Source organism: Culex pipiens, chromosome 1 (assembly GCF_016801865.2).
Source record: "Culex pipiens pallens isolate TS chromosome 1, TS_CPP_V2, whole genome shotgun sequence".
Lineage (NCBI taxonomy): Eukaryota > Metazoa > Arthropoda > Insecta > Diptera > Culicidae > Culex > Culex pipiens.
The window spans coordinates 101,505,722-101,647,438 of record NC_068937.1 but is presented as its reverse complement, the minus strand read 5'-3'; the positions used below and the strand labels follow the sequence as shown (position 1 = coordinate 101,647,438).

Genomic DNA, 141,717 nt, shown 5'->3' with positions numbered 1-141,717 from the left:
ATGAACAACTGGCCAAAAGGAGGAAAACCAAATCCTACTAAGTTAATTAAACCCAGACCTAGATCGCCATGTTTAATTCAACGCCCTAACAGGTCGTCAATATCTCACGTAAATCTTTGCACGGTGTAAACGAAAGATAGAGCCTCTTAATAAAATACGATACGATTGGCCACCACAACCAGTAGCGCACAGTATCGACATGGCCCTTGTTGTGTCATAGATGTGATAGGTGAAAACAACCTACTTTGAATGAAAGCGTGTCTCAATAAGCATTTTGAAGATGTTTTGATAGCCTTCAAAAAGCTAAAGAAAGGGCTTTTATAATGATACTTCATTTGTAGCACAAAATACATTTCAGGTTCAAATTACCTGCTAAAAATAGGTTCTTCTCCCCTATGTTTGACCTACAAAGGAGGAAGAAATTAAAACCTCACTCGTGCATGTGTGTCCGTGTGCAACTAGGGCGCACACTGCCATTGTGGTGGGGTGTCTTGAGTCAACCCCAAAAAAAGGACAGTGGAAAATCGAACCCTGCCCTCCCCACGGCCCAACTCCACCTCCCGTCCCCGTTGCGACTAAAGACAGAGCCCTGAAGAGAAAATGAAGAGCGCAACTTCCGACGTCGTCGTCGTCGAGGGTCAAAGCAGGCACTGGGAAAACACAGCATGGCACCCGCGCCTTGGTTGGTAAGAGAGGGGGAGGGGCGGCGGCGGCGGTCGATAAGAGAGCGAGAGGGTGGAACGTGAAAATTCGGGTAGGTAGAGCGCAGCAGGCCAAGCAAGTGGATTTTTCCTTTCCCACAAAGCCATTGCTGGAGCGCAAAAAAAAGTAAGGTTAGTTATCGATTAACGATAAGCGCAGACGAAAACAGTCAGTGCCCTGCTGCTGGTGGGGCGCCCAATCTCGGACATTCCTGCAGAGGGAAAATCCTTTTCACCTTTGGAAAATCTTCCGACACAGAACAACGCAGCACACGCTGACACACAACACACACACACACACACACAGATACGGCTCTTGTGTCAAAGGTTGAAAATGAGGGCGTGAAAGTTTCGCACTGACAGGTCGATTTTCCACTGGTTTTCCTCGACTTTGAAGCTCACTCACGAAAGTTTTCTTCGATTTCCACGTCATCGCAGCGTAATCCTGCTGGAATTTTCACCGGAAACATGGCCCCAACAACGAAATCACTACAGGTTTTCCCATTTCCGTGGAAATTCCGTGCACACCCGTACAAACACACACAGACACCAAACTTCACAGTACAGGGAAAAAATGTGTGAGTTTTTCACTTGAAAAAAAAAAGAAAGATGAAAATATCCAAGGAAGCACCTCCACTCGCCAGTACGGCAATCACTCGTCTGTTCCGTTGAGTTTTTCCAGCTAGAGCAGAAGCAGCAGCAGACACACTTCCTGTGCTTTCGATTTTTATGGCCAGAGCGCAGGGTTGCTGCCTGACCGAGCGAAAGAACGAAAGCAATTCCAACCCTGCAGACGTGCAAGAGAGGACGACAGGAGAGAGCGAACGTTGTTGGAGCGAAAAAAGGACTCGCGAGACTCTCTGAGATTTAAGAGATTGAAGTTTCTCTGATTTTGTGGATTCACCTTTTCAGGTGTTTATTTCGTAAAACGATCAACTCGATTTTTCTACAGAACTCTTTTTACGCTAGTATCAAATCTTGTATTTTATATTATAATTCTTAAGATAAAATTCAAGATCCACCATCTTATGTAGGTCAAATTTGAGTGGTTGAATGTCTGTTACATTACCAAATTCATTATTCTAGACCGACCATCTAAAGTATTTTTGAGGTCCTATTTGAGCTTAACGACCCAAAATAAGACAACAAATAATTTGTTTTTCGTGATTCAATTGGCCGAAATATTTTTTTTTCCGGTGACTTCAGATAATCGAGTCTGGACTGTATATTCAATATTGAATCAATGTTTTTTGATAAATTTTTAAAAGGGCGAGGGGAAAAATACTTTGATGCCATAAGTAATACAGTCTGAATATAGGGAATTAAAGTACGCTTTGAATTTCGTCGGACACATGTTCTAATTGAAAATGGAAAAAAATGCATAGATATAAATTAAAAATCAAAAATGTTTTCAAAAATATTTTGCAATTTTGTATGCAGCGTCAAAGTCGAATTTTTCAAAAAAAAACACCATGCAACATTAAAATTGACATAAAACACCATGCGTCTCCAGCAAAGTGTACTCGGATTCATTTCAATGGAGAAGCATGGTACTTTGAGCTTTTTTCAAAAAGCACATCTCAAAATCCTTTTAAAGGAAATTCACCACTTTACGTTAAACATCCTGAAAAATCAAAAAAACATTTTCAGCTGTAAGTTGTTTGGTCCCGAGACCTTCAAATCAGCAAACTAACTGTTATCAGTTTCCTTCCTTTGAAACGTGGCGAACTTTGGGTTCAGCCGTTCGGGAGATATGATTTTTTGGAAAACATGGTTTTTGCGAAAATTGTTGAAAAACGACATTTGCTGGACCATGTTTGACAGTTCTCGTGCTTTGATTGGTACTTTTGATTTGAGTTGGCCGTTCTCTAATAACTCTAGGTTCTCTACACCATAAGAGTTGAAAATTATTCCGTTTGTTTACATTTTTAATAGTTAATGTTAAACTGGTACAGTCCAGACTCGATTATCCAAAGCCTCGATTATCCGAAGTTCGATTATCCAAAGGTTTGTATGGGACTTTTATTTTCTTACTTTAAATATCAAATTCGAGTGCTGCGACCCCATTTTAGTCTAATTTGAATATTTGATGACCTTTTTAATTGAAAAATGCTCTTTTTAAGTATGTAATCACCGCCATTTTGTCCGCCATCTTGGATTTAAAAATTCTAAATCATTTTAGAGTAGTTTACTGCCCCTGATCGCATAAATGTCCCATATACATTTTCATCGTTTTTGAGTTATTGATGCAGTTTGGTTCAAAATCGTGTGCTCTTTCAGAAAAACCTACAACATCCAGTACTTTGTTCTAGAAATCAGGAGGATATCCAGTTTTTTCACGAAAACTTAACACGTAGCCTTATGTGTGGGACAAATTTCAAATGCGTTTTTCTCATCTTGCTGTTTTTGCATATGGGACATTTATGAGAACATGGGCAGTGTATACTTAAGCTTAAACATCAAGAATAAAACAACGAAAAAAAATTTCGGGGTTCGATTATCCTAAGTGAAATTGTCCGATGCCTTCGGATAATCGAGTCTGGACTGTATAACTTTGAAATTAAAAATGAATTATAAATTTGCAACATTGCTTTATTCACAGCCTTGTGACTGAATTTCGACTCGTTTTGACATTCATGATGCAACGGAAATCCAATAGGAATTCAAAAGCGATAAATTACATTTTCATGGTACATTTACATTGAACTTACACATTACACATGCCACAATGTAAGTTTTGTGCCAACAACTCGCTCGCAAATCGCCTCAAAAGCCATCATCTCTTCTCCATAACAATAAATCAGCCATGGTCGTGATGACATTGAAAAGACATAAAACAGAGAAGAACGCGACCAATTTCAGACTTAATGGCACCCGTTGAAACATTGCTTTATTTTGGCGACACTGAGTGACTTATTTAAACTTATTTAGATAATTTAATGAAATCCTGATGTTAAGGACATGGAAGGACCTATTAATTCCTGGGACAATTTAGTTATGAAACATGTTTAACAAAACATATTCTATAGTAACCATTCACAAACCACGTGGACACTTTTTTGGAGATTCCAATCGCTCCGTATTTTCACATACTATGGAGGCGGATGATACAAATAAAAATGGCTTCTTTTGTGGGGGTTTGTCAATATCGGCAAGTAATTTGTTAAACTTGTAAAATTGTCGTGCTAACTTGTCGCACGTCGCTTTTTGACGTTCCGAGAAATACGCGTTTTAATGTTTGACCTTGAATAAACACAAACGAGAGCACGCAATGTAAACAATGACAAACACGTTTTGTTTGGTTGACCGTTCTGTGCATTGTGCTGAAGTTTGGTTGAATTTGGTATTCGGGTATGTACGTGTGTCAAATGAGTTCTACCTGAACTCCCTTTGGCCAGTTGTCGCCAAATAGCAGGGATAGCACGACAAGATTGAATCTTCTAGAGTAGAGTGCCACCACGGATTTTTTTTCTATTTTTATTGAATATCTCAGGATTCAAATCGATTTTTTTGAATCCAGTGCGCGGTGCGATTGATCCACACGGGCGGGGCATAATCGAAGCTTTTTCAAAAAAATACTGAAGAAACAAAATTCTCCACCGTTGCAACGTCACGCTACATATATTCGCTCGTAGAACAGAAACCAAAACGTCAAATCCTAAACCCAAAGTTGATTCTTATGGCAAATTTAACGTACTTTCAGAATATGTAAAAATATAAATGTATTTTTCCCCAAGATATGAAAGAAAAACACATAAAAAGGGATATAGTGATAGTGGGGCAAAATGGGCCCTTGCCGTCATTTGCCGCGAATGAGAGTGTCGAGAGGCTAAATGGGGTAAAATGGACCACTTCCCGTCATTTGCCGCTAATAAGAGTATCACCAATCGTTTCCTCGTAATTTTTTAACATTAAAAATGATAGTTTTGATAGGCAGAAACTGACGGCATCAAAAGATCCGTTTTTTTCATCAGGTTTTGTCCACTGTGCGTTGTCGTCATGCGTCATGTAATAATTTATGTTGTTACAAAAAAAAACATACTAGAAAATTATGGAAAATAGCAAACAGGCAAAATGGCGTGTTTAATAGACCTAAAACTCCCAGTAAAAATAATAAACAAGGTCAATAATGAACAAATAATATAGAAAAAAATAAACAAGAGACCGGAAGTCGAGTTGGAAAAAACTAAAAATTAAACCAACGCGAACATATACCACATTGGAATTAAGGATTGACTTTCATAGCACTTATAACAAAAACTGTAGTGGGAATCATTCACAATAATTGACACAATCATTGGTCGGCCATGTTTGTTTTAGAAACAACAATAAGATCGTGATTCCAATTACAACATTCAAAATCCGATTTTAATATACCCAAGAGATGAAAAAGAGCCTTTTCTACAAAATGATGAAGTAAATCCGACAAAAAAATTAGTGCAATCATTTTTTTGTAACTTTTAGTAATCGTTTTAGGATCGATCTTGAATGCCTATTTTTTCAAATTTCAGCGGTAAATTATGGGTTGCAAGATGGTTATAATTAATCAACTAAAAACCTTTTTAATTCAAATTATTAGAAAAATATAAAACATTTAAATGGTAATGCTATCCAAAATAGATACAATAGGGCGGACCTTTAAGTGTTCTATCAATTTGTCTCATTATTCATATCATCAGATTAGGTAGTCAGATCTTCATATTTCAGAGCACTTATGTGCTTACAACTTAAGATAGGGTTGTCAGATCTTCAATGTTTTGAACGCGTTGGAAAGGTCTTTTGATTACCTGTTCAACGACAGGTTGCATGGTAGATCCGGACAACGTTTTCATCATGATATCTGAGATCCGGCTTCCAAAAAGTACATAAATAACACTTAAGTGCTAATAACTTTTGATAGGGTTGTTTTTTGATCAACATCCCACCACACATACAGACATTTGCTCAGAATTTGATTCTGAGTCGATAGGTATACATGAATGTGGGTCTAGGAGGTCCAATTGAGAAGTTCAGTTTTCGAGTGATTTTATAGCCTTTCCTCAGTAAAGTGAGGAAGGCAAAACTTTGGTATGATAACATAACTTTTTATAAAACTATTATTCATGGATCGATTCCATAACAAAATTCAATAACAGGATTAAGGATAATTGCCGATTTGTTATTGAAATGGTATTCTCCCTGTTATTTCCACCTGCCCGGGATTCAGTATTAAACCAAACATTTCAAAGAAAAAATAGGGTGGAAATAATATGTAAAACACTAATATGGCTATATCTCTGAAAATACATTTTGGACACTAGCTTTCGAATGGCTTATTGTTTGAAATTGAGGTGTTATCTGTGAAATAGTCCACTTTTACCGGACCTAAACTGTGAATCCATAAAATAATTGTGGTATCCGACCCCATGGCTACAAATAAGAAACTGATGCCGATGTGCTTTTTTTGTAATAAGCTTGCTGGAATTCTTAACCAAATAGAACAAGCACACGGGCATCGAAATATAAATATTGTGGCTCGTAAAACCAATGCTCATTTTCCAATGATGGAAGCCACAAATTATTAAAAGCGGATACATATATCGCTCAAGTGTTTCAGAAAAAGACCTCTCAAAAATTAGGCTTTGAGTTTTCGATTTTCGGGCCAAATTACAATCGAAAGAGCGCATCGAAACCTTTAAATTGGTAATGGAATTTCATTTTGGGATGATTCCTAACCCGTGCATTAGTTTTCAAAGCCAGATTTTTTTTGGATAGGTCCTATAAACATATGAAAGACAATAGCTTATAGGACCTTTAAAAAAACTCAGGAAAGATTGCTAAATATAGCGTTTTTTTTTTTCAAAAAACCAAACCATAAACCTTTCTTTTGTAAGAAAGGCAACAAGTGGTTTTCTACAAGCTGTTTTCAGACGCAGTTTTACTTATTCTACATATCGTGATTCGTTTGTATTTCAATTCAAAATTTCTAATCTAGATTCATAACCGTCATTGGCAGTTATTGTTCCAAGAGTAAATGACACGGTCTACAAAGTCAAATATTTGATTATTGTGTTCTAAGAACCAAATGTGAATACAAAGTGTACCCTGCTCACGCTTAATGTCGACCGTCTGTGAAAAATAGGCTAGACTTTAAAAATAAACATCTCTTAACCAGATAGAACATTCATACTCATCCGATGCGGTAAGTGCATAACTATTTATTGAAGATAACATTGCTTGATGTTTGCCATTTGGTAATATAATTAATTACGTTTATTTCGATATTGCAAAATACTTTCATTACGTTAGAAGTCGTGTATGTAACGATGCAGAAGTATGGTGTAATTCTAATTTTTGACGAATCACGTTTACTGTTTACTGCAAAAGCCTCTGCAGAACTCCCAAATATCCATTTCACCTCTACGCGCCTCCTAGTAAGTCCCGGGTGACCTAGTTTAGGTCGTTGTTTACCGCAGCACCTGGCAACATAGCACTATATGTAGCTTTTATGTTTCTCCGCAGTTTGTAATATCCAAAACACGACACGACAATTGATTTGGTTTGCTGTGGATCACACTCCCTCCCCCCAATCACGCAACAAACATCTGTCGAAGACTCCACCAGCAACACCGCATCAAGTTGCGCGTCACACTAGCGAACTTTTCGTCGAAGGAAGCACTTTCGGTGCGCTTAATGGCATTATCCCAGCACTAAATCAGCATCAAGTCGTCGATATCGCGTAGCGCCATCTGCAAAACAAAGCAACCACCGACTGCTCTTCTAATGAGAAGCGCGCAACAATGACACAATACCACACACGTCGTTATCAATTACACACACACACACTCTCGCGGAGCGGCACTTCCTTTTCCTCGTTGCGAGAGAGCGGGCGCTCTCACGTTTCTCTCGTGCTCCCCCTTCGCTTTCTCTTGCTCTCTCGAATGGCTCCAACTCTTCTTCCTTTCGAGCCAGGCTCTTCACAAGGGTCTCTTCGACCTGCCTGCTCCACCTCTTCCGTTCTCCCCTACACACCCCCTCTCCGGAGCCCCACAAGTGCCAACTTTTCATCCATTAATCGAAGAAAAAGAACAAGACCACCCCAGTAGGGCAGAAAAAAGAAGAAGCAGTGGAAAAATCCTTTTTCGAGCAATTTTTCACTAAATTCCGCCACGGTTCGGAATTTTCTTTGCGGCAAAGTGTCCGCGGGGCCACGGGGCACCCGCACGCGATGGAGTTCGGTCGAATTTCGGTCCGGAAGTGGCCCAAAGTGGCCACTGAAAATTCAGCACACACACACACAATTTTTCCCTTTTGGAGTACCACCCGAGCAGCTCACGGGACACGGGAGCTCGCGGAAAAACGTACCTTTTCGGACGAGATCACACACTATTCTGACGGTGCTGCTGCCGCTGAACCAAGTCGAATTTTCCTCCTGCCTCAGTGTATAGAGAAAGGCAAAATGTGAGCGAATATGCGTACGACTAGGCGCGCCCAATGGATGCTAGCTGCGCGTCGGGCAGGGCTGGGCGGCTATTTTTGAAAATTTGAAAAATTACAGAATGAAAAAGCACTTTAGTTAGAAAGAAGTGTCGTGCAACCTAGCGGTGGCGTCGGCGTCGGCGTTTGTGTTGACAACGTCGCTACGCTTCACCAGAATGAAAGTGCATCTTGTTGTGTGGTACGTTATTTATAGACGCGGCCAGTAAGAGTGCATTTTACTTATTCAGAACAGGTCTTCGCTGCGTTGGCATTGAAAGTGCGTTTGCGGTGAAGTGTTTAGGGTTACCATTCCTATTCTTGGAAAAAAAAACATTGATTTAGGTGGAGGGCCATGAATCAACCACGTGGACACTTTAGGGATGAGATTTGTGTTGTAGGTGATTGTCCAAGCTCCATACAAAAAAGTTATTTTTTATATATAGACAATTGTCCACATGGGGAGTGGGGTCTACAAATCTCAGAATAAAGTTTCCACGTGGTTTATGGTCCAATAAACAAAATTGTTTTTTTTTTTTTGCTTTTTGGGCGCTTTCGAAAAAAAATATTTTTTACTTTTTGGATGTTTTTGAATACTCCTGACTCAAGGGGGTTTCAAAAACACGTTTATAAGGCAAAAAATTAAGAAAAAAACGTTACTTAATCCACCTTTAAGTGGTTGGTGCCTTCCTCGCATATTTTTATCAAAATATCTGAGATCCGGCCTCAAAAAAAAAATTATTAAAAACACTAAAATACTTATAACTTTTGATAGGGTTGTCAGATCTTCAATCTTTTGGGCTTGTTGGAAAGGTCTTTTGATTACCTATCCAACGATGGGTCGCATGATAGATCCGGACAACTTTTTCATCAAAATATTTGAGATCCGGCCTCAAAAAAGTGTATAAATAACACTAAAGTGCTCATAACTTTTGATGGGGTTGTCAGATCTTCAATCTTTTGAACGCGTTGGAAAGGTCTTTTAAATACCTTTCTAACAATATATAGCATGACGGGTTTTCTTACAAAAACCACCCTTTTTTATAATATTTCAAACTCTAGCCAAATCGTTTTTTTAGCATAACTTTTGAAGTACTTTTCTAAACTTCATAATATTAACTAGGACGAATCGAATGAGACCAAAACGGTCCAAATCGGTCCAGCCAGTCCGGAGATAATCGTGTGCATATTTTTCGGTGCACGGACTCACATCCAGACACACGCACAGACATTTGTTCAGAATTTGATTCTGAGTCGATAGGTATACGTGAAGGTGGGTCTACGAGGTCAAATAAAGAAGTTCATTTTTCGAGTGATTTTATAGCCTTTGCTCATTGAAGTGAGGAAGGCAAAAAAACTTAATCCGCAATTGAAATTTTACTGAAATGGAGTCGCAAAACTCTAATTTGATGTTAAATATATGAAAAAAGGTGCAGGTGGTTATGTTACACATGACCAATATAACAAAGAACTTTGCACATAGCTCTAACATTTTATTTTATTATGAAACTCGTATGGTTCGGCAAATGTCCCCCCGGGGGAACCTCCCAGGGGGCACTGGCCACTCCAGGTTGTGGCCACCACTATTGAAATGGCCATTTCCATATCCAGTATCAAAAACCATGAATTTTGAGGACGTCGGCCACTCCAAGTTGTGGCCAATATCTAGAGCTAGTGATTTTTCACGGCAAAAAAATAGAAATTTCGCGGTATGCCAATTACAAAACATCGGAATTTCACGGTACACTCAACCCCCGGTGGTTGGTCACTTTTTCGTTTTTTCACTTTTTTAGTTTGTACCCCGTTGGTTGGTCAAAGTCAAACTAAAAAGTGACGAACTGTCACTTTTTACACGGCGCTCACGCACACTATCAAAACAAACGTTTGCTAGTGTTTGTGAACTCCGTGTAAAAAGGGTGTCAAACTAAAAAGTGACCCCGTTCGTTTGACAACAGTTGGTGTCAAACCATCGGGGTTTGAGTGTACTCTAAAATATGCTCAAAATAAACGTAAAAACGTTTTATTTTAGCAGTAGTAGCAGAGCAATTCCAGCCCAAAACAGGAATTTTTCAGGTACTTTTTTCTCGACCCTCTCCTATTTCAATGAAACTTTGTAGACATGTTATCCTACGCTTATATAAGCCATTTTTGTGTATATGGAGCCAGTTCCACTCGATAATGACATTTGAGAAGGGCGTACGTGTTTTCAATATTTTTGTATTTCGTAATTTAAAAATTACTGTATCTCGAAGCCGTTGCATCATATCAAAAAGTGGTCAAAGACAAACTTGTAGGAAATTTGACGGGCTTTCCGAAAAAAATACACTGAAAGAAAAAAACACTCCACTTTTATGAGATTTTTTGATTTTTAAGTTTAAAAGTCAAATTTGAGGGGGAGCCCACGATTTTTTTTCGTTCAAAATTTTTGTGAAGATAGCCTAAGATGTTACAAAAAGACTCAAGAAAAATGCAGGATGGAGCAACTCACCTAAAAAAATACAAAAATCATTTACTGCAACTGTTTTTTTGAAAAGTGCCCTAAATGTCAAAATTTTCAAAAACCGAATACGGGAATCGATTCTCCAGACAATTTTACATAAAAGTCTCCATATTGACCATTGTCCTAAGTCCAATCCTTGTGAAGTTACAGCGGTTTTAAAAATAAAAATGTTGAAAAAATAGGTTTTTTGATGGTTTTTTGCAATTTCTATATGACAGACTTGATTTTTCAGTCTCGTAAATATTTTTACCGAAAAGCTCGTCCAATTTCCCATAAGATTGTCTTTGACCACTTTTCAAAATAACTCGTTTTTTTGATGGTTTAAGCTAATTTACAATCCAGGTTACTATACTACACTGAAAAAATATTATGTTTTCAGTTATGAGCAATGTAATTAGCTTATATCTGTAAGCCCATACATCCAATTAAAATGTGGTCAAAGACAAACTTATGGGAAATTGGACGAGCTTTTCGGTAAAAATATTTACGAGACTGAAAAATCAAGTCTGTCATATAGAAATTGCAAAAAACCATCAAAAAACCTATTTTTTCAACATTTTTATTTTTAAAACCGCTGTAACTTCACAAGGATTGGACTTAGGACAATGGTCAATATGGAGACTTTTATGTAAAATTGTCTGGAGAATCGATTCCCGTATTCGGTTTTTGAAAATTTTGACGTTTAGGGCACTTTTCAAAAAAACAGTCTCAGTAAATGATTTTTGTATTTTTTTAGGTGAGTTGCTCCATCCTGCATTTTTCTTGAGTCTTTTTGTAACATCTTAGGCTATCTTCACAAAAATTTTGAACGAAAAAAAATCGTGGGCTCCCCCTCAAATTTGACTTTTAAACTTAAAAATCAAAAAATCTCATAAAAGTGGAGTGTTTTTTTCTTTCAGTGTATTTTTTTCGGAAAGCCCGTCGAATTTCCTACAAGTTTGTCTTTGACCACTTTTTGATATGATGCAACGGCTTCGAGATACAGAAATATTTAAATTCCGAATTACAAAAATATTTCAAACACTTACGCCCTTCTTAAATGTCATTATCGAGTGGAACTGGCTCCATATACACAAAAATGGCTTATATAAGCGTAGGATAACATGTCTACAAAGTTTCATTGAAATAGGAGAGGGTCGGGTACAACCGATTCCCTATTTGGCATGGAATTGCTCAGCAGTAGTTCAACATAGAAAATAGAACACCCTGACACAAATTATTTTTTGGAAAAAATTGTATTGCTTCAATTTTGTGACATTTTGCGGAATTGGCGTCAGCTGAATTTATGATTTGGCTATTTCAATTCTACTAAGATTTTAGAAATTTAATTTGCTTAGATAAATATTTCCACAACAAAGCACATCCTTAAATGTCATATTCATCAAAAGTAGCCATAGTAATTGATGTGTAATATTTTTTTGTTTGTTTTCGTAAATTTCAACAAAAGGGAAATTTGAGTATTTCAACTTAAGTTTATGCTAAATTGCATCAATTGCAGTTTTTTTTATTTTTTTGATTATTCCAGAAAATTAAAACAATTGGCAAAATGCTTGATAAATTTCATTTGATTTGTATTTTTAACTAATTGAATATAAAAAAATCATTTAAAGCCAAGATATTCAAATAGTGACAAAAATGCACAGAGTTTTTTCGGAATATCTTAGGATTGAAATTGAATTTTGGGGATCTGTGAAGGTCAAAAGGTGAGGCATTGTGAGCTGCACAAAATGACGTTCTTAAGAGGCAGTATTTGTAAATATTGCTCGGTTTGTTCTAGAGGTCGTATCGAGGTGCTCCGATTTGGATGAAACTTTCAGGGTTTGTTTGTCTATACATGAGATGAACTCATGCCAAATATGAGCCCTCTACGACAAAGGGAAGTGGGATACTTTTGACCTATGGGAGTATGGGTGTTGGAGGCTGTTGCCAAAAGTTATTAAGGTTTTTAAAAAATCCATTTTTAACAGTAATTTGCAAAAGCTATGAGAAAAAGTCAAACCAATCCTGGATGTCTATAGCACATTTTGAAGGGCTTCAAAAGTCCATTCGAATGCATCTAAGAGAGTTGGAATTGATGAAGTTTTACGGAAATGCGAGCAATTTTAAGATTTTTCATGTGTTTTGGACCTCAAACTTCAATGGCCGTTATACCCCACTTCCCTTTGTCGTAGAGGGCTCATATTTGGCATGAGTTCATCTCATGTATAGACAAACAAACCCTGAAAGTTTCATCCAAATCGGAGCACCTCGATACGACCTGTTTCACATCGGTGAAAAACTCGCTCTTAACTCAATTTGGCCCAAAATGCACGTACGACAAGTTAGCACGACGCCGACGAAATAAAAAAAAACATCATTTTAATAAATTTAACAAAGATTTAATAATAAAAAAGCTCAAATCACATTACGTTTTCTTTTATTGAAGTTTTGAATAACGTTCTTTTGCTTTCTTTTATTTTGACATTTCAGCAAAATTTCTTCATTCCACAAAATTTAAATTTTATGGGATAAAGAAATTCTGCTGGAAATCTCGGTTTATAATAGGTTGATCCACCCACGCCGTGTAACGTGATGTTCGAGCAAAAACCCTTTCTAGCCCAGTTTTCAGGACGTTGTCACGGTGTGAAAAAAGGGCTCTTGCCCGACATTCCGCGGGGAGAATCTAAAATCTCATCGGTAGTCTACACACAAACAAATATTTCCTAATGTTACATTATTTATGATCTACTTTTGCACGTCATTAAACATTTTAATTTGATGTTAATTTGCAACAAATTATACGTGAAAACATGATTTTACCTGTAATTCAAACGTCGAATCTCAACTTTACATCAACTGATCATCAACTTTTTTTTAAGTTTTGTTTTCGATTTCAATGGATATTTCCATAGACTAATAATATGTCTTCCAAAAAGTCGCTGAAAATCGAAGGACTATGTGAATTGTCATTGTAATGATGGTTTTTGAAATTTTGGAGAATGTAACTTTTTATTTTACGAGATTGGACATATTCCTAGTAACATTTAAGGTTTTAAGTAGGCCATAAAAGCCTATTGGATGGATGGATGAGGGTTTTCAGAACCCTGATAAAACCTGTAGGTTTAAAATTGTTACTAGGGATCTCTGCTTATATTGAATCAAAACGAAACTTTTTAAAGGAATTTATAGGAAGGAACTGCAAACTGTGATCTACACTTTAATTGATTCGAATGTTTGATGTTTTCTTTGAAATGTAATGGTGACATATGGCAGTGGATTGAAAACATAATTGTTGGATCCTATTGAAAAATCAATAGCTTTTTAATGAAATACTAAAAGCAAAATAAAGTTTAGCATTGTTCAATGCTCAAATTTTGTATCCAGGCAATATGTTGTTGTATTTTCATGATAAATTGTACAAAGAAAAGTATTTTTTGTCGTCTCTAGAAATCTGGTAAATTTGGATATTTTTTTTTAATTGGAGGACAAATATCGGTCAATACGTAAGTTAAAGTCTCCCGAGGCATTTGTATAAGAAATTTGTTTAAATTCCAAATCCATTAAAATCGAATAAAAATCTTGAAAAAAAAATTGCTGCAGACCCCCCGACGAAATACACTCAACCCCCGGTGGTTGGTCACTTCGACGCCAACATTTCAAAAAGCATCATGTACAAACCATGCGTTTTGAGAAAAACGCATTTGAATGTTGAGCATCCATTTTCAATTCCCATTTTAATATAAAAGCAAAATAAGATGTTCTAATAATAACAAACGATGAAAAACGTTTCTTTTATTGATACTTGATCATCCAAATTCAATAAAACATCATTTCCGTAATTTTATTTGAGTAAAACAAACATAACTCCTTTTGAAATCACCAACGTCGATATCACCCTGCTGTCATTGAGGGGGGCGCTTTGTTATGATTCGTTTTTCTTCGCCGAATGTACATGGCGCTTTGTTCATGATGCTTTTTTTTCGTCACGAGGTTTATGTAGTCTTTTGTTTGACAGATTGACAGGGCTATATAAACAGGGACTGCTGATGGCAGAGATTTTGTTTATGTTACTTTATTTAAAATAATGATTAAACAGACTTTACTGAAGTAACTTTTGCTCATTTTTGGTGGAGAGGTAGCTTTTTAGGAGTACTTTCAGAATATGCAATAACCCAGAAAGTGTCAAAATGTACATGATGCCTTTTGAAATGTTACCGTCGACTTTTTCGTTTGACACTTTTTTAGTTTGTACCCCGTTGGTTGGTCAAAGTCAAACTAAAAAGTGACGAACTGTCACTTTTTACACGGCGCTCACGCACGTTTGATAGTGTGAGTGAACTCCGTGTAAAAGGGGTGTCAAACTAAAAAGTGACTCTGTTCGTTTGACAACAGTTGGTGTCAAACCATCGGGGTTTGAGTGTGTTTCGATTCACCCAGCAAAATGTCGGGAAATGCTGCCAAATACCAGACTAGCAGATTTTTTATTTTAATATTCTCAGAAACATACACCGTAGTTGTTTCTTTTGATAGGAGCAAGATAGCACTATACTTTTTTAACACGGGAACGCCCAACGCGTGTCCAACTTACACAGACGCCCAACCCCCAAAAAAAAATTGTCACGGTGATTTCAACTCGTTGGTTCTCGCGCATAACTCAACCAATCGGGACGATTCTTTGTTCCAGTGATTTGTAAGACGACCGATCGACCGCGACCGCGGAATTATGGGCGTTTTTTTACACGCAAAAAAATAAAGTTGGAACGATGTTTTTGGTCGCAAAAATTACAGATTTGATCAAATTAAGTTCCTCAAAGTTCTGGGATCATCTCGACATCCTTACATCCGTCCTGATTGGATGAGTTATTCTCGAGAACCAGTGAGTTGAAATTACCGTTCTTTTTTGAGGGCTTGGGAGTTGGAATGTTGTGTGAAAGTTTTAGAGAATTTTCTTAATTTAAACGCTGTTCGGTATCACCGAAGAGGAAACCCCGCCGTGCGCAGAACCCTGCGCCCACCGTGTCAAGTGACAGCAGCTGCCAAACGTCAAAACGTCATCCACGAACCGCGCGCAGGGCGCTCGCGTCAGAGCACGTCCAACCGCCAACGAGACAACACGCAAGAGTCGCAGCGCAGCACGAGAAGTGAAGAAGAAGAAGTGTAGTGTAGTGAGGAGTAGGAGAGGAAGAAGAAGGAGAAAATAAACATAGAAAATCACAAGTTTCCCAGTGTTTTCGTCCCTCCTACGTTCCGCTGCAAATCTGCCATCCAACCCAAAATACAGTTCACTATCCACAATCGGCCAGCCCCGAACATGGTCCTTCGAGCCGGATGCGTGAACGCCGTTCCCGATCAAGGCCAGGATCTGAAGGTTCCGGAAACCGCCGGAACTTTCCAGATCAAGCGCTGCTGTTCAACGTCACCCTCCGCTACCTCTTCAGCCAACCGTCTCCGAGCGTTTGTCCAGCCGCGGACTTACGCCGTCGGAAGTCGGATTCCGGAAGTGTCCGCTCCAGGAGCTTCCACCAAGTGATTCCACCGAATTACTTTTGGGCTGTCGAGAGCAGGTGAGTTGAGTTTCTGATCGAGTGTTCCCCTCTGCCCCGCCATTTGCGTGTCCGGACGTGTTTTCCCGGAGAAACACCGCGCAACAACCTGTGTGCGTGTGTGTGAGCGTGTGTCACAGACGCCAGAAGTGACAGCAACAAAGCGTCGTCGTCCAACCGGTCGACGAGCAATCCACCCACCAGTGCTGCAGCCAAGCAGCAGAACCTGCCCAACCGGTGCCAGGTGTCAAACGTGGACTTTCCCAGACTAGCGGAAAGTGGCCATGTCCCCAACCCGAAACGTTACGGATGCGATCCGGCAGTTCCAGCAGGCGGAGCAGAAGGTCGTTTTCGTCCAGGCAACGATTTTGTCCCTGCAGGAGCCGACGCTGGCGCAAGTAGCGGTGCTTCGAAACTTTCGTCGAAAAACGTGGACTTTCCCGGACCAGCGGAAAGTGGCCATGTCACAAACCGTCGAAACCCAGAAGACCAGGTCCCAAACCCTGGATTTCGAGGAAGCAGTTCCCCAAAACTGCGCTCCACCGACTGGCTCGAACCAACAGAGCACGAGTGACTCCCGGCCGAGGGAGCAGCTCATCAATAAAGCGCGTGCGGACAACACGTCCGACGCTCTCGACGTGGCCAAACACGGGCCACAAGAATCAGCCGAGGCGGTTGATCCGGAAGACCATCCAGCGTCTACCGGAAGCCCGAAAGGCGTCACCGCCAGTGCGAAGCCCAACGAGCTGCTGCCAGCAGCGGTCTCGTGCCAAGTCTCATGTTTTGGCCACACAGACTCTAGAACCAGACCAGGTCGTGTTCATCCGCACAACGGCCAAGATGAGAAGTCCGCCACGGAGCATACAACGATGCTGCCGTCGACGGTGAAGGCCCTTGACAAGTGCGGCCAACCTCGTTCCTGTCGCATCCATCCGGATGACGGCGCACTTCAAGAACGTCGACCGGGCCGCTGTCAGCCAGCTCGCGAACGCCAGCGACAAGGCTGGTTTCCAACCATTCCGCCGGACAAGGACGTCCCAGGTGAGTCCACACGAACTGTTCGGAGTGGTCAACCTGACCGCTCTCAACCGCCGATCGAATGCCGGCGTCTAGGCTGGCGTGCATACGTCCCACCTGACAAGGATTCTCCACCGAACGAGTTGGACGTTGTTGAGGTTCCTCAACCGGGGGGAGTATGTTCGGTATCACCGAAGAGGAAACCCCGCCGTGCGCACAACCCTGCGCCCACCGTGTCAAGTGACAGCAGCTGCCAAACGTCAAAACGTCATCCACGAACCGCGCGCAGGGCGCTCGCGTCAGAGCACGTCCAACCGCCAACGAGACAACACGCAAGAGTCGCAGCGCAGCACGAGAAGTGAAGAAGAAGAAGTGTAGTGTAGTGAGGAGTAGGAGAGGAAGAAGAAGGAGAAAATAAACATAGAAAATCACAAGTTTCCCAGTGTTTTCGTCCCTCCTACGTTCCGCTGCAAATCTGCCATCCAACCCAAAATACAGTCCACTATCCACAATCGGCCAGCCCCGAACAAACGCTATATTTCGTTGGTTTTAAAAAATTATTCAAGACAAAAAAAAGTTAAAACTAAAAAAATATTCAATCTCCATCATCCATTAAAAAGAAATGCGCAAATTGTGGACGCAATTATTCAGTTCCAAATTTTATAACGATAACCGGGCAAGACAAATTCAAATGGGCAGCAGGGGGTGAAGAAAAGCTCCAAGAAATCGTTCCCTTTCCTTTGTTCTGCTGTTCGTAAAGGTATTTCTTGACCCCTTTTCTTGGGACTGCGATTTCTTAAGAACCAGAAATCCTAGAAGGTTCCCGCATAATCAAAACCCGCATAAAGATTTACTATAAACCTACAGTAGATTTTATGGTTATCACACGATAAATTCTATGGTTATTTTTACCATGATTCTACAGTAGCCTTTATGTTTTTTCACCATAGAATATATCCTATTTCGGGAATTTACTATAAAAAAGGGGTATTGTTAGGCACAGTCACCATAAAAATTTCGACTTTTCCCCATACAAAAAAAAACCAAAAACTATACATTCTATCGTATTTTCATTGATGCCTTTTCCGTCCAAAAAATTACCCTGACCATAGAAAACATCATACATTTATAATAAAAACAGTAACCATTACAATGGTTTGCACAGTAAATTCACAGTTCTTCATGGATTTTTCCATACTAAATAGTACGGTTTAAACTATATTCGTACATTGAAATAAATAATAACTACAGTATGATTCATTGTATTTGCATTGTATTTATTTTTTTCTCTCCACTAAATTGTACTGTAAAACATATATTTATACATTAAAATTAATGGTCAATATGGTAAGTTTTATTGTATTTTTATAGTTTTTTTCGTAGATTTAAAAAAAATAGTACTTTTTTTCCGCGTCGTTTTCTTTTAATATTCTGCTTCAATCCGAACTTTCTGACGTTGTTCGAAATGTTTGTAGCCGGTGCCGGAACTACTGCTTCGTACTTGGGATGAACTCTCGCGTATTTATGAAGCACAATCCTCAGTGGAATAGGCCCCTGTAAAAGAGAAACACACTAAATTAGACATAGGGAATATTTTCATATGTTTGTTTCGGTACAAATGCTATTAAATTAACTGTTACTAAAATTCTAAAATTCTAAAATTCTAAAATTCTAAAATTCTAAAATTCTAAAATTCTAAAATTCTAAAATTCTAAAATTCTAAAATTCTAAAATTCTAAAATTCTAAAATTCTAAAATTCTAAAATTCTAAAATTCTAAAATTCTAAAATTCTAAAATTCTAAAATTCTAAAATTCTAAAATTCTAAAATTCTAAAATTCTAAAATTCTAAAATTCTAAAATTCTAAAATTCTAAAATTCTAAAATTCTAAAATTCTAAAATTCTAAAATTCTAAAATTCTAAAATTCTAAAATTCTAAAATTCTAAAATTCTAAAATTCTAAAATTCTAAAATTCTAAAATTCTAAAATTCTAAAATTCTAAAATTCTAAAATTCTATAATTCTAAAATTCTAAAATTCTAAAATTCTAAAATTCTAAAATTCTAAAATTCTAAAATTCTAAAATTCTAAAAATTCTAAAATTCTAAAATTCTAAAATTCTAAAATTCTAAAATTCTAAAATTCTAAAATTCTAAAATTCTAAATTCTAAAATTCTAAAATTCTAAAATTCTAAAATTCTAAAATTCTAAAATTCTAAAATTCTAAAATTCTAAAATTCTAAAATTCTAAAATTCTAAAATTCTAAAATTCTAAAATTCTAAAATTCTAAAATTCTAAAATTCTAAAATTCTAAAATTCTAAAATTCTAAAATTCTAAAATTCTAAAATTCTAAAATTCTAAAATTCTAAAATTCTAAAATTCTAAAATTCTAAAATTCTAAAATTCTAAAATTCTAAAATTCTAAAATTCTAAAATTCTAAATTATAAATTCTAAAATTCTAAAATTCTAAAATTCTAAATTCTAAAATTCTAAAATTCTAAAATTCTAAAATTCTAAAATTCTAAAATTCTAAAATTCTAAAATTCTAAAATTCTAAAATTCTAAAATTCTAAAATTCTAAAATTCTAAAATTCTAAAATTCTAAAATTCTAAAATTCTAAAATTCTAAATTCTAAAATTCTAAAATTCTAAAATTCTAAAATTCTAAAATTCTAAAATTCTAAATTCTAAAATTCTAAAATTCTAAAATTCTAAAATTCTAAAATTCTAAAATTCTAAAATTCTAAAATTCTAAAATTCTAAAATTCTAAAATTCTAAAATTCTAAAATTCTAAAATTCTAAAATTCTAAATTCTAAAATTCTAAAATTCTAAAATTCTAAAATTCTAAAATTCTAAAATTCTAAAATTCTAAAATTCTAAAATTCTAAAATTCTAAAATTCTAAAATTCTAAAATTCTAAAATTCCAAAATTCCAAAATTCTAAAATTCCAAAATTCTAAAATTCTAAAATTCTAAAATTCTAAAATTCTAAAATTCTAAAATTCTAAAATTCTAAAATTCTAAAATTCTAAAATTCTAAAATTCTAAAATTCTAAAATTCTACATTCTAAAATTCTAAAATTCTACATTCTAAAATTCTAAAATTCTAAAATTCTAAAATTCTAAAATTCTAAAATTCTAAAATTCTAAAATTCTAAAATTCTAAAATTCTAAAATTCTAAAATTCTAAAATTCTAAAATTCTAAAATTCTAAAATTCTAAAATTCTAAAATTCTAAAATTCTAAAATTCTAAAATTCTAAAATTCTAAAATTCTAAAATTCTAAAATTCTAAAATTCTAAAATTCTAAAATTCTAAAATTCTAAAATTCTAAAATTCTAAAATTCTAAAATTCTTAAATTCTAAAATTCTAAAATTCTAAAATTCTAAAATTCTTAAATTCTTAAATTCTAAAATTCTAAAATTACTAAATTCTTAATAACTCAATTTCCTAATTTCTTTATTTCCTAATTTCTTAATATCCTGATTTCCTAATTTTCTAATTTCCTAATTTTCTAATTTTCTAAATTTATAATTTTCTAATTTTCTAATTTTCTAATTTTCTTATTTTCTAATGTTCTAATTTTTTAATTTTCTAATTTTCTAATTTTCTAATTTTCTAATTTTCTAATTTTCTAATTTCCTAATTTCCTAATTGGCTGAATTCCTAACTTCCTAATTTCCTAATTTACTAATTTCCTGATTTCCTGATTTCCTAATTTCCTGATTTCCTGATTTCCTAATTTCCTAATTTCCTTATTCCCTAATTTTCTAATTTTGTTATTTCTTAATTTCTAAATTTCTTAATTTCTTAATTTCTAAATTTATAAATTTCTAAATTTCTTAATTTATTTATTTCCTAATTTCCGAATTTCCGAATATCCGAATTTCCTAATTTTGTAATTTTTTAAATGTTAAATTTTTTAATTTCTTAATTTCCTAATTTCCAAATTTCCTAATTTCCTAATTTTCTAATTTCCTATTTTCTAATTTCTAAATTTCCTAATTTCCGAATTTCCGAATTTTTCTTATTTCCGAATTTCCTAATATCCTAATTTCCTAATTTCCTAATTTCCTAATTTCCTAATTTCCTTATTTCCTAATTTCCTAATTGCCCAATTTCCTAATTTCCTAATTTCCTAATTTCCTAATTTCCTTATTTCCTTATTTCCTAATTTCCTAATAGCCCAATTTCCTAATTTTCTAATTTCCTTATTTCCTAATTTCCTAATTGCCCAATTTCCTAATTTCCTAATTTCCTAATTTCCTAATTGCCCAATTTCCTAATTTCCTAATTTCCTAATTTCCTAATTTCCTAATTTCCTAATTTCCTAATTTCCTAATTTCCTAATTTTCTAATTTTCTAATTTCTAAATTTCCTAATTTCCGAATTTCCTAATTGCCTAATTTCCAAATTTCCTAATTTCCTGATTTCCTCATTTCCTAATTTCCTAATTTCCTAATTTCCTAATTTTCTTATTTCCTAATTTCCTAATTGCCCAATTTCCTTATTTCCTAATTTCCTTATTTCCTAATTTCCTAATTGCCCAATTTCCTAATTTTCTAATTTCTAAATTTCCTAATTTCCGAATTTCCGAATTTTTCTAATTTCCGAATTTCCGAATTTCCTAATATCCTAATTTCCTAAATTCCTAATTTCCTAATTTCCTAATTTCCTAATTTCCTAATTTCCCAATTTCCCAATTTCCTAATTTCCTAATTTCCTAATTGCCCAATTTCCTAATTTCCTAATTGCCCAATTTCCTTATTTCCTAATTGCCTTATTTCCTTATTTCCTAATTTCCTAATTTCCTAATTTCCTAATCTCCTAATTTCCTAATTTCCTAATCTCCTAATTTCCTAATTTCCTAATTTCCTAATTGCCTAATTTCCTAATTTCCTTATTTCCTAATTTCTTAATTTCCTTATTTCCTAATTTCCTAATTTCCTAATTGCCTTATTTCCTAATTTCCTAATTTCCGAATTTCTGAATTTCTTAATATCCGAATTTCCTAATTTCCTAATTTCCTAATTCCCTAATTCCCTAATTTCCTAATTTCCTAATTTCCGAATTTCCGAATTTCCTAATTTCCGAATTTCCGAATTTCCAAACAAAATTATATGAACATTTGTAATAACCTCACAATCAATTTAGCAAATTCTATAATACAATCAAACCCAACCAAATCCCTTAATCCCCATCCCCTACCCCCTACCAAAATAAACATAACAAAAACCTATCTACCCCACCCCCCCAACAAAACTATCCAAAACCAATCCTAATAAATTCCTAACCCTAATCTCCACCCCCCCCCCAACCCACCTCAAAACTCCACCCTCCTCCCCTCCCCACATCCCCCCACTTCCTTCCTATACCTCCTCCTTCTCTTTCATTACTCCTCCTACCCATACCCCCCTCTTCCCCCCCCCTAAATAACCTCCCCAATCACACTCCCCCAATCCAATCCCCAACACAAAATCCCCACCCCCCCCAATACCTCCCACCTCCCCTACCCCACCCCCCCCCAATATCTTACAAACACTTCAACACCTACCCCTCACCTTCCCCCAAAATACATTCAATCCTAAATCTTCTTTACCCCCCCCCTTACCCCCCACCCAAATATCCCACCCCCCACTCAATTTCCCAAATCCATCATCATATTTTTCAACTCCACTCCCTAACCCCCCCCCCCCAACACCACCCCCCCCACATCCCCCTAACCTCCCCACCCCTCTCTAACCTTAACTTACCCCCCCCTTCCCAAATCCCCCCCCCCCCCCCTTCCTATAATCCCCCCCCTCCTTCATAAATCAAAAACCCTCCCCCTCCCCCTCAAACCCACCCCAAAACTCAACCCCCTCTTCCCCCCCCCCTCACTCCCCCCCCCCCCATCACCTCCCCTCTCCCTCCCTAAATTCCCCCCCCATCTCTCATCCCATTATCTAACTAACTTTTCTCTACTCCCCTAAACTTATACCATTATCTAACTAACTTTTTCTCCTATCCCCCAAACTTATACCATTATATAACTAAATATCCACAACCACAAAAAATCCGTTTCAATTATTGAATAAAATGTTTAAATGTTTAAATGTTTAATTTTTTAAATGTTTAAATGTTTAAATGTTTAAATGTTTAAATGTTTAAATGTTTAAACGTTTAAATTTTTAAATGTTTAAATGTTTAAATGTTTAAATGTTTAAATGTTTAAATGTTTAAATGTTTAAATGTTTAAATGTTTAAATGTTTAAATGTTTAAATGTTTAAATGTTTAAATGTTTAAATGTTTAAATGTTTAAATGTTTAAATGTTTAAATGTTTAAATGTTTAAATGTTTAAATGTTTAAATGTTTAAATGTTTAAATGTTTAAATGTTTAAATGTTTAAATGTTTAAATGTTTAAATGTTTAAATGTTTAAATGTTTAAATGTTTAAATGTTTAAATGTTTAAATGTTTAAATGTTTAAATGTTTGAATGTTTAAATGTTTAAATGTTTAAATGTTTAAATGTTTAAATGTTTAAATGTTTAAATGTTTAAATGTTTAAATGTTTAAATGTTTAAATGTTTAAATGTTTAAATGTTTAAATGTTTAAATGTTTAAATGTTTAAAATGTTTAAATGTTTAAATGTTTAAATGTTTAAATGTTTAAATGTTTAAATGTTTAAATGTTTAAATGTTTAAATGTTTAAATGTTTAAATGTTTAAATGTTTAAATGTTTAAATGTTTAAATGTTTAAATGTTTAAATGTTTAAATGTTTAAATGTTTAAATGTTTAAATGTTTAAATGTTTAAATGTTTAAATGTTTAAATGTTTAAATGTTTAAATGTTTAAATGTTTAAATGTTTAAATGTTTAAATGTTTAAATGTTTAAATGTTTAAATGTTTAAATGTTTAAATGTTTAAATGTTTAAATGTTTAAAATGTTTAAATGTTTAAATGTTTAAATGTTTAAATGTTTAAATGTTTAAATGTTTAAATGTTTAAATGTTTAAATGTTTAAATGTTTAAATGTTTAAATGTTTAAATGTTTAAATGTTTAAATGTTTAAATGTTTAAATGTTTAAATTTTAAATGTTTAAATGTTTAAATGTTTAAATGTTTAAATGTTTAAATGTTTAAATGTTTAAATGTTTAAATGTTTAAATGTTTAAATGTTTAAATGTTTAAATGTTTAAATGTTTAAATGTTTAAATGTTTAAATGTTTAAATGTTTAAATGTTTAAATGTTTAAATGTTTAAATGTTTAAATGTTTAAATGTTTAAATGTTTAAATGTTTAAATGTTTAAATGTTTAAATGTTTAAATGTTTAAATGTTTAAATGTTTAAATGTTTAAATGTTTAAATGTTTAAATGTTTAAATGTTTAAATGTTTAAATGTTTAAATGTTTAAATGTTTAAATGTTTAAATGTTTAAATGTTTAAATGTTTAAATGTTTAAATGTTTAAATGTTTAAATGTTTAAATGTTTAAATGTTTAAATGTTTAAATGTTTAAATGTTTAAATGTTTAAATGTTTAAATGTTTAAATGTTTAAATGTTTAAATGTTTAAATGTTTAAATGTTTAAATGTTTAAATGTTTAAATGTTTAAATGTTTAAATGTTTAAATGTTTAAATGTTTAAATATTTTTATTTATTTTTTAATATTTTAATATTTTAATATATTAATATTTTAATATTTTAATATTTTAATATTTTAATATTTTAATATTTTAATATTTTAATATTTTAATATTTTAATATTTTAATATTTTAATATTTTAATATTTTAATATTTTAATATTTTGATATTTTAATATTTTAATATTTTAATATTTTAATATTTTAATATTTTAATATTTTAATATTTTAATATTTTAATATTTTAATATTTTAATATTTTAATATTTTAATATTTTAATATTTTAATATTTTAATATTTTAATATTTTAATATTTTAATATTTTAATATTTTAATATTTTAATATTTTAATATTTTAATATTTTAATATTTTAATATTTAATATTTTAATATTTTAATATTTTAATATTTTAATATTTTAATATTTTAATATTTTAATATTTTAATATTTTAATATTTTAATATTTTAATATTTTAATATTTTAATATTTTAATATTTTAATATTTTAATATTTTAATATTTTAATATTTTAATATTTTAATATTTTAATATTTTAATATTTTAATATTTTAATATTTTAATATTTTAATATTTTAATATTTTAATATTTTAATATTTTAATATTTTAATATTTTAATATTTTAATATTTTAATATTTTAATATTTTAATATTTTAATATTTTAATATTTTAATATTTTAATATTTTAATATTTTAATATTTTAATATTTTAATATTTTAATATTTTAATATTTTAATATTTTAATATTTTAATATTTTAATATTTTAATATTTTAATATTTTAATATTTTAATATTTTAATATTTTAATATTTTAATATTTTAATATTTTAATATTTTAATATTTTAATATTTTAATATTTTAATATTTTAATATTTTAATATTTTAATATTTTAATATTTTAATATTTTAATATTTTAATATTTTAATATTTTAATATTTTAATATTTTAATATTTTAATATTTAAATATTTAAATATTTTAATATTTTAATATTTTAATATTTTAATATTTTAATATTTTAATATTTTAATATTTTAATATTTTAATATTTTAATATTTTAATATTTTAATATTTTAATATTTTAATATTTAAATATTTAAATATTTTAATATTTTAATATTTTAATATTTTAATATTTTAATATTTTAATATTTTAATATTTTAATATTTTAATATTTTAATATTTTAATATTTTAATATTTTAATATTTTAATATTTTAATATTTTAATATTTTAATATTTAATATTTTAATATTTTAATATTTTAATATTTTAATATTTTAATATTTTAATATTTTAATATTTTAATATTTTAATATTTTAATATTTTAATATTTTAATATTTTAATATTTTAATATTTTAATATTTTAATATTTTTATATTTTTATATTTTCAATACTTTTATTACATGATTCGCATTATTTAAAAAAATCGTTCAAAAAAAGTTCACACTATGCAACTATAACATTACAATGAAACTTACTGTAACAAAAAATTGGAAAAAAATGCGTTATGAGATTTCCAATAACAAAACCATAATATTTGCTGTATTCATGAAATGTACAGTAGTTTTATTGTTTCAATTTATAACATTGCCAATAACAAAACCATGAAATTTGCTGTAACCATGAAATCTACGATAACTTTATCGTCATTCCAATGAAGTAAAAAAAAATCAACCATAAACTTACCATAAATATTATAATATCTATTGTAACTTCATGGTTTTGACAATACAAATCATCATATAATTTTATTCGGGTTAAACCATCGGGGGAATAGTCCAAACTATATTACTACTAAAAGAGATGTAGTTACCACATACTTAACCATTATCATATAGTTACGGCACTATACAAAACCATAACGAAACTGATCGTCAAATGATGACGTTTTTATTGAAGTAAATCTAATGATTCTAACTATTTTTGAACTATTTGGGGTACAATAACCTTACACTAAACAGTTCGGATTGTTTAGACAACGTGACTCAACGAAAAAATGTACAAGTCCAAATAGTTCAAACAATTTATCAACTTTATTGAGAACAATATAGCAAAATTCCACAGATTTTAGATTTTTATAGTCAGAACCTGTAAGAACTAAAAACCTATTATAAATGCTATAGTAGAACACAATTGATGGCGGCCACATTTTTTTCGATAAGTTTGTATAATCCAAATAATTTGTCAACTTACATGAAGTAAAATTACTATACACCATACTATTTTGAATTAAAAATGTCTATAAGTCCAAATAGTTCAAACAATATTTCAACAGTATGGAGTACAATTACAGTTTGTTATATAATCCAACTATATGTTAAACGATTGGTACAAAAATTTCAACTTTTATCAAGTAAATTGATCACAGTCGATTCCTCTGGATGATAGAGAACCTTCAACACCCCCACTTCTCCTCAGATTATCAGAAAACTCCCCAAAAGAAGAAAAATGTTACGAGGGCTCATGAAATTGACTTTCACTATTCCAGAAAAAGTAGGCATGCTGTTCTTACCATACACCAAAAATATGTGTACTACATGGTGGACTATTACTGTTCACTATAAAATGAGTCAATTGTTTGGACTACTTGGACTTATCGAAAAATACTTGCCCCCGAGCTTGCTCCCTTCCCGAATAAAATTATATGATGATTTGCATTGTCAAAACCATGAAGTTACAATAGATATTATAATATTTATGGTAAGTTTATGGTTGATTTTTTTGAACTTCATTGGAATGACGATAAAGTTATCGTAGATTTCATGGTTACAGCAAATTTCATGGTTTTGTTATTGGAAATGTTATAAATTGAAACAATAAAACTACTGTACATTTCATGAATACAGCAAATATTATGGTTTTGTTATTGGAAATCTCATAACGCATTTTTTTCCAATTTTTTGTTACAGTAAGTTTCATTGTAATGTTATAGTTGCATAGTGTGAACTTTTTTGAACGATTTTGGTTTAATGGAGTTGATGGGAATATGTATTGGATGGGTTATTGTGTTTTGTGTGTTTTTGGGTTTTGTGGCTATTTGTGGTTTTGTGGTTTTGTGGTTTGTGGTATGTGGTTTTTGTGGTTTGTGGTTTATGTGGGTTGGTGGGTTTTGTGGTTTTGTGGTTTTGTGGTTTTGTGGTTTTGTGGTTTTGTGGTTTTGTGGTTTTGTGGTTTGTGGTTTTGTGGTTTTGTGGTTTTGTGGTTTTGTGGTTTTGTGGTTTAGTGGTTTTGTGTTTTTGTGGTTTTGTGGTTTTGTGGTTTTGTGGTTTTGTGGTTTTGTGGTTTTGTGGTTTTGTGTTTTTGTGGTTTTGTGGTTTTGTGGTTTTGTGGTTTTGTGGTTTTGTGGTTTTGTGGTTTTGTGGTTTTGTGGTTTTGTGGTTTTGTGGTTTTGTGGTTTTGTGGTTTTGTGGTTTTGTGGTTTTGTGGTTTTGTGGTTTTGTGTGTTTTGTGTGTTTTGTGTGTTTTGTGTGTTTTGTGTTTTGTGGTTTTGTGTTTTGTGTTTTTGTGGTTTTGTGGTTTTGTGTTTTTGTGGTTTTGTGGTTTTGTGGTTTTGTGGTTTTGTGGTTTTGTGGTTTTGTTTTTTTGTGGTTTTGTGGTTTTGTGGTTTTGTGGTTTTGGGGTTTGGTGGTTTTGTGGTTTTGTGGTTTTGTGGTTTTGTGGTTTTGTGGTTTTGTGGTTTTGGGTTTTGTGGTTTTGTGGTTTTGTGGTTTTGTGGTTTTGTGGTTTGTGGTTTTGTGGTTTTGTGGTTTTGTGGTTTTGTGGTTTTGTGGTTTTGTGGTTTTGTGGTTTTGTGGTTTTGTGGTTTTGTGGTTTTGTGGTTTTGTGGTTTTGTGGTTTTGTGGTTTTGTGGTTTTGTGGTTTTGTGGTTTTGTGGTTTTGTGGTTTTGTGGTTTTGTGGTTTTGTGGTTTTGTGGTTTTGTGGTTTTGTGGTTTTGTGGTTTTGTGGTTTTGTGGTTTTGTGGTTTTGTGGTTTTGTGGTTTTGTGGTTTTGTGGTTTTGTGGTTTTGTGGTTTTGTGGTTTTGTGGTTTTGTGGTTTTGTGGTTTTGTGGTTTTGTGGTTTTGTGGTTTTGTGGTTTTGTGGTTTTGTGGTTTTGTGGTTTTGGGTGTTTTGTGGTTTTGTGGTTTTGTGGTTTTGTGGTTTTGTGGTTTTGTGGTTTTGTGGTTTTGTGGTTTTGTGGTTTTGTGGTTTTGTGGTTTTGTGGTTTTGTGGTTTTGTGGTTTTGTGGTTTTGTGGTTTTGTGGTTTTGTGTGTTTTGTGTTTTGTGGTTTTGTGGTTTTGTGGTTTTGTGGTTTTGTGTTTTTGTGTTTTTGTGGTTTTGTGGTTTTGTGGTTTTGTGGTTTTGTGGTTTTGTGGTTTTGTGGTTTTGTGGTTTTGTGGTTTTGTGGTTTTGTGGTTTTGTGGTTTTGTGGTTTTGTGGTTTTGTGGTTTTGTGGTTTTGTGGTTTTGTGGTTTTGTGGTTTTGTGGTTTTGTGGTTTTGTGGTTTTGTGGTTTTGTGGTTTTGTGGTTTTGTGGTTTTGTGGTTTTGTGGTTTTGTTGTTTTGTGTTTTGGGTTTTGGGTTTTGTGGTTTTGTGGTTTTGTGGTTTTGTGGTTTTGGGTTTTGTGGTTTTGTGGTTTTGTGGTTTTGTGGTTTTGTGGTTTTGGGTTTTGGGTTTATGGGTTTTGGGTTTTGGGTTTTGTGGTTTATGGGTTTTTGGGTTTATGGGTTTATGGGTTTTGGGTTTTGTGGTTTATGGGTTTATGGGTTTATGGGTTTTGGGTTTTGGGTTTATGGGTTTATGGGTTTATGGGTTTATGGGTTTATGGGTTTATGGGTTTATGGGTTTATGGGTTTATGGGTTTATGGGTTTATGGGTTTATGGGTTTATGGGTTTATGGGTTTATGGGTTTATGGGTTTATGGGTTTATGGGTTTATGGGTTTATGGGTTTATGGGTTTATGGGTTTATGGGTTTATGGGTTTATGGGTTTTATGGGTTTATGGGTTTATGGGTTTATGGGTTTATGGGTTTATGGGTTTATGGGTTTATGGGTTTATGGGTTTATGGGTTTATGGGTTTATGGGTTTATGGGTTTATGGGTTTATGGGTTTATGGGTTTATGGGTTTATGGGTTTATGGGTTTATGGGTTTATGGGTTTATGGGTTTATGGGTTTATGGGTTTATGGGTTTATGGGTTTATGGGTTTATGGGTTTATGGGTTTATGGGTTTATGGGTTTATGGGTTTATGGGTTTATGGGTTTATGGGTTTATGGGTTTATGGGTTTATGGGTTTATGGGTTTATGGGTTTATGGGTTTATGGGTTTATGGGTTTATGGGTTTATGGGTTTATGGGTTTATGGGTTTATGGGTTTATGGGTTTATGGGTTTATGGGTTTATGGGTTTATGGGTTTATGGGTTTATGGGTTTATGGGTTTATGGGTTTATGGGTTTATGGGTTTATGGGTTTATGGGTTTATGGGTTTATGGGTTTATGGGTTTATGGGTTTATGGGTTTATGGGTTTATGGGTTTATGGGTTTATGGGTTTATGGTTTATGGGTTTATGGGTTTATGGGTTTATGGGTTTATGGGTTTATGGGTTTATGGGTTTATGGGTTTATGGGTTTATGGGTTTATGGGTTTATGGGTTTATGGGTTTATGGGTTTATGGGTTTATGGGTTTATGGGTTTATGGGTTTATGGGTTTGGTTTATGGGTTTATGGGTTTATGGGTTTATGGGTTTATGGGTTTATGGGTTTATGGGTTTATGGGTTTATGGGTTTATGGGTTTATGGGTTTATGGGTTTATGGGTTTATGGGTTTATGGGTTTATGGGTTTATGGGTTTATGGGTTTATGGGTTTATGGGTTTATGGGTTTATGGGTTTATGGGTTTATGGGTTTATGGGTTTATGGGTTTATGGGTTTATGGGTTTATGGGTTTATGGGTTTATGGGTTTATGGGTTTATGGGTTTATGGGTTTCTGGGTTTATGGGTTTATGGGTTTATGGGTTTATGGGTTTATGGGTTTATGGGTTTATGGGTTTATGGGTTTATGGGTTTATGGGTTTATGGGTTTATGGGTTTATGGGTTTATGGGTTTATGGGTTTATGGGTTTATGGGTTTATGGGTTTATGGGTTTATGGGTTTATGGGTTTATGGGTTTATGGGTTTATGGGTTTATGGGTTTATGGGTTTTATGGGTTTATGGGTTTATGGGTTTATGGGTTTATGGGTTTATGGGGTTTATGGGTTTATGGGTTTATGGGTTTATGGGTTTATGGGTTTATGGGTTTATGGGTTTATGGGTTTATGGGTTTATGGGTTTATGGGTTTATGGGTTTATGGGTTTATGGGTTTATGGGTTTATGGGTTTATGGGTTTATGGGTTTATGGGTTTATGGGTTTATGGGTTTATGGGTTTATGGGTTTATGGGTTTATGGGTTTATGGGTTTATGGGTTTATGGGTTTATGGGTTTATGGGTTTATGGGTTTATGGGTTTATGGGTTTATGGGTTTATGGGTTTATGGGTTTATGGGTTTATGGGTTTTATGGGGTTTATGGGTTTATGGGTTTACTGGGTTACTGGGTATTTGGTAAACATTTAAACATTTAAACATTTAAACATTTAAACATTTAAACATTTAAACATTTAAACATTGAAACATTGAAACATTGAAACATTGAAACATTGAAACATTGAAACATTGAAACATTGAAACATTGAAACATTGAAACATTGAAACATTGAAACATTGAAACATTGAAACATTGAAACATTGAAACATTGAAACATTGAAACATTGAAACATTGAAACATTGAAACATTTAAACATTTAAACATTTAAACATTTAAACATTTAAACATTTAAACATTTAAACATTTAAACATTTAAACATTTAAACATTTAAACATTTAAACATTTAAACATTTAAACATTTAAACATTTAAACATTTAAACATTTAAACATTTAAACATTTAAACATTTAAACATTTAAACATTTAAACATTTAAACATTTAAACATTTAAACATTTAAACATTTAAACATTTAAACATTTAAACATTTAAACATTTAAACATTTAAACATTTAAACATTTAAACATTTAAACATTTAAACATTTAAACATTTAAACATTTAAACATTTAAACATTTAAACATTTAAACATTTAAACATTTAAACATTTAAACATTTAAACATTTAAACATTTAAACATTTAAACATTTAAACATTTAAACATTTAAACATTTAAACATTTAAACATTTAAACATTTAAACATTTAAACATTTAAACATTTAAACATTTAAACATTTAAACATTTAAACATTTAAACATTTAAACATTTAAACATTTAAACATTTAAACATTTAAACATTTAAACATTTAAACATTTAAACATTTAAACATTTAAACATTTAAACATTTAAACATTTAAACATTTAAACATTTAAACATTTAAACATTTAAACATTTAAACATTTAAACATTTAAACATTTAAACATTTAAACATTTAAACATTTAAACATTTAAACATTTAAACATTTAAACATTTAAACATTTAAACATTTAAACATTTAAACATTTAAACATTTAAACATTTAAACATTTAAACATTTAAACATTTAAACATTTAAACATTTAAACATTTAAACATTTAAACATTGAAACATTGAAACATTGAAACATTGAAACATTGAAACATTGAAACATTGAAACATTGAAACATTTAAACATTTAAACATTTAAACATTTAAACATTGAAACATTGAAACATTGAAACATTTAAACATTGAAACATTGAAACATTTAAACATTGAAACATTTAAACATTTAAACATTTAAACATTTAAACATTTAAACATTTAAACATTTAAACATTTAAACATTTAAACATTTAAACATTTAAACATTTAAACATTTAAACATTTAAACATTTAAACATTTAAACATTTAAACATTTAAACATTTAAACATTTAAACATTTAAACATTTAAACATTTAAACATTTAAACATTTAAACATTTAAACATTTAAACATTTAAACATTTAAACATTTAAACATTTAAACATTTAAACATTTAAACATTTAAACATTTAAACATTTAAACATTTAAACATTTAAACATTTAAACATTTAAACATTTAAACATTTAAACATTTAAACATTTAAACATTTAAACATTTAAACATTTAAACATTTAAACATTTAAACATTTAAACATTTAAACATTTAAACATTTAAACATTTAAACATTTAAACATTTAAACATTTTTATTCAATAATTGAAACGGCAAAAAATATTAAAGATCACAAAACGAACACACCATGACACCTAAATTGGGCGACGCTCCCCTAACGAACGCACCATGACACCTAAACTGGGCGACGCTCCCCTAACGAACGTACCATGGCGAGCTGTCATTTGTTTTCAATCGCACGCGTGTTCGATCCTGTTTGTGTCGATTGTGTTTGGCCCGAGGTTTGGCCGCTGTTTAATCGAAAAAGTGTTAGTGAAATCGCGTGTGCTCGTGAAAAAGGCAACATCCGGCGTTTGTCCAACACGGTCTTGGACAAATTTGCCGGGTGACCGAACCGGAACGGCTCTGGGATGGCGGAACTTTTTCATATTTGGGTGAGTATAAGGAGTTTTGTTGAACTTGGAGAGGGCGGAATCGCACCCGCAACAGCAGCAGGCATTTTCAGACAAATTTCCCAAGCTACTGGCTGATGCACAAAGTGATTTGTTTACCTTTTTTTGGTACCCTCCGCAAACTTCAAGCCATACAAAATTGTTGCCGGATCTTTTACGGGAGAGATCCGGAGAAAGATCCGGCAGCAATTTGTTTTGATTTGACGTTTGCTGAGGGTGCGGACAAGTTTGGTTATGTTCAAAAGAGAATGGTCAAGGTCAAGCTTGCGAGAGCAATGGTCTGAACAAACTGTGTGTGTTCCTCTTTTTTTACAGGGACTTCTTCTACCAGGCCCGGCGCCTGCTGCGGACACTTCCGGCCGGATTTGTTCAGGATGGTCGTTTCGTCTGGAGGCGAAAATCGTTAGGTAAGTTGTGTGTTGATGCTCAACGGTGAACGTCCAAACAACGGTCAAGGAAAAGGTCACGAAAAGAATTTTGTTGAGTGGTACGCAACTGAAAAATAACAGAAACAGAAAGTAGCGTTTGACGTTTATTGGCACGGTGCCTGTGTTAAATTTGTTTTGATGAATAAATTAAATAATAGAATTTGCAAATTTGAATGCCACTGATTATTACAAATGTTCATGAAACGAAACGAAACTATTGGCACTACGCCCCCCGGGGCATGGCCTTCCTCTAACGTGGGATTTCTGCTCCAGCGCCTCTGACGAGACAGGAGAAACCGGGACCGACGTTTTACTTCACCATCCGATAGAAGCTCAGTGGATAAGGCGGGAATCGAACCCGCGTCTCATAGCATCATCGGGATCGGCAGCCGAAGCCGCTACCCCTGCGCCACGAGACCCACCAAATGTTCATATAATTTTGTATTTAATGAAAACATATAGAGCTGCTCATCAGACCGAATCTCAAAATGCTGAATCTTGGAAGGAAATTAGGCAATTAGGATATTAGGAAATTCAGAAATTAGGAAATTCGGAAATTAGGAAATTAGGAAATTAGGAAATTAGGAAATTAGGAAATTAGGAAATAAGGAAATCAGGAAATTAGGAAATTTGGAAATTAGGCAATTAGGAAATTCGGCAATTAGGAAATTCGGATATTAGGAAATTCAGAAATTCGGAAATTAGGAAATTCAGAAATTCGGAAATTCGGAAATTAGGAAATTAGGAAATTAGGAAATTAGGAAATTAGGAAATTAGGAAATTAGGAAATTAAGAAATTAGGAAATAAGGAAATTAGGAAATTAGGCAATTAGGAAATTAGGAAATTAGGAAATTAGGAAATTAGGAGATTAGGAAATTAGGAAATTAGGAAATTAGGAAATTAGGCAATTAGGAAATTAGGAAATTAGGAAACTAGGAAATTAGGAAATAAGGAAATTAGGAAATTGGGAAATTGGGCAATTAGGAAATTAGGAAATTAGGAAATTACGAAATTAGGAAATTAGGAAATTAGGAAATTAGGAAATTAGGATATTAGGAAATTCGGAAATTCGGAAATTAGAAAAATTCGGAAATTAGGAAATTTAGAAATTAGAAAATTAGGAAATTAGGATATTGGGCAATTAGGAAATTAGGAAATAAGGAAATTAGGAAATTAGGAAATTAGGAAATTAGGAAATTAGGAAATTAGGAAATTAGGAAATTAGGAAATAAGGAAATTAGGAAATTAGGAAATTAGGAAATTAGGAAATTAGGAAATTAGGAAATTAGGAAATTGGGCAATTAGGAAATCAGGAAATTCGGAAATTAGAAAAATTCGGAAATTCGGAAATAAGGAAATTTAGAAATTGGAAAATAGGAAATTAGAAAATTAGGAAATTTGGAAATTTAGAAATTTGGAAATTTGGAAATTTGGAAATTAGGAAATTAGGAAATTGGGCAATTAGGAAATTAGGAAAAAAGGAAATTAGGAAATTAGGAAATTAGGAAATTAGGAAATTAGGAAATTAGGAAATTAGGAAATTAGGAAATTAGGAAATTAGGAAATTAGGAAATTAGGAAATTAGGAAATTGGGCAATTAGGAAATTAGGAAATAAGAAAATCAGGAAATTAGGAAATGAGGAAATCAGGAAATTAGGAAATTTTGAAATTAGGCAATAAGGAAATTCGGAAATTAGGAAATTTAGAAATAAGAAAATTAGGAAATTAGGAAATTAGGAAATTAGGAAATTAGGAAATTAGGAAATTAGGAGATTAGGAAATTAGGAAATTAGGAAATTAGGAAATTGGGCAATTAGGAAATTAGGAAATTGGGCAATTAGGAAATAAGGAAATTAGAAAATTAGGAAATTAGGAAATTGGGCAATTAGGAAATTAGGAAATAAGGAAATAAGGAAATTAGGAAATTAGGAAATTGGGCAATTAGGAAATTAGGAAATAAGGAAATTAGGAAATTAGGAAATTAGGAAATTAGGAAATTAGGAAATTAGGAAATTAGGAAATTAGGAAATTAGGAAATTCGGAAATTCGGAAATTAGAAAAATTCGGAAATTCGGAAATTAGGAAATTGGGCAATTAGGAAATTAGGAAATTAGAAAATTCAAAAATTAGAAAATTAGAAAATTAGAAAATTAGAAAATTAGAAAATTAGAAAATTAGAAAATTAGAAAATTAGAAAATTAGAAAATTAGAAAATTAGAAATTAGAAAATCAAAAAATTAGAAAATTAGAAAATTAGAAAATTAGAAAATTAGAAAATTAGAAAATTAGAAAATTAGAAAATTAGAAAATTAGAAAATTAGAAAATTAGAAAATTAGAAAATTAGAAAATTAGAAAATTTGAAAATTTGAAAATTAGAAAATTAGAAAATTAGAAAATTAGAAAATTAGAAAATTAGAAAATTAGAAAATTAGAAAATTAGAAAATTAGAAAATTAGAAAATTAGAAAATTAGAAAATTAGAAAAATAGAAAATTAGAAAATTAGAAAATTGGAAAATTGGAAATTAGAAAATTAGAAAATTAGAAAATTAGAAAATTAGAAAATTAGAAAATTAGAAAATTAGAATATTAGAAAATTAGAAAATTAGAAAATTAGAAATTTAGAAAATTAGAAAATTAGAAAATTAGAAAATTAGAAAATTAGAAAATTAGAAAATTAGAAAATTAGAAAATTAGGAAATCAGGATATTAAGAAATTAGGAAATAAAGAAATTAGGAAATTGAGTTATTAAGAATTTATTAATTTTAGAGTTTTAGAGTTTTAGAATTTTAGAATTTTAGAATTTTAGAATTTTAGAATTTTAGAATTTTAGAATTTTAGAATTTTAGAATTTTAGAATTTTAGAATTTTAGAATTTTAGAATTTTAGAATTTTAGAATTTTAGAATTTTAGAATTTTAGAATTTTAGAATTTTAGAATTTTAGAATTTTAGAATTTTAGAATTTTAGAATTTTAGAATTTTAGAATTTTAGAATTTTAGAATTTTAGAATTTTAGAATTTTAGAATTTTAGAATTTTAGAATTTTAGAATTTTAGAATTTTAGAATTTTAGAATTTTAGAATTTTAGAATTTTAGAATTTTAGAATTTTAGAATTTTAGAATTTTAGAATTTTAGAATTTTAGAATTTTAGAATTTTAGAATTTTAGAATTTTAAAATTTTAGAATTTTAAAATTTTAGAATTTTAAAATTTTAGAATTTTAAAATTTTAGAATTTTAGAATTTTAGAATTTTAGAATTTTAGAATTTTAGAATTTTAGAAACAGCTAATTTAATAGAATTTGTATCGAAACAAACATGTGTAAATATTCCCCATGTCTAATTTACTGTTTTTCTCTTCTACAGAGGCCTATTTCACTAAGGATTGTGCTTCACAAATAAGCGAGAGTCCGCAGTAGATCCGGCACGGGCTACAAACATTTCGAACAACGTCAGAAAGTTCGGATGGGAGCAGAATATTAAAAGAAAACGACGCGGAAACAAAGTACTAATTTATTTAAATTAAAAGAAAAAAAACTTTAAAAATACAATAAAACTTACCGTATTGACCATTTATTTCAATGTATTAATATATGTTTTACAGTACAATTTAGTGGAGAGAAAAAAATAAATACAATGAAAATACAATGAATCATACTGTAGTTATTATTTATTTCATTGTCCGATTATGGTTTTTACAGTACCATTTAGTGGGGAAAAATCATGAAGAACTATAATTTAACTGTGCAATACATTGTAATGGTTACTGTTTTTATTATAAATGTATGATGTTTTCTATGGTCAGGGTAATTTTTTGGACGGAAAAGGCATCAATGAAAATACGGTAGAATGTATAGTTTTTGGTTTTTTTTTGTATGGGGAAAAGTCGAAATTTTTATGGTGACTGTGCCTAACAATACCCCTTTTTTATAGTAAATTCCCGAAATAGGATATATTCTATGGTGAAAAAACATAAAGGCTACTGTAGAATCATGGTAAAAATAACCATAGAATTTATCGTGTGATAACCATAAAATCTACTGTTGGTTTATAGTAAATCTTTATGCGGGTTCTAACACAACATGTCACCAAAACCACTGAAAAACCACCAACAGATATAGATCAATCGGATAAGGCGGCAGCAGTTCGGCAGCAACGTAAATAACATCACATATAATGGCGGTAAACATTCACCAACTATCGATAGAACTTAAAAATCAAATTTGATTATATCCGAAGTAGTTTTCACAACAATTGTAGGGTTCATTTTTGCGGTCTTTTTTAAAGTGTCGGCAAAGTAGTGTCGGTAAAGTAGTTTTTCAGAAACTATATAGGGAATAGTCAATTTTTTGGGCAATGACTATTTGACGTAAAATCCAAGTTTATAAAAATATTCACATATGTATGAAAACCTCATATAGTTTTCTGCCTAACAACTAATTTCTCATATAGTAAAATCGACCAAAACTATTTTGGGAATGGAATTAATGGTTTGATATATCGTACATATATAGTTGGGTTACAATTTAATGAATAGTAGAGACCATTTGATAAATAGTTGAGTAACTATTTGTCATAAAGTAGTTATATAGTTCATGACTATGCGGGTTGATCAGCACTCATTTTAACCCTCTGCCGCCCATGGTTACTCCAAAGCACCAAAACTTTGAACTCAATTTCTCGGAACTTGGACAACTTTTCGTGGTGCTTTAAGTTGCAGGTGTCAATGTAGGATATATAGTAATATTTATCTCCCCAAATTTCATCAAATTGGTTGAGCACAAACAAAGTTTCAGGCGAAATGTAATCAAAAATGGGCATTTTTTCTATAAGTAAATAAGACCTGTTTTCGAAAGCCCGTAAAAATAATTGAATTAAACAAAAATTACAAAAAATCATTTGAAATCAATTTGAAATCATGTTTTGCCCAGATTTGTTTTTTGTGGGAATAATGTAAAGTATTGACTTATTTATTGTACCAAAATTGAACCATCTACTTCTATTTTTACGCTAAGCAAACATCTCTGGGCGTTATAGCGTTAAAGAAAAATGGATGTAGAATCGATTTACGCAGTCTAGTTTTCAGTGAGTGTTGCGCAAGTGAAACGTGTTGCTTAATTTTCACTTAGAGCGCATATTCTAACATGAGTTTTGACCTCACCATATCGTGGTCCTATGGGAATTTTACAAAAGAACCACTTTTTATCTCAATGTTTTACTTTTAGCTCACGGCATATTGAATTTTGAAGGTCAGAGTTCTACTAGGCATTTCCACAAATCCTGTTTTGCTGAGGGTATATCGATATTCATCTCTCGGCTGAATTTGAACCTTGTTTGCATGTGAAAAATCGTCAATTTAATGCAGATGAAGTTTTTGGCCTGTAGAAGGCGCAATGTTTGTCGGATACTTACCATTTCTCGAATGTAGAATCTTCAGGCTCTGGAAGGCATCATCCCCAATCGGCCATTTGGCGGCCATGTTTGTTTTAGAAAAAAAAAAACAATCTTGATTCAGAATGTTTCAATCAAAAAAAGGTTTTCTTTGTGTTGTTTGTAGAAGAATTTTACATATAGTGATTATTTTTTCATTTCAATTTACTATTTCTGGACCCTGAATTCAGAACCATCATTGACAGTCATTACTCCCAAAGTGAAGGACACCATCTACCACCTTAATTAAATTTGGAACAATTTTCCTCAAGAGATTTTTCTTTTTCCCGCCCTTCTTTTGTTCTGTCGTTCCTAAAGCTGTTTCTTGACCGCCTTTCTTTTGAGGAGCGTACTGGCCCTGAGGTACCAGCTCTTAAGGGGTTACCTAACAATAATTAAATGAAGATCCTACATCGGAGCATTGGCAAGATTTTTTTAAATTTTATCAGGTGCTCACGACAGAATGAAATCTAAAACAGTTGATTTTCTCCTTACCAAAATTCAAGCACTTAGAGGGAGGGGGGTTCCCGTGGTCGGAAGAACTCAAAATTGGAATCTAGTTTTGTCTAGGTCAATCTTTAGTTTGAGGTGGTCGCAGCGGGAGGTACCCGGATTTAGACCACCCAATTGTACTAATCGTGATATAATTTAGTATCGGTTGCATATTCCATATTGATGATGGAAATCATAACTGTTCCGGAGAACCGGAGAAAGCGGTACGTACCTTCACAGTCTTCAACATTTCTCGTGCTCGTGGTGGCTCCAGGAAAAATAGCTGGCGTACCATGCGTCTCCATGAAAACATTAGACACGTGTGAATCAGCTTCAATGTTTTGATGGAGACGCATGTTATACGCCAGCTATTTTGCCTGGAGCCACCACGTGTACGAGAAATATTGAACTTGCATACAAGTTGTTTGCATCTGAAGCGTGCAATATTCTATGCAAAATTAAGGTATGTTATTTGGAAGAAAATCTTATTTGATTCAGTAACAATTTTAATGCAGTAAGAATCTGATATGCTAAGCTTCTTTTAAAATGAAAAATGAAATGTTGATGTAGATTTACATTGACTTTATTCCAGAATTACCTTTACAGTTCCTTATGCTAAAGAATGCTTCCTCCATTCAAGTTTCGGGAGGTTGTCTAGCGGCTAGTCTACTCGTCTTCACGACATAAATATTATCCAGTGTTGAATTATTAAAAGTTAGTGATTTCGTAAATCCTCCTTCACCTCCGAGTCGGTCGGCCGACTAGTTGGCGGTCTCGCACGCGTCCACCCAGTCGTTGTACACGTCCACCGGCTCTGACAGAAAGTTGATCGTCGTCTGGTAGTCCTCCATGCACACCCGGCAGGTGATCCGGGCCGAGTTTCGACTCTTGTCCATCTTAACCTCGCACGACTTTTCGTGGTTGCAGAACGGGCAGTTGAACTGCTGGTCGAGCGGTTCGATGTTCTTGCGCTTCGGCGGGGGCTTTCTCTTCGACTTCCTGCGTCCCATGGCGGACTGTGATGGTTGCGAGGGGAGGGTTTTTTGGGTGCTAAAATCTGTGGTATTTGGGTTAAATAACAGAAAATTCTCGTGAAAAGGCGATTTTGTTTACGGCTACCTACCGCGACTTTGCGACGCTTGTTTGGCTTTGGACTTTGCAAAATGTCAGTCGGAAATTTTGACAGGAGGAACCATAGTTGATGCAGATGACGGTAGGTTTTCCGCAGTTTGGGCAATCGATCAGTTTTGCTGTCAATCAAACGATAAGTTGTTTGTTTTGAAGAGGTTTCTTATAAAGTTGATTTCAAAACTACTGCAGATTATGAAAGCTGTTTTAAATTTAAGAGGTTTGTAGTGTTATAGTTTGTTATATACCACATTACAACTGTTTGTACTTGGAAATGCACGGCTTAACCTTTGAGACGAGCGTATTTTATTGATAGGATAAACCAGAAACAAAATTGAAAACTAATTCAAACCTGAACAAAAATGATTGAATTTTAGCTGCGATTCCCTCGAGCAACGCATGGTTACGAGCCTCAACACACGGTAGCACCAACGTAAGAACCATGGCCACCTCAGCGGAGAAACCCATTGAAGCCGCCATCCGCGAGGGTCTTGCCGGTCAGCTCAACCCGATTCACCTGGAAGTGGTGAACGAATCTTACATGCACAATGTTCCCAAGGGCGCCGAAACCCATTTCAAGGTTCTGGTCGTGTCCGAACAGTTTGATGGGCTGCCCTTGATAAAGGTAACAACTAGTTTCTACATAATGAAACAGAGTACTTATGAGGAATTTTGATTCTAGCGACACCGGCTAGTGAACGAGATCGTCAAGCAAAAACTGGCCGGAGATTTCGTGCACGCCCTGTCGATCGAAGCAAAGACACCCACCCAATGGGATCCAAATTACAAGCTGGAACCGAGTCCAAACTGTCGCGGAGGATTTGGCAAATAAGTTTCGAAACAGAAATTGATTTGAAGTAAATTGTTAGTGGTTCAAATAGTTCGTTTTATTTACAAGTCGAGTCACGCGTGGAAACTAAATACTGTAACTGTCCAACCGGAGCTTGCCGTCGTTCTCCGTAAAGTACATCATATCGGCCATCGTTTGCTCGCAAATCATCTCCTCGACGCGTTCGCTCATCGCCTTGGACTTGAACTGCTCCTCGACCTCCGGGTGCTTGAAGTGCGGCCCAAAGTTGATGCTGACGGTGGCGCCCTTATGGATCGAGATGGCCGGATAGTACGCACCACCGTACACGTCCGTGAACGCTTCGCCCTGGCAGACACCGTTCTTGAAGAAGAAAATCTTACTTCCCGGCAGTACCTTCAGCGATTTGAGCGTCTCGGTGACCTTATCCTTCTCCTCGTAGTACAGGTGGCTCTTGAACTTGACCAACGGACGATCCTTGAACGTGCTCGGAATGTGCCCGGCCGGGTTCGCCTCGGGCAGAGCGATCATGAACCCGACGGTGTCGCCGACTCCGTACCCATCGCTGTAGTGCTTGCCGTGAGATTCGTGGAAGCGAGTTCCCTTGCGCGATCGCCACGAGTAGCCAAACTTGTCGTAGCCCAGCGGGGCTTGCAAGTTGGCGTACTCTTGTCCCCAACCGAGCCGGCAGGCCGATCCTTCCGGCAAGTCCACGATAGTCGCCTCCCAGTACCAGCAGCCGCGGGTCACATCTAAAAGTGAATTTATTTGTTGCTACAAATCTTCCGAAACAAGTCCAAACCCACAACTTACAGTGCGTCGCCCGCGCCATGCAGTACCCCTTTTCCCCCGTCACGGCCAACCGGTCCTCCGAAACCTTCAGCTGGGGGGCGCGATCGTGCAGCGCCACCAGCACGTTGTTCGGCGACAGCACCCGGTACAGCCAGCCCGGAATGGGCTTCCCCGCCCAGTCGGCACTTTCGTCAAACTCCTGCCGGAAGGGGGCGTGCGGATCCGGTTCGGCCAGGATGTACCGGTAGCCGTCCTTGTTAAACGGATGCTCCAGCGGGTAGCCGTGGGCGGGCAGCTTCACGAGGGCGCCCACATCCGCTCCGACGCGACTTTTCTTGCCCAGTACGCCACCCTGCTCGCTGTTCGGGAGCTTGCGCTTCTGCTGACGGCCACCGCCCTTGGCCAGGTTCTGGTTGCCTGTGGAAGAATTTAGAATTTACATTGTTATATTCAACAATAATCAAAAAAAAGTCTTAATTTAATCTTAACTTAATTAATTCTAGAGTAAATTTTCAAAAGGTCCTATGTGCAAAATCCTCATTCTGAGAAATTTCATGTCGAAGTTTTGTGGAACATTTTTAAATCCTATTTAAACACGGTTGGGTATTTATCAATTCTAAAAACGCCCAAATGAACCTAAAATCTAGAGTAAATTTTCAAAAGGTCCTATGTGCAAAATCCTCATTCTGAGAAATTTCATGTGGAAGTTTTGTGGAACATTTTTAAATCCTATTTAAACACGGTTGGGTATTTATCAATTCTAAAAACGCCCAAATGAACCTAAAATGATGCTTTTTATGTGTGTTTCACGGAAATAATCAAAAGTCTTGTTTAAAATGATTTCTGAAGCAATTTGTTTCATACGACCTGTTAGTGCACATAGGACACGTTTCATAGGACAAATTTTGCACATAAGACATAACACATTGGACCAAACTCGTGTAGCATTGTTCATAGGACTTTTTCAGATTAACTTTAAATCCTGATTTAAAAATAACAACTTTTTTATAATAACTATGATCACACAATCCTGGCGCAACGTGTAGGTAACAGCTGATTGATAGCATGAAATGTTTCAATGCATCCAGCGCGAAAGAGAGAAACCGTTAGAAGAACGAAACAACCAATCAGCGCTCTCGTCCACAACTGTCAGATAGGTTCCTGGCAAATCAACCTATCCGGCAATGTAAACAATTTTTTGCAGAGTACGCATAGGACTTTTCGTGTTTTGAAAATTGTGGTTGTTTTTTTTTTTGCTTTTTGCCGTTTTTAAGTGTTTTAATGTTGTTAAGCTGAATAACTTGTGTTAAGGTAAGTTTTTTTTCGTGTTTACGGTACGGTGACAGCTCATTATTTGTTCGTTTTTTCCTGCTTAATTTTTATTACAGATCTCGTCGGAAAACTACTAAGCGTGTCCAAATCTCGGTCAACAGTTTACAATTCCATGACGCAACGATAAGGATGATTTTGGGCGGGTTCGCGGCCACGCAATGCATCACGTCGATTTAAATTTTCCAAGCAGGGAGACGATTACGACTTGGCAAAAAATTACCCGGACGAGCGGAAAGCCTCGAACAAGATGACCATCAACAAGTGCCGGCAACAGCCACAGGTCATGATTTTGCTGTTCAGTGGGAAACTGATCTTTAACATGGACTTGGAAAAGCTATCTACTAACTGCTTCAAGTCTGGTTTGTGGAATCATTTTGAAAATTACCAAAACAATCTTTTAATTCAAAAAATCTCTTTCCAGAATGGTCATGACCGAGTACACCATTCCATGGCCATTCCAAGCCGGTGAACAGGGTCAAGGTCGTCGGTCTGGCAAGTCCGTATCATTTTGCTCGATCCGGTCGATTGTTCGGTCCATGCAGGCGTTTCCATTGATTGGCTGCCGAATCATTCTGCATTCCGAGATGAGAACTGCCAAAAGCATCGAGGAGGGAATCGTCTCCACCGCGACATGCTTAAACCTGAACGGCGTCCTGTTGAAGACGGTGCTGTATCTAGTTTCCCACACTGGTAACCTGTTACGGATCAACATCGGATTTAAGTTTTGATCGTGTCCAGACTTTTGGGGCTGAGCACCTTTGTGTTAGAAACTGTTAACCGCTAGCGTACGCGTGCAGTGCGCCAAAGATTACATTAAATGTTAAATTTTTTGACCAATATTTGATATTCGATTGACGACGTTGTAGGGTCTATACGGCGGAAAAAGAGTGCACGTTTCGTGATGTTGTCCGGCATGGCCGGAATGGTTCCGTTTACAAGTCTTGCCAACAAAAAACTCTCATCTTTATGTTCGAGACCATCCCCAGTTCCTGTAGGGGATTTGGGGTCTCAAAAAGTACTTTGATGCAATTATTGTATAAATAAAATTAATAGAAGTAGCATTATTTTTTCATTTAACATACTTTTTTTATTTGTTTTATTACCAAGAATAAAAACATACAAGAACATAAATTTTATGAACTGCTCTGCATTTTAATTTTATTTGGTGTTCCCTATTCAGCGTTTTTTTGAAATTGTCTTTTTGCAATTCCGTCGCGAAACTTCTTACTTTGCCTGTCATTATGCCTACATTTCTGTACCAAAAGAAACAGAATCAAATAGTAACACTTTTCAAAATAAATGCTGAAAAGTTCTAGTGAACTTTTCAGCACTTATTTCTAAAAGTAATACTGTTATTTTTTTTTTATTGAAAAACTACATGAACATTTCACTTATAATTCCATTCAAAGGGTGTTTTTTGGAATTGAAAAAAATGGAACACATTGCAAAACTTGATTTTTTCAGAACGAGTCGTACATTTATCCAACTCGGTGAACCTCGTTGGGTAAATGTACGACTCGCTCTGAAAAAAAAAACTTTTTTTTGCAACTTTTTGCATAAATTTCTATTTCGGATACCTCATTAAAGTTTTTGGCGGTTTCTTGAAACTATATTAGATTTTGCATTATTATCGCATTTTTGACAGTATTACATTTATGTTATTTGTCCACGGAGTAAGCACCAGCATTCATCGTCGACTCTTGTCATTCCGGAACCGCTATTTTGTTCAAATTGAATCATTGAATTTCATCCTTCCAACCTGCGAACCTGCGCTGACGGACAACAATTTCTGGGTGGTTGAAAACTGCGTGTTGAGAGGATCTGAACCCTGCTTTCTAGCTTATTACCTTCGTCAGTTTTCAGGTACCGGTCAATTTGACCGTCTCCCCTTTGTTTACCATCGCGCTCCTAGTTGTGCCGTCTCCGGTGAGTATTGCCATCCAGCGGTTCGTTGACGCAAAAGTTAGAATTTAGAAGGAGCGTTTTCAGGTGGTTACTCAGCTGGTCCAGTTGGCGTCCCCCTGGAAGATGGAACACCAGCGCTTGAAACACGCGTGGCAACAGCTAGACGACGGACATGACCGCGCATGTGTGTCACGCGATTGCTGCATAAATGAAGTACTAAACATACAGGATTTTCTCAAACTTAATTTATTTATATTCATGGCTTTGTTTTATTCAACACTCTCCCTCAACGCGCTATTTATCACTTAAACCATACGCTTGATCAGCTCATTGATCTTTTCCTTGTGGTTAGTCTCCGCCTTCGACGTAGTGGTTGTACTTGCGCCAGTCACCGGTCGATGTGTTGAGGCTTGTACGCGGCACGCAGCTTCCGCTCGATCACGAAGAAGTCCGTAGTCGGGATTCGGTTGTGTCGGTGCTTGACGAACTTAAGCAAGGCGTAGCCCTAGGTGATGTCGGGGCGGTGATACGCAGCAAGTTCTTGGTGACTTTGTTCAGCTTGATAATGATACCACAGATACGCATGACGAAGGCAACCTTCGGCTCGCCCGGAATGTAGATGTTTCCGGCCTTCTTAACCTTGCGCGCCTTGTCCACCACCTCATGCTCCATGCGGGCATACTTCTTGGAGTACTTGGCCGCGCGCAGCAGGTTCTACCTAACGCGGAGTAGCTTGACGGCCTGCAGCTGGCGGCGCAGATTTTCCGGGTGGGCCAACAACTTAGCCTTCGTTGCCTTCAGCTTGGATTCTGGCACCGCCGGCAGTTTTAGGGATTCCTTGGAACGTAGACGATTGCCCGCTTCCAACACTTCATTCCACTCATTCCAGCATTCCACTCGAGTTGATCCGAATCGGCCACCGTGCAAGGCGGAAATTTCGTTCGGAATGTGCTGTTTTTGGAGGTGTGAGTTTAGCTATTGTTTACAGTAGGAAAATACCGAGGAACTTACCACTAGCGGTGCGATCAGCGTAACATCGAGAAAGAAAGTCGGTCTGACAGCGGACGCAAAACACACGTAGTCCAAACTGATGAATGATGTCACTAAACTCCGCCAGCAACACTGCTGAGTGCAGTGAAATTTCGCACCTGTACAGCACCCGCGACCAACAGCTGGAGACGGCAACTTCCGGATAAGTATCTTGTTCTAGGCTACGGTTCCGTGCCGGACATAATGAGGCGTTTTAAAAACCACCGGTGGAGCACACCTCGACACTTCTGGGAAAAATTGAACAAACAAAAAATAATGATCACTCTCACTTTAAAACCTGTTAAAACTCTCTCCAAATCACTCCACTCCATCAAAAAAACCTGGCTTATCTATTTTATGAAGACTTACCTCCATCAATGAAAAATCGCCTTTAAATACAACAGAAAAACTAAACCGTACAAAACGACCTATATGCACAAATGTTATGATTTTTTATGCTGCCTTGTTGGTGTTATGCTCCCAAGTTTTTGGGTGGCGTATCTGTCAAATTCGAGAGAGTGCAGATAGGTTGAATTGAACTTCTCTCTTTTGCTTTGACAGCATTGAAACATTTCATGCTCTCTCCCAGCTGATGACTACACGTTGTGCGTGGATTGTACAAACATGAAGATTGTAAAATATTTATGTTTTAGAATTTCATTAAAAAACGACTCATACATATTTTCAAATAAACTCAATAAACATGTACATAGGTCATTTTGATATGAGCGTATGTGCATCAGCTTTAAAAAAATATATTAATGGTCCATAGGTTGATTTGATACGGTTCTATGTGCACGTTTCACTCGATTGCACATAGGACTTCCGTGTGGTAAAACGACCTATATTTATTTGGTGTAGAATTTATTAAGAATGCTTTTAGGTTGTTTTGTATTTTATCAATAACTTTAAAAATAAAAGGCTTTGAAGAAATTGGGTCAGCGGTGAGTGTAGTTTCCAGCTTGCAGAATGTAATGCAATAAATAACTCAGTTTGTTTACTTTTGTCGCATAGGACCTTTTGAAAATTTACTCTAGAATTACTCCATAAACAAACTGCTGACGTAAGCAACATAATCGCATCATCTAACATGCTCATTTGAGCATTTATTTTATGCTTTCTACTTGTATCATTCCACCAGCACTCATTGCCCTGCTGCTATCTTACATCTAAACAAATCAAATTGTTCCACCTACTGGTGCTCTCTTCCATGTTCTGCCTGTTCCAGTGCACGCACGGTCTCAAGCCAGAACAAACAAGCTGGCTGTAACTTCCGGTCTGGGCCCGAAATATCAGCACAAGATAATCCTTATCTCGAAACACGAGTAGTAGGCCAACAAATCCAAGTAGGTTAGCTTGCAAAAGCGACAAGTTTAACCCATGGGAAGCCAACAGAAAAGAAGGGCCTACTTCGATGCACTTCCAGCGTAATTTAGAACACGCAATTTCACACCGTTTGTCCTTGAGAAATTTGATTGAAATAAATCAAGAGAAAAAAAAAACACACGCGAACTAAAGCGAATTGTGCCGAAAATTGCCTGATTAAATCGTTACAACTCTGTTGTAAAACAGGCGGAATAAACTTTGTCAAGAACTCAAAGTTAAAAAAGTATCGTTAATTGACTCAAAATGAAAGAAAAAACGAGATTATTCTAAGGCCGCTGCTTCTCTCTGTAAAGTTTGCACTTTGCTTCGTCGTCAACTAAAAAAAATACACACGACCGACCATCAACCAGCAGAGCAGCACATTGCTGTCATCATTAATCATCATCATCATCATTGAGTACACAGAGCGAGAGAGGGAGACTCAACATAAAAAAAGAGAATGTTTACGTAGATTTCAACGGTAGGGTGGCCCTCGTGCTCTTAAATGATTTTTAGGGTTTTTTTTGTGATTTCGAATTCCTTTTTCAATTCAAAAACTTTCATAAAGCGAAAAATAAAAGTTTTAAAGTAACTCCAGTTATGTTAAAAAAAATCAAACCATCCACATTAACGACTCCCAGGGCTCCCAGGTCTTTTGTGGTCTCTATTGCAAGATTTTGCCCGAACCAAGGAGTCCAAAGGCTTGAATGTGGAGAGCACCCAAAAAAACGAAGTTGACTTTATAGCTGTCGGCCACCATTGCTAGTACCAACCACTAGTGTCTTCCTTTTTTTTATCTACAAGGACTTCGCCGCCCTGGGCTCCTAAGTGTATGAAAGTATGGCACGGAGCGAAGGCGCCAAATACCCATATTTACACAAAGAATTTTAGAGCGCCCGCCGCGGGATTCGAACCAGTGACCTCTGGATTGTGAGTCCAGTGCGCGGTCCGATTGATCCACACGGGCGGGCACCCAAACCTCTTTCTATTCCAAGGAACCTTCCCCCCAGGGTTCGATACGACCTTTGGATTGCAAGTCCAACCGCCACCAGCGATTCCACCGGAGCAGGCTTGGTTTGATGTGTTGTTTGTACTTAAACCAGGGGGACGACTCTTACACCTGGGATGACTTATCGGCCTAACAACAACCAAGGCCTGGACCGACGTTTTACTTCCCCATCTGCTAGAACAGGGGTGACCAGGGGCGCCGACTAGTCCAAAATGTTGGGGGGGCACGGTTGTTTTCGATAAGAAATCGATAAGTAAGAGTGGCGATCTCGGTGGCGATTAGATGTTAATGTTTCTTGTATATCACGAATTTTGATAATTTTATTACGATGTGATACGATTTTTTTTCATCCGGAATATTTTTTTTTTAGAAAATAATAATTTATTAAAACGTGATTGAGAATGTTAATTAGGGTGATTTTTTTATATGTTTGAAAGGCGAATTCCCTCTCATATGCATATTGTCACTTATTTTCTAGAAGTAACAGTCAATAATAAAAAAAAAAATCAGATATTTAGAAATACAACAATACAAATACTCTAAAAATAAAAAAAAGTAAAAAGCCAAAATTTAGATCTTCAGAAAAAAAATACACATTTAAAAAAACATACATTTTTCAAATCTGCAATTTAGAAAAAAAAACACAAAATTCAATATTCCAACATAAAAAAATAATAGTATAAAAATTCTAGGGTTAAATAAACTCATGGCTTGAAAATGTTAAGAAATCAAAAGCAGGAAATCAGAAATTTAAACAATCAGTAATTTAGAAATAACAATAAAATTCAATGTTTAAATAAATCGAAAATTTAAAAATAATGCTTTTGACAACAAATATTTTTTTAAAAATTTAAGAATTTAAGAATTTAAGAATTTAAGAATTTATGAATTTAATAATTTAAGAATTTAAGAATTTAAGAATTTAAGAATTTAAGAATTTAAGAATTTAAGAATTTAAGAATTTAAGAATTTAAGAATTTAAGAATTATAGAACCTTAGAATTTTAGAATGTTGCGTTTGAAAACTTGATGATTGTTTTCGCAAGAGTTTGCGTAAGTTTGATTGTAGATGAAGTGCTATGGGAAAAGTACCTTGGTTTTGTTTTTGGAACAACATGCACAGATAGAAATCTTATGAGCAAATCCGTAAAATCTATGTTGACGACATCTCTCAAATCATTCACCGATGCCTCTGTGCTCTTGTTCTAAGCTTACTGATTTTCCTAGAGAGCACATTGGTACACTCAACCCCCGGTGGTTGGTCACTTTTTCGTTTGACACTTTTTTAGTTTGTACCCCGTTGGTTGGTCAAAGTCAAACTAAAAAGTGACGAACTGTCACTTTTTACACGGCGCTCACGCACACTATCAAAACAAACGTTTGGTAGTGTGTGTGAACTCCGTGTAAAAGGGGTGTCAAACTAAAAAGTGACCCCGTTCGTTTGACAACAGTTGATGTCAAACCATCGGGGTTTGAGTGTATAGATAAAACGTTGTCGATTTAGAAAAAAGTATCTAAATCCAGAAAATTGTAAACGATTTCTTTCAAAACTTACAAGAATTCTATCCGTATGTACAAACAATGTTCCATTTAAGTTTTAGATATTATTTTCAATTATTTCCTTTTTTATATATTTGATATATCTTCCAAAATTTCTGGGGGGGCACAATGTATGGGCTGCCCCCCCAGCCAAATTTTAGGGGGGGCAAAAAGTACCGTGCCCCCCCAGAGTCGGCGCCCCTGGGGGTGACCAAAGTATAGCCCGCGGTCCAAACATGGCCCGCGAGTTGATTTTTTTGCCCGCGGACCCATTTTGAATGATCATGTAAAATGGCCCGTTATTCACTTATAAAGTGATTTTACTCTTTTCCAAAACTATGGTTTATTTTAAAAATTTTATGTTTTGTTTATAAAAAAAAAAACTAGTGATTTATCAATATTTTGATCCCCATTTTAGGACATAAATATTTTCAAAAATCACACAATTTCACACGTTTCATATGATATGAGTGAAACTAGTAAATATCGTAAAAACTTGCATCAAACATTTTTGGAAATATTTATAAAACGTTCAAATTTGACTTAATTAGAAAACCGTAATAATTGCAAAAATGTATGTATTCTATATTAATTTCAAAGTCATAACGACCTTTTCAATGAACTGAACGAATCTGATTGACTACCATCTGATTCAGGCAGACAAAATGTTGAAATCTGAGGATCAAGGCTGTTGCAAATATTTTACAAAGATTTTTTCGACCAACCGTCCCCGTCCCCATTATTAAAAAATTGGGTCGAAAAACCAGGAGCAAAAATATTTATTTTTTTCAAACAACTTCAAAAAATCAATGGAAATTTAAGTGCACACAGCTGATATCAATTATAAATGCATGCCTCTGCGTTCCGGCCGGGTCCGGTGGTGTAGTGGTTGGCGTGGTAGCCTCTCACCCCAGTAAGGCTTGGGTTCAATCCCAGACGGACCCGGTGGCATTTTTCGAGACGAGATTTGCCAGATCACGCCTTCTATCGGATAGGGAAGTAATACGTCGGTCCATTTGCGTAAAAGAGGTTTTGGGTGACTCACCACACATAACCTTCGGACGCCCACAAATGAGCAGAAACTTGCAACAGAGACCACAAAAGACCCGGGGTGCTATTTCGCAATATAAACACGAAACATTAAAATTTGATTGAAAACAGCTTTTCAATTAGCTGAAACAATAAAATCAACAATACCGAAAGAAAATTGCCATTTTGTGTATTCTAATATTTTTAACTAAAGAAAATGTAACACTACACAGCCTCAAAATAAAACTTATTTTTATCAAAATATCATAGATCCGACCTCTTGAAAAGTGTTTTAAAAACACTAAAGTACTTATAACTATTGATAGGGACCGGCAGGTCTTCAATCTTTTGGGCTCGTTGGAAAGGTCTTTTGATTACCTAAATAACGATGGGTGGCATGATAGATCCGGACAATTTCTTTATCAAAATATTTGAGATCCGGCCTCAAAAAAGTGTATAAATAACACTTAAGTGCTCATAACTTTTGATGGGGTTGTCAGATCTTCAATATTTTGAACGCGTTGGAAAGGGTTTTTAAATACCTTTCTAACAATATATAGCATGACTAGAGAGCCTGGAGCTTATTAGAGAACGGACATCTCAAACCAAAAGTACCAATCGAAGCACGAGAACTGTCAAACGGAGGTACCAATCGAGCATAAGACAAAGGATTTTCCTCGATTGGTACCTCCGTTTGACAGTTCTCGTGCTTCGATTGGTACTTTTGGTTTGAGATGTCCGTTCTCTAATAAGCTCCAGGCTCTCTAAGCATGACGGGTTTTCTTACAAAAACCACCCTTTTTACACCAATAAAATCAAAAACAACAACAACCCTATTTACAATCTTCCGAATTTTAGCTTAAATAGTTTTTTTAGCATAACTTTTGAAGTACTTTTATAAACTTAATAATATTAACTAGGGTCTTGTGGGACCTCAAGACGAATCGAATGAGACCAAAACGGTCCAAATCGGTTCAGCCAGTCCGGAGATAATCGTGTGCATATTTTTCGGTGCACGGACTTACAGAGATACACACGCACAGACATTTGTTCAGAATTTGATTCTGAGTGGATAGGTATACGTGAAGGTGGGTCTACGAGGTCGAATCAAGAAGTTTATTTTTCGAGTGATTTTATAGCCTTTCCTCAGTAAGGTGAGGAAGGCAAAACTCCTCAGTAATTACCCCTGCCAAAACCCTACCTTGCACCGCATCCTCATAGTTCGGCTTGACCTGGGTCAGGTCCTGCACCAGCCCGTACATCTGGCCGTGCTCGCCGCTCTCCTCGTATGTAAACAGCGTGTTCAGGTCCTTGATGAGCGTTCGCTGCACCGTGGCGTACCACGACTGCGTCGACCTTCTGCTCATCGTCGTCATCGATTCCCAGTAATGATCCATGTACGGGATAATGTCCTGATCCTTGCTGAACATCAACCGGGGTTTACCCTCCTTTATCGACGCCTGGCGCAAATTTGCGATGGCCGTGATGCACATCTGCGGGATCGTGGCCTGGGTTTTCCGGAACGTTTCCAGCCCCGTGACGGAACAGTTTTTGCACACAAACACATAGTTCTGGAGGAACGGCACCAAGCGACCCAGCTGGAAGCCGATGCAGGACTCGTGGAACCAGCGGTTACAGGTGACGCACAGTAGCTCCACAATGTTCAGGTTGCGGTCTTTGCCGCTGGAAAGAATTCAATTACAGAAATTTATTTCAGTTTTTTTATTTTTTTGTATGTTTGAAGCTGAGGGTTATTGACCAGAGAGACCCGTCATCGAAATAAGAAAGATGGGTTTGAGAGAGAACATGAAAAGAGAGATTCCTTATGTTACGAGACTGTAAACAAATTTTTCGAGGTTAGGTTGGACTGGCTAGCATTTTTATTTTGATTTTATATTAAATTTATGAAAACTATTTTCGAAATATTTTTTGCGAGATCAAACAATTCCAACTTACCAATAGCAATTGCCAAATTTCTCCTCAGTTTTGGGTGAATTCTTTCCGGACTTGACATCTCCTTCTTCCATTTTGAATGTAAAAAAATATTGGACGGTAAATACAGGAAAACTTAGAAATTCTACCGTAGCACAATCGGATCTTCACAAAATGTTCAAACACATGCAACAACCGGACCAAACTGACAAACTTTCATTCACTTTTACTCACAAATCGATGCAAAAAAAAACATTTATTTTGGTGGCGACGCTCACAGACGGACGCGCTCCTTGGGAGGCCAACATAAAGAAGCATAAAAATGTTGCGATTATCGATTATGCTGCGCGCCTCCTTTGACGTTTCTCGTCTGACAGCGAGGTAGAGTGCGTTCAGGGAGGAATTTAGGGGAAAATGTGCAGACTTTTGCGGGAGAGTTGTCAAATCTCCTCTGCGACGACAGCGCCATAAACGGCTTGCCATTTTCAAGGGGATGATGTGGATGATGACCATTTTCGATAAAACCGTTGCATGATTTTACACAAGGTGGTGATCAAACCAGCCCGGGAACATGTTGACAGCTCCCATACAAACTGAGCGTACCTCTTTATGTGGGCCCAGTGGGCCTAAGATGGCGGCCTTCGATATTATCTAGCCAAATTTTTGAAAATGGCGAATTGTTTAAATAAATATAGTTTTTTCCTTGTTTCGGTTTAAAACGACAAAATGAGTAGTCTGGAATCATTTTCGTAAAAAAAAAACTTGTTTAGAGATACGCCACGTTCAAATATTAGTCTAGAACAGTTGAAGTTGGCGTGCCGCGAATGCCGTCACGAAAAAAAAGTTTCCCGTGCAAATTTTGAGTTGCGTATTCAATGGTCGGACTCCGACGAGGCCCACTGGCCATTTGTTGGTGAATACGCGCAACTCACGAAATCTGTCATCTTAGGGTCCGGCTGGATCAAACCAAAACGTCTGTTGTCTGTGAAATACCACAGCGTACAAGCAACGACAATCGAACTTCGGAAAATCGAGTCTAGACTGTATTGGAATATTTTCACCAATTTTGGCTATTAAAAACAAATGCTTTTATTACTGGAAGACGGGACGTGTTGATGCTCTAATTTTTAAGGAGATAAGGGAAAATCTCCAGGGTATTTTTAAATAAATCATGTTCTGCAAAATTCTAGGATCACCTAGACATCCTTAAAAATCACTGGAAAAAGAATCGTCCGGATTGGTTGAGCCCGGGAACCAGCGAGTTGAAATTACCGTTCCAACTTTTTTTTTAAAGGGGTTGTGAGTGTGGTGACGGAACACGACGAACATTTCGTTTTTCCTATGTTTTTTTCCGAACACTCTCGCACGCATGTTTATCTTTTCGCATCCGTCGAAAGACTAATTTCGCGAGCTCTCGCAGCTGTCAAACCCGAAACAAACACGCTCAAAACAGATAACCCAAGACCAACCAAGATACTACTCAAGTTTAACTACTTATATATCTACATTAAATTGAGTTTAATAGTTGTTGATATTGGATATGCTCTTTTCCATAGGATGAAAGCTTAATTTAATTCAATGGTTTTGTGTTTGATTGAAATTGATTAAATGTTTCTCTATAAATTATATTATTTTTCCCATTGACACTGCTCAATCCCTACAGTGAGTTGGAATGTTAAGGGATTGGGTCGTTTCTTTCTTTTACTTAAACACCTTATTGTTTCAACTACACTTTTTCCATTTATTACACGATAGTTGGTTATAGAATATTTGCATGTTTCTTTGCGTGCAGTATGTGTGCGAATTAAAATCAGATTTCGTTTGTATTTTTTTTTTCTTTTCTTTTTTGAGACTTTGTAACACCGTAACATTATCCATTGCTCCTTTTAAATCTGCTGCTGCCCCGCTCTATAGCTCTCGAGCTTGTGGCCCAGCCGCGTGGCCTAGTGATTGACTTGTGGTTGAGCTATCGCGCTGACTTTCGCGTTTATGTCTTTTGTTTTTTTTTTTATATCTGTCTAATTTTTGGAAACTTTATTCAAATGTAGTCTATCCTCTGTTATTTTGGCGATAAATTCGGGCAAGTTTTAACATTAAAATGCTTCAATTTGAAAGATTCTCTTTATTTTGTATCAGTGAATATTTGTTTGTTTTTTTTCTTGTAATATATTTGTTTTTTTTTTAGAATACTGATTAACACCATTTATTTGCGTGAGAATATAAAAAACTTATACTCAATATAAAGTGTGTAAAATAAATATAAGCTCGCGATGAAAAATATTTTTGAAAATATAAAAATTTGTCTCCAATCGAGTTTTTAAAGATCCAAATATTTCATTCCACAAATCTTTCAATACACAACCCTAATTTTAATCGATACTTTATTTTTTTATTTCGCGTGCTGCTCGCTTTTAGTCCGTTCAGTTTCGTCGCATTAAAAAAATATACGCAATAAAAATAAATAAAAATTTATTTGGAATAAATTCCCTCTCATGTGACTGATCTGCTGCTTTTCCGATAAAAAAAAAGTTTGCGCACTTCCCGCTTTGTTCCGGGAACAAATCGCGCACGCAATAGACTTTCCTTCCTCGACAACTTTTGGAATCTGTTTAGGATGATGATTTTGGATGATCTTATAGCATAAATTGTCGGAATATTGCGGAGTTCGCCCCCGACCCCTAGTCCCCTTAGACCGCATCGGTCGGGCTCTGGAACTCCGAGAGAGCGTGTACGGGATTCTGAGTTTTCTTCTGCGAGGCGCGCCTCACCTTGGCGCGAACCTCTTCCGGCTTCTCCGGGCGCACCAGCGGCTTCTTCTCCGGGGCCTTCATCTTCCACACCACGATCGGCGACTGTAAAAAAGGGGGGCGAAGCAGGTGAGGACGGTGAGTTTACATAGGGTTCGATTTCAACGGGGTTTGAAGAAGACGATTTGATGAATGGAAAGCGAAACCATAACCTAGAAGCGAATGGTAAAAATGATTTATGTACAAAGAGATGTAGCCACAGACAAGCAGGCTGGATTTGGGAGAGGGACGTCTGTTTGCCTGTGATACACAACCAAAAAATAGCGATAAATTGATGAGTGTTCAGTTTGTTCCCGAGCGAAGCGCTTTTCCGGACGACGATCACACTGCAAGCGCTGAAGACGGATATGAGCTAAAACAGTTCCAATCAAGTGCACAAACTCTCTTCACTTCCGTGGGTTCTTGCTTTCGAAGCAGGGCGTCTAGCTCCAGCGACACGTCCGTCGATACCCTTTTCCGGAGTGCGGTATTCCTGCCCTGAAATTTGAAGTTACGTTAACTTGAACTTGAGTAGGCAAGAAGCCCTGCAAAACGGCACACAAGACTAACATAGAATATTTTTAAAAGTATACTATTTTTACTGGATAAGTCAACTCTGTTGCTATTCGCTCTTCAATGTGATAAACTTTTTCATTACACTCAAACCCCTATGGTTTGACGCCAACTGTTGTCAAACGAACGGGGTCTCTTTTTAGTTTGACACCCCTTTTACACGGAGTTCACACACACTACTAAACGTTTCTTTTGATAGTGTGTGTGAGCGCCGTGTACAAAGTGACAGTTCGTCACTTTTTAGTTTGACTTTGACCAACCAACGGGGTACAAACTAAAAAAGTGTCAAACGAAAAAGTGACCAACCACCGGGGGTTTAGTGTATAACCACAGACAAACAGACGTGAATCTTAGTTGATTTTTTCAAAAAATCCATCCAAACCCCTCGGAGGGAAATTTTGTGGTGATCAAATAGAGGACAAAAAAACCCACCTCTAGCAATTTGAAGCATCCAATTTCGTCCACAACAGCCCGATTACGAGTCCCTAGTCTGAAATTTGAAATTTTCACTTTCCGTGCTGAGAATTTCTGTACCGTCCTGGGTCAGAATGTTTTGCTTGGGGAATTTGAAAATTTCAAATTTCAGACTAGGGACTCGTAATCGGGCTGTAGTGGACGAAATTGGATGCTTCAAATTGCAAGAGGTGGGTTTTTTTGTCCTCTATTTGATCACCACAAAATTTCCCTCCGAGGGGTTGAACCGGTTCCGGGACAATCCGGATTGTTTAACGGTATTGTTCCGAAACAGTATTTTTGGTCGAAAAATGTCAATAAAAAAGATGAAAACAATGTATATTGAACAAATATTGTTGAAACTTGTTCAATAGAGACTCTTACAACATAAAATAGCAATTTTATAAAAATAGTTGTTTATAAACTAATGTTTTGATAAGTTTTACTTTAAAAAACTAAATTTAATCCAATTTTTAATATAAATTAACTAAACAAAGTTATCAGAAGTTCAAAGTTGTCACAAACTGGCTAGAGGTACTAGTATTTGACACAGAAACAACATTTTATAAATAAATTCACTCAAATCGATCAGATTTTGTACTTTTACTAGGGGTACGGACAATTATTTGACCTCTTTTTTTGACTTTTTTCAGTAAACAATTTTTATATTTTTAAGAAAAGGTTTTTTGCAAATCCAATGACAGTGTCTTAAAGAGGACATTCTGCCGCGTCGATTGATGTATAAAACATGGCACTTTAGTCGAATTTTATGTACTTTTATATCACAAACATTTCCCGTACGGGGGGGTACGGACAAATATTTGACTCACTGTACTGCCGTTCTACGCATAATTGTCCCATGTTCAAAAAAGTGCAACTAAGGAAAACGAGATTGAAATTTTTCGACCATTTTTTGTGTTTCTACGCTTAATTGTCCCGTTCACCCTATAAGTTCCTAATCATCCCAGTTAGCAGTTTATCACTGTTATTTGTAATCCTCTTGCTATACAAAAGGTAAACAAGACACGATATTTCGTATAACTGATAATTTCGTGAAAGAAAATACTTGGTGGGACAATTATGCGTAGAGTAACAACGATGGGACAAACAGACTTGGTGTTGTTTTCAAGGATTTTCCGAACAAAGTACTAGATTTTATGTGTTTTTCGAAAAGTAAACATCAAACTAAACCTAAAAATGACAAAAAGTCAGAATCGACCAATTATGACATGGGACAATTATGCGTAGAACGGCAGTGTAGGAAAGAAAACTTTTGTGTTTATTTTAAACGGAGTGGCGAAATTAACGAGAATCTCAATAGGAATATTTTGCTTTCGCAGTTGATGATGCAAAAAACAACAACGTGGATTCAAAAATCTCCCAAAATAACAGTTCTTTTAGTTTATCAAAAACTCGTGTATCATTTCATAGCAAATTTGAATCAAATTTGATCAAAACGATGTTCTTATGCAATTAAATCCGTGCTTTTTGTTCTGCTGCAACAGCAATCAAGCGGCATAAACAGAAATATCCCGCGCTCACACACACAACCAATCAATTCAAGAAACGTCAAAGTGTACGGTGGCGACATCATTCTTGATCGTGTCTCGTTGCGGTACTATGGCATCCATGTTTTTTGCTTGTTTGAATTTGAATTGACCGTTTTCGTTGGCGATGGAATAGAAAAGAGTTTCACGTCTGTTTGTCTGTGGTATAACGCTCCTGAATCGTTCCCATAAAAAATGCTTAATTCCAATAGCATTAATTTCCGGTGTGAGACTTCCCCGCTACAAGCCTTCTGATCTTCTGTGTCCTTATAGATTCGACTCTAGCTTCTTTCGACAAGTCTTGGGCGCATTCTTCCGTAACGTGTGTCTTTTTGAGTTGCGGAAGCACCTGTGGCCTTTTTGATCCGCGTTGATATGTCAGCCGTGGTGCACAATCAGCACAAAGTCGATAAGTTTGAGAGCCTCCGACATCCTTGAGATCCGCAACTATTCTTCAACGGTGAAAATCTGGCTTTTCCTCGTCGCCAATGTTGTATTCCGTAGAGAGAGCTAATTTTACTGCTTCTTGTTTGTTCGAGTGTCTGATGTAGATTGGTGACAGGTGGCTAACCGTTTCAATGGTTGCTTCGATTTCATGAATTGGTTGCTTCGTTAGTCCAGGGCGTGTGAATCTATGAAATTTTCAATGTCCGCTCTCTTCGCACAACTCCCCCCAAGGAATATGCAAAACATCGAAATCTAGGTTATAAACAGCGTACGGAAAACACTTGCTAGCGATCTACTACGAGCGGAATGGCAATTAATTTAAAGGACTTTTATGTTCACTCCAAATTGAGGTTATTTGGTGTCGGTATGTTGGGTGTTGTGCTGGTGTGTGGATGATTTCAAGAAAACGAAACGCAAAAACTCAAGGTTGAAATACACTGGCGAGTTTTGAGAGAACTACGAGATGAGATAGAGAGAAGGAATAACAACACCGAGCACAACTTACGTAGTTCTGAACGATCGAAAGGGACAATTTTGATCCGATGAGAAAGTGGTTGGTTAGTTAGGTTTGGTTACGAAAGAGAGAGGGGGTAAAGATAGAAAATTATACATGGGTTAGTGACGATCGAATCGCATCGCATCGAATCAGTAGCAGCTGCAGAGATGGACGAGGTTGGAGATAGATTTGAGGGGTGGGGGAGGGAGTTAGAAGACCAACCGACCCAAGGTGGACCTGGCGACGCGGAACGCAAACTTACCGAGACGGTACCCTGGCGGGTGTATTTGGTGGAGGCGACGTAAGAGTACTTAACCGTGTAGACCACGGCGTTCATCAGATTTTTAGCGGCCTGGATGAGCGAGGTGGCACTGTCGAGCTGGAACCAAAAAGCAAACGGTCAACGGTAGATTATATCGCTCAACTAAAGAGAAAGGAACAAATTTTACAATTACCCCTGACACGATCAGTTCACCACTGATGTTTTGCACGTCGGCCTTGACCTTCGAGGTGATCTGGATCTGGTGGCAGTAGAGCGCAATGCGCTGCAGGTACGCCAGAAGATCCTTCTTGGTGGAGCTCTCCGGGCACTGGTCGGCGATCTCGCGCGTCAGCTTGTCCAGCTTGGTGCCCGCCTCGGAGATCTTCTTCGCCGCATTGATCACGTCCATGGTAGTCTTGAGGGGGCCGCGTCCACTGTGGGGTGAAAGGGGGAAATATTAATCGCTTGTTTACATTTTTCTTAAATTCAATTCGTATTTTCGGTCACTTCCAGTGATCCCAGAAGTCTAAGCCATCGACTTGACTAGGTTAATTTTTCTGTTTCGGGTTCACATCACCACTTTATAAAAGCCTCGGAAGCCTCGCCTCAGGTTCAAACCAGGCGAAGCAATCCAAAATGAAGCATTGGCTTGAACCTGATCAAAGGATGTTGGATGAGACGGCGAGCTCTGTTAAATTGGCCGGTTCATTTGGGAAGACTGGTCACTTCTGATTGTTTTCTTGCGGTTCTCTCCGCTCATGTATTGAGCTGTCACTTTCCGTTCAAAAACCCAAAGAGCCGTTTGTCCTTTTGCTGTATCGTCCAGGTCTTGTGACCGTAGAGATGATCAGTGTCTTGTACACTGTCTGGTTTGTTCGGCGTTGCTCTCGACAAGCTTTCAAGGTTCCGTATTCGGAAGTAAGCAACATTTCCTGCGTGAATAGGAGTCCGGATCACTTTGCTGGGGTCAACGATACTAGGTACACGAACCGGTACACCTCGTCAAACTCATCGCCATCCACAAACAGTGGAATGAGGCTTACGCTTAGGCTGCAGTACATCCCATATCAATCAGCATAGTGCACTAGGTACGCGTGCTGTAGCAAGAAGACGATTCTATCTTCCTCTATCTGGTGCTGCTACTCTCCAATTTTCCAGGTTACAGATCATCCGGATATCACTGTTCACTTGATCTCCCCATCGAGCGCGCGGTTTCCCTGCTCTTCTGCCTGCTGGTTCGGGATTTCAAAAAGCAGTCTGACAGGCTGGCCCTCGTCCATTCGGGCGACATGGCCAGCCCAACTTAGACTCCCGATCTTCCCTTGGGGGCGATGGTCGGTTTTTGTTATTAATGCGTCTTCGTCGCACTCCGTACATCGTTCGTAGCACCTCCCGTTCGAAGACTCCAAGGACACGTTCGTCCTCTTGCCGCATCGTCCAGGTCTCGTGACCATAGAGGATTGGTGTGTTGTACATCGTCAACTTCGTGCGGCGTTGCACTCGATCCGATGTGTGGGTCGTCCGTAATCCGCTCACCTCCTCCCACTCATCACCATCCACAGTTAGAGGAGTGTGACTTGTTTTCGTGTAGATTTCATCACCGTCTCCAGGTTTCTTGCGCGATGTCATCGATGATCGTGCCATTCGTTTCGATGCCCGCCCTTCGAATAATGCCCTCAAGGAAGATGTTGAACAGCGCAAGGATAAGCCATCACCTTGCCGCAACCCTTGGCGAGAGTCAGTCTACTGTATCGTAAGCCGCCTTGAAATCGATAAAGATGTGATGATGAGTTTGCACGTTGTACTCACGACGTTTCTCGAGGATCTGTCGGAGACAAAGTATTTGGTCCGTGGTAGCGCGTGCTCCAGTGAAGCCCGCTTGGTAGGGCTCCACAAACATCCGAGGTACGCAAGATCCTCCACGCTCTCGATCGCAGTCAGTTTGTCTCACCTCTCCAACCCCCTTCAGTACATTCCATGTTCCGATTCGTGTCCGTGTTTCCACGCCAAGGTTCTTCCCATTGCCCAAACCCCGACCACTCACCGCGTAAAGTCCGTCATCTCCATCATGATCATGCACATGTGCTTGGCCAGGTAGATGATGTCGTTGCCGGTGTCGTCCCACTTGGCCACCTCCGAGTCGAACGTGAGCTTCTCCCGCCGGAACAGCTCGACCTGCTGCATGATCTTCTGCTTGTCCTCCTCGTTCATCTTTCGCATCGCTTCCTGTAATTTGGGGCGGTAGGCGATTAGATGTTTTGTGGGGTTGAAACCAGGTTGCGACACTCACCCTAGCCGTTGTGATTCCACTAATGTCCGGATACTCGTCGATGGTCTGATCGCCGGTGTGGGCACTCGCTGGTTGATGAAGGCAAAGATTAGTTAGAAGGTCCAAACAATGATCAGAACATTGAACATTTAGCATGCGAATGATCTAGTCTACAAAACAAAACAAATAATGGGATCCTTACATCTACTTCTCGTTTCTACGGTCATATCTTCAACGGGTTCAAACTCCGTATCCGTGTCCAGCTCGTCCGAGCTCTGAAGTCGGAAAAAGGAACGAACGTGACGTGCACACAGGCAGGTGAGGGTAATGACAAATGATAACACAAACACATGAAAGAAAAGATAAGCAATAACAACAGGTTACAAATGAATCGAAAAAATTGAGGAGGTTTAACGATGGACGGACACTTCTACCCAAACGAAAAGCAACACAAACGGACACGTTTGGGTTCTTACATTTGCTGCGCGTCTCCAGCGTGTACTGCTCGTCCTCGATGTCCTCCGGATCGAGATCTTCTTCGTCCTTTTTTGATGTACGCAAAATAGTGTCAGATTAAACCTGTAAAAAACCCCCCACAAAGTGACACCACCCCACTTACCCTGTTCATCAGCACGGCGCGGCGAATCTCACGCACTCCGTCGTACACCAGCCGGCTCGCGTCGATAAAGTCGTTCTCGTCGACGTCCTTGGCCGAGTTGGAGGACAGCGCGTCCACGGCGACGTCAACGCGCTGCGCAAACTTGGACATGACCTGGTCGCGCAGCACCTTGACCGCCTCAAGGACGCGCTTCGTGTAGATGCACGGCTCGTAGTTGTCCATCTCGGCCTCGACGACGTTGCAGACGCGCGCCGACCGGCCCTGGATGGCGCCGGCGGTGTTTCGCAGGTCCAGCGCGTCGCCTTCCTGCAGCGCCAGCACGCATTTGTTGACGTCCTCGAGGATGTGGTTCTCCGAAACGGCCAGAAAGTCATCGATCGTGGTGATGTCGTCGACGGCCTCTGTCAGGATCCGCACCTGGTTCTCCCAGGCCAGCCGGTACGCTTCCATGTTCTCCTGGGCGACCTTCGAGTTGGGGCGGGCGCACAGAATCAACGCCGCGTTGATGACCTGCGGACAGAGCGTTTCGATCTGAGCGGCGGCGTAACGGACCATCTTGACGCCGTCCTCGTTGTTCGACATGCTGCACACCAGATTGGCCACCTCGACGAGCTTCTCGGCGTGCTTGGTGAACGTTTCGGCCCGCTCGTGGACCTTCTTCTCGTTGCCGGAACGGGCCGCATCGATCAGATCCAGCAGGGGCATGTTCGTCTCCAGGAACGAGTCCGACACGTGGTCGACGACGGCCTTGCGCAGCTGCCGGCGCAGGTCCTTCGTTTTGCGGTACATCTGGCCGATGGCACGCTCCAGCTCCGGCGTGCGCTCCTTGGTGCCCATCTGAGGGGAGAGAGTTTCAAGGTGATGATATGATTTTGGCAAGAATTGTTGACATTGAGCACTTTTTGGTTAACTCAGAGATGCATGCGAAATTTGAAATAGTCAAAATGAAGAAAATGAACATTAGATGTTAAAATTTTGACTAGGAATTGAATTTAATGAAGATGAAAAATGATAAGTTTAGGAAACAAACCAACCACAACAAACACACGCACAAACAACAACACTTAGTTCATTTTCTCAAACCTGTCTCTCTGAACGCACCGTAGTTCTACTCACGTTGGACATGTACTCAGACAGCAGATCCTGCAGCGCCTGCCGAACGGCATTGCACTCGGCCACGATCCGCTCGCGGCGCTCGTCCCGCGTACAGTCCGCGTCGGCCATCAGCGCCGCCGCACTGATGATACTCTCCAGCCGTTCCTCGAGCGAGGGTCGCGAGCGAACTTCGTTGTACGCCAGCGGATCCATGATGATGCCCTCGTCAAAGTCGTCCAGAGCGGCGGCCAGCTCGCCGGCGCCCACGTAAATGTCCTGCGGCGAGGTGGCCTTGCCCTGGGCCACGTCGCTGATCGTGTTGACCGCTTCGCATACCTGCTTCAGGATGTGGTCACGGTTAACCTTGGCCAGATCGAGCTCCGGGTGACGCACGTACACCTTGGACGCCGTCAGCAGCATCGTGGAATGTTTCTTCAGCACGGCACGGGCCGCGGCCAAATCGTCCCGCAGCTGGGGATCTTTAAGTTCCTGTTGGCGCTTTGCGGCCTGCTTGATCAGCTCGTTCGCGTTGCGACCAAACTGGCGCATGTTGTTCATCAGCTCGTCCTGCGAGCTCGCGTTGCGCAGCTTATCCAAATCGTCTTCGACGACGTGCAGCGACTTGAGCAGCAAGTGCACGTCCACCATGTCCGCCAGGATGAGCAGCCGCGTCACGGCGGAGAGCAGATTGCGCGCCGCACGCACCATGTTTCCGCGCTTCAGCGAACTGCACGGATCTTCGGAGAACTCGCGTGCCGCGATCGACATCGCCGAACCGGTCTTGCGCACCTCGTCAACCGCCGACAGCATCTCCTGCGTAATGTCCGGGTTTTCGTACGCGATCTGCTCGCCCCGCTCGATGAAGATGTCGGTAGCCTTCTCGACGGCTGCAACAAGAGCGCTGGCGCGCTTGGATTTGCCTGAGAATAGCAAGAAATTTTGTTATTTTTTTGTCATTCATTTGTAACATTGTTGAGCATGACTAATACTGAACTTCTACAGAAATGCACCAACTTAACGATTTCGTTGCCTACAAATTCAGGTCAAACGAATCTTAGGAAATCCCAATTGAGAAATCGTCTCTCAGAATCCCGCATTGAAAATGTACCTGCGACCATTCTTTATGATGCAAATTCCCAAACACAGCATATAATTAGCATAAATTCTGCTGCTTACCCTTCTTCTTCTTGCTGGGACCCTTCGTGTTGACCAGGGTCGTGACCTGCAGCACCAGCGGCTCCAGCGTCTTCTCCACCGACATAGTCCGGATCTCCAAATTTTTCGGATCCCACTTGAGGGCCACCTGGCCAAAGTCCAAGGTTCCCATGGCGGCCGCCGTCGTCGGAGTCGTGAGCTGTCTCACACGGAAGAGGAGTCACAGATGAGTCACCACCGTCGGAGTTCCGTTGTGTTGATGCAACTGAACTCGCCTACTGCTGCTGGCTGTCTCTCCCTTGTCAACACCAACACACTGCCACACTTTGTGCCACGGTCGACGGATTTCTGCGCTGTTGGAGTGTGGACCCGCAGTCACTCACCACCCCAAGAAGAAAAAGAAGAACTTGGCTACCCCGAAAACCCACTTTTCAACGCGAGATTTCCGCACGATCCCGGAACCGATTCCAGGTAAATCCACTTTTAGCACGACGCACGCCACTTAAACTACACTTTGGTGAGGTTTTCGTTTACTTTCGAGCGCAAAAGTGGGACACTTTTTGCGAAAGCTTGCAGGGTGTGACAGAAATGGCTGTGGAGCTGGACTTCTTTTTTCGTTTTCTCTGCTGGATCGATTTGTTTTCGTCGATGTTCACCCACACCACGAAGGTGTGGAACTCGATTGTAAACAGTCGATGAAGAGAGGGAGAAGCGAGAAAATTCGGGCGGAACATTTCGAACGGGCTTTACTTAGGGTTTCCACATCTGAACAGAAAAAAAACCCAACGTAGGTACACGCAGAAAAATAAGGCATATTTGAATCAACAAAACGTTTTGTTGATTTGAAAATTAAGATTTTTGTTGAATCAACGCTAAACGTCTAAGCAACTTTTTCAAAACAACAAATGATTTTTGTGGAATTGAGAAAATTAAGGCTTGTTTCAACGCAAAATCGGCGTTGATTATATTCAACAAAAAAGTTGTTAAATGAAACCTCGTACAGGCAAATTCGACGCCAACATTTCAAAAAGCATCATGTACAAACCATGCGTTTTGATAAAACCGCATTTGAATGTTGAGCATCCATTTTCAATTCCCATTTTAATATAAAAGCAAAATAAGATGTTTTAATAATAACAAACGATGAAAAACGTTGCTTTTATTCAAGCTTCCCATGCGCCAGTGCCAACGCACACCGCGGGTTTGGTTTTCTAGCTTCGGTACGTGCCTGAACCCATTTGTGTATTGGTATCTTGGTACATCGTACCAGCGCACCACGACACTCTCGGCTCGCCCCATCGGTTTTGTGTCTGGCACTCACCCATGGCATGAACCCAGCGTGCCGTGGTACGCGCCGTGGTATTGAACCCGTTTTGTACCGCCAGCGCGTACCACGGCACGTACCTCGGCTCGTAACGAGTGAAGCACCTTGGCTCATATACCGGGTTCATGCCATGGGTGAGTGCCAGACACAAAACCGACGCGTCGAACCGAGAGTGTCGTGGTGCGCTGGTACGATGAACCAAAATACCCTCGGTTCGTGTGAGTCGGGTACGGGTGTAAACCGAACAAAGCAGGCGCAAAGCAAACCCGAGGTACAAGTGAACCGCGTGTACCGCACGGTGCAGGGAAGCTTGCTTTTATTAATACTTGATCATCCAAATTCAATAAAACATCATTTCCGTAATTTTATTTGAGAAAAACAAACATAACTCCTTTTGAAATCACCAACGTCTATATCACCCTGCTGTCATTGAGGGGGACGTTTTGTTATGATTCGTTTTTCTGCGCCGAATGTACATGGCGCTTTGTTCATGTTGCTTTTTTTTTCGTCACGAGGTTCATGTAGTCTTTTATTTGACAGGTTGACAGGGATTTAAAAACAGGGACTGCTGATGGCAGAGATTTTTTTTATGTTACTTTATTTAAAATCATGATTAAACAGACTTTACTGAAGTAACTTTTGCTCATTTTTGGTGGAGAGCTTATTAGGAGTACTTTCAGAATATGCAATAACCCAGAAAGTGTCAAAATGTACATGATGCCTTTTAAAATGTCACCGTCGATTTGAATCAACATAACGTTTTGTTGATTTGAAAATCAAGATTTTTGTTGAATCAACGCTAAACGTTTAACCCTCTACAACCCAACCCCGCCTCTAGACGGGCTTCGATTTAAAAAATCGCCAAAAGTCCATTTTTCAACCAATTTTTGATCTTCAAAAAGCATTGGAAAGAAGAACTTTTAAAATTTTGGAAAAATTTAGGGTTGGAAGTTTGACTTGTTTTATGTGACTTTGCCAATGTTTTTAAAAATCTAATTTTTTTAGGGGTCAACTTTGGCTGTGTTTTTTACTAACATTTCCTATATTTTAAGTTAAAAGAAGTATGCAGTAATTTTTCTAGTGCCCCAGACTATGCCTCTACGCATTTATTTACAATTTAAATGATAATGGTTCCATTTTATAGCAGAAAATGTGAAAAACATGCAAAAAATTGAAAAAGTTACTGTAAAAACATGAAAAAATTAGATAGGCAAAATGTAATGATAGGAGGTGGTAGGGTAGGCCAAATACTACTAAAAACAAACATAAACTAAACAAGATAAATGCAAATTAAAATACTAAAAATGAAACAAGAAAAACATAAAACAAGAGAAGTAAAGTTTTTCGTAAAACAAAAGTTGCTCAAAATGACCTCCTGAACACGGGAAAAATAAAAATTTTCGAAAAAAAATTTGGGCAGTAGAGGGTTAAGCAACTTATTCAAAACAACAAATGATTTTTGTGGAATTGAGTTGATTATATTCAACAAAAATTTTGTTAAATCAAACCTCATACAGGCTGATTCTACAAAATATTTCTGCGTGTAATGAGAAAAGAGACCCAACTGGGGGTCACCCAAGTAACCAAACAGCACTAAATCATGTCACTGTTCAGCACTAACAGCGCTTTAACAGCTGCGAGCAAAAGCTAAACAGTTTTCATATCTGCACTAATAGCGCTTTTGCAGCAAATTTGCAGCTGAGTTTGGACCTTGTACAGAGAACTCAATTATCTGATCGGTGATCGGTAAGTATGAGCACACACATCAACCTTTTTTAAATTCTTTTTCCAGGGCATTAACATATACATTTTCACCTATTAACAAAACAAATTTGAAGATATTTGGTTGCATCATTGCCGAGATATAGCAATTGGGTACTAAAGCCCTATGTCAATTTTTATGTACAACGGTAAAAATCACGATCAAAACCATATCTGATTACTTTTTTTCATTTTAACGCAAAAAAAAAATTATAACAAGACAACATTTTTTCGATGGATCAACTATGGTCCCCTTGGAACGAGCTGTCAAGTAGGAACTTTTCTGTCAAGAAGGACCGCGAGGTTAATTTTTCAAAATTGATTTAAAAATCCATTTTAAACTGTTTGTGGTCGTTCAAAGGGTCATTATACTCAGAAAAATAAGCTTTATCGCTGTAAACAATATTATCAGCAATCTAAGCTTCATTTTAGGACCCAATTCAAGTTAGATGTTTCAAAAAACGGGTGCCACCTAGGGTGCCACGATATCTCAACACTGTCTAGACCAAATCGGCTCAAAATTTTGGTGAGGGCCTGTTAAACCGATTCCGTGTGCATGACGAAGCCCGAATTTCAAAAAGTTTATTTTAAAAAATATATAAACGTATTTTTGTGTTTTTCATATAAAAAACCGTTAGTTTTTAATTTTTTGTATTTTTTTAAAGCAAACTTTAAAAATTGGGCTTCGTCATGCACACGGGATACATTTTGAGAGTCTTCACCTCAAATTTCAACCAATTTGCATCGTGGCACCCGTAAATCAACTCGGGGTTTGGAGAAAAACGGCAATCATGAAATATCTTCATGAAACTTTCAGGATTTAACAAATATTCTGTAATTTTTATTTTTGATTTTCTACATGTATTTAACTCCTTAAGGCTAGTATGCAGATCGAAAGGAAAGGGGTCAAGAAACAGCTTTACGAACAGCAGAACAAAGGAGAGGGAGCGATTTCTTGGGGCTTTTCTTTACCCTCAATCAAATGGGCAGTAGCGGTAGCGCAAGCAAGTCAGAGAGGGTGAAGAAAAGCCCCAAGAAATCGCTCCCTCTCCTTTGTTCTGCTGTTCGTAAAGCTGTTTCTTGACCCCTTTCCTTCCGATCTGCATACTAGCCTTTTAGTGTTTCAAGTGTTTTCCTCATCAATTTGAATAGTTCAAGGCAGTGGGGCAAATTCATGGGCAAAACACTTGAAAAGCTTGAGTCACCCGAATGAAAATAACGTGTCAAAAAATACCAAAAAGTCAATCGCCCAAACACTTGAATTTAATAGACAAATCCAGTTTGAAATAGCCGCTAGGTGGCCAATGGTGTTAGAAATGACAGCTTCCATGTATTTGAATATGGGAGCTCAGGAAAACTCCATTTTTAAGCAATAAAATGATTATTTATGATAAAATTATTGATTGATTAAGTTCACAAAATGTGTCTAGAATATTATTAAAATAAAAACTGTTCGAAAAATTTGCTATCGAGATAAGTACACCATTCGATTCAGCAGGAATTTTGGGCACCAAAAATATATAGTTTTCATATGTTAAGTATTTTATTTTAAAAGAAAATTAACAAAAAGTATGAAAATCGAGACATTTAGTATGGGAGCTGTCAAATCTCTCACCTTCAAAAAGCAGCGTTGAGCTTTCGCTGGATTTGTCTATAGTGGTTTGGATTGATGTTGAAACACAAACCAATTAGATCTATGATGTGGTTTTACGTTTTATTCAATCTTTCAAGTGTAATAAAAAAAAAGTGGAATAAAAAGTGTGGCGTATTTTCAGGCAAGGCAAGCGGGTGGAGAGGTGGTGTGCATTCTGATGTGTGCATATTTGAGGTGTGAATATTTTCTGGCTGTGCGTCGAATTAGGTGCAAAATTGGCAATAAATAGGGTCCATCCATATTCCACGTGAACACATTTTTGAAATTTCAGACAGAGTTTTGCAAAAAAGCTCGCTGCAATAAAAAATTGGCAACCCTTCATCTTCGGCACACCTTCTTTTAACTTTTTTTTCGGATTCTCTTTTCACATGCTCTTTCGCGCGAGAGAGACCTCCCAAAAGTGACAGTTCTCTCTCACCGTCACGTCACGTCTTCAGTCTTCGGTGACCAGCGCTCAACGTCGGACGTGTGCCTCGTCCATTTTGCGCATCGAGCAGTGATTTTTTCTTTCTTTCTCTGAGCTAGGGGAGGGGGCACCATTTGCCAGCATCATTGGAATTTTAATTTCATCGAGGTAAGTGATTATTAGTGGCTTGTTCTAATCGTGATAATTATGCACCGCCGCTCATCGCGTAGTTGATGCGAATAGGTTAATGTGCGTTTAAGTTGCTTTGACCTAGAAGTGAGTGAAATTTGATTCTTGGAAATTTGCCATATTGATTGAAAGGTGGTTTGACGGGAGACAAGGAAATCGATTTTTTTTCCAAACGAGATTTGCCTCGTAATCGCTGTGCTTTCGATCGGCCAATCGGGTTGTATTGTGTGGGGAAGCACTCATGTCTGCTGCGATTCCTCGTAAGTTTAGAGACAATATTTGAATGGGGCGTGTAATTGCTACAGCCAAGGGGTTGGAAACTCTTAGAGCTATAATTATTATGTTACCCAGTATATCAAAATATATGTTAGTATACTTATTATTTCCTTTACATATTTCCAGTATACTTACCAATATACTGAGAGTATCTTAATATACTAAACGTTTATTGCTTTTCGGTTAGTATACTAACAAGTATACTGGAATATCGTTAGTATACTCAGTATTCCTAAGTAATATTAGAGTTTCCAGCCCCTTGGCTACAGCATGCCATGAAGAGGGCATCAATAAAACAGTTGGATGACTAATATTGGACCAAAGGCGGGGCGTAACACCATACTGGTGTGATAAAGAAAGTGTCAGTGATGCCGTTTTCTTGGATCTGTGAAGGACAGTGTTGCTAGTTGTGTAGAGTTAGTTTGTTGAGAACATTACTTTATATTTTGTTATCACTAAAATTAATGCCACGAGGTGTGACGAACATTTGATATTATTGCGTAAACAGATTTATCTACAAATCAAAAGCCTAGATTTACCGTCTTGTCGCCTGATAAAAAAAAAATATCGATCTAATCTAGGGATGTATCAGAAGATTATGATAAAAGTAATTCGAACCTGCAAGCATAACTAATAGTTCTGTTTAAATTATATTTAAATTAGAAATTCAAATCGTGCTTGAGACAAATTCCGTTCTATTTCCCTCAAACTGGATAAGATTACACTCGACCGTAACCGGTCTGCCCGAGGGATTCCCTCCGGTCACGACTTGTCGGTGTCGCTACTGGCTGCGTTATCTCTCCAAATTGAGAGCGGTCTAAACTCTTAGGGAAAAAAGAATACTTGATTTACACAAGCCTTTATCGCGGCCGGATCTGCTGCCGAAAATGAATTAAAAATGGGCAAACACACTCCTTAATCTCCATAAGCTTTGCCCCCAGAAACACACCGCCACTGGAACTGGATCGAGATAAGACATTTGTATCGATCTAGGAGAGTTAATCCCGTAGGTCAGGTGGTAATTGTTTCATAATAGAGTTCTCCCAACCCATAGTCAGGTGTCAAGGTGTACAATAATCTTAAAAATAGTAAATTGTTCATCGATTGATTCGCGGAAAGCAGCGCGTCCCATCCGGTACGAGCTGAAAACGCAAGACTCCGATAACGAAGTGATAGAGGTATGAACTCACACTTTATAAAGCATCGCACGTCCCGCCCGTGTGGATCAATCGGACCGCGCACTGGACTCACAATCCAGAGGTCGCCGGTTCGAATCCCACGGCGGACGCTTTAAAAATTCTTTGTGTAAATATGGGTAGTCGGCGCCGTCGCTCCGTGCCATACTTTCATACACTTAGGAGCCCAGGGCGGCGAAGTCCTTGTAGATAAAAAGGAAGACACTAGTGGTTGGTACTAGCAATGGTGGCCGACAGCTATAAAGTCAACTTCGTTTTTACTCCAATGAAATTCCAATCATAAAAAGACCCGCGACGTAGGTATATCTCAGTAGGAGGTCACCTCGCGTGTCGCGCGCGCGCCAGTCAACCTAATTGTATGAATTGCATGAATATTGTTTGAACTTAGTGGAACGACTGACGGTGTGTCACCAAGAGTCGTCCCTTATCACTGCCAGGCGACAAGCAAAAGTGCGTTCGGCAGTTATGGACGGTATTATAATAATTGCTGGTCAAACATAGCTGTTATGTGTGTTTTTTTTATTTGCGTTGAAAAATCACTCGACAACAGGTCCTTGAGGGCTGTTAAACAGTGAGACGGTACTTTTGACAAGTCTTGTTCAAAACAACATAAAAAAAGATAATAATTTACCTCTCAACTTAGACTTTTGTTATATAGGGGAAATATACCCATTTTAATCACTCTAAGCCGTTCGACCAATTCTCATCACTTTTACCGTTTTCCGCTATTAAATCAACATTTTGAGATGTATCAACAATGGAGAGTTGCTTGCTCACTTTTATTTGAGCTATTTATTACTTTGGAACAGTCAAAAACACTTTATGAAAGCTGTAATTCGTGATCAAAGTGCTGATAGGCCGATAATAAAAATAGGCTGAAAAAGGGTATGGTTCCCCTAAATGACTTTTTAAGGAAATGTAAATTTAAGCACTTTTTAGGATGGCCAAAAATTTAAAGAACGTTTGTGCTGAGACAGTATTAACTTCAGTTAAGTGATTGAAGTAACAAACTTAATCCTCTAAGACTATATAAATAAAAAAAAACTACAAAATATTTATAATTATTTTCGGTTCCTATTTTTTTATTATTGAAAAAATAATAATTTCTTAATTTTTTTTTAGATTTATTCATTTTTTATTTTTTATTGTGTTTTTTGATATTTTGAAATTGCTGTTTCTTAATTTTTTTATTCTTTGTAGAAATTTTCCGACGTATACAAGAGCTATTCTGCCGCTCTAATCGTGTCCGTCCCATATGTAAAAACAGCAAGCCGAGAAAAACGCAAGACAAACTTGTCCCGCCCATAAGGTTACGTGTATGAATTTCTCGAAAAAGTGAATTTTCTACTGTTTTCAAGAATAAACTACTAAATTTTATTGGGTTTTCTGATAGTTCAGATGATTTTGAACCAGACTACATCATTAACTCAAAATTGACGAAATTACATATGGGACGGACTTGATTTGAGCGGCAGTATTAGAGTATGACAAACAAACATTCAAACTCGCAAACAAAGTAAAATGTATGCAGACTGACGTTTCTGCAAACAAATGCAGACAAACAAACAAAGTATGCAAACTGTCAGAAAGTGCGAGTTTTTTTGTTTGATTGTCATAGTCTAATACCTCCTTAACACATTCACATCAACACCACAACCAAAGAGTTTTTTGTAGTTTTGAGATTTTTAATTTTTTGAATCTTTAAATTTAATATTTTTGAAATTTCAGATTTTTTTCTATATTTTTTTAAATTTTACGATTTTGAGAAAATTTTAAAAGTTTAGAATTTAAGATGTTTTTAAATTTTGATTGAAATGTTGCAATTGTTTTGAAATTAATATTAAAAATTATGATAGTAATTTCTCGATCAACGATCGAGATTTCTCGATGGTAAAATCTCGATCGTAATTGTTCGTTGATAAGTCGTAATTTGTCGATGACAGATCTAAATCATACTATCGGAAAATCTAGATCGAGTCGAGTCGAGAAATGACGATTTAGTGCAATAATCACCACGTAGAACTCCAAAATTTAAAAAAAGTCTTGGGATTGATTAAAAAAATCAGGTTCAACTTTGGCCGTGTTTTCAACTTATTTCCCATTCTTATTATGTAAAAACAAGAACAGTCCAGCCTCGATTATCCGAAGTTCGATCATACGAAGGTTTGTATGGAATTTCGGATAAGTGTTTCTTACTTTTAATTTTTTTTTTCTAACTTTAAACATAAAATTCGAGTTCTGCGACACCATTTTAGTCAAATTTGAAAAGTTGATTGCCTTTTGTTAAACAAATTAAATTATAAAATAACTTTTTTATTACTTCATCACCGCCATTTTTGCCGCCATCTAAGGTTTAAAAAATCTTAATTACTTTAGCTCAACAATTAAAAATAAGACAATGAACATAACATTTTTTTCGTTATTTGATTATCCGAAGTGAAATTTCTCCGAGGCCTTCGGATAATCGAGTCTGGACTGTATACAGTATTTTTTGACTCGTCTCACTTGGTTGCAACTTAAAAGCCTAGGGAGCGTTCTTTTATTACGTAACGCAAAACTGTGGATTTTTAGACCCCCTTCCCCCCCCCCCCCTCGTAACAAAATTTCCATACAAATTTTTAAAAAATTGTATGGAGCATAACACGGCCTCCGACCGCCCCTCCCCCTCAACTGCGTTACGTAATAAAAGAACGCTCCCCTATTGTTTAATTCTAAATATAAAAAAAAAATTTAGAAACAAGCAAAAAAATCTTTATAAAAATACGGGATAGTTATAAAAAAAAACGGCAAATAGACTAAAAATGACGATAAAAGTAGCAACATTTGAAAAGGGCGTTACGACATTGCTCTTAGGGCCTTTCATTACACGCTTTTGAATGGAACGAAAGGCCGTAAGAGCAGTTTCGTACCGCCCCTGCCAAATATTGCTTCAGATTTTTTTTAAACGATCAGTGACACACAAGAAAACATGCACAAACACTAAATGCATGCACATTAGGGTGACAAGAAAAAAAAAATGAAATTTTGGAAAATATTAAGAGCCTTGGCTTGATTCTTCAGGTAAAAATAAGTAACCGTGCCAATTTTGAGCCAAATCGCTTAAGGGTTAAGGGACGCTTTTTAACGTTGAAGTTTGTATGGGAAAATCTAAATTCCACCAAAAAATGGCGTTAAATCTGGCTGATCATTGTCAAGTGTGAGATTCTTGAGTAAAATTTTATGACTAACAACTTTGTGGAAGACCGCAAAACGATCCGAGTTTACCCTGACCAGTTATTAACGATTTGAAGAAGACGTTTTTGTATGAAATGATTTTTTTCATCATAAAAAGCGACCCTTAACCGATTTCGCTCAAAATTTTCACAGTTACTTATTTTTTGTCTAAGGAATCGAATCAGAGGGTATCCCTGACGTCTATTTTTTTTAAATTGTCACCCTAATGCACATCGAAGGGACAAGATGCTGCCGCTGAACACATTAAAAATACTATAATTGAATGCAGAAAAACATTAAACAAGAGAAGTAAAGTTTTTTTTGTCAAACAAAAGTTGCTCGACATTACCTTCTAAACACGAGGAAAATAAAAAAAAATCGAATTAAAATTTAGCAAATTTTTAGGTCCGCCTACCAGCGATATCTATCTCCATTCTACAAGTTTCCATCTTCCAAAAGTGAAAAATTGCTTTGTGGACTACTTGAACTTTCAGATACAAGTCGTATCGCTTTCCACCCTTCGACAAAGTTATAGAGCATTTTTTGGCAATGTTTGCACTTTATGCACGCTCTTGCTGTAACAACTAGTAATAAGTTTATTTCCCTTGACATCTTTTTTATAAATTCTATAAAAACTTCTCCTTTAAGTATCAATGGGTTAATGTTGCCCGATTTTGCTCAACCTTGAAAACAATTTTCGGTTTGTGAAGGGAGGTTTGATATATTTTCTTATATTTATGCGAAGAAACGGAGAAAACTTTATGGCTGTCGGCCACTATTGCTAGTACCAACCAGCAGCCTCTGGATTGAGAGTCAAGCGCGCGGTCCGATTGATCCACACGGGCGGGACGTGGCCCTCCCTAAAAAATCCAAGCAAACATTGTTATTTTAAGAAAATAAACAAATGCTACTATAAATCCGTAACAGAAATACAATATCAGACTTCAAATGTGTTTAAAAAAACCAAAAAATCATTTCTAGAGTTTTTTTTAAGGTCCTATAAGCTATGGTGTTTCATATATTTATAGGACCTTTCAAAAAAAAAACTCTAGATTTCTATAGCGTCTTTCCCAGCGAGCGCAAGAGACATTGACATTGTCCCACACTGCTGCTGCCTGCATCCCCAAGATAACGACCAAGCGATAAGGCGCCTGGTTTCTATTTGACCAATGCGCTCCTCCGATTACAATTTAATTGTCTCTAGCCACCTAGGATATAACATCTGCTCTGCTTTCTCCTTCTCCTTCCAGACTGCACCGCCGCTAGCATCCAACCACCATGGGTTCGCTGTTCCGCAGCGAGGAGATGACCCTGTGTCAGCTCTTCCTCCAGAGTGAGGCCGCGTACGCGTGCGTTTCCGAGCTGGGCGAGCTCGGGCTGGTCCAGTTCCGGGATGTGAGTGACACACTTGGCGACTTGGAGTTTTGGACTGAGTTTTTGACTGTTTTGTTTTCAGCTCAACCCCGACGTGAACGCGTTCCAGCGCAAGTTCGTGAACGAGGTGCGTCGCTGTGATGAAATGGAACGCAAGCTGCGCTACCTGGAGAAGGAGATCAAGAAGGACGGGATTCCGATGCTGGACACCGGGGAGAGTCCCGAGGCGCCGCAGCCCCGCGAGATGATCGATCTGGAGGCGACGTTCGAGAAGTTGGAGAACGAGCTGCGCGAGGTCAACCAGAACGCGGAGGCGTTGAAGCGCAACTTCCTCGAGCTGACGGAGTTGAAGCACATTCTGCGTAAGACTCAGGTCTTCTTTGATGAGGTAAGACCGCGTTGTTCCGGGTTTTGAGCCCGCTTTGTGTCTGTACATAATTGACCCTGCTCCCCCTTCGTGTGGACTCCCCTGTCGTTAGCGTTTCCCCAAATTTCCCTTTCTCCCAATTCTCTATCACCCACAAGATCATTCCGTTTGAGGTTTTTAATTCGTTTCTGTTGAGTTTTGTTCTCCCCCTTCAACATCACAGTTTTCTTTATAATTTCTTGTCTCATAAATCGAAAGGTACAACCATTATTTAAATAACTTGAAATCGCGAAAACGTTGATGTGGATAACACATCCAAATTCGACATTTCTTTTTCCCAGGACATGTTAGATTGCATGCTGTTTATTAAACTTTTATGTTCGCAAACGGACAGCTGTTTTCTGCCTTGGCGCAAAGCCTTGTACAAAAAAAAAAAGAAATTTAATTGAAAATAAGGCTAGAGGACAGTTTCCAACAAAACACACTTAATACTAACACTCTTCTTAACACCACTAACAATAATCACGCTGTGACCTGCTTCATACACTGTTTATAATAACCATCACAATATATACTTACTGTTAATCAATAATAGTCTAACCAACAAACAAAAATAACTCCAACTAACCTGCTGCTGCCTGCTGATTGTAACGAAGAAACAAAAAATCCTGTTTGCATGTGGCCAAAGTGTTTAGAAAGCAACACAAAACCGAGCACCGACCACACTAACTCTAGCCTTAACTCCTAACAATACAATAGTAAGCCAAGTTCCGGGAGTCGGTGCGAATTGCATCTGTACAAAAAAAAAGGTAACGAACAAAGTTGTGATAAGTTGGTGGCGCGTGGCGTCATCTCGCCCCATTCATCATTCATTGACACCTCGCTGCTGTACCTAAATCATAGCGTTTTATGTTGCCGTTCGGCGTTGTTTGCCTTACACATTTACGTTAACTTTTTGTTGTGAGCCGACAAACGAATGCCGGTTTTGTTGTATATTTTGTACATTTGAACGCTTTCGTTGTTCCTGTTATCATTTATAATGAAATCAAAGTATTCATCACAATGGAAAGCAGTTGTTTCACTAAACAAAACTGAGGATTCAGTGTGTATAACTGTTCAATAGGGTGATCCAAATCCAATTTTGAGCTCATTCTGACCACGGGAACCCCTCCTCCCTAATCACTTGAAGTTTGTATGGGAATTTCGAGCTTATAAGATAATTTTACATAGAAACTTAAAATATGACAAAAATTTTATATTTTAACACTTTGGCTCAATTCTGAAAGCAGATTCTTATCAGCGGGCAAAATTACTTGGAAAATGTAATTTGATGCCTCATTTGATGTCAAAATGTACATGATGCCTTTTAAAATGTTGCGTCATGTCAAAATGTAGATCTTGGAGGGATAGGAAGGGAATTAAAGAGGATAGGAAAGGAATTAAGGGATCGTGCATAAACCCCGTGGCCTCCAAATTTCAAATGCCTTTTTCTCCCTACAAAATGTGAACTTTTGGCATGGAACGTGTTTTTTTTGAAAAAAAAAATATAAAGAGGAAAAAATGTAAAAAAAGGTATGCTTTTAATGGAGATGATAAAGTGTTTCATTTTTAATACCCAGAAACACTTATTATAAAACGATTTCTTTTTCCAAATCAATAATTTTTCATCCAAAACTTGCATACAAGTTGCTTTAGAGGGGAGTGGCTAATCTTACCACATTGATAATTTATTTGGAAATATTTTATGAGCCAATTAAAAAAAAAAGTTACAGTACAGACTCGATTATCCAAAGGCCTTGGAGACACCGTAGTTGTATTGTTAATTTGATTTTGGTTAAACGCGGTGGATTTTCTTGAAATAATTCGTTTGCGTCGAACTGTCAAAAATTGATCGCGGTGGATACTTTTCTACCACAGTTTTTTTTTTTGTAATCAATGTGGTAGATGCTTTGGTGGATTTTTGACAGTTTGAATTATTTCGCGAAAATCCACCGTGGTTAACCAAAATCAAACTAACAATACAACTTGTATTTTCCAAATTTCGAGTCAACAGAGATGCATTGTTAATTTGATTTTGGTTAACCGCGGTAAATTTTCTTGAAATAATTCGTTGCCGTACTTTTCTACCACCGTTTTTTGTGTGATCAAAGTGGTAAATGCTTTGGTGGATTTGGGACAGTTCGAAATATTTCAAGAAAATTTACCGCGGTTAACCAAAATCAAATTAACAATGCAACTCAGGTAACCATTCAGAAAACCCCGCAGTGTTAGAAGCCACCGTCAGTGGGGGTGACTATGGGTCAAAAAACGATACACCTCTCGTAATTTCTAAATAAGGCTGGTACAAATTTTATTTAAATTTGGCCGGAAAAATCAGGGGGCATAAACTTCAAAATTTCAATGGAAATTTAAGTGCAATCAGCTCAAATCAATTTAAAATGCATTCCCCTGTGTTTAGAATTTTGCCGAAAAAAAAAAGTGACCAGAAAGGTTTTCACCGTTTTACCGTTGTACAAAAGAAATTTACGTAGAGCTTTAGTGCCCATGTTCGCATAAATGTCCCATATGCGAAAACAGCAAGCTGAGAAAAACGCATTTTAAGTTTGTCCCACATATTAAAGGCTACGTGTTAAGTTTTCGCGAAAAAAACTGGATTTTCTCCTGATTTCTAGAACAAAGTACTGGATGTTGCAGGCTTTTCTGAAAGAGCTCACGATTTTGAACCAAACTGCATCAATAACTCAAAAGCGATGAAAATGCATATGGGACATTTATGCGATCAGGGGCAGTTTAGGACCCAATTGGTTTATTATTTCTGTTAATAACTCTGCATGCTTTTCAATACTCGCTTTAGCTTTTTATAACGCTTCGCTATGATAACCCACACACACAAAAATACACGCGTCAAACCAAACTAACGTTCGTATACCATTACACTTTGTCTCTTAACATGGGAAAGCAGTCTTCCGGTAGAATTGCCTTCTTGAACTTAGCCTCTTTTCGAGTCTTCTTTCTTCAGTTCCATAAAATCAAACAAGTAACTAATCAAATCGTTCGTTTTCGGTTGGCTACCGATTTTCGGGCGACTTTTTCCTTTTTCTTTTAATTTTTCTTTTCGCTTTATTCGGTTGTGTTGTTGCAATTTAAATTTAAAAATAAACAAAACACTACTGGTAAACACACGCAAACAAAACAAAACGAAACAATCAAGCAACAGGCAGTGCCCGCAAGCAATGTCGTACCTAATAAGTCAAGAAACCGCTTTCATCAGATGGCGGATTCGCACAGGGAAGAGGAACAGGTTAATCTACTCGGTGACGAGGGCATTCGAGCCGGTGGTGCCGGGGCACAGGGACAGAACCTAAAACTTGGGTAAATATGAACACTTTAATTTTACACTCTTACCCTCTCTTTCTCTGTCTGTTACGTTTTTTTTCTTTCTATTTGTGTAAACCCTTAACCATTCACCAAATAAACAAAGCAAAAATTGTTGGCAACTTTGTTGGTTACTGAAAATAAGCATCTAAAATGGAGCAGGTTCTGATTTATGTAACTCTAATAATGAAATGTTTCACTATTGTTTCGTTCACACTTTATCATTTCGTTTCCTTTGTTGTGTACCCACCCGTGATGCCACAGACAACCGGACGTCAAACAGCTGGCCCGCAAAAGTTTCATCTCTGTGCGTTGTCTGTGCACCCTTCCCCAAGCCCCGTTTCTGTGAATTTTGCAAATATTTTTTTAATCGAGTGCTTTTAAACCGACACCGTCAAAATGACGTTTTTCCCCCCGTTTTTCGTTTTCCACGCGAAAGTCGATTTATATTTCAATGCTGTTTTTCCTACCTATCCTACCGAAGAAACGCTACGAGCGCTTTCCGGACTTCAACTCGAACTACAGCCGTCAGCTAAGGCAAGCCTCACCAACGCCGCTAGGCTAAACCATACGAAACCGGTTTGAGTTTGAGTTCTTGTCGTGGCGCTAACTCGAGTTTAAGTGTTTTTTCGTTGTTTTTATGTCTCCCAAAGTGGAAACAGCTGGCTGGTTTTGTTTTTCTTTAAAAATGCACTTACACTCAAGAAAAGCTTGCGTGAGGTATTTGTGTTTGCACCATTTTTTTTTTCTTTGGATGTATTTATGTTTAAATTTCATTATTGTTCATTTTCATACTCATTAAAATCACTCAAAAATTTCAAAACTCAAGCGCTTTAGAGAATCAAGATTGCGATTGTTCTCTGCATCACTCTCACTCTCTCACCTATACATTCACAAACTTACGTTGCTCGACCGTCCTGTTGCTTCCATGCGATGTTGCATACAATATCGCACGAGGAGTTGGACGGTACCAAAGGGGCTATCCGTAATTTTTCAAAGATTTTGTTTTTTTTTAAGAATTAAAAAAAATGTTTATTCATTTTATCATGTATATTTTTTCATCAGTTTACGGCACATTTTGATGTTATGTTTTACAATCGCACCCTAATATTATTAATGTTTGCATGTAGCACTCGTTGTCGACACATTTTTGTTTAAATTGGTTTGATACGTAAGTTTACAAACCACTTTTCCTAACCTGTGATGGATTGTGGACACAACTAACCGAGTTAACCAAACTAACATACACCATCAAGTAAACGGTTTGGCTCAAAATTTAACCAATCGATTTATACACATTTTTTAAATAATGGTATGTATTTTGCGCCGCGCATTCTCGTCAACTGTTCAATTTTATTTATTTATCCATTTCCGTTACCGCTCATAAAGTATCTCTTCTCTAGTTCACCTGTCAATCTAAAAGAGCCTCATTCCTTTACCACACACACACCTTAAAAATTGGCCGTAGATTCTTGTTCCCCTTGTTGTCGCTGCCGGAGATTCGTTCTTCTCTTCGTTGCCGTCCCTAAAACAAAAATCTCTCCTAAATGTGCCTGTTTTTTAAACGTTTTTTGACTCCATGTCCTAATTTTTCTGTTCTATACAAACAACACATTCGAAAAAAAATGAAACATAATCCATCGACCAAAAACACCCAAACACACAATACAAACAACTCGCGCGAGCAGCAAGAAGGTGGCATGCACACCACCGAATCGATGACCCGAGCGTTGATCACCGACGAATCACGCACCGGCAAAGCGATGGGCCCTGTACAATTGGGGTAGGTTTTGTTAGTTCTGTACCCTTGTTTTAATTTGATCCCTCAGTTTTTCAAATCTTCTGCGTATTTTTTTCTTTTTTTTTACCTTTCTGTATTTTCTTGGCGCTTGATTGCTAATTTATTGGCTTACAGGACTCGTAGTAATGAAATTAACTGTGATGCTGAAATGTTTCAAGTTGTGTGCAAGTTGCTGCATAGATCATGAAATATTTCTACAGTTTGTAACATTGCTACTAAGTCACCTTAAGCAATAAATTAACAGAGATCATCGCCTTTTCCATCTTTTCTCTCTTAAACTTTATCAGTGAAATTATTCAACTCGCAATTAACCGAATTGCTTTTGCTGATAATTGTTTTCTATCTATCTTTCTCTCTCTAACACATCTTCTTTATTTCTGCTCTCACACCACATAACCTCTCTCTTTCGTTTTATTATACCGCTATTCAAAAAATACCCTTATAAGAGGAAAAAAAAACCTTTCCATTAACAAACCACTAATTTTCAACTGCAGTTTTCTGGAAAAGTCACAAGAACCAGAAGAGTACCTCCCATGGTCAGTAGCGAAAACCCGATACTAAACAAGTACTAATTTCAACATTCCCATGCTTGTTTTCCGAGCAACAAAAAAGATAAAAATCACACATTTTCGAACCGTTCCACACATTTCGTTGTCTGTTCTGTTTTTGTTTCGAAACTGCGTCTTGAATTACAAAAAGTTTACATTGTTCACCTTCAATACCATTTTTGTACCACGTGCTTCATAGATTGTCTAGTTCTTTTAGTTTGTAGTGTAATTTTTTGCTATTAGTTAGTCTCTCAAAGCCAGAGTGCCGCTTTCCATTCACCACACATTTTTTTTAAATCACATTTTTGTGTTTTCGTTGCTCTCGACAAAAAAAACTTCCACTACCCTGCTTGGTTTGACCCGTTCTGTGATGCGAGTTTGGAGTGATTTGGAGCAAACTTTTATGTTTCAGTTTTAGTTGTCATTCACTCTTGTTTCTCAGTGTTACGTTTTTCTTAACTCTCTCTCTCTCTTTCTCGTAATAATGGATTACAGTCAAGGAAGCTTGGTAAAAAGTGCATTTTTTCGGAAAATTATTCCCGGCTAGCCCGGGAGAAAATTACCTCAAAACAGATGAAGCAACTGTATCGGCGATAAAAACCCTTTTAATTTGAATTCTTTTTGATTTTGATCATTATTATATTTACATAAATCATCTAACAGTTCCATTTAGCAATGCGCAAACAAACAAACAAAAATGAGATGAATGAACAAATTTCAGAACTGTTAACCTCACAAGCTTGCTTACAATATACTTATAGAGTTGGCCTGAAAATTGTTCGCTGCTAATACTGCAACTCCAATAGATTTTTAATCAGAGTCTTTCCCACAATTAAAACTTTAAAAAGCCGAACCATTTCCGTGAAACTAATCGCGTTCTGTTTTCACCTGTGCCGTCCAAAAACAAAAATTATATAATGCAGCTTTGTGGCCGGAGTCATCCTGCGCGAGCGCCTGCCCGCGTTCGAGCGGATGCTGTGGCGTGCGTGCCGCGGAAACGTGTTCCTCCGCCAGGCCGTGATCGATTCCGCACTGGAGGATCCTTCGAATGTGAGTATTGGTCTGGGCGAACCTCTGCTGCCATTCTACAAAAAGTTGTTCCATATTAGAAAACCTGAAACAGACAATTCTATGGTTTTTTTTTTGTTTTTGTCCATCGATTTCTTATGTCCAAATAAGCCATTTTGTATCATTAATTTATCCATACAAGCTTTCGAGCTTTCCATACATAATTACCATGAAAAAGTTCGAAAGTTCGTATCCTTGAGAAGAGATTTTCTGCTCGTTTTGATAACCTCGGCAAAGTTGTAGGCTTTTCAGATAAGGTAATTAGACGGAAAATAAGCCCTTTTTTATTTGACTTGATGATTTATATTTTTTTAAATGTATATCCACGTCCATCCCTGAGAAAATATTTTCAAAATGGTAAAAAAATATCTACAGCTTTTTTTTTAACATATTTGATCCGACCTTTGGTGAAAAATCCGTGTACTCATATTTTTAAAGATCATAACGTCAGTATGCTTTCGGGACCGTGGTGTAGGGGTAAGCGTGATTGCCTCTCACCCAGTCGGCCTGGGTTCGATCCCAGAAGGTCCCGGTGGCAAATTTTGAGACGAGATTTGTCTGATCACGCCTTCCGTCGGACATGGAAGTAAATATTGGCCCCGGTCTAACCTAGAGGTCAGGTCGATAGCTCAGTCAAGGTGTAGGAGTCGTCTCCCTGGGTCCTGCCTCGGTGGAGTCGCTGGTTGGCAGTTGGACTCACAATCCAAAGGTCGTCAGTTCGAATCGGGGTGGATGGAAGCAAAGGTTTAAAAAGAGTTTTGCAATTGCCTCAACAATCAAGCCTTCGAACACTTAGTTTCGAGTAGGAATCTCGCAATCGAGAACGCCAAGGCAATGCTGTAGAGCGAATAATTTGATTTTTTTTAACGTCAGTATGCCGGGGAAAATTCGGAAATTTGGCAAAAGTCTAACAAAAACGGTAGAAAGTCTAGAAGTTGTGATAAGAAGCTAAATCACAACTGCTAGACTAGAGGCGGAAAAAGTAGGGAATGTATTATAAACTACAGATTTTTTTAAGATTTTTTGCTATGGACTACCGGATAAGAGTAAAGACCCTAAATAGGGAGACTGGTTTAAGCTGGCTAAATCGATCTGGCAACGTATGTTTTGAGCTTGGCAACACTGATAAGTTTTGCTGGGCGTAAAGGCAAATGCTCGTTTGGATACGTCAAACTCGTGTCTGTTTGGGTACGTCAAATTTACTTCGACCAGTCTCCCTATTAAGGATCTCTAGATAAAAGTAGTAGAATTGACAAATCGCTCATAATAAATACGTTGTTGAAAAAATCTAAAACTCATATTATATAGCTGTTCCATTTAAAAATATATTATATTTAACTCTTCTTCGGCACTTATGTTACTTTTTAGGTTCAGGTTTAGGTTGTTGTTCACTTCAAATACATTTATTTTTATTTTTGCTAAAAAAAAGCAACAAAAAAATGAATTTGAAAACCTAAATTATGAACATAGTTTTCATTGGAACATAGAACAAATTTTGAAACGATAAAAAAAATCAAAACTCGGTATCTCAACACTGATTGTTAATTTTTTAAATAAATTTGGAGTAAAATATTATTATTTAATAATCTTTCGCAAAGTTAAATTTTTATGCCTTTGGTTATTTCGAAAGCTCTTGATGAAGTAACGGAAAATACGTTTTAAGAATTTTGTGATTATTATATTGCAATAGGAATAAATAAAATCAAGTTATATAAAGTATTGTTATTTATACCATTGCCATCCAATGCCTTTCTTATAAAGGCAAATGGAAGGACAAGCACTTCGTACAAATTTTTTTTTGCGTTAATTTAATTTTGATTTGTTTTAACAGGTGAATACGTGCGTCTTAAGTGATTTGAAATATTTTGTGCTTAAAAGTTTCATAATGAATCTTTAAAGCTGATATTTTACTAGGCTATTATTTTGTAAAAGGCTGCAATGTTTAACTTCAGGACTTTAATGATTTTGAAAACCTGTTTTACCAAAAACCTCAATAGTTTGATAGAAATTTAATAAGGATATTTTGTTCATTTGTTGATATTGATTGACTAGTAATAAACGCATTTTGACAATTCACAATCTTTAGAAATATTTATCGGATAAAGTCGGTAATCAGAGCATGAGATTCGAGTGGCCTCCCTGTTACGTACAACGTACGAAGGTATCAAATCAATCAGAAAATCCCTCCTCAAGATACTAAAGTTTTTTTTTAACGTTTTCATAGTTCTGCATGGCTGTATTCTGTATTCACAGTTGCTTATTTGGGCATATAGAATCGATGGATAAAATTTGTTCTTCTATTTTCTGAAAGTAAACATCAGCTTAAACATAAAAATAAGAAATACTCATAACAGTTTTTTTTTAAATACATGGGACAACTATGCATAGAACGGCAGTTCAAAATAAAGAAATGATTGCTAACATCACTAGTACAAAGAAACGAACTTGTGTAAAAGTAACATTGTATCATAGAGTTATCTACGTGCGCATGTATTGCGTGTACGTACACGTAACAGATTGATGATAAATTTTGTACCGTCCAGCAAAACAAATGGCGTGCTAGTGTGCTTGAGAGCGGGCTTATACGCACAGCTTGTGTGCAACATTTCATATGCAAGTTGCATGTAAATACCAGTTCGTTTCATTTGGACTAGTGACATTGAATTGAAATAAGGAAAAGCGCTCTAATCATTCAACGTTCAACAATTCCGCAGGGCGACAAGGTGTACAAGTCGGTGTTCATCATCTTCTTCCAAGGTGACCAGCTGAAGACACGCGTCAAGAAGATCTGCGAGGGCTTCCGCGCGACGCTGTACCCGTGCCCGGAGGCACCGACCGACCGTCGCGAGATGGCCATGGGCGTGATGACCCGCATCGAGGATCTGAACACGGTCCTCGGGCAGACGCAGGACCACCGTCACCGGGTGCTGGTTGCGGCCGCTAAGAACCTGAAGAATTGGTTCGTGAAGGTGCGCAAGATCAAGGCGATCTACCACACGCTGAACTTGTTCAACTTGGATGTGACGCAAAAGTGTCTGATTGCCGAGTGCTGGGTGCCGCTGTTGGACATTGAGACGATCCAGATTGCGCTGCGCCGGGGAACGGAACGTTCCGGGTCGTCGGTGCCGCCCATTTTGAACCGCATGGAAACGTTTGAAGATCCGCCGACATACAATCGGACCAACAAGTTTACCAACGCGTTCCAAGCGCTGATCAACGCGTACGGTGTGGCGAGCTATCGCGAGATGAATCCGGCGCCGTACACGATCATCACGTTTCCGTTCTTGTTCGCGGTCATGTTTGGCGATTTGGGTCACGGTGCGATCATGGCGCTGTTTGGACTGTGGATGGTGCTGAAGGAAAAGCCGCTGGCGGCCAAGAAGACCGACAACGAGATCTGGAACATCTTCTTCGGCGGACGTTACATCATATTCTTGATGGGTGTTTTCTCGATGTACACTGGCTTTGTGTACAATGACATATTCTCCAAGTCGCTGAACGTGTTCGGATCTACGTGGAGCATCAACTACAACACGTCGACCGTGATGACCAACAAGGCACTGCAGTTGGACCCCGCCTCCGACTACGACGGAACGCCCTACCCGATTGGGTTGGATCCGGTTTGGCAGGTCTCGGACAACAAGATCATCTTCCTGAACGCGTACAAGATGAAGATTTCGATCATCTTCGGTGTGGTTCACATGTTGTTCGGTGTCTTCGTTGGACTGTTCAACCATCGTTACTTCAAGAACAAGCTGGCCATCTACTGCGAATTCATCCCCCAAGTCATCTTCCTCGTGTTCCTGTTCTCCTACATGACAATCCTGATGTTCATCAAGTGGGTCAAGTACTCGGCCACCAACGAAGAACCCCGCTTCCAACCCGGTTGCGCCCCGTCCATTCTGATTACCTTCATTAACATGGTCCTCTTCAAATCGGTTGAGCAAACCGGAGAGTGCAGTCCGTTCATGTTTGCCGGCCAGCAGGGCTTGCAGAAATTCCTGGTCATTATTGCGCTGATCTGCGTGCCATGGATGTTGCTGGCCAAGCCGATCATGATCATGCGTAGCCGCAAGGAAGCCGCCCATCAACCGATCGCCCCGTACAGCAACGAGAACGGCGATGCCGAGGGCGCCCTGAACCCGAACAACGCCGCTGGTGCACCGGCCGCCCAACAGGGTGGCGGCGCTGGCCACGGACATGACAACGAGGAAATGTCCGAGATCTTTATCCACCAGGGCATCCACACCATCGAGTACGTGCTGGGATCGGTTTCGCACACTGCCTCGTACCTGCGTTTGTGGGCTCTGTCGCTGGCTCACGCCCGTAAGTAGTCTCAAAAATTCCCTTCAAAAAGATGTAAATTTCTCTAAAGACTACTGCCCTTGCCTTCAACAGAGCTCGCCGAAGTGCTGTGGAACATGGTGCTGAAGAACGGTCTCTCGCAGGGCGGCTGGATCGGCGGCATCGCTCTGTGGGCCATCTTCGGCTTCTGGGCCGTCCTGACCGTGGGCATTCTGGTTCTGATGGAGGGTCTGTCCGCCTTCCTGCACACCCTTCGTCTGCACTGGTAAGTTCAAATGGCCCGACAAAGTTATGCAGAGAAAACTTACAATGGCATTTTTACAGGGTCGAGTTCCAGAGCAAGTTCTACTCCGGTCTCGGGTACGCGTTCCAACCGTTCTCGTTCGAGCTCATGCTGGAGACCAGCTCGTCGTCAACGGAGGAATAAGTGCGGTGACAAGACATTACAAATGGAATGATTATATGGAAACGCATGCAACACTAAATGATGAAAAAAAAAATGCAAACCTTTCAACTCGAAATATAATACTTACATGAATATTAATGTTAAAATGAACAAGGCATGGAAACGCAGTTTGTCAGAAATGAAGAAAAGTAAATTATTTGTGTAAAGTTGTAGCAACATCAGCTACCATTGTATATGTCCTAAACATTGTTCTATCTCTCTTGTGTGTGTGTGTGTGTGCAACCATCCAAACGGGACCACGTGGCCACTTCTTACAAATTGAGTTGTTTCCATGTATTTTTGGATCTACATTCTATACATGCAAATAACTCGCATAGGCATTTGGAAGGTGTTAGCTCTGCCGAGCTTCGGTGACCCATTTCTACGCTGGCTAGCCGAGCGCGAGGTACTTCAGCTTTATCGACAAGCCCCGCCCTGAAGAACGTTTGTATCAATCGGATTCAAACGTTATTTAGTACTTCCGAACCCTTGTCAAATGGACAAGGACCCAGCGCGTATATAGTTGATAGTAACAGTATTCCTAATTCCAGTCATAGCTCACCAAGTGGTTAGCATTTTTGCTTACCAATTCAAAGGACGGGGGATCGAACCCCGACTCAAGCGACTTTGATTTTTCGTTCTAATTCAGTATTTCAAGTATTTCTAAGTCTTAAACTTTCTCGTTGGGAGCAGATGGGCATCAAACCCAGGACTATTCGCTTACAAAGCGAATATCGTAACCAGTCGGCCACGGCCGCTCCTTGGATGATAGGATTTCTCTCATATTCCGGAAGTGTCTCCAAGGGGCCACCAGTAACCGGTTCCAAATTGCCCAGGATGGGTCAGCAAATAATGGCATGACCGTAGATTGACTTATCTTTCAATTTCATGAAGTTTGATATGTCGGATGATAGGATTTCTCTCATATTCCGGGAGTGTCCCCAAAGGGGCTACCGGTAGCCGGTTCCAAATTGGCCAGGATGGGTCAGGGAACATTGGCATGACCGTAGATTGACATATCTTTCGATTTCATGAAGTTTGATATGTCGGATGATAGGATTTCTCTCATATTCCGGGAGTGTCCCCAAAGGGGCTACCGGTAGCCGGTTCCAAATTGGCCACAATGGGTCAGCGAACATTGGCATGACCGTAGATTGACATATCTTTCAATTTCATGAAGTTTGATATGTCGGATTATAGGGTTTCTCTCATATTCCGGGAGTGTCCCCAAAGGGGCTACCGGTAGCCGGTTCCAAATTGGCCACAATGGGTCAGCGAACATTGGCATGACCGTAGATTGACATATCTTTCAATTTCATGAAGTTTGATATGTCGGATGATAGGGTTTCTCTCATATTCCGGGAGTGTCCCCAAAGGGGCTACCGGTAGCCGGTTCCAAATTGGCCACAATGGGTCAGCGAACATTGGCATGACCGTAGATTGACATATCTTTCGATTTCATGAAGTTTGATATGTCGGATGATAGGATTTCTCTCATATTCCGGAAGTGTCTCCAAGGGGCCACCAGTAACCGGTTCCAAATTGGCCAGGATGGGTCAGCAAATAATGGCATGACCGTAGATTGACATATCTTTCAATTTCATGAAGTTTGATATGTCGGATGATAGGATTTCTCTCATATTCCGGGAGTGTCCCCAAAGGGGCTACCGGTAGCCGGTTCCAAATTGGCCAGGATGGGTCAGCGAACATTGGCATGACCGTAGATTGACATATCTTTCGATTTCATGAAGTTTGATATGTCGGATGATAGGATTTCTCTCATATTCCGGGAGTGTCCCCAAAGGGGCTACCGGTAGCCGGTTCCAAATTGGCCAGGATGGGTCAGCGAACATTGGCATGACCGTAGATTGACATATCTTTCAATTTCATGAAGTTTGATATGTCGGATGATAGGGTTTCTCTCATATTCCGGGAGTGTCCCCAAGGGCCCACCGGTAACCGGTTCCAGATTGGCCAGGATGGCTCAGCGATTAACGGCATTACCAAAGATGGATATATCTTTCAATTTCATGAAGTTTGATATGCGACATGATGGGTTTTCAACAAAAGAATCAAATTGGCCGTTCATCGGGTACCCGGGAACCGGTTCCAGGTTACCCGGAAGTGGCCACTAACATTCCAGAGTGGTTCTGGCAATCGTGTATTGTGTTTTTAGTAAGTTTTATGGATCAATTTCAACTATCAAGAGAGTATTGGTATCACATATACGTGAAAAACAGTAAAATATGAACTTTTCGGATGTTCCGGATTTCCAGAACCGGTAGGTCACCTGGCCCTGATATTAATATTTGTGGTCAAAGTACAGGTATATACCTGTCGAATGCAACCCGGAGCATCCTGATTGGTTTAAATTTGCTGGAGATACAGGTCGTCAAAGTTGGGGTCTCAAAAAGGCCTTCTTCGGTTGTAGCCGATTCCCGGTGGCCACAGTGACCAAATCCGGTATTCCGGGTCGGTTTCGAAAAGGGGACGTTCTAAGCTTTCATTTGTGACCAAAAGAGTAAACATTGTTCTATCTCTCTTGAAGTCTAAAAAACAAAAGATAATCGTAACCAAATATCTACATTACAGGTTGATAAACATAGCTTGAGCAGTTTGTATTCAATTGAAAAATCGTGTTACAAAAATTATTAATGTTCAAATACCATAAACAGGCAAAATAAATAGATGTAGGCTTTAGCACTTGGTAGCAGCAGCACAACCGAGGGCGTTTTCTTCTCTTATCCATCCGAAATTCCGTCTCATGGTCTAGTTGTATAGCTGTAGATGTTTTCTTTTGTTGTTCACTGTTCTTAGATATAATTTATCATGTGTTTTTTATTCCCACCTACGTTATTTAGTTTTTTTAACTCTTGTTTTTGCTTTCGTCACTAAGAAAAAAGAAGCTGTGGCGGTGTTTGAAATCGCTGATCCAGCCTTTGGGACAGCCGCCAACTAAGAAGTGTTTGGAGAACCACGAGGAGATGCTGAGACGGCGAGGCTTCTGAAAGAGTTCTTTGTACAGAGTGCGGAAGAGATACATGCAAAGATTCCACCAACGGCATTTACGACCGCCGATGACAGGAAAGACAGACCACAAGGAGTTGTTGAGTAAGTTTGAACCAATCACGATGAACAAACTGAAGGAAACGGTACGGTCACTTACGAATTGTGCTGGAGTTAAAAATGTCACGAAAGGGGTCGGGTCAATCGGCAGAAAACCGATCGGCAGAATGCCGAATGGCAGAATGCCAAATGGCAGAAAATCACATGGCAGAAAGGACAAATAGCAGAATAGGTCAAATGGCAGAATATTAAATGGCGGAAAAGGTCAATCAGCAGAAAATTAAAAGGCAGAAAATTAATTGGCAGAATAAGTCAAAGAGCCGAAAAATCAAAAGGCAGAAAAATCAAAAGGCAGAAAAATCAAAAAGCAGAAAAGTTAAATGGCAGAACGTTAATAAGCAGAAAAATTAATTGGCAGAAAATTAATTAGCAGAAAATTAAATGGCAGAAAGTTGATCAGCAGAAAAAATAAATAGCAGAAAATTAAATGGCAGAAAATTAAACGGCAGAATAGTTAGTTGGCAGAATAGTTAAATGGCAGAATAGTCAAATGGCAGAACAGCCAAATGGCAGAATAATCAAATGGCGGAATAATTAATTAGCAGAAGAGTTGAATGGCAGAATAGTTAAATGGCAGAATGTCAAATGGCAGAATAAATAATTCACAGGAGAGTTGAATGGCAGAATAGTCCAATGGCAGAACAGTCAAATGACAGAATAGTCAAACGGCAGAATAGTCCAATGGCAGAACAGTCAAATGGCAGAATAGTCAAACGGCAGAATAGTCAAATGGCAGAATTCACTTGATTTAATATTAATAGTACGTTCATTTGAAGTGCCGGTGCGGCACTGAGTGCCGCACTCGTCGGTGCCAGTTTTGATTCAATCGAACGTCATTTGTCAGTGTGCGTGGAACTCGCATGAAACTGAAAAAAATATCGAGTGCGGCACTAGAGTTTCAGTTCCAAGATGGCAGCGAAACTCGTGCGGAACTAGCGCGAGTTTTTCCAAAGAAACACTTTGCTTATATTGTAACTTCAGTGTTTATTCAACATAAACAGTTTATCAAACAGTTCATGCAATAAAAGTAATAATTTTTAATAAATTGTACTGTTTAACATTTAGAGTCTTTTGAATAGGTCCTTTAAACATATGAAACACAATAGCTTATAGGACCTTTTTTAAAAAAAAAACTATGAACCGATGGAGGTTATGTTACACATGACCAGTCTGCCCAAGAACTATGCAAGAAGCATGTTGAAATGGTGGCAAATTTTCGATTCGGACAGTGCATGTGTTTAAATGGGGAGAAAGACCGCAATGTAGTACCGCCCCTTTCAAATGTTGCTCCAGCCAGCCCAGTCACGAAATATTCTAGCAGAGCTGGTTCTGCTAAAACCCTGCTAGAACGGTGGAGCATTTCTGCTAGAAAGCTGTAAGAATTTCCAGCTTTGTTAGAACTGTGCTAGATCGTCGTAACTGGGAGATTTCTACCACTTGAAGCAGTGTATGCACTTGGTAAGAAACCAGTCAAGGAAAATTTCAAATGGGCAACAACAGCAGCGAAAGCAAGCCAGAGATGGTGTAGAAAACCCCCCAAAAAATCGCTTCGTTGTTCTGCTGTTCGTAAAAATGTTTTTTGACTCCTTTCCCTTTCGAGCTGCGTACTGGCCCTGTGTCCTAAATAGTTCCTTAGTAACTTTTTAAAATGGCGTAACCATTAATGTAAACAAACAGTCTATCCCACTTGCTCTGGTGACAGTTATGGTTGTGTAAGAGTGAGATAGAGTTATCTACGTGCGAATGTATTGCGTGTTTGAACACGAAGGGTTTTTAGGTTAAAATTTGTACCCGCCAGCAAAAACAAAGTGTGCGTGAGATCGGGCTTAGATAGCTTAGATTTTGATTATACTATTTTCGAGTAGATCAATCGCCTGTAAAAACCAGGTGTTTACCACGTGCACCACCACAGCTGATTTTGACAGACGAATCATTCTACTCGATTTGCCTAAGTATGCGTGTCAATTTTGTTACGAACTAACACACTCTCGCGCGTGAGAAAAACCGTGGAGATCTCTATCGAGAAATTAAAAAGAGAGATGTGAGCCGGTAACATGGAGTTAAACTTTCGCAGCTGCCATGGAAAACTTCACAGAAGCTTGACAGAAAGTTTAACTCCATGTTGCACTTTTAATTTCTCGATAGAGCTTTCTAAGCCCGATCTCACACACACTAGCGCACCATTTGTTTTGCTGGCTGGTACTACAAAATTTTTCGTGTACGTAGGGGAAGGTGGGGCAAGACGACCATATGGGGCAAATGGAACAATCGCTCGTACGGCCGTAACTTTTACAGTTGTGATTATTTCCAGTATGAGGAATTGTTGCTACACACAAAAAAATATTACGGTAATGACAAAAGTAACTTACTTAAGAATAAAAAAGTTGTTAAAATTTTCCACATTAAAAGTTTTTTTCTTGTTTTGAAAATGAAAACTTTTACTGCTGCAGTTTTTGAAAATCTCATTGCTCACTGATTTAAAAGTTTTCACTTTTAATTCGACTGTAAAATTTCTTTCATTTTGTCGTTCTCGTGTAACCGTGTTCGCCTAAGTCCAAAATGTAAACAAACGTTTTGGTGATTCCGGTGAGTGGAGGTCCACAACGACTATCAAAACCGAACGCGGACGCTGCCAGGACTTGGACGCGGAAACTTTCGAAAGAGGATGGTGCGGGCTCGGGTACGGGTGCGGAACAAGGTTGGGAGATTAGGGGAAAGTTGGTTTTCAAAAGGATAAGGCCATGGCTGCAGCTTCCGGCAGAACCTGCAGCTGTTTCACGACCGAAATGGGTAAGAAAGAAGCTTGGGTGTTTGGTGGCGTTTGAGATTATTTTGTTTGTTTTTGTAGGCACCGTTTATGTGGTTGCCGAAGATCGGAGGTCGGGATGTGGATTTGCACCGGTTGTATTCGGTGGTGGTGGCCCGGGGTGGGTAGACGAGATTGACGTTGAAGCAGATTTACATCCGCTTTTTGAACAAGTACGAAAAAGTTAATTTTCACGGTGAGGAGAAGGATCCGACGGAAGAGGGAAACGACGAGTAGCGGCATAATCGGAGGTGGTCAGCGCGGATGTTGCACTCGGTGCCGGCGGTTTACGACCATCAGCAGCATTATGTGCCAGAAGTGATGACGGGACAGTGTGGGATGTCCCGAGGGTCCGCAGTCCATTTCTCGTTGCGGGACGAGTATTACCTAAACATCCGGAAGAACAGTTTGCACTAGTTCTGGAAGGACCGTCTGTACGAAAGCCGCAGGTCCTGGAGCTGTCGTACTCAGATTACTTCCAGAGGTTGGAGCGAGATCCGACGAACCTGATCAAAAACATCTACCTGGAATACCGAAGAAGTTACAGGTGAGTATTGAGAATGTGTTCAGTGTCTAGCCAATTTCATTTACTTTAAAACTCTTTCAGCAACTCCCGCCCGCAAACGCTCATCTCGCAACGGCGCAGCTTCGGCCGGATGAACTTTGACGGCGAGTTGGCAATATCTGTATCATTCTCGAAGGAGGACGGAGTGATCGTGAACTATCCGTTGATGCGCTTCACTTCCTAGCCGGAAAACGTCGACTTCCCTTCCCGAATCAACAACCAATGGCCAACTCCTCCAAGCCTGTCCTGATGATGGCCGGCAACGAGACCACCCTGTTCTCTACATCGCTGTCGCGCTCCAAAATAAAGGCCGCGATGTTGCTCCCCAACGAAACATCCATCCGTAACCTGCTCAGCCTGGGGCCTTCGAACGTGACCGGTGGCGTACCGTAAGAATCGGTACAGCTTGGACGCGGAAGTTGGCCAACCATAAGCAGATCCGTTAAATACAAAAAAAAATCGAAAACATACTGTTTTAATATTAAAATATTGAAATAAAATCCATCACATTTTTTCAAAATCATTACTGCAGTATTAAATGTTGTTTATTCTTGCCATAAAAGGTTTCTTTTCCAATTAAAAGTTTAAAACTTTTACCGATACAACGATTTTGTTCCAGAAATGCATGGTACATCAAAAACTTTCCAACTTTTAAATTAAAAAGTTTGAACTTTCTACGAATATTCACCAACGCGAACTTTTAATCCAACGAACGATCTTTTTAAATTTAGAGTATTTTTTCTTTGTGTGTAGCAATACAATTAACTGATTCTACTAACACATAACCGCCAAAACGACGTAAACGCCAAGGGCCATAAGGTTTAATGAAGTTTTTTTCAAAACCATTGTTTTCTTATAATATTTGGATGGTACAAAATAAGGCTTAGGGTTCGTTTTATGGCTCATTTTATCAAAATGCTATTTTTCCTAGATCAGTAGTGTCCCTACCAATGACTTGCACCTATTATAAAGTATGATTTAACTTTTAGTTATTTTTGTTGAGAGCTTTTGAAAAATCTTGTTCATGTGGGGCAAGTGTACCATATGGATTTTTAGTATGGAAAAAAATACGAATTGTACTTAAGTACTTAAAAACTGATAAACAATTGTTAAAAAAAATTGTCCATGCAAAATATAATGATATTATGAAAATTTCCTTTTTTTCATCTAAGTAATATTTTTTTCGTAAAAACGATCAAATTTTTAGTAAAATATTATTATTTAATCTAAAAATGAAAGAAACGTTTCAAATACATTCTAATCTGATGTATCTAATTGATAACAGTTCAATTGTTAGCAAATTAACATGTTGTTTCATGCATTGTTCTTCTTGCCCCAACGGGTTGTTCGTCTTGCCCCACTAGTTGAGAAGAACGTAAGGAAAATCAAAAAATTTAAAATCGATTTTTTACATTAAAAAACTGGATTTTTTTAAAACTTGTTCTATCAAAGTCTTAGTCAAGACCTGGAATAAGATGATTATAAAAAAAATCCGACAGATTTTTTACGTTTTTAATGGGTTATAACGAGCATTTCCTTAGCTTGTTACACTTGCCCCAATGCCCCACTTTACCCTACACGCAATACATGCGCACGTAGATAACTCTTTATTACTACAGATTGTCAAGGCAAACAGATTGGCCAATGTTTCTGGACACCAAACGTGCTGGACACCAACCGCCCTTTACGCCCAGCAAAACTGACAGTGTTGCAAGCGCAAAACATACGTTGCCAGTGCCGATTTATTTTGCATCGGCCAATCTGTATTTATTACGCGTTCGCACATTAGGGTACCATTTCATTTTGCTTTTGTGAGAGTGTGTGCGTGCAACATGGAGTTAAACTTTTTGAAAAGCCTTGGTAAGCTTCACAGCAACTGCACAGAAAGTTTAACTCCATGTTAAGATTTGACAGCTCGATAGAGATATCCACGCGCGAGAGTGTGTTAGTTCGTAACAAAATTGACACGCATACTTAGGCAAATCGAGTAGAATGATTCGTCTGTCAAAATCAGCTGTGGTGGTGCACGTGGTAAACACCTGGTTTTTACAGGCGATTGATCTACTCGAAAATAGTATCGAGAAATTAGTGAGAGTGTGTGCGTGCAACATGGAGTTAAACTTTTCGAAGTGCCATGGGAATCTTCACAGCAACTGCACAGAAAGTTTAACTCCATGTTGCACACACTCTCACTTTTAATTTCTCGATAATCAAAATCTAAGCTATCTAAGCCCGATCTCACGCACACTTTGTTTTTGCTGGCGGGTACAAATTTTAACCTAAAAACCCTTCGTGTTCAAACACGCAATACATTCGCACGTAGATAACTCTATCTCACTCTTACACAACCATAACTGTCACCAGAGCAAGTGGGATAGACTGTTTGTTTACATTAATGGTTACGCCATTTTAAAAAGTTACTAAGGAACTATTTAGGACACAGGGCCAGTACGCAGCTCGAAAGGGAAAGGAGTCAAAAAACATTTTTACGAACAGCAGAACAACGAAGCGATTTTTTGGGGGGTTTTCTACACCATCTCTGGCTTGCTTTCGCTGCTGTTGTTGCCCATTTGAAATTTTCCTTGACTGGTTTCTTACCAAGTGCATACACTGCTTCAAGTGGTAGAAATCTCCCAGTTACGACGATCTAGCACAGTTCTAACAAAGCTGGAAATTCTTACAGCATTCTAGCAGAAATGCTCCACCGTTCTAGCAGGGTTTTAGCAGAACCAGCTCTGCTAGAATATTTCGTGACTGGGCTGGCTGGAGCAACATTTGAAAGGGGCGGTACTACATTGCGGTCTTTCTCCCCATTTAAACACATGCACTGTCCGAATCGAAAATTTGCCACCATTTCAACATGCTTCTTGCATAGTTCTTGGGCAGACTGGTCATGTGTAACATAACCTCCATCGGATCATATTTTTTTTTTTTTTAAACAAGGTCCTATAAGCTATTGTGTTTCATATGTTTAAAGGACCTATTCAAAAGACTCTAAATGTTAAACAGTACAATTTATTAAAAATTATTACTTTTATTGCATGAACTGTTTGATAAACTGTTTATGTTGAATAAACACTGAAGTTACAATATAAGCAAAGTGTTTCTTTGGAAAAACTCGCGCTAGTTCCGCACGAGTTTCGCTGCCATCTTGGAACTGAAACTCTAGTGCCGCACTCGATATTTTTTCAGTTTCATGCGAGTTCCACGCACACTGACAAATGACGTTCGATTGAATCAAAACTGGCACCGACGAGTGCGGCACTCAGTGCCGCACCGGCACTTCACATGAACGTACTATTAATATTAAATCAAGTGAATTCTGCCATTTGTCCAATTGTCCAATTGAACTATTCTGCCGTTTGACTATTCTGCCATTTGACTGTTCTGCCATTGGACTATTCTGCCATTCAACTCTCCTGTGAATTATTTATTCTGCCATTTGACATTCTGCCATTTAACTATTCTGCCATTCAACTCTTCTGCTAATTAATTATTCCGCCATTTGATTATTCTGCCATTTGGCTGTTCTGCCATTTGACTATTCTGCCATTTAACTATTCTGCCAACTAACTATTCTGCCGTTTAATTTTCTGCCATTTAATTTTCTGCTATTTATTTTTTCTGCTGATCAACTTTCTGCCATTTAATTTTCTGCTAATTAATTTTCTGCCAATTAATTTTTCTGCTTATTAACGTTCTGCCATTTAACTTTTCTGCTTTTTAATTTTTCTGCCTTTTGATTTTTCTGCCTTTTGATTTTTCGGCTTCTTAATTTTCTGCTCATTGACCCTTTCTGCCGATTGACCTTTTCTGCCATATTATATTCTGCCATTTGACCTTTTCTGCCATTTATCATTCGGCCATTTATTTTTCTGCCGATTGAAATTTCTGCCATTTGGCATTCTGCCATTCGGCATTCTGCCGTTCGGTTTTCTGCCGATTGACCCGACCCCGTCACGAAACGGGTCATGATGGATGTTTTGGACGTGGTTGCTGTTGAGTTGCTGGATATCGTAAACAAGTCGCTATCGCGAGGTGAATTCCCAGACACATAGAAGAGGACCTTGGTGATTCCCATCCCAAAGATTCAAAAATCGAAAAATCCGAGGGAACCATAGACCTATCAATATCATGGAGACACTCGTGAAGGAACAACTGATAGCGTTCATTGATCGTACTGGTGTGCTGCTGAAGGAACAATCTGGTTTTCGGAAACATCACTCCTGTGAATCGGCGATGAACCTGTTGCTGTTGAAGTGGAAGCAGTGTATTGAAGAAAAAGAAGTAATCGAGTAGTTTTTTTATCGGGTTTGGCAACCCATTTTTTGTTTTGATTTTTTTCCTGCAGTTTTCGTTACCAAAATAATCAAAGCAATCAGGAAAGTTTTTTTTACTTACTAGTCCACTCGAAAACGTTGGAGGTTTTGTGCCGCGCCACTGACGGGAAGCCGTTGTTTGAATCTACCAGAGCGGATCGGACCGGAGAATAAAAAATAGGAACGACAAGCCGGAAGACGTCGGTGTTTCATTGAGTACGAGGATGAAGAAAATGTGTTAAAAACGCACGGGACCGAGCGGGCTGAGATTGCGGAGATGATGGCCAAAAAGCAGCGCCGGAACCGCGTAACTGAGGATAAACCGATTGGTCAAGCCCACTCGGAAAATAATCTGGTAAATTTGAGTGTCTGGCGCAGGCGGACGTTTGTCGTGCAGTTCAGACACACTTGGCACACTTATTCTAGCCAAGTTTTGCGTAACGCCAGACGAATCTGGCGAAAATCGGGCATAATTTCTGCCAGCTGTCTGGCAACAAAATCAACCGGTTCAATCGGTTGAACCGTGCACGACCGGTTTGTGTCATATTCGCCAGAAATCATGGCAGAAATCAGGGGCAAATCTGGGTGAAATTCTGATTGGGGGGTGCAGTTCAGGCACACTTGGCACACTTATTCTAGCCAAGTTTTGCGTAACGCCAGACGAATCTGGCGAAAATCGGGCAAAATTTCAGCCAGCTGTCTGGCAACAAAATCAACCGGTTCAATCGGTTGAACCGTGCACGACCGGTTTGTGTCATATTCGCCAGAAATCATGGCAGAAATCTGGGGCAAATCTGGGGGAAATTCTGCCAGATGGCTGGCGCAAGCCCCCAGACGAACGCCAGAATTGCGCCCGTAATTTCCGACCGGGAGGTCGATCGTTTTTGCATTCACCGCACGATGCCGGTTTTTTGTTTCGCGCAGGAGTGGTGCCCCCGACCGGTGCTTCCTGCCGAAAGCTTCCAATTAGGCCAGGGTCGGTCACACCAACCCGGTCGGAAATTGCGGGCGCAATTCTGGCGTTCGTCTGGGGGCTTGCGCCAGCCATCTGGCAGAATTTCCCCCAGATTTGCCCCAGATTTCTGCCATGATTTCTGGCGAATATGACACAAACCGGTCGTGCACGGTTCAACCGATTGAACCGGTTGATTTTGTTGCCAGACAGCTGGCAGAAATTTTGCCCGATTTTCGCCAGATTCGTCTGGCGTTACGCATAACTTGGCTAGAATAACAGACACTCAAATTTACCAGATTATTTTCCGAGTGGGAAGGTGGTTCCGGTGATTTCCCAAATCGACCCATCTTCTGCTGTCTTGCAGTATGGACACCCGGATCAATATCTGGGAGATTTATAACGATCGGCGCCTCCGGCAGGCCGTGTGAGAGGGCTGTCGGACACCGAAAGGGGTGACGTCGTGTCAAGCTTTAGCTCTCGGAAGATTCCGTTTTGTGTAAAGTTCGACTCGGATTACCACAAACAGCTTCTATTTGTGGCAGGAACTTTCGACAAGAAGATGGTTTGCGTGAGAAGGTTTAACTGAAAAATAAAATGGAAAAGAAACTTCAAATTTCCTTTTCTTACAGTGGGACACCCGCAGTGGCGATATCGTCCAGGAGTACGACTGTCATCTAGGATTGGTCAACTTCGTCAACGGAAACCGGCGCTTCGTGACGACCTCCGACGACAAAAGCTTGCGCTGTGAATGCTCGCAGTCACCCCCCGTACGATAAGAGGCTAGCCTCCCAGAGCTTAGACAACAAGGTTGTGATCTTCAGCGCAATTAACCTTCACAGGCTACATTTGGACTTTCATGTCGAGCGTCCAGCGATGGCGCCGGCAAGGTTTACATCTATTTTAGGACCTGTACGGGCAGCTAAGTGCAAACGTGAAATTTGTCCGGATCTAACTGTAGGATTTAGAGGGCTGAATTCTAGTTCTTTTGCAGACTGACATCAAACGTCGTGCGGAGATTCTCTGGTTTCTTCTCCTTGCTGATACAAATGGTCACGCGGGCGCGTAGAATCTGGACCCCCGTGGGGACATGAGCAACAACCTCGGCAACAACAGTAGCACTTTGCCGGCGTCGATGCTCGTAGTGACGGAGTTCAACAAGGGTGGAAATTTCCCGCCCGAGCCACCGGTTACGAAGATCTGCACAGTGTTGCGGATGGGCAGTATTCCGTGAAATGAACCGGCTCAAGTGCTGGATGTGGTGCTGGCAGCATTCAACAAGGGCGGCTACTCCAAGCTGGACGTTCCCGAGTCACTGGTCTCGCGCATCGAAATGACTGGTTCAACATGATGCGCAAGAAGATTACCCACCCCGCGACCTGTTCAACTTGAGTGGAAAAAATTTGGGCAAGTTTGAAATGTAATTATAAGAAAAAGATGTATTTTTTTTTTATTCAGTTTAATTTCCTTCGGCAAAAGTTTATTTTTTTTAAATTTTCTAGTTTAACAGCACAACAAACTGTTGACAATGGTGAATACAAAACAAGGGCGAGGCGAAAAAATAAAATAAAAAATAGTTTTTATTCCACTTTATTTGTGATTCGACAAACTAGTTAGTTAAAACAATACAGCGTCGTTAAAACAAAATTTATAATGCAGTGCAATTCATGTATCTTTACTGTCAAGAAAAAAAAATCTTACTGCTACGATATTCTATAGAACCTTTCACTAATTTAATACTTTTGGTGTCGCTCGAATTTCTACCATAGCTCAAACATAATCTAATTGGTTAGATGACTGTACCCACGCAGACCCATTGTGGTGTGAGGTTTCTATGTGAGTGACATAGTTTTGTATATTAATACATTTGTGCAGCAAGTTCGTGTTCAACAGCAATGTATTGCTATCACCCAGAATGTAAAAATTTCCTGTTACACCAACCCCTCTCGCGCTACTCGCACTGGGAGGATTTATAGGGCACTCATCTAAAGTAAAAACAGTTCTCTTTCCAGACAAATACTGAAAGCCGTGAACGTGTGCTATTATCAAAAACCGCATTACTTTTAAGTGCCACCCAGTCGCCACGGTGTATGGATTCCTGAACTTCATTAACGGTACAGCGTGTTGAGGTGTTCTGTATCGAAGTTTCGTGAAAGCGTTTGTTCCTGTCGACGTTTCAGCGAATCTTGCCGTTTTGAATCATCCACAAAAATGTTTTGATATTTATGTGGACAATTTTTCCGCTGGAATTTTTAATTTTGAACGAATGCTTGGAATTTGGGTGACGTGAGTTGGCGAGATTGAACTTTTTGGTTTGGTTTGAAAACATGTCTTCGACGTCGTAGACTCTATCTGGATCAAACACATCATCTAAGCGGTCATCATCTACACGTCCAGCTGGGTCCAGATTTTCCTCTCCATCGAAGTCCATGGTCGTAGCATCAACAAATTCAAAATTCGCGGCCATCGTTGATCCGTGTGTTTCCTGATGTTGGTCCGGCTGTAGCGATTCTTCTTAATTTTCTCCATCTGATTCTTCATCATCTGATTCAAAAGAACCCGCGTCGACGAATTCGTAGTGTCCAGTCTCGCTGTTCTTGTTCCTCGATGCACGTGGTCGTAGAAGTATGCTTTCTTTAAAGTCGATTTCCGCGTCATCGAGTCCAAGATGAATTAGTTCTGAGTAGGCTTGGTATCGAGCACTTTATATCAATTCCCGTATTTCTGAGGTAGTTGGTAGAGTACAATTGCGTTTTGGTTGATCAATCTTCTTGTCCACACGACGCCGAACGCCAAGGGCGAGCGGAGTTTGCGCCGGATGTTCCGCCGAACTGCACGGGCGAGCGGCCTTTGCGCCGGATGTTCCGTGGCTACACGCCGCCGAAACCCACAGGCGAGCGGAGTTTGCGCCGGGTGTTCCGTGACCCAGTCCTGCACCAAATTGTAATGCACTCACCTCGAATGCACCTCCTCTCTGGTGATAATCAAATCTTATATTGTAAAAAAACAACTTAAACACTACCAAAACAAACTGCTCGACTGATATGACAACGAGAACTGTCATTCACTCTTGACAGTTCTCGCTGTCAAAAAAAATCGAGCAGTCTGATGTGTAAACGCAAAAAAAGGTAAACCAAAAAGCGAGTTATCGCGGTTAACGCAAAAGTTAGCGCTGCGAAGGTTTGAAAAGGGAGCTTTATCGCTCGGTCAACGCAGGAGTGTCATCCCCCTCGCTCGACATAGGGTTTGTAAGAGCGCCTTGAGATGAGATACAAGAGATAATGATGGACATACACAAAAGTAGAGTTAAGATTAAAGGTCACTCTCAAAACAGGAACGACGAATTATCGAAAGATAATTTATCTGCTCGTAAATCTTCCATGCTACAAAAACTGTGTACGGGTAGAGGTGGGCCATCCAAGAAAAAAAATTGTGCCAGCCAGACAGCTGTCGGGCTTTTCGCAAAACCTGGCTAAAAGAAGTGTGCCAAGTGTGTCTGAACTGCACGACAAACGTACGCCTGCGCCAGACACTCAAATTCACCAGATTATTTTCCGACCGGGTTGTAATACTTCTAGGATTGACGGGATGGACTTGCTTCGAGCGGCTCAGTTTGGGTCCTAAAATGAAGCTTAAACTTGTGATATTATTGTTCGCAACGATCAATCTTATGTTTCTGAGTTCAATTACCCTTTTTACGACCGCAAAGAATTTAAAATCAATTTAAAAAAAATAACTTCGCGGTACTTCTTGACAGAAAAGGTTACAGCTAGTTCCAAGGGGACCATGGTTGATTAATGAATAAATACTGTGTTGTAATTTTTTTTTTGCATTAAAATGAAAAAAAGTGATCAGAAATGGTTTTTAATCGTGTTTTTTATTGACGGAGGACTTTAGGACCCCATTGGACCGCTGTAAACAAATCACCACCGCATTCGAATGATGAGAGCGCTTCGAGTGCTCGCCACCGGGTTGCGAGAGACATTTAAACGATTTAAACAGCTCAAGCTGTCAAATCTGTCAAACGCACCACGAGTGAGCGCATTTGTTGTTTTGCTTTGAAATTTGATTGCCCGCGGGAAAAACGTGTTTCGTGTTCTTCGGCGGTGATTCGGTTACATTTTGGATAAATTATCCGTGGGAAAGTGTCGAAACGTGTGCCATCATGAGCCAGGAAGAGGAATCATCCGGCCGAGGTAGGGTTTTTTTGCGAGTTGGAAGTGGTGGGGTTTTTGATTGGTTATTTTTGTTCCCAATAGTGACTCGTGGTGCCCTGCGACGTAGATCGATTGACCAGGACACATCAATCGGGCCGGGGACGCCGAAGAAGGCGACTGCAGCGTCCGCCAAGAAGGGGCCCGCGCTGGACGCGATTCTCGAGACAAATGGCACGGAACCGACTCCGCGGGGTGTCAACAAAGCGGTCCAGAAGCTGAAGGAACTCGAGCCGGAAAGGGCCATACGGCGGTCGCGTGCCGCCTCGTTGACCGAGGAGAATGTGGAGGCCGCCCAGCTGGGTGGTTCCGGCGAGGTTCGCCGAACGCCGCGGCGTCGTGCCTCGCAGGATCATTCTGTTGCAGAACCGCAGACGGCACCGGCTGCCACCCGGCGCATGACCCGCCGCAACAGTGTGACTTCCGATGATGGGTCGGTGACGGCGGTCAGTACGCCAAAGGCGTCGGCTAAATCTCGGCTCAACGTGAGTGTGGCACCGCCCACGATCGTCGAGGACGACGAAAAGGACACGAGCAATGCGGAAGCCAATCTGTCCGACCTGGACATCCGCAAGCTGCGCAATCGTTCCATTTCGAACTCGCCCGTTCCGAGAGGTTCCCCGACGGGGAAAAATGGTTCGATGAAGGAAGAAGAATCGAATACTTCGGTGGCGTCCACGAAGGGAGTTTCGATTATGCTGCAGGACATTGTTAAATCGCCGAAGCCAGCGACTCCGGTGGCAAGCCCCACAAAGGCAGCAACGGAACTGGCGGCGGAAACGAGCGTGGTCGAAATGGAACCGCTGGTGGTGACGGGAAGCAACGCGAAGCTGAACGAAACCGTTGAGATGACGCCGAGCAAGTCGCAGCCACGCAAGTCGTTGTCCGGAAGTGCGCAGAAGCTGCAGAAGAGCGTAACCTTTGACGAGTTGGGTACGCCCGAGCGCCAGAACCACAGCGCGTACCCGCGGACGCCGGTTCCGGCGTCGGCCGAGAAGAGCTTCAAGTTTGGGGAGAAGGAGGAGGAGGAGAAGGTGGAAACGGAAGTGGCGAAGAGCCCGGAGAAGAAGGTCGGCAAATCGGTGAGTTAAAATAAAATTAATCGATTTGACTTGAATTCTTAAAACAAACGTCACTTTTTCTTACAGTCACCGGAAGTGTTCGATATCGACGAAACCGTGCAGGAATCGCCGAAGGAAGCCACCGAACCGAAACCATCCGAGCCCGCTCCCGGAACACCCCAAAAGACCGCCGATCAATCGTCCGTGGAGATCGCCGACAAGAGCTCGGCCGACCTGGACCGCTCGCTGGCCAACATCGTTGAGGACGTGCGCGAGAACATGGCCACGGCCGCTGACATGAGCATCCTTGGGACGCCCGCCAAACCGCCGAAAGGTGGCCTGCTGTCTCGTCTGCGTGAGGGATCCTGCAGCACTCCAATAGCCGACGAGAAGAAGAAACCGCTGGGTTCGCCCAAGTTTGTGTCCAACACACCAGACGGAAGGGGCCAGAAGGATGGTTCCGGCGATGCCGGCGAGAAGCTGTCCAAGTCGTGGAGTCAGGCGGTGAAGGGAAGCGCCGGGAAGGGAATTGACGTGTTTAGCGTGCGCAAGCAGGAGGAACAGGAACGGAAGGACGAGGAGACAAAACGGTTGAACGAATCGCTGAAGGAGTCGGCGAAGAAGCGCAAGTCGCCGAAGAAGGCGACCCCGTCGGAAGACGAGGACGAGGACGAAGAGGTGGGCGTTTCGGACCTGCTCGGGGGTGAATCCTCCCAGGACGGGAGCAACTTTATCGACGACGAAGCGATGGAGGTGGACGGGTACGAGTCGGGTGACTCGATTAACAGCGAGGACCGCCGGGAGATGGAGGATAACGAGGTTCCCGAGCACGGCGAGACCATCGGAAGCGAAGACAGTGACAGCGACGAGGACGAGGAAGGTGACGACGACTCGTTTATTGCGCCGGAAGATGAAGAGGAGGAGCCGGAACTGCTGGAAGGAACCGGTGATGACTTGGACGGTTCGGACATTGAGCAGGACAAGAGTAAAGCGAAGAAGCGCAAGCGAATCATCCAGGTGGTGGACACCAGCGACGATGAAAAGGAAGTCTCCAAGAAGGACTTGTCGACGATTAGTCTGGACCGCACCGCAACGGCATCGGAGAACTCGGCCGCCGAGGTCGTGAAATCGCCGAAGAAGACGCCCGTCAAAGCTGCCGAACAGTCGCCCAAGAAGACCCCGGCCAAGGCACCTGAACAATCCCCGAAAAAGAACCTGGCCAAGAGTCCCGCTCCCGCTGTCAAGGCATCTCCCGCCAAGGAACCACTTAACCCCACGGAAGTGCCCAAATCGCGCAAGTCGATGCCTCCGCCGCTGCTTGTTTCCGCCGATTTCTACTCGCCAGCGGCCAAGAAGGCCAAACGCACCACCATCAACGTGCTGGCCAACGACGACCAGGAGCAGGAGCACGAACCTGTCGCCGACACCAAAAAGACCGAAAAGCCCGGCCTGCTCGCCAACCCGGCTGCGCTGGCTCTGGCCAAGAAGAACAAGCGCCAATCGCTGGACCAGGCGTCTACGGCGGACAAAAAGCCCGAGAACAAGCGAGCCTCCCTGCCGGGGAAATTGCCCGCCGACAAGCCGCTCGACAAGTCGCTGGTGCGTAGTGCCGCCAAGAAGGACAAGAAGGCGGACATTCCTGAGGAAGAGGAGGAAGGGGACGACGAACCGGAACCGATGGAGGTTGATGAGGATGATGGCGAGGACAGTGAGGGGGAGGAGGAGGTGGAGCAGGTCGTGCCGCAGAAAAAGAAGCGCGTCAAGGATCTGAGCGAGTTTGACGCGGATGCGATTTTGAACCGGTGTAACGAGATTGTGCGCGCCGACAAGGAGCGCAAGAAGCAGAGTGCGACACTGAGGCAGAAGAAGAAGGTAGGTGAATTGTAACATTGGGACTAACGAAAATCACAAAACTCTCTCCATTCCCAGGACGAAAAGCGCCGCCAGCGGGAGCTCGACCAGGCCGAAGGTTCCGGCGAGGACAAGGAGGGCGACGATTCCGGCTCGCCGGACAAGAAGAAGAAAAAGAAGAAGAAGAAGCCCATCAACTACATGCTGGAGGAGCTGGGCGAAACGAAGGAAGAACAGGTCGCGCGTGCCCTCAAGCGCAAACTGGCCCTGCTGGAAGCGAAACGCGATCGCAAAAAGGCCAAGAAGGCGGCCAAGCTGCAACGTCAGCTAAACAAGGAGAACCAGGACGGCGGGGAGAGCCAGGCCGCGGGCATCGGGGCCAAGTTCGAGAAGAAGGCCAAGAAAAAGGACAAAAAGAGCAGCGCGGTGGAGCAGTTGGTCACGGAACCGGCGGTTGAGGTGCCCAAGGTCAAGCTGGCCGTGTCGGCTTTCCAAGCGTACAAGGAACAGATCGAGGAGCTGGGCAAGGAGCAGCAGAGTAAGGGCAAGAAGAAGACGAAACAGTTGAAGGAGAAGAACCAACAGCAGCAACAGCAACCGCCGACGGCCGTGGAAGAGGTCAAGGCAGCGCTGCAGGTTGAGGCCGCCAAGCCCAAAAAGGAAAAGAAGAAGATTTCGGAAGTCGTGACTGAAGAGATCCCGCCGCCAGAGAGTGACCAACCTAAGAAGAAGAAGAAGCTCGAGCAACCGGAAGCACCGCAGAAAGCGCCCAAGAAATCCTCGGAAGTAATGCAACAGGAAGCCCTAGCCGAACAGAAGAAGCTCGACGAGGAACTGGCAAAGCTGAAGAAGGCCATCTCGGAACCAATTCCGAAGCCGGCCAAGAAGCCCAAATCCCAAGCCGAACAGCGCAAACTCGACGAAGACCTGGCTAAGCTGAAGCAAGCCCTCTCCGATCCGGTCGCCAAGGTGGTCAAGAAGCAAAAGCTGCCCAACCAGGAAAAGCCTACGGTCACGTGCCCCGAGGTGGAATCGACTCCGCCGCGCAAGCTGAAAGCCCTTGCACGCCTCGAGTCGGGCTTCACGGAGGAACCGGTCACGCCGGAACAGCAGAAAATCCGGCGCAACCACGGCTTCCGGGAGGAACCGGTCACGCCCAAGCCGGTCGGCTTCAAAGTGTCCGCCGTGCTGCCCACCGGACAGCAGGAACTGGCCCAGCGAGCGGCCCTCACCAAGAAGCGCAACAAAAAGGCCGCCAACGCGAATCGCGTCCGGCCGGAAGACGTGCAGGAACCGGTGCGCAGTCTGCCCATCCCGGTGTGGACGCGCTCGGGAAAGTTTGAGGTCGAGGAACTTACTGCCGCTGCCGCGGCCGGCAAGAAGAAGACCAAACGGGCCAAATCGCTCAACGACGACGAAGGTGGTTACATTCCGGTCAACGGTGGTGGAAGCGCAAAGAGTTCGACCGAATTTCTGGTGAAGCCGCTTAGCGCCAAGAAGGAGGCGTCGGCCAAGAAGGCGAACCGCATCGATTTGGCCACCGTGGATGACGAGGTGATCAACTTTAAGAAGCAGGCCATCTTTGGCAAAACGGCGCACCTGCGGGAGAAAAAGTCGAAGCATTAACTTTTTGCGCGCGCGTTGCGATCTTTACTTTTAAGCGATATATCGTCTAAGATTCGTTCTGTTCCAATCAGTGTTACTGTAAACGTTTGAAGCGGACTCTTTTTTTTTTGTTTTTACTATAAATATACATATTGCTTAGATTAGTCCATGGGTTTTGCTCCTAACTTTCGAAAGAAAAGCTGTCCTTAGGGCATCAGCAGCGCTGGGGTGCAAATCAAATTTGCCACCTTGAAAAAACTTCGTCATCCCCACCGCCAGGGGAGCAAATTTGCCACCGAAACAAATTTTCGGTTTACCTTCAACCTTCAAAATCAATAATTATGCAATGTTTGAAATTATTAAAAAATAAGAATTTTTGTATTTTTTTTTAATGTTAAATTTTGTTTTTTTTTTAATTCTATTTTTTTTATTTTCTTCCGTGCTTTTTTCGATTTTTCCGCGCATAATTCCAAAATTTCGTTTCTTCTTAAGCTATCATGTAGAAGGCACGTGAAAACTCTAGTGGAAAAATACCACATAACTTTTCACGTAACTTCAACGTGAATATTTTTTTGAGTGCGCGTCATTGCCCCATGAGTGAAGGACACCTTCTACGACCTTAATGGGGTAAGGAAGCGTTCTTTTATTACGTAACGTAAAATTTGGGATTTTTGGGTGGAATTAGAACGTCTCAGAGTAAAACGGAAACACAACTAGCTCGTGTTTTAGTGTACTTGTATCTTGTATGTCATCGCTCATCTGAAGAAAACACTCTCATTTGTAACATACGATAAATCGCGCCGTTTTATTCAATAGTTAAATCATACAAAGTTTCGAAGTCTTTGCCTAAATTCAATTCACATATCATTTCGAACGAAATGATACTTTTCTTTTCTTCACTACAAAATAGCATTGTTGTGGAATTTCCTAAAACTACAAAGTTATAATCCGAAAGCCGGACCTGTCTAGTTCAGAATTGTTTCTTCTTATTTGAGGTGTGTATCTAGCAATTGCGAACCCGAAATCAAGATCAACTTGTCGTGTGCGGCTGGAAAAAAAGTGTTCTGATCGGTAGAAATACAAGCTTCGAGCGTCTGGTAAAAAACGGTTCTTTGGAGCGCAAATGAATGAAAGCGACACGCGCCCACATGAAAATTAAATTTAACGATCAAAAGGTGTGGAATCTACCATCTGTCTCGACGACCCCCGCCGCCGCCTCGACCACCTCCCCTTCCACCACCACCGCCTCTTCCACCAAAGTCGGACCGTTCGCGATTGTCCCGTTCCTTCTTGGCCGCGAACCGTTCCGCCATTGCGCGGATCTCGTCCGGTACCTCCTGCTCGGCCTCCTCCAAGATCTTGATCAGTTCGGCCGCGATGGCCCAGTCACTTCTGGTGAAGAAGCTCAGCGATATGCCGGTCCGTCCGGCGCGGCCCGTTCGTCCCACCCGGTGCACGTACTCCTCGATGTTGCGCGGAAAGTCGTAGTTCACGACGTGGGTGATGTCTTCGATGTCGAGGCCACGCGACGCCACGTCCGTTGCGATGAGCACTCGCACGTCGCCGGATTTGATGTCCTCGAGGGCCTGCTCGCGATCCGCTTGGTCCCGGTCGCCGTGAATACTTTGGCAGTTGATGCCGGACAGAACAAACTCGGAGGAAAGGTCGTCGGCGCGCGTCTTTCGGCCGCAGAAGATGATCGCCTTATCGTTTTTGCCCATATTCTTTACGAAGCCCATAACTCGAACGTACTTGTCCTCCTCGTCGATGACTTCGATCTGCTGGGTGACGGTGTGCGTGGCCGCCAAGTCCAACGTTCCGACGTACACCTGCACCGGGTTCTTCATGTAGGACTGTGCCAGGCGACGCACGCCGGGTGGCCAAGTCGCACTTGTCATGATCGTCTGCCGATCAGGTCGGATGTCGAGCAGCAGTTTCCGGATTTGTGGTTCGAAGCCCATGTCCAACATCCGGTCGGCTTCGTCCAGCACAAGGTAGGTAATTGACGTGATGTCAATCACATTGGCGCTTACCAGATCGTTGAGCCGACCCGGCGTGCAGATAATAATCTCCACACCCTCACCAACCTTCTTGATCTGCTGCCGACGATCTCCGCCGCCGTACAGGCAGATTGCCTTAATGTCCTTAAACTGGTACTTCTGGACCTCCTTTTCGATCTGCAGCGCGAGTTCACGTGTCGGCGCCATCACCAGCACGTTCGGCCCACCCCGTTGGCCGCGAGGAACCGGCTGACCGTCGATGTGGATGAACGCCGGCAGCAAAAAGGCCAACGTTTTGCCCGTTCCAGTTTGAGCGATCCCGATCATGTCCTCGCCCTTCAGCAGCACCGGCCACGCCTGGGCCTGAATCGGGGACGGCTTCACGAAGCCGGCCTTTCGAATTTCCTCCAGCAGTTCCGGCCACCCGTGGAACGCCTGCTCGAACGTCTGGCACGGGTTTGGAATCGGTTCCGACGGTTTGCCTTCGTCCTTGAACGTCCGGTCCACAACGATGTTGTTGCTGGCCAACCGGAACGCGGCCACCTCGTCCGGGCTCATGTTGGCCACCTCCGGCTGCTCCTGGTAAAAGTGTTTCACCAGCTGGGGACACTTGCCCCACTGTTCCTGCCGGGCCGCGTCGCACTGCTTGTTGAGCGCGTCCCAGTCAATGATCTCCGGACTCTTTTCGCGGACCACCGGCTGCTGCTGCTGCTGCTGGTACGCTTCCACTTGCCTGGGCCGGGGGGAATCAAAGGAAAAATCGCGTTGACGATTATCCCCGCGGAATCCGCCGCCACCTCCGCCTCCTGGTCCTCCGCCGGAGCGGCCGCCGTCACTGTTGATAATCTCCAAGATCGCGTCCTCTGCCTTCTGGACGTTTTCTGGTTCGCCAGCTAGCGTGATCGTAGACTGGCCGTTTCCGGGGTTGTTGTCATCTGAAGTGAAGAAATAATTTTATTTTAAAAACTTTTCATCACACTATTTCAAACAATTGTTTACCATCGGTCAATGTAGTTTGAAGCTGTTTTTGAACTCCGATGCACTCTAGGAATTCAGTCGATTACTCAAACTAGGATCTTTTGTGAGATTCATTATTTTTTTTTTAAATTCCGAAATTTTATTGAATCTACCAAAAGTCCTCACCAAATTCTCGATTTGGCGTTTGTTGTTTGTGTCGTTGAAACGTGGCTTGAAGGGGTTGCAAGCGAGACGCTCTTTCAGACACACATTCTTTTTTTTTATTAAACAATTTACAAAACTCTAGCAAACTGTTTAAATAGTAATTTAGAAACAATCCGAGAAAAGCCACTAAACAAACCTTTATGAAGGAAATTAGAAATAATAAAATTGGTAATAATAAATATCGACATTCCTCTAGGAGAAGTTTAAACTTAAAAAAATATGATTTATAAATATACAGAAGCTATTTTGTGTCGCGTTCAAATGTGATGAACACTTGGATGAACATGAACATGAATCAACATGAAGTTGAAACGAACGAATGCCGACCTCGACACTCAAGCAGCTGCGCGACACGAAGGCACGTGCTCTTTCCCTTTTTTTCTCTTTCTTAATTATGTGGTGCTGGGGCTGTGAGGTGACAGCAATCATTAGAATGCAGTCGTGGGGAAGGTGATCATTCGTGTGTGAACGAGCGGAAAGCAAAATGTGAAAGTCAGGTTGACGGGGTGAAGGCGAACGAAGCGCTCATTCACTATTCACTGAAAATGTCGAAAGTTCACAAGCCCTGTTTCAGACCAAAACGTAAACAAAAGTAGGATATTTTTTGAAAAATAATTAAACACTATTTTCACAACCTGGTTCAGCAGACAAATAATCATTTTTAATGGAACGAGAAATATTTACGAGTCATTTGGATCCTTTTTAAGTGCCCTTGCACTTCGAACTTGACATTTTTTTATTTATTTAACTAGGTTTTTAATATGAAGCACAAAATAGTAGTTTATGCAACAAGTTGCAAAAAGAGGATTTTTTCAGCACGAGTCGTACATTTATCCAACGAGGTTCACCGAGTTGGATAAATACGAAGAGTGCTGAAAAAAACAAGTTTTGCAACGACTTCCATACAACATTTTTTGCAATTCCGAAAAACACCCATTGAGTGAAATTTTAAGTTAAATTTTCATGTATTTTGTCAATAAATCGTTTTAATTAAAAAAATGTTGAAAAGTGTTACTTTTCGAAACAAATGCTGAAAAGTTCAACTTTTCAGCACCCATTTCAGTGCTGAAAAGTTTAACTTTTCAGCATTTATTTTGAAATTTGCTATTCGATTCTGTTATTTTTGGTACAGCAAAGTAGGCTATTTCGTCGTTCAAGAATGACAGGAAAAGTAAGTAGTTTCACGACGGAATTGCAAAAAAAAATCTTTAAGGCTGACTTTTCAAAGTGCGTTAAAATTAACAGTTTTATGAAAAATCAGTTTAGAACAGTCAAAACTAATGAAAAACACGAAAATTGATTAGTTATGGTTAAGTTATGAAACTAACACATAGTTCAATATTTTCGAGATTTGTGAACTTCTTACATTGAAGAAATTCTTCTGTAATTCTGTAATTTCGGAATACATTCGTCCGGCTTCAGCTGAAGATTCATGCTGTCCCATGTTGCATGTTCGAGTGTAGACCTACGGAAAACCTTGCCGCGAGGAGAGGTGAGTGAGAAGTACACGAACCACCTACGACATAATTCCTCGGGCGGCCCAGGTCAACTCGAAGTTACCCCAGGCACCCCCAGTGCAGGACACATTGGGGGTAGAAAGCGGATAGATATTTCAGTGAATACAATAATTATGACAATATAGTTTCATATAATCCTTATTCCTTAATCTTACCTTTTGACACTATCAAACCTAGCAATATTACTATTGCATCTTACCATTCCCTTTTGATAGTGTCAACTTCAAACCTTCACTCATTGTGCAATTAACACATAATTTCCGCTATATTCTTCATGCGGAATCTTCGTCTAATTTCTTCGCCTTATTATCACTGAACCACGGCGCGATATTGTTCTCACATTTTTTGAGCTTCAACGACCGATTGTTATTCACGCACTTATAAAAATACTTGTTCTGTTTCGCGGCTTTGTGAAAAATACACGTGTGTTGGCTGATACAATGACTTTTTCGGTCATCGTATGCTCGCAAGGTACATGAAAGAGAAAAAGAGAAAAAATGGGATAAGTAAAATGTAAAATAAAATCGAACATTGGAACAGACTAACACAGAAAAAAAGAATAAAGAAACCTTATTTTGCAACTAGACAGAAATACCAACTTGTAACGAGAAGTTTACAAGAAAACAACTGAAGTTGTGAAATATGGGACAAGACAAGCAAACTAGAATAGTTAATATATATAATAAAACAGATTGAACGTACCTTTAATCATATTAAAAACAGTTATGCCCAAATTTCTTACCAATTTTTTTCAGCAGTTACATTTCTACAATAATGTATTGCGATTCCAAGATTGACGAATAGAGTAGTTAAAGTTTGTGAGGTAAGGAACAAGTTATAGCAATAGCAAAATAAATAGATGGATAGATTTTAGATTTTACTAAATTGTATCTTAAAAGAATAGTAAACATCTATCTTGTTTTGAAAATAGCCAATGCACCAATTGCAAACATACAGCATGTCACGTTCACACCGTATGGAGTAAATGTGAAAAGCTATATGTCCACATTCGGGACACCACCTTTTTTCAAAATACAGGAAATGATAGAAGGAAGACCCCTTCTGTATAGTGGAAGATTTCTGCAATACCTTGGATTCGGACCAGACATTTTGTCTGAAATAAGAGAGAAAGACAAATATTAAAATTGTGGTATTATCACTAAATCCTATCATCCTTTCACCCCCCAAGACATGGTCTATCCTTCGTGCCTTCGTGTCTTGGGTGATGGCGAATTCTACCTTCTTCAATGATCTTCGGACCACCTCCAACTAGAATTCACAACAGGACCCCCCTCGGCTCCAGTTTACAACATGACAGCGACGAGAACACAGCCGAATGGGAGTTGACAGTATCAAATGCATGCTATACACTTTGCTTTGCTGGATACTTACTAATAGCAAAGGGCGAGAGTCCTGCGACTCTCAGCAATCATGAATACTGCCCATTTGCCACTACATTGAAGAAATTCTTGTAGGTTAAGTTAGATTAGTTCATTTAAGAGGTTACATACATGTAAATTGGCAACAATGTCAGAGGTTGGTTTGTGCACAAACTTAAACCTTTTTTAAATCTGTTTTCAGGACATTAAAATATACATTTTCAACTATTAACAAAATAAATTTGAAGACATTTGGTTGTATCATTGCCGATATATAGCTATATGAAGTTAGCATTTTCAAAAAAAAACGGGTGCCACTATATCTCAACACTACCTTGACCAAATCGGCTCAACATTTTGGTGAAGACTCGTTAAACCGGTCCCGTGTGCATGTTGAAGGCCGATTTTCAAAAAGTTTATTTTTAAAAAAGATAAAAAATATTTTTATGTTTTTCATATAAAAAATCTAAACTTTTTGATGTTTATATTTTTTTAAAATGCAAAATTTCAAACTCGGGCTTAATCATGCACACGAGATATGTCTTCAGAGTCTTCACCCCAAATTTCAGCCAATTTGGTCCATCCCATCTCGAGATATCGTGGCACCCGTAAATCAACTCGGTGTTCAGAGAAAAACGCTAGCAAAGTTAACTTACTTTAATCATAAAATTTCTTCATGAAACTTTCAGGAGTGATTGAAATTCATCTTTTAAGTTGATTTGATAAATTTGCAGTAATATGAAATTTTGTGATAGTCTACATGTATGTAACCCCTTAAAGTTCAGAAAAGTTTAAATTGTATTTTTGGTTATCTAAGTGGCAATATCAACTTGTTTCATGAATACTTCCTTGAAATCTCGTTCAGAGGTTAATTTTTTTAAATTTCTATGCTTAAAGTTTATGTCCATCGGTTAAACATGGTGACGGCCTTTTTTTCAAAAACAAAACTAAATTCGACAGCGCTTGTTGGATAAATGTGCTGAACCAACCTTCTTTTTGCAATTTATTGCATGAATCACTATTTCATAGTTTTTTTTAAATTTATCTTTTTTATTATATGCGTCAATCTCTTCCAACTCACACGAAATCAGAAAAAGTTACCCCTCTGCGATTGCCGCAAAAAAATGTTCTAAGCGTAGGGGTAATTTTGGTAGCTAGTCACGAATCCGAGATTCCATCACGTGACGGTGGGATAGTGAGACATGTAATTTTATGAGAAATTTAATGTTCTTTTCGTTTTCGTTTTCGTTTTACGGAGCAAGGTGGGGGACGCGGCCTCAAGTCAGTCCAAGTCCGGTTTCTTGTGGAAAAAAGGGTAGTGGCCGAACTAGTATTGCATACCAAATGAACACCACCGGAAGATATAGGGGATCAGGAGGGGGAAGGTGAAAGAAAATTAGTGTAGGTGTGAGTAGTAAGAACTTGGATGACTTGAGCAGTTACGGTAATCTAAGTTTAACACTGAATAAAGAAAATCTGAAATTATATCAAAGTAATAAGCCCCGAAAGAAATTAAATTATTAATTAATTGAATAAGAAAATGTAACTAATCGGAGATTTTTACAAAAAAAAATCAAATTTAAAGGAAATTTAAAAAAAATACTGGATATCGAAAGATGAAAACCAACTTGTCTATAGAATGTAAATGTTGATGCATTTTTTTCTGGACCCCGTCCTGTCGCGTCCGTCAGTATTCTTGTCGTACATTACAACTAGAAGCAGATCTGCCAATGAAATAGTACACTTCGATCAGTTCAGCCAATCATTTACGGGAAACTAACATTTATCAACAACCTAAACTATACTGTCTGAAAGTAACTTGAATCTCAAACTCCCAAATTTTTAATTGCAAAGCCAAACATTCCTTTACCTTTTTTTAAACCAATAAACATAAATGAACAGTTCATACTTTACAAGTTGAACACTCGTTGTTTAGAAGACTAACTCGTGCCTTCCATTCCTTTAGGGCACAGAAGCTCTGCAAACAAGAGTGTATACCTTATGTAAACTATCATTTAAGTGAAAGGGACACACTCCTGCTCACCAAACCCATGCGCCCTTTTGAAATGTTAGGCTCCATTTGGTCGTCAAAACTCCAGTAGATCCTCGATTCGCAACAATGGTCGATACAACCATAATCCGAGAACCGTTAGTTCAAAAGATTAACGAATTTTGTCCGTTATCATTTCATTATTGATTGATCGAGACGCTATGGCAACTTTGACAAATCATGAATGAAAATTAACTATTCTGGCTGTATTACTTGCCCCGCTGACTGCCTAATGTAATTCTGATAATTGTTATCTTTAATCTAATTCCTAAAATTACTAAATGTAAAATCTTCAAAGACCCTATTTTAATTTTAATTTCGAATTCAAAAAACTATTTCGATAGGGGAAAAGTCACATATGTAGCGGTTTGTTGTACATTTGTGATATTTCCACTATCGGAGAACCTCTTGGTCTCGACGCCAGCTTAACTCACCAGCAGTCGCGTTAGTATTCATTGTACACACGTTGTAAGGACATTTTAAGAGTACCCAAAATACGCGACTTCTAGATGGTTAAGCCAAAAGACATCGATAAGCCTTGGTGCTACGGCAAAGCGGGTTCTCATCAGCATGGAACGATATCCATTGTGTTAATAAAATGGAAGTTTTAACAGTATTTGGAACAATACAATTAAAACCTCAATTTCATTACCACGACGGAACTATCCATGCCCCTTGACAAAATGAGTACTATAACGATCTATATAATACTCCCCTGGCAAGGCCCAAGGAGAAATTTAATGTTCTTTTCGAATCTGTAATATTTCACTTCGGATAATCGAATCACGATTTTTTTTTAAGTTGTCTTATTTTTGATTGTCGAGCTTAAGTATGACCCCTAAGCTACTCTAAAGTGATTTAATTTTTTTTTAATCCAAGATGGTGGCCAAAATGGCTGTGATGAATTCTCGCTTACATTTTCAAAAGGTCCTTTATACATAGAAAACCCATAGTGCATTGGTTGGATCCTCTAGAATTATAAATACATTTGGTAGTTTTTCAGAACTCGAATTTGATGTTAAAAGCAAGCAAATAAAAAATACAAAAAAAACGTTTTTTTTTTGTTCATGATTTGATTATCCGAAGTCCCATGCAAACATTCGGATAATCGAAACTTTGGAAGATCGAGGCTTCGGATAATCGAGTCTGGACTGTATCCAGAAAGGTATTTATTTTTTAATTTCAGCAAAAAAAACTACTTTAAAATTGTTTAGAATTTTTAAATCCAAGATGACGGCCGAAAGTTGAAAAAATGGTGATAACATATTGAAAAAAATGCATTTTTTAATTTCGCAGAACTCGAATTTTTTGTTAAAAGTAAGAAAATAAAAAAATACGGATTTTTTTTAAGTTAGGTCATGATTCGATTATCCGAAGTAAAGCAAACCTTCGGATAATCAAGGCTTCGGAAAGTCGAGTCTGGACTGTATTCTTCACAAGTTATCTGAATTTTACGATTTTTTTTTTTTTTTTGAATGCTGTTGATTTTGACCATTTCTGACAAGCTTTTCAAAGTTTTAACTTGATCGTGTGCATGAGACAGTTTTTTTTTTTTTCAGGAAGTTCCGTAATTTTTGTATAAGAATGACCGCAGTTTCGTGATCATGGTCCAAAATTACCCATTAAAGCGGTATACGCACTTCGGTCAAGAAAAATTTCAAATGGGCAGCAGCGGCAGCGAAAGCAAGTCAGAGAGGGTGAAGATAAGCCCCAAGAAATCGTACCGTCTTCTTTGTCCTGGTGTTCGTAACGTTATTTCTTGACTTCTATTCTTTGGAGTTGCGTATTGGCCCTATTAAGAAAAGTTTCACGAAAATCGAAGAGGGGTTGTGAAAACTGCTCTGTGAGTTGGCGGAGAATTGCCTTTATTTAATCCTACAAATCAAAGTTGATATAGGTATCTTGTTTTCAGTATTTTAATGTTTTCAATTGAATCTTAATCGAAGTTAAATGAGAATAATGCTCATGCTATTCATTCTTTAACTCTCATTTTATGCCCAATTTGTGATGAGACAAATTCTTTGAAAATGTTTGTAAAGCCCTAAATTAAAAATTTCTTGAATCTGTTTTGTCATTATTACAATTTCAATATATTTTTTAATATTATCAAAATTGAAAAGAAAAGTTTTTCGGTGTTTTTGGATAGTTTGTCATGTTAAATGAGATAGATAGTTGCACAAACAGATTAAAATAGTGAAAAGAACCTTAAATTTTTATGGTATATGCTCAAAACGAAACGGTGCCATTGATGCAAATAAATGTACAAGATAATTCAAAGTTATTTTATACTTAACAAGCTAAAATGCTTGGGATTCCCAACTTTTTGACAAAAAATTACATATATTTCCCATTTTTTTCGGATTTTGGCGAATTCCCGACTTGAGTGGCCACCATGCCTATCAGAGAGATTCGAATCAAACAATCTATGCTTTCAAGGTTATGATCAAACCCTTTCTTCCCACAGTCTCACCTATGTCTACATCCGCCCGCGATTCGTACCGAATGCGCTTGATGTTACACCCCTGCCGGCCAATGATCCTCGGAATGTTACGGGACTGAACCTGGAAGCTTTTACGGGTACTTTTCCCGTAGCAGCTTTCCGGTCCACCGCCACCTCCTCCACCTCCGAAGCGTCCACCATCTCCTCGAGGCCCTCGCCGGTTTGGACCACCGCGATCGCTCCGATTAAAGTCACGGTCCCGGTTATTGTAACCACCACCGCCGCCGCCACCTCCGTAGCCTCCGCCTCCACCACCTTGACCACCGTTGTGGAAGTAGCTTCCGCTGTCGTAGCTGTTGGAAACAGCTGGGGCACCTAGCGAGGGATCATCATCCCAGCACTCGTCCATCGTTCGAGCCGGAAGATCTGGAACGAACGGAGTGTCACAATCGGCAAGTCTTTAATGTGTTCACCTACCTCAGCTAGTTCCAGCAATTCTCCACAAAATACGTCGAATATTTGGTATCAAGCCACCTGCAAACGCGACGCGGGAAGGACACAATCCGGATTTAAAGTCGATTCAGCGAAAAAACAAAAGAATTTCGATTTTGCTGGAAAGCCGCGACGACGACGGAAAAAAGTGTTTCTCTTGAAGAGAAAGGAACAGAACTTTGATATGCATTCGTGCGCTTACAAGCAAGAGCGAGATGGAAGTTTGGCATTTTAACGGAGAGGAGTGCGTTCGCGAATGACAGCAGTATAATACAGAACGGGCTCCGCTGAGTCAGGGTAGACAAGGGTGTGTACAGAAAAAGGTCCGACTCGAAAGTAGAAAAGTGACGTTTCTTTTGAAAAATTTAGCGCCACGACGGCCACGACCAAAGCGTTGTCGAAAGTGTTTGCACGTGTTTTCGCGTTTCGTAATGTTGACGGTTTGGTACGTTTTTTCGCATATCGGAAGTTTGGTCGGAGTGCTTGGGCGTTGGGTTGGCATTCGTTCCGTTTTGAAAGGGCTCGTGCGCGGAGTTTACAGAGCATTAGGCCAATCGACACGAGGCAATCTCTATACACTAGTTTAACGAGAAATTTGACCAGTGCCACAATTCTCTGAGAGATTTGTCTGAAGGAATGAGTAAGTTTTTGTGTTAAGAGCTTTAAATGAATCTCAAAAAGAAGTAGAGACAAGTGGGGCTGTGTCGCGGGGATCCTGTCAAGCTGGTTTCCACCTACATCCCTCTGGAAAGGATCGGAGCTTACGGACCTCTTCGGAGCACTGAACCAGCACACGGGAAGGATTGTAATTGAACGGGGTCCGGTTTCCAAGTCCTGTCCCAGAGGTCCCCTGTTGAGTGAGTTGATCGCGGACCACAAATTATACAACCATCGCTCTACCGGACTAAAGGTCAACTGGAGAGTGCAGGACGAAGTATTTGGAAGCAAACATCTGGCGGTAGGGATAGACATCAAACCAGCGATACCAGTAGCGGAAATCACAACAAAAAGGAATCACACCGCTGTACAATCAAGTGATGCAGGATGTTCTGGAACAAGCAGTCGAGCAAGCATCATTCTTCGTGAGGAACAAGAAGGCAACTTCCTTTAAGCCGTGATGGAATGAAGAAATTTGCTAAAATAGTACTACCAGGTCAAGTCTAGGTCGACTACATGCTCTTCCAAAAGAAACACGCCAGACAAGCGAAGAGGGAGCACAAACTGCTGCAAAAAATATGACTAACTTCCATGTGAAAAACTGTGAGATGCTGTCAAATTCATACCTGGCGAAGATGCTCAACAAATGGAGGCTGTCGAAAGTCGGAATGATCCCGAAAAAGAGTGCGGTTCCGGAAAGGCTGAACTCCAGAAGACCGATAGCGCTGATGAATGTGGAACTTAAGCTGATTAACGCTGTTGTAAGAGTTTGTCTCAACCAAATTGCATCGGATTCAGAAAACGAATGTCATTTACTACATGCGTCAATTACGTATACAGATGCAGAAGCTTCCACCAACTTTAACATCAATCCCTTCCCTACTAACCCCGAGAAGGCCGCGGGTAATCGGCTCCCCTCCCACTAACATTTACACACAAGATCCTCTGTAATTATTAAGTCAAATGTAATTACAAAAGCCGACTCGGTCCTAACCAGGTCCCAGTACCGAAAAGGACCTAATAAAAATAATTTTATGAGAAAAAAAAAAAAAAAAAGCTTCCACCAAGAAATCAGTGCTGTTAACGCGACGTCAAGCTGGCACCAAGCGAAGGCTCAAGCATAGAATCGTCAACTATGGAAATCCTTCAATGCGGCCTTGTGCTCCAGTGCTCCAGGACTAGGAAGCAAAAGTAAGTGAGAAACAGAGGTTCTGGTGATCGAACAGATCATAAAAAAAAGGTGGACGAATATTTCGTTAACACCGTGAATACCTGAATTAGAGTAGCAGGAAAAAGTTTCCCCGACTCATGAAATTCTAAATGCGCCGATTTAGCACTTGGAGTCTAGCTTGGAGTTAATGAAAAATATGGGCCATGATGCGGTTTGGATAAAGCTACTCGAGTATTCTTAACATATTGTTTCAAACGATTTTATTGCAACGTAGTTAAACTTAAAGCTATATTTCAAATCAGACTTTTGGTAAAATTATTAAGCAGAAATACTCCCAAAAAATCATCGCGACGACACGCTAACCCTCGGCTCGGTAATGGTCCGCTTGTAAATGTTCGGGATGAAGAAGGACAGCACGCCACATCCGATCAGCGATGCCCCCGAGATCCAGAACGTGAGCTCACAGTTCGAGTCCAGCAGCAGGCCGACCATATTTGCGCCTACGACGCTGCCAGCACGCCCACACATCAAGGAAATACAAACAGCCATGGCTCTGAAGTTGGAAGGAGAAGAAGTTGTTAGCAAATGTTGTGGTTCAAAAAGAATGCTGATGGTCACCTTAGGTTCGTTGGGAACAGATCGATGGTGGCAGCGTTAACCACGCTGATGCAGAAACCACATGTCAGTAGAATCAGGTACAGCCAAATCACCAGCGCCGGGACGTCGATGTACACCATCAGGATTCCCGACACGCCACAGCTGACAAAGACAAATACGAGAATGGGTAGCTTTCCGACGGCGTTGATCACTAAACCAATAACGGCAAAGCCCAGCGCGTACATAAGTTCCAGAATGAACGAGTGCTCGTAGGTGGAAATATCTAGCTTTTGGCTTTGAGCGTCACATTCTAGAACCTCGGTAACGTTGACCGCTGTGAGCTCTTCTGGGATGAATCTGACGGCATTGCATGCGGTGGTTCGGTCCATTTTGATTTCAGCGATTCGGTTGACAATGTAAGGGAAGAACATGTACATGCCATTTGAGGTTAGATATATTCCAAACTGAAGCACACAAACGATGGCCGTTTTGTTCAAATATGGTGTCATGAACAACGGAGCGGTTTGATTCCACATCAGCTTCATTAGTGCAACAAACCCTTTGGTCGCTCCAGCCTCCTTGCGGCGAGCCTTGGTCTGTTGCGCTTCCGTTTCGTCGATGATCGAGACTATTTGTAGCTTGGCTTCCTTCCCGCTGGTGTTCAGCTTGTGCATCCATTGAATCGTCTCGATTGCCTCATCTTTTTTACCCTGCATAAACACAAACTTGGGACTTTCCGGAAACCTTAATAACGCCAAACCGCAGACTAAGCTTGGCATTCCACAAACAACCAAAAAGAGTCTCCACGGTCGGTAAATCATGCCCACAAGGGGAATAGTAAACTCCCATTCCTGATTTATGACGAAATAAGCGATCGCTGGAAGCATCAGGCAGCCGATTCCAAACACAAAAGAAGCACCCATAATGGCGCGAGAACCATTTCGACGGTTATGAAACTCCCCAACATAGGCGTAGATTGTGGCCGAAGAACCGGAAATGCTGAAAACGAATGAAATTTATTTTTAGATACCTCTCGACGTGATGTGTTTTAAGCAAAAAACTTACAAAAACCCAGCGAAAAATCGCAGCACGGTGATGAGCCAAAAGTTTGTGGAAAAGCTCGAAATGAACGAGCAGAAAAATGTTAGAAACAGCGTCGGTACGATAACTTTCTTTCTCCCCCGTGTATCCGCCAGAAATCCCCATAAATGCGAGCTTACGATGATTCCTGCGGGATAGATACGAAAGATACGCATTGTAAATCAGGACAAAGTAGCACGACATAGCCAGACATGCAAATGTGCACGTGTTTACTGTTTGAAATCCCGGTTCAAACAACGAAATTAAAACCATCCCGCCAAGATGGCCGCCCACTCACCTGCGAAAGATACGGCGCTCAAAACGCCTTTTTCTTGGGTGGTCATTTCTAAATCACACCGTGCAACTGGTATCACGTAACTTATGCCTAGGGTTTCCAGTAGAACAGCCGCGAGAATGGTTCCGGCCACGATTATGAGAAAATAGTTGACTTTTCCGAATTCTGAAAATTTTAAAAATGTTCATTTGTCGAAAATTACGTTCGACATGTAAGATTGAATACTTACTCGTCAACGAGAGAGCATCGTCTAGTGTTATACTGCGTTGGTAGTTTACATGTTTCGGTTCTGTAACACACAAGTTAGACTTTTTATATTATATTCTTAACAGTATAAAACGTTGTCACTTTTTTTAGACAAGGAAAAAGGCTAGAAAAGATTCAAGGCTTTCTTGAGCCCTTTTCTTATCATCTGCATAGCCGGCTTTAACTCCCAAGCTTGCGAAAAGGGTGGAAATTTGTATGGGATTTCTGACTTCTCGAGGGCTTGCGAGTTATGAGATATTCAAAGAAATTTCCGTTCAAGAGTGTCGACGGCTTCAAGACTTACTAACCAGGAATTACATCTATGGCGTTTTCCATTGCACTGCTCATTGTGACTGTTTTGAAAGCACTTTTTGCTAAGAGATTCACAATTACTTAAAAATAGATCTATAACTTGCACTTTTCCTCATTGGTTCACTTCCCGTCTAGATCTGAGCTGTCGGTGCACCTGTTGGACGGTTTTTATCATTTCGAGAAACTCTCCAAGCGCTCGGGATCGTACCATAAATTATTAACGCCCGGCGTTAAGTTCGCTGGGAAACACATTTAAAGACCGGCGGCGCTTTTGGCTTATCAACAGGCCTCCCTCTGTGGACATCAGGAGTACAATGAGGTGGGAGAAAGCAACAGATCTCACCTTATCAACAACGCCGATGATGCAGAAAACGCCGGACGGCCTGTGGGGGTTGGGTACGAAGAATCTGCGTACATGTTTATCACCATCTCGGGACAAATTTAAACTACCCCACGCGTTGTAGTCCTCGTCGACGGCATTGTTGTGAGATGACACACCTCAAATTGCTTCCTCGGGAGTATTTCTGGACCGTCGGGTCAGTCTGTTAGTGGGATCAATTTGTGTTAGTATGTATGGCTGTGCTTTTTTTGGGGAACGGCGAAAACAACAACTTTAAAAGACAAATATTTTGCTTTAAGGATGTGTACACAAGAGATTGGCTACACCAGGTAGCGTTTGTGCTCCATTTATGCGAAGTGGATCGTTACAGTGAAAGGCAAGATGTTGCATTCGATCATTTAACAATCAAACTTTCATAAAATTTAAAAGGTTGTTTCTGTTGTTGAACAAGGGGATCAGACCCAACACATTATTTGCAAACCCTGCTAATAAGTGAAACATATTTGGAATTGAATCACTTTTTTCTACTTGAACTAAAATAGTCAACAGTGATTCAATCAAGGATTCACCTTCGATGAAGTCTAGCACATCTTGCACAAAAAAAGTCAGAATAAAATCTACAAAAAAAAAGGAAAATAAATTAAGACATACATAAAAAGTGGATAATATAGCGCGTAAAGGGAAATTCTCATATGCTTGGCAGGTTAATGATTCGATTCTCAAATCAAAATCAAATTGTTCGCTCTACAGTATTGCCGGTGTCCGAATGCTTGAACCTCTTTTTACACCTAAACTCCCATCCGCCACGGGATTCGAACTGACGACCTTTGGATTGCGAGTCCAATTGCCCACCAGTGACTCTACTTAAACAATGTTGTTTTACAGGGAGACGACTCCTACAACTGGACTGAGCCAACGACCTAACCTCTAGGTTAGGCCGGGGCCAACATTTACTTCCCTATTAGACGGAAGGCGTGATTAGACAAATCTCGTCTCGAAAATGCCACCGGGACCGACTGGAACCGAACCCAGGCCAAATGGGGTGAGAGGCCAACATTAGGGGCTTGATCAAAATACAAGCTGTTCCTGAACAGAGCGAATTCGTTAATTGGGTACTAATGCCCTATGTAAATTTTTATGTACAACGATAAAAACACGATTAAAAACCATTTCTGATCACTTTTTTTCATTGTAATGCAAACAAAAATATTGACAATACAACATTTTTTCGATGGATCAACTATGGTCCCCTTGGAACGAGCTGTCAAGTAGGAACTTTTCTGTCAAGAAGGACCGCAAGGTTACCCAGTCAAATCAATCCGAATTCTGAAACGGAATCTAATTAGAATCGTATACAAATTCCGTTTCAAACGCAACAACCGGTTCGAACACGGAACCGGTTGTTGCGTTTGAAACGGAATTGGGTACTAAAGCCCTATGTAAATTTTCATGTACAACGGTAAAAAACACGATTAAAAAACATTTCTGATCATTTTTTTTTTCATTTTAACGCAAAAAAAAATGTTGAGAAGACAACATTTTTTCGATGGATCAACTATGGTTCCCTTGGAAAGAGCTGTCAAGTAGGACCTTTTCTGTCAAGAAGGACCGCGAGTTTAATTTTTCAAAATTGATTTAAAAATCCATTCTAAACTCTTTGTGGTCGTACAAAAGGTTATTGTACTTAGAAAAATAAGCTTTATCTCTGTAAACAATAACATCAGCAATCTAAGCTTCATTTTAGGACCCAATTTGTATACGATTCTAATTAGATTCCGTTTCAAAATTCGGATTGAGTTAACTGGGTAATTTTTCCAAATTGATTTAAAAATCCATTTTAAACTCTTTGTGGTTGTACAAAGGGTCAGTGTACTCAGAAAAATAAGCTTTATCGCTATAAACAATAATATCAGCAATCTAAGCTTCATTTTAGGACCCAATTCAAATTACTCTAGTTGTGAAGTCCGCTTATTCGAATGATCGCTATTAGAATTATTTATTAAAAAGCACTCAAATGTCAAAAGTTTTTAAAAGTTGTCTCAAAACAAAACTGATTTGTCAAACTAATGTTTACATTTTGACCCCTTTGTTCGTCGATTTCCGAGTATGTGGATTAGTGTTTTTGTCAGCTGTCAGTCGTTCCGCAATTAGCGATTTCGGATTCGCTAATGCGAAGGCAGCTCCGTTAAAATTGGCGAATCTGCTCTGTAGAATGCAAATTAATGTCAATCAAAATTTAATTCCCATTAATTATATTTGAAGCAGCTGTTTTGCAATTATATTCAATTCAAATTTGGTCCTATTTTCATCCAATTTGCAAATTTTCTGGACCTCTTTTTGTACTAGAAGCACGTATTCTACTTAGAGATGATATCTAGATTAAATTTTCAAAACAACCTATCCCTCATGGGTTTCCTATGCAGATAGGGCCTTTTGAAAATTTAATCGAAATATATGCATGATACCTAAATCGAACAATCTTTTCTAGTCTAATAATAAACGCATGAGACTCGGCATGAGAGCTAAATCAAGATTATTGTTTTTAAAGTTTTCCAATACGTTTTCCAATGTCTTATATTGATTTACTGTACAACGATGAAATACACAATTTTAGAAACAATTTCTTATACTGTCTTTTTATTTTACTGCAAAAAAATAAATTGACGAGACGACATTTTGCGTTGGATCCAAGGTTGGTCCTCAAAACCATGTTGTCATACAAAGTGGCATTTTTTTTTAGAAAATTAAGCTTTATCTTTGGCTAACTAGCAACAATGCTAACAATGAAAAAAGATAAAAAAAAAAATGCAAAAGCAAAGCAATCCACTTTAACGACCCCCGGGTCTTTTGTGGGCTCTGTTGCAAGTTTCTGCTCATTTCTAGGCGTCCGAAGGTTATGTGTGGTGAGTCACTCAAAACCTCTTTTACGCAAATGGACCGACGTTTTACTTCCCCATCCGATAGAAGGCGTGATCAGGTAAATCTCGTCTCGAAAAATGCCACCGGGTCCGTCTGGGATTGAACCCAGGCCATACTGGGATTTAGAGGCTACCACGCTAACCACTAAACCACCGGACCCGAGATAAAAAAAATTACCCAATTCAAATTTTAAAATATTATAATTCATAACTTCAAAAATTAAAAAAAAAAACAAATTTGATTTTTTTTACGATTTCAAAATTTTAACATGCACTTCGAAAACTCATATATTTACATTTAAAAACTCATAAATTAAAAATCGTAGATTCATAAAAAATATTAACAAAAATTAAAAAAAAATTTGAAATAAAAATTAAGAAATACTATTTTTAAAATTAAAGAATTTAAAATAACAGAAACAATATGGAAACCAATGGCGCATTGGTTGTTTTGAAAAAGTAATCTAGATTTTAAAAATTAAAATATTTTCTAAATCTAAAATTTCAAAAAAATCCAAAATAAAAAACGGGTTTTGTAAACTAACAAATTTGCACAAATCAATGATTCTTCAAAAATTTAAGAAACCTCAAATAAAACAATTTGAATTTGAAATTTAAACACTCAAAAAAAATTGAAATTTTAAAATAAAAAACTCAAAAATTCATTCATTCATAGCTAAAAAAATCACAAATCAAAATCATTCACAAATTTCAAATAAATCTCAAATTTAAAAGTTAAAAAAAAAATCCCAATGCGAAAAATAATCGCTATTTTTATATAAAACTAAAATGTAGAATCTTGCAAAGGGACCATCCACAAACCACCTGGACACTTTTTTGGAAATCTCAGACCCCCCTCCCCCATCGTGGACATACAAATAAAATCTTCTGAGTTGGTTCGGTGTTGACGAAAGCGAACGCGGGTGCGTTCGCAGCATTAGTGGAGCACGCTCACAGGGTTCATCGTACTGACTAATCTAGCGAACGCACTCCTTTTCCGAACTCGGCGCCACGGTGGTACCAGTTTCGATACCTAGCCGAAGCGTATCAGCACGCAACGCACACACCCAAACAACGCCAGAGATGCCAAACTGAGAAGAAAAATGAAGCAACGTTTTCTGTGCCGGCCGGCCGGTAGAATTTCGAGGGATCTTTGATTGATTTTGAGATTCTCAACATCCGAATTGAAGATTTTTTTGTAATTTTTACTTGCTCATCAATGAAAACCTTCGGTTTTCCCTGTCATTACCGGACGTGCGTGCTGCGTCATTCGATTTCCAGGTGACGCGCTAATGTTTACATTGTCTGGCAACACTGCACCGGCTACCTCTCTCACACGCGCGCGCGCATGTATTTGTGACACCGGCGTTTTTTTCACCCCAACGCGAAGCAAAGGCCAAAGTCGACGGCCGCCATCGCACACAGAAATAAAACGCACTTTTCATCTTGTCTTTACCGAGACAAGACGTGCGTCAACGGTTGCTCTCCGGAACGAAAAAAAGTTTCTTCTGTGTCCCCCGACCCGGCCTCCCCCAGTGAAAAACCCGCTCGGAATCGTCCCCCACAGTGCCAGTTGTCTCTAGCCGGTGATCCGTAAGGAACTTTTTTGTGCATAAACCCAGGTTTGCCTCGTTTGTGGGCATTTTAAACCGTAAAAATTGAGGTGAGTTTGGATTTGGTTGTGGAGAAGGAAAAAAAAATGGAAGTTGGCTTCGTCGCGTTGTGAAGCCGCCATTGGGGCCACGCCATCTTTGATTTCGCGTCGAGGCAGGCTGGCGCGGCTTCCATTTTAGATTTTCGGGCGAGAAAAATGTGCTTTTGCTGACGGGTGGATTTTTTTTTCGCTTCCTTCACAGCCTACTGCTAACTACGGAACCATGCCGGATTGGAGGGAACGCGACGATTCGGAGCGTAGCGGAGGCTACGGCGGGGGCAGTTCCGGTTACGACCGGGAGCGCCGTGATTACCGCAGTGGAGGCGCTGGCGGCGGATACGGAAGCGGCGGCGGCGGTGGTGGCGGCTACCGTTCCGGTGGCGGATCTGGCGGCGGTGGCGGCTATGGAGGTGGCCGCGAGGGCGGATACCGCTCGGGCGGTGGCCCCGGAGGTGGTGGCGGTGGATTCCGCAATGGCGGCGGTGCCGGCGGCCCGCCACGAGGACCCCCGAGGATAGACCCGGCCACGGCCAAGACGGAAACGTTCGAGGTTGACGCCGACAAGGTCAAATTCATCATCGGCCGCGGAGGCAACAAGATTCGCGAGATCCAGGACCGTTGCCGGGTGTCGGTGCAAATAGGTAAACTATACCGCTTCCCCCTGTCCCCGCGGGTGTGGGGGGGGGGGGGTGGGGGGGGGATCGTCACGTAGTCATTAGTTCACCAACTCAGCGCGGTGTTCAAGAGAAAACGAGGCCGCTAGAAAATGTAGCGGAACCGGGCGTCTTGTACCAGTAGCGCTAGCCAATATCCATGATGGCCGCGCGGCGCCGCTGGACCATGGGCGCGCACACACGACGATGACGGTGCCAAAGCCCTCTTTTAGAGAAGAGTTGGCTGTGGCTGGCTGGATGTGGGCAAAGGAAAACGCAAAAGAGCAGCTCGGCGAATGAGAGTGCGATAAGCACGGATGAACAGAGCAGACATGAAAAGAAAAAAGTAAAATAGGGAGAGTTTATTTTTGTGCTCTTGCGCGCGCCTTCTTACAATTTAGTTAGTTGGAGAGGGAAAAGAGTAAAAATTCTCTCCCTTTTTACGAGGTGTCTGCCTCTTCTGACTGTTCTGCGTGTTCGTTGGTGTGTGCGCAGAGCGAGTCACCACAACACAGAAGCGTGTTGCCAGATTCATTGACAGTTTCAACTTGTCTTGTTGAAAGCAAAGTGAGGAAGGCAAAATGGACGAGACGATTCTGTTGTTTTTGTCGGTTCATAAAAAGTTGAAAAGACGTTCCTAATTCGAAATAGTAGTTTATGCAACAAGTTGCAAAAAGAGGATTTTTTCAGCACGAGTCGTACATTTATCCAACGAGGTTCACCGAGTTAGATAAATACGACGAGTGCTGAAAAAATCAAGTTTTGCAACGAGTTCCATACAACATTTTTTCATGTATTTTGTCAATAAATCGTTTAAATCAAAAAATGTTGAAAAGTGTTACTTTTCGAAACAAGTGCTGAAAAGTTCAACTTTTCAGCACCCATTTCAGTGCTGAAAAGTGTTACTTTTCAGCATTTATTTTGAAAAGTGTTGTTATTCGATTCTGTTATTTTTGGTACAGAAAAGTAGGCTATTTCGTCGTTCAAGAATGGCAGGAAAAGTAAGTAGTTTCACGACGGAATTGCAAAAAGTATACATTTTAAAACCTTGCTACTTTACGACTGGAACGGAATCGGTTTGCTTCGATGTTGTGTAGATCATCAACACTTGAATTTTTCATAAGCTCATGCAAAGTTTGCTGGCGACATTCATGAGATAAGAAACGTAAACAAGAGCATTGCAACAGACTTGTCAGATTTACGATATAATTCCTGATTCCAAATTTTGAAAAGAACCGACCGGGTTTACAGAGATGATCCAGAAGAATTTTTTTCATGTCTCGGCGAGTTCTATTGACATTGACATAAGATGTGAAAGGAATGCACTCACTGTTTAAAGTTCGTTGGTAGACTTCGAGTTTTGTGAAATATTTACCTGGTTGCTCAAGGAGCTATTACACTACCGCAAACAAACAAACTCGCACTTTTTCGTGTTTGACAGTTTGCCAAACTCGCAAACTTGTTTGCGGCAAACTCGCGAACAAGGTGAAATATATACAGACTGACGTTTGCACAAACAAATCCAGGCAACCAAACAAAGCAGGCTAGCAAACTGTTAAGAAGTGCGAGTTTGTTGGTTTGTTTGCCGTAGTGTAATACAGTCCAGACTCGATTATCCCCTTGTATGGGACTTCGGATAATCGAATCACGAACAAAAAAAAAAAATGTTTTCGTATTTTTTTAATTTTCTTGATTTTGACATAAAATTCGAGTTCGGCGACCCCAAAATAGTCAAATTTGAGTTGTTGAGTGAATATTAAAAAATAAAATGCATTTATCAATATTACATCACCGCCATTTTGGCCGCCATCTCGGATTTGAAAATTCTGAATCATTTTAGCGTAGTCTAGGAGTCACACTTAAGCTTGACAATCAAAAATTAGACAGCGAAAAAAAAAACGTTTTTTCGTGATTCGATTATCCGAAGTTTCGATTACTCGAAGTGAATTTTTTTCGAGGCCTTCGGATAATCGAGTCTGGACTGTAGCTGTCAAAATGCATATCCGTCTTTTTCTCGTGTTGCTCCAGAATGACTTCAAGCTTGGGAATTGTCAAAATAGTTCAAACTGTCAAAAGCTTATCTGCTTGTATCTCGTGTTGGTCCAGAAGTAGTGCAATTAGGTACCTGGAATTGAATTGTGTGATTGGGAAACGCTAAGGCACTTGAAGTTCACATCTGTGTTTGGGAAGTGCACGTTTGGCCTGGATTTTCAACGAATTTTATGTTAACTAATCAATGTTTACAAAGTCGAAATGCTCTGCAATGTGTTTGTTTTTTAAGATACAGAAATTTAAAAAAAAATCGAAAAAATTGCTTGGTTTTTCATAGGATACCCGATTTGTTAATACTCTAAAACATTGCATTGCTTTGCCTTTAACTAAAGTACAATTTTGAAAAATTGCTTATAAATTACGAATCGAATGGTACAAATACTGTACAATAGGGTTCTAAAGCCCTATGTCAATTTGTATGTCCATCGGTAAAAAAACAAGTTTAAAACCCATTTCTTATCACTTTTTTTTCATAACAAGACAACATTTTTCCGATGGCTCGCTTGGAACGAGCTGTCAAGTAGGACCTTTTCTGTCAAGAAGGGCCGCGAAGTTAATTTTTAAAAATTAGTTTAAAAATCCATTTTATTTAAATCCTTTGCGGTCGTACCAAGGGTCACTGTACTCACAAAAAAAGAACCTTAATCGTGGTGAACAATAATATCACAAATTTAAGCTTAATTTTAGGACCCAATTTCGGTTTTACTGGACGAAGTTGAGGTATCGAGAAATTAAAAAGAGAGAGAAATTAAAAATTTAAAGTTCGCGTAGTTTATGCACAATCGAAGCAAGTTTCTATCAAAACTTCGTCGAAACAATTTGCAAATTTCGGCAGAAAAACGTTAAGATTTGTCGGAAAACGGACCCTTTTCTGATAAATTAATCATAGTTTTCGAGATTCAGCACTCAGTTTTTTTTATTTCGACAGAACTTTTTCGAAATTCTACGTCCAAATCTTGATAATCTTTAAGCAAAACGTGTGCTTCTCTAACACAGACATCCACTTCAAGTACCAGAATTCGACGCCAACATTTCAAAAAGCATCATGTACACACCATCCTTTTTGAGAAAAACGCATTTGAATGTTGAGCATCCATTTTCAATTCCCATTTTAATATAAAAGCAAAATAAGATGTTCTAATGATAACAAACGATGAAAACGTTGCTTTTATTGATACTTGATCATCCAAATTCAATAAAACATTATTTCCGTAATTTTATTTGAGAAAAACAAACATAACTTCTTTTGAAATCACCAACGTCTATATCACCCTGCTGTCATTGAGGGGGACGCTTTGTTATGATTCGTTTTTCTTCGCCGAATGTACATGGCGCTTTGTTCATGTTGCTTTTTTTCGTCACGAGGTTCATGTAGTCTTTTGTTTGACAGGTTGACAGGGCTATATAAACAGGGACTGCTGATGGCAGAGATTTTGTTTATGTTACTTTATTTAAAATCATGATTAAACAGACTTTACTGAAGTAACTTTTGCTCATGTTTGGTGGAGAGGTAGCTTATTAGGAGTACTTTCAGAATATGCAATAACTCAGAAAGTGTCAACATGTACATGATGCCTTTTGAAATGTTACCGTCGAATTGCATAATTGTTTGCGTCGGCTTTCATATTTATACATTCATAAGTTCCTTGTCTTTGTTTCATTATTTCCATACATCTCCGTACAATCCTGCTATTTTAAAGTAATTGGAATTTACCAACTTATGCTTCGTTCCCAATCTAGCGTTCGTAATTTTTTTAAATCATTTCCATTTCTGATAAAGGTCCAGTTATTAGATAACTTTGTCACCATACTCACACTATTTCTCAAATGTAGTCTAGTGCTAGTTCCTTCTCAGTTCTTATGTGTTTCTTCTGTCGGCTACCCAATAGATAGTTGTAGTCGATTTCGTGGCAACGCTATTCTTTGTACCATTGAAAGGGAAAGGGGTTAGACGTACTGGTTCTTTTACGTGAAATAGAACTCCTTTTAAAAATATGGTGACTCTGGCATCTTAGGGTGGATTTTCATAACTCCTGAATTATTGTCCTTGAATTCATGTTACCGGTTCAAATTTTAAAAGAATTATTTTTCAATCATCTTCAAAGTTTTAACTACGAAATAATGCAGAAATGTGTTTGCTTACATGAATAAAAGTGACTGACATCAATTTTTCATCAATTCTTATTGAATTATTTAAAAAAAACTGATGTTAAAAATTCAAGGTGAGCGCTACAACAATTGAATAGATGTCGAGCAACAATTCAATTCTTGTCGAACAAGAATTCAATTCATGTCGAGCAAGAATGAATTTATAGCTAACAAAAATTCGTGCTATAACCTGATTTGACAGATGTTTGTGTACATTTTCGTTATTCTGCGATTTTTTACGGCTGTTTGATACAGGTCGCCGGAGTGGAATCGCTTCGCCAGCCGGGTAAAGCAACAAAGGCAGGTTCTGCTCGCATCTTGGTACGGATCGTGTTGCTGCGGGTCGACTACTATCTGTTCCAGAAGAGTCACGTGACGGGATAACTAGCGGTTTATATAGGTCGAATAGAGCGGCTGCCGTGGCGGAGAAGGATCCGGCGGTTTTGATCATGATTTCAATGATTTTATTTCTCAAGTCAAGCCAATTCCGTACAATTCAAGTTTCTTCTCACTGGACTGGTTCTCGTAATCGTCGGTTCCTCAAAAAGGCCAGTGCAACCGTTGGATTGGTACAAGGTTCTATTTTTTGGAAATCGGCAATTGATTCTTCCCGAACGACGGATGAAACAGTTCCGGCAGTACTTTCTCCCGCTTTGCTGTAGGATGGGACTTGATGAGATGTGTTAGTCGCAAAAGTGTCGTCCACTTGTCTTTTGGTGTCCAAAGCTGGGATATTCCTAATGCTTAGGCTGTTACAAATATTTATCAAAGTTTTTGCATGAGCCTCGCCCCACAGCCCCCTTTCAGAATCGGTTGAAAAAATCAGAGGACAAAATACTGAAATATGAGTTTTAGTGAAATTTCTATGTAAAGTACCGCAATTTATTTTTGATTTTTTTTATATCGCATATTTGCATCAAGTTGTGAAAATTTGGAAGAAGTCGATTATCTTCAAAAATCTAAATCAAATCGTCCTGCAACATTTCCTTGGCGGGATTCCTACTCTAAAGGCTTGAAGGGTGAGGCAATCCAAACCTCTGTTTACACCTAAGCTTCCATCCCCCCACAGTTCGAACTGACGACCAGCGACTCTACCAAACAGGACCCAGGGAGACGACTTTTTCAACTGTACTAAGCTAACGACCTAACCTTCTAGTTTAGACGGGATTCACATTTACTTCCAGGCCGACGGAAGGCCACCGCGATTTTTAATAGGCTTGATTGACCGAATTTTGTCCTGCAAAAGAATCGAAGTGAACTAATTGACCGAAACTGATCGATACCGCAATCCGACATGGTGCAAATCTGCCTTTTCTTTTAATTTTTACTCGCTGGCAAAAATGAGTTGGGGGTTCCCAATCGTTTCATATTCCTGCAAAAACATTTTTAACTGAGATTGAATGGTTCCGCAAACATCAGTCGTACAGTTTTTTTTACCATCTGATTTTGACAGAAGGGCCACGTTCACTCATTCATTTTGCGCGAACGCAACCCAATTTGGCTGGGTTGCCATAAAATTGCGTGCAACATTGCACCGGTACGGAACCGGTTTGACAAGAATTCAACAGCAAGAAACAAGAATTCAGGAGTTATGAAAATGGACCTTTAGAGGCAAAGCTTCTTTGACTCTAGCTCCCCAATAAGACCCGACTCCAAAAACTCTCATTTAAAGTTGCTGAAATGAATCTACTCCGGCTTTTGAAAATTTCGATACCTCGGCTTCTCAGTTCGCTATTACCATCTCATTGCCAAAACATTTGGTACCTCTCTTCTACAACTGTTCTGCTGTTACAAAATCTAACGAATATTTCCCCCTCCTCCTTTCTCTCTTACCCGCAAACCCCACAGACAAGCAGCGCAACGAGAACGGCCAGAACAACATCTCGGTGATGGGCGACCAGTCCAATATCGATCGGGCGCGCGACATGATTGACCGAATCATCAACGACGACCGCGACCGGGAGGAGCACCGACGCGACTAGGTTTGTCTCTAGATTTTAAGTAACTTTGCGCCGTTGAGCCGAAGAGGGACAAAAGTTAAGAAACAAACTAAAACAGTAAAAACTCACAATTAATAAAACAAAACAAAAAAAAAACTTAAATAAGGACCGTTTAAACAGTGCAGCAAAGAGAAAGTAACGTGAGTCGAGTAACGTTCACACACAGACAAAAACAAAACAGCAAACCGTAAAAAAAACTGAACCGCGAACAGAAAAACAAAAGCAGAATTAGGGAGATTTGCATTTATGATTTTTTTTTATTATCCTGATCGTGTTTCGTCAGAGAGACAGACTGTACCGTACACCGTGTAGTAGCAGAAAGGCAGACCGTTGAACACAGAAAATGGAAATGGAAGTGTAAGAGGAGATAGAGGGAACGAACCGCTTCCAGGGAGCACTTCCACAGATTCGCACGCGCGGGCGTACAGACACACAAACACACACACACTCACACATACGCTAGAGAACCAAGAACGTCGTAGCTGAGAGAGAAACGCGTAAAGTATAATCACTAGTAAAAGCAACAAAAAAGTAAACTCTTACCAACTCACCAACTGTGTGATGTCCGTCGATATAAATTACCTGAAAAATTTAATTTGTATTTTACACCGCGCGCGCTTTGATCGTCCACACACAGCTTAAAACCGTGACACCGTGAAAAAGAGCGAAACACAGTAAAATGGGAAAAGAAAAATACATGGGAAAAACCGCGAAAACACAGCAGAACACTTTTCGGGCGTGTGGGGCCGAAGTCAGGTGATAAAATGTAAATAGATTTTTAGAAATTTATATTTCTAAGACTACATAAAGACTTGATCGATTCCGCTGACTAAGACTACTCAGAGACTAGGGACAGCAGCATTAAAAAAGAGAGTACCCAACAGCAAAAGGAACAACAACAGCAGCAGCAAAGTAAAACAGTAAAATGAACAAAACCATTCTAACCTAACCAGCAGCCGAAACAAAAAAAAAGCTAAAACGTACCGATGGAACACAGAGGAGAGCAAACCGAATGTTTTGAAGGAAGGAATGAGGCAAGCGTAAATGAAGTGAAAACACAGACACACAGACAGTCACACAGGAGTAACAAAAAAAGTTGACGTGAAATACAAATGTTCATTTTTTACTTTTAAGCAGTTGGAAAACATTAAAGCTGAAACTGGTCGAAATAACTAATCCGTGAAGAAATTCCGTTGTTGTGTTGCATCCGAAAGTCCGTGAAGAAACTATTCTAATCTAATCTAATCGAACACAAGCGCAGCCAGTCCGAAGAAAGCATCCGGAAAGAACTTATGGTTAGATTACGCCTTAAGTTCTTTCTTGTCATTATTAATGATTGCAGTACTTTCGAGAACCCCCGAAATGCATTACACTCACTAAAGTGGCCCGGCCTACTGCGTTGCATTAACCGCAAGAGACAGATTCTATGAACGGAACCCACATTTCATGGAATCATCAGGGGAAGAAGAAGAAGTGGGGACATACCGTACCAACCACTTCGAGTTATTTATAGAATATGATGTGTGGTGTGTGTAGGGGAATCGTTGGGAAAGGGATTGTTGTATTATATAGTAAATGACCTTGTGACATTATTTCACCACTACGGATTAATTCACTCAAGGGGTGTCAACCCCTCGGTGGCCGAGTGGCTAGAGCATCTGACTACCAATCCAAAGGTGTGTGTTCGAATCCCACCTGATTCCATGCGTTTTTTTGTTCATAATCAAGCAGACCGGTCGGGAATCGAACCCGGAACCTTCCGCTTATGAGGCGGGAGCCGTAGCCATTAAGCCACGGGCCGGTCTCGAAAGTCCGTGAAGAAACTATTGAATATATTCTCCGAGAACCGTTTTGAGCCCGCGCTGATACACTTGATTGCGAACAAAGTGGAGTTCTACACCCTCGGGAGACGAAGCGAGCGGCAACTCCGCGTCGTTGTCAGCGGACTTCCACCGGCTTCACCAGAATACAGAGTTCCCAAATTAACCAGTTAGGCTAGGTCCAACTATAAACTTGGTTCGGCTTAAACCTCCCTACATCCTTACCAAAAATCATGATTTTCTGAGTTCAATATCCCACTTTTCATACGATTTTTTGAGTTCAGGTACTACAACCATAAAAATGGTTATATGGGTTGAACTCAAAAATTCGTATGAAAAGTGGGATATTGAACTCAGAAAATCATGATTTTTGGTTAGGGTGTATGTAGTTCAATCCTGGTTCAGTGAACCATGAACCATGGCTTAAGCCAGGCTAACCAGGCTAATGATAACCATAGCTATAATGCTGCTGTGTAACAAATATTATGATGTAACAATGTTACAATGTGTTGCGGCTGAGGACAAAACGCAAAGGCCAGCAGAGCCAACCAAGACCCCTACACAATCCCCCTTCCCTTCCCACGCCTTGTCTTTAACATCAATCCCTTCCCTACTAACCCCGAGTAGGCCGCGGGTAATCGGCTCCCCTTCCACTAACATTTACACACAAGATCCTCTGTAATTATTAAGTCAAATGTAATTACAAAAGCCGACTCGGTCCTAACCAGGTCCCAGTACCGAAAAGGACCTAATAAAATAATTTTAGGAAAAAAAAAATAAATAAAAAATAAAAAAATGTTACAATGTTACATTCTCGTTACACCGTTATATGGTTACACCGTAACAATATTACATCGCAACATTCGTTACACCGTAACATTGTTACACCGCAACATTCGTTGCATCGTATCATTCATTACACCGTGGCATTCGTTACACCGTAATAATGTTACGGTGTAACAATGTTACGATGTAACAAATATTACGGAGTAGTAGATTTGGGGTTGAACAGTGTCACGATGTAACAAAGCTTGCCGTTTAGCCTAACATTCTTTGAATCAGGTTCAAGCCAATGGTTCATTTTGGCTAGCCTCACCTGGGTTGAACCAAATGAACCATGGCTCACGGCTCTCTGTGAGCCTGAGCCGACGATGTTTTTATTGATGGGTGCCACAATCCCGTTGCAAAAACAATCACTAAACTGCCACCAAATCACTTGAATTGTTAATTAAAGTTACTTCGTCCGTCTCGAAGAGAATGGATGTATTTACAGCACATTTGACACACGGCGTATTTTCTGGGCAACCTTAAGGAAAAAAATAGTCATCGTTACTTTCAAAAGTGTCTTATAGGAAATTTTCTCAGCTTTCCAATGCTTCTAAGAGCGAAATGTTTCATCGGAAAATTTCTGAGATATCTCAATTTTAATTAATTTGTTTTAAAATCCCTAATCATTCATTGGAAACTTTTAAATAACAGTCCAGGAAACTTGTCAACTAATGTGTTTCATGTGTCATTTACTCATCAAAATGTGCAAAGATAAGACAATAAACAACTTTGTAGAAGGTTGCAAACCGCTAAACATTTTGAAAATGAAGTTTTAACCGATTTTTTAATATATGGGATTTATTCAGAAATTAAAATCATAAAACCGCATTAAAATATCATTTTCACAAGAACAAATAGATTATTACATAATTGTTGTGTACAAATAACACCGGTCTGCTCTGATTCAGCTTGGAATTAGCTGCTACAACCGAAATTTTTACAGGTTTGAGATTGATAGGGTATTACAAGATTTTTATGAATAAATATCATATTTCCTTAATCAAACATTAACCAGTTGCATACAAACACAAAACATGTTTAATACTCGATATATAACTGCAAACTACTGTTGCAGGCTTTAGGAGAAATACTTTTCATTAGTATGAAATGATCGTTTTAGTTTTTTTTTGTATCAAATGAATTACCAATATTTTAGAATTTTTTAAAACTCTCATCTTAAATCTCATCTCTAAAAAAAAATATTTCTTGATTTTTGTTCAAATAGTTTCGAAAAGGTTTTTGTTTGATTTTTTTTGTTAAAATAATATTAAAAAAAAAGTTTGTGACAGTGTTTTCAGCATTCTGAATTGGAAGACTCGAGTTTTATTGCTACTTTTAAGTGCATTTTCAACAGAAAATATTTTATAAAATTTTATCTTTATTTTATACTCATGAAAATATGACTTTTGAAGCTTGCAACAGTAATATGTAGTACATTTTCGATTTTAAATCATGTTTGTATTTATGTTCCTGGTTAATGTTTGCTTAAGAAAATATCAAATTTATTCATTAAAATTTAATAATACCATTAACAATCACAAACCTGCCAAAGTTTCGGTTGAAAAAGGTAAATCAGAGCAGACACGTGATATTTGTACACAAAAAAATTAATAATCTAATTATTCTTGCAAAAATTATATTTTTACACTGTTTTATGATTTTAATTTCTGAATAAATATCATATATTCAAAAACTCAGACAAAACATAATTTTCAAAATGTTTAGCGGTTTGCAACCTTCTACAAAGTTGTTTCTTGCCTTATTTTGCACATTTTGATGAGTAAATGACACATGAAACACATCATTTGATAAGTTTTCTAAATTGTTAGTACAAAATTTCCAATAAATAATAAAGGAATTTAAACCAAAAAACTTAAAATAAAGATATCTCAGAAATTTCCCGATGAAACATTTCGCTCTTAGAAGCATTGGAAAGCTGAGAAAATTTCCTATAAGACACATTTGAAAGTAGCGATGACTATTTTTTCCTGAAAAGTTTGTTCTAGAAAACACGCCGTGACACTTCTACAAACTGTGACAGTGTGTGTGCGCTATTCACCAGTTACAGACTTTCTCGCATATTACGGCTTTATTGTTTGGCTGTGCAAAAAATCAAAAAAAAAAAAAAATCAAACCATCCACATTAACGACCCCCGGGTCTTTTGTGGTCTCTATTGCAAGTTTCTGCTCGAACCTAGGAGTCCGAAGGCTTGAATGGGGAGAGCACCCAAACCTCTTTCTACTCCAAGGAACCTTCCACCCCAGTGTTTGAACTGACGACCTTTGGATTGCGAGTCCAACCGCCGCCAGCGATTCCACCGGAGTAGGCTAGGTTTGGTGTGTTGTTTGTACTTATGGCATGGAGACGACTCCTACACCTGGAATGACTTAACGGCCTAACAACCAAGGCCGGGACCGACATTTTACTTCCTCATCCGATGGAAGGTTGGAGCAGATGGGAAACGAACCCAGAATCATCCGCTTACAAAGCGGACAGCGTAACCATTCGGCCACGCACTGCCACCTGTGGCAATAATTGTTTAATTAAACCTAGAAAAATAAGGCATATTTGAATCAACAAAATGTTTTGTTGATTTGAAAATCAATATTTTAGTTTAATCAACGCTAAACGTCAAAGCAACTTTTTCAAAACAACGAA

The 141,717-nt window shown here is 39.1% G+C and overlaps 11 protein-coding genes and 1 long non-coding RNA gene across 30 annotated transcripts in view; 5 read left to right on the top strand and 7 right to left on the bottom strand.

Moving 5' to 3' along the window:
* LOC120425424 (calcium-activated potassium channel slowpoke) overlaps positions 1-1,227 on the bottom strand; it is a 104,474-nt gene extending 103,247 nt beyond the window's left edge. Inside the window, exon 1 of one of the 2 annotated variants that reach the window (XM_039589949.2) lies at positions 1,108-1,227. The gene's annotated coding sequence lies outside the window, so the exon portion shown is untranslated. The remainder of the gene's footprint in view (positions 1-1,107) is intronic. The other variant, XM_039589951.2, reaches the window with a different exon arrangement.
* A 31,975-nt stretch (positions 1,228-33,202) lies between these two features.
* On the top strand, positions 33,203-37,386 carry LOC120425426 (uncharacterized). The gene is made up of 3 exons (XM_039589954.2): positions 33,203-33,488; positions 33,822-33,913; positions 37,302-37,386. Exons 1-3 carry the CDS (start codon positions 33,223-33,225, stop codon positions 37,352-37,354), a joined length of 411 nt encoding a protein of 136 aa, XP_039445888.1. The 5' UTR covers positions 33,203-33,222; the 3' UTR covers positions 37,355-37,386.
* A 3,032-nt stretch (positions 37,387-40,418) lies between these two features.
* LOC120425417 (transcription elongation factor 1 homolog) lies at positions 40,419-41,089 on the bottom strand. The gene is made up of 2 exons (XM_039589947.2): positions 40,981-41,089; positions 40,419-40,914 (listed from the first exon to the last, which is right to left on the bottom strand). Exon 2 carries the CDS (start codon positions 40,865-40,867, stop codon positions 40,619-40,621), a length of 249 nt encoding a protein of 82 aa, XP_039445881.1. The 5' UTR covers positions 40,868-40,914; positions 40,981-41,089; the 3' UTR covers positions 40,419-40,618.
* On the top strand, positions 41,051-41,863 carry LOC120425416 (bolA-like protein DDB_G0274169). The gene is made up of 3 exons (XM_039589946.1): positions 41,051-41,205; positions 41,363-41,610; positions 41,668-41,863. The coding sequence occupies exons 1-3, from the start codon at positions 41,181-41,183 to the stop codon at positions 41,815-41,817; spliced, it is 423 nt and encodes a 140-aa protein (XP_039445880.1). The 5' UTR covers positions 41,051-41,180; the 3' UTR covers positions 41,818-41,863.
* LOC120425415 (set1/Ash2 histone methyltransferase complex subunit ASH2) lies at positions 41,848-54,043 on the bottom strand. 2 transcript variants are annotated; one of them, XM_039589944.2, is made up of 4 exons: positions 53,749-54,043; positions 52,994-53,475; positions 42,607-43,002; positions 41,848-42,545 (listed from the first exon to the last, which is right to left on the bottom strand). In XM_039589944.2, exons 1-4 carry the CDS (start codon positions 53,817-53,819, stop codon positions 41,902-41,904), a joined length of 1,593 nt encoding a protein of 530 aa, XP_039445878.1. In that variant the 5' UTR covers positions 53,820-54,043; the 3' UTR covers positions 41,848-41,901. The 2 variants fall into 2 exon arrangements, with proteins under 2 accessions (XP_039445878.1, XP_039445879.1); XM_039589945.2 differs by lacking the exons at positions 52,994-53,475; positions 53,749-54,043 and adding an exon at positions 48,048-48,561.
* LOC120425418 (uncharacterized) lies at positions 46,725-47,865 on the bottom strand. Its single transcript, XR_005606517.2, has 3 exons — positions 47,221-47,865; positions 46,834-47,099; positions 46,725-46,773 (listed from the first exon to the last, which is right to left on the bottom strand). It is a non-coding gene; the product is annotated as an uncharacterized LOC120425418 (long non-coding RNA).
* Positions 54,044-55,718: 1,675 nt separating the features above from the next.
* On the bottom strand, positions 55,719-66,059 carry LOC120425403 (catenin alpha). 9 transcript variants are annotated; one of them, XM_039589917.2, is made up of 10 exons: positions 65,448-66,059; positions 64,278-65,191; positions 63,177-64,013; positions 63,034-63,100; positions 62,579-62,646; positions 62,333-62,514; positions 60,476-60,722; positions 60,289-60,405; positions 56,913-57,008; positions 55,719-56,576 (listed from the first exon to the last, which is right to left on the bottom strand). In XM_039589917.2, exons 1-10 carry the CDS (start codon positions 65,596-65,598, stop codon positions 56,412-56,414), a joined length of 2,844 nt encoding a protein of 947 aa, XP_039445851.1. In that variant the 5' UTR covers positions 65,599-66,059; the 3' UTR covers positions 55,719-56,411. The 9 variants fall into 9 exon arrangements, with proteins under 9 accessions (XP_039445851.1, XP_039445850.1, XP_039445852.1 ...); XM_039589916.2 differs by lacking the exon at positions 63,034-63,100 and adding an exon at positions 62,760-62,832; XM_039589918.2 differs by lacking the exon at positions 63,034-63,100 and adding an exon at positions 62,760-62,832 and having other exon boundaries at positions 60,482-60,722.
* A 4,522-nt stretch (positions 66,060-70,581) lies between these two features.
* On the top strand, positions 70,582-91,450 carry LOC120425404 (V-type proton ATPase 116 kDa subunit a 1). Of its 8 annotated transcripts, XM_039589931.2 has the most exons (10): positions 70,582-70,739; positions 76,696-76,840; positions 76,902-77,207; positions 82,250-82,344; positions 82,857-82,898; positions 83,834-83,960; positions 86,693-88,304; positions 88,377-88,548; positions 88,608-88,955; positions 91,277-91,450. In XM_039589931.2, exons 2-9 carry the CDS (start codon positions 76,724-76,726, stop codon positions 88,708-88,710), a joined length of 2,574 nt encoding a protein of 857 aa, XP_039445865.1. In that variant the 5' UTR covers positions 70,582-70,739; positions 76,696-76,723; the 3' UTR covers positions 88,711-88,955; positions 91,277-91,450. The 8 variants fall into 8 exon arrangements, with proteins under 8 accessions (XP_039445865.1, XP_039445867.1, XP_052562732.1 ...); XM_039589933.2 differs by lacking the exon at positions 82,857-82,898; XM_052706772.1 differs by lacking the exons at positions 82,250-82,344; positions 82,857-82,898 and adding an exon at positions 81,046-81,098.
* A 13,082-nt stretch (positions 91,451-104,532) lies between these two features.
* On the top strand, positions 104,533-109,391 carry LOC120425406 (nucleolar protein dao-5). Its single transcript, XM_039589936.2, has 4 exons — positions 104,533-104,692; positions 104,756-105,792; positions 105,859-107,643; positions 107,701-109,391. The coding sequence occupies exons 1-4, from the start codon at positions 104,662-104,664 to the stop codon at positions 109,246-109,248; spliced, it is 4,401 nt and encodes a 1,466-aa protein (XP_039445870.1). The 5' UTR covers positions 104,533-104,661; the 3' UTR covers positions 109,249-109,391.
* A 613-nt stretch (positions 109,392-110,004) lies between these two features.
* LOC120425422 (probable ATP-dependent RNA helicase DDX43) lies at positions 110,005-120,479 on the bottom strand. Its single transcript, XM_039589948.2, has 3 exons — positions 120,273-120,479; positions 119,826-120,221; positions 110,005-112,162 (listed from the first exon to the last, which is right to left on the bottom strand). The coding sequence occupies exons 2-3, from the start codon at positions 120,202-120,204 to the stop codon at positions 110,412-110,414; spliced, it is 2,130 nt and encodes a 709-aa protein (XP_039445882.1). The 5' UTR covers positions 120,205-120,221; positions 120,273-120,479; the 3' UTR covers positions 110,005-110,411.
* A 1,868-nt stretch (positions 120,480-122,347) lies between these two features.
* On the bottom strand, positions 122,348-125,053 carry LOC120425440 (synaptic vesicle glycoprotein 2B-like). Of its 2 annotated transcripts, none has more exons than XM_039589970.2 (6): positions 124,642-125,053; positions 124,317-124,376; positions 124,091-124,252; positions 123,778-123,940; positions 122,734-123,711; positions 122,348-122,668 (listed from the first exon to the last, which is right to left on the bottom strand). In XM_039589970.2, exons 1-6 carry the CDS (start codon positions 124,679-124,681, stop codon positions 122,458-122,460), a joined length of 1,614 nt encoding a protein of 537 aa, XP_039445904.1. In that variant the 5' UTR covers positions 124,682-125,053; the 3' UTR covers positions 122,348-122,457. The 2 variants fall into 2 exon arrangements, with proteins under 2 accessions (XP_039445904.1, XP_039445905.1); XM_039589971.2 differs by having other exon boundaries at positions 124,638-124,785.
* Positions 125,054-129,325: 4,272 nt separating this feature from the next.
* On the top strand, positions 129,326-137,586 carry LOC120425410 (keratin, type II cytoskeletal 1-like). The gene is made up of 3 exons (XM_039589940.2): positions 129,326-129,566; positions 129,760-130,198; positions 136,259-137,586. The coding sequence occupies exons 2-3, from the start codon at positions 129,781-129,783 to the stop codon at positions 136,390-136,392; spliced, it is 552 nt and encodes a 183-aa protein (XP_039445874.1). The 5' UTR covers positions 129,326-129,566; positions 129,760-129,780; the 3' UTR covers positions 136,393-137,586.
* The last annotated feature ends 4,131 nt before the right edge of the window (positions 137,587-141,717 follow it).

Excerpts from the sequence above, each read along its gene's own strand:
- LOC120425417 (XM_039589947.2), bottom strand. The coding sequence starts at position 40,867 with ATGGGACGCAGGAAGTCGAAGAGAAAGCCCCCGCCGAAGCGCAAGAAC.
- LOC120425404 (XM_039589929.2), top strand. The coding sequence starts at position 76,724 with ATGGGTTCGCTGTTCCGCAGCGAGGAGATGACCCTGTGTCAGCTCTTC. Across the intron at positions 76,841-76,901 it reads GGCTGGTCCAGTTCCGGGAT|CTCAACCCCGACGTGAACGC; the intron begins GTGAGTGACACA and ends TTTTGTTTTCAG. Across the intron at positions 88,549-88,607 it reads CACACCCTTCGTCTGCACTG|GGTCGAGTTCCAGAGCAAGT; the intron begins GTAAGTTCAAAT and ends GCATTTTTACAG.
- LOC120425415 (XM_039589944.2), bottom strand. The coding sequence starts at position 53,819 with ATGGAAGAAGGAGATGTCAAGTCCGGAAAGAATTCACCCAAAACTGAG. Across the intron at positions 43,003-52,993 it reads CTATGAGGATGCGGTGCAAG|GCAACCAGAACCTGGCCAAG; the intron begins GTAGGGTTTTGG and ends ATTCTTCCACAG. Across the intron at positions 42,546-42,606 it reads CATGGCGCGGGCGACGCACT|ATGTGACCCGCGGCTGCTGG; the intron begins GTAAGTTGTGGG and ends ATTCACTTTTAG.
- LOC120425440 (XM_039589970.2), bottom strand. The coding sequence starts at position 124,681 with ATGAGCAGTGCAATGGAAAACGCCATAGATGTAATTCCTG. Across the intron at positions 124,377-124,641 it reads CGCCATAGATGTAATTCCTG|AACCGAAACATGTAAACTAC; the intron begins GTTAGTAAGTCT and ends TGTGTGTTACAG. Across the intron at positions 122,669-122,733 it reads CTGTTCCCAACGAACCTAAG|AGCCATGGCTGTTTGTATTT; the intron begins GTGACCATCAGC and ends TTCCAACTTCAG.
- LOC120425416 (XM_039589946.1), top strand. The coding sequence starts at position 41,181 with ATGAAAGCTGTTTTAAATTTAAGAG. Across the intron at positions 41,206-41,362 it reads AGCTGTTTTAAATTTAAGAG|CTGCGATTCCCTCGAGCAAC; the intron begins GTTTGTAGTGTT and ends ATTGAATTTTAG. Across the intron at positions 41,611-41,667 it reads ATGGGCTGCCCTTGATAAAG|CGACACCGGCTAGTGAACGA; the intron begins GTAACAACTAGT and ends TTTTGATTCTAG.
- LOC120425426 (XM_039589954.2), top strand. The coding sequence starts at position 33,223 with ATGACACCTAAACTGGGCGACGCTCCCCTAACGAACGTACCATGGCGA. Across the intron at positions 33,489-33,821 it reads CGGAACTTTTTCATATTTGG|GGACTTCTTCTACCAGGCCC; the intron begins GTGAGTATAAGG and ends CTTTTTTTACAG. Across the intron at positions 33,914-37,301 it reads CTGGAGGCGAAAATCGTTAG|AGGCCTATTTCACTAAGGAT; the intron begins GTAAGTTGTGTG and ends TCTCTTCTACAG.
- LOC120425403 (XM_039589916.2), bottom strand. The coding sequence starts at position 65,598 with ATGGGAACCTTGGACTTTGGCCAGGTGGCCCTCAAGTGGGATCCGAAA. Across the intron at positions 64,014-64,277 it reads CCAACGTGAGTAGAACTACG|ATGGGCACCAAGGAGCGCAC; the intron begins GTGCGTTCAGAG and ends CTCTCCCCTCAG. Across the intron at positions 57,009-60,288 it reads CCCGCCAGGGTACCGTCTCG|GGCAGGAATACCGCACTCCG; the intron begins GTAAGTTTGCGT and ends TTCAAATTTCAG.
- LOC120425410 (XM_039589940.2), top strand. The coding sequence starts at position 129,781 with ATGCCGGATTGGAGGGAACGCGACGATTCGGAGCGTAGCGGAGGCTAC. Across the intron at positions 130,199-136,258 it reads CCGGGTGTCGGTGCAAATAG|ACAAGCAGCGCAACGAGAAC; the intron begins GTAAACTATACC and ends CAAACCCCACAG.
- LOC120425406 (XM_039589936.2), top strand. The coding sequence starts at position 104,662 with ATGAGCCAGGAAGAGGAATCATCCGGCCGAG. Across the intron at positions 104,693-104,755 it reads AGAGGAATCATCCGGCCGAG|TGACTCGTGGTGCCCTGCGA; the intron begins GTAGGGTTTTTT and ends TGTTCCCAATAG. Across the intron at positions 105,793-105,858 it reads AGAAGAAGGTCGGCAAATCG|TCACCGGAAGTGTTCGATAT; the intron begins GTGAGTTAAAAT and ends TTTTTCTTACAG.
- LOC120425422 (XM_039589948.2), bottom strand. The coding sequence starts at position 120,204 with ATGGACGAGTGCTGGGATGATGATCCCTCGCTAGGTGCCCCAGCTGTT. Across the intron at positions 112,163-119,825 it reads GCGGGCGGATGTAGACATAG|ATGACAACAACCCCGGAAAC; the intron begins GTGAGACTGTGG and ends TCTTCACTTCAG.